The sequence below is a fragment of the Salminus brasiliensis genome, chromosome 14, assembly GCF_030463535.1.
Source record: "Salminus brasiliensis chromosome 14, fSalBra1.hap2, whole genome shotgun sequence".
Lineage (NCBI taxonomy): Eukaryota > Metazoa > Chordata > Actinopteri > Characiformes > Bryconidae > Salminus > Salminus brasiliensis.
In genome coordinates, this window is record NC_132891.1 from 27,983,278 (window position 1) to 28,127,456 (window position 144,179).

General features: G+C 38.7%; 2 protein-coding genes across 3 annotated transcripts; both read right to left on the reverse strand.

Annotated features, from left to right (window-relative positions):
- Nucleotides 1-3,511: 3,511 nt before the first annotated feature.
- Nucleotides 3,512-53,968, reverse strand: src (v-src avian sarcoma (Schmidt-Ruppin A-2) viral oncogene homolog). Of its 2 annotated transcripts, XM_072656391.1 has the most exons (13): nucleotides 52,375-53,968; nucleotides 21,003-21,267; nucleotides 20,015-20,114; nucleotides 18,601-18,618; nucleotides 16,048-16,146; nucleotides 14,112-14,215; nucleotides 11,677-11,826; nucleotides 10,888-11,043; nucleotides 10,219-10,398; nucleotides 9,449-9,525; nucleotides 9,126-9,279; nucleotides 8,813-8,944; nucleotides 3,512-7,322 (listed from the first exon to the last, which is right to left on the reverse strand). In XM_072656391.1, the coding sequence occupies exons 2-13, from the start codon at nucleotides 21,256-21,258 to the stop codon at nucleotides 7,114-7,116; spliced, it is 1,635 nt and encodes a 544-aa protein (XP_072512492.1). In that variant the 5' UTR covers nucleotides 21,259-21,267; nucleotides 52,375-53,968; the 3' UTR covers nucleotides 3,512-7,113. The 2 variants fall into 2 exon arrangements, with proteins under 2 accessions (XP_072512492.1, XP_072512493.1); XM_072656392.1 differs by lacking the exon at nucleotides 18,601-18,618.
- Nucleotides 53,969-56,002: 2,034 nt separating this feature from the next.
- kcng1 (potassium voltage-gated channel, subfamily G, member 1) lies at nucleotides 56,003-89,713 on the reverse strand. Its single transcript, XM_072697181.1, has 3 exons — nucleotides 89,503-89,713; nucleotides 65,344-66,192; nucleotides 56,003-58,426 (listed from the first exon to the last, which is right to left on the reverse strand). Exons 2-3 carry the CDS (start codon nucleotides 66,118-66,120, stop codon nucleotides 57,647-57,649), a joined length of 1,557 nt encoding a protein of 518 aa, XP_072553282.1. The 5' UTR covers nucleotides 66,121-66,192; nucleotides 89,503-89,713; the 3' UTR covers nucleotides 56,003-57,646.
- Nucleotides 89,714-144,179: the final 54,466 nt, after the last annotated feature.

Here is a 144,179-nt window from a genome sequence, read left to right on the forward strand (position 1 = left end):
ATAAAGTTCCCAACACAACATAAGGTAGATGGTTTTAATATTATGAGTGGTCCGTGTACACATACATCCATTATTTGTTTTTCTGTCTATCTGCGCAGGGGGCGTGGTTTGTCAGAAAACGGGTGCAAATCAATTCTGCACGACTGCTTGAGAGCATTCAAGGGTGGCACCCTTTTATGACTGCGGGCTTCGTGCACAGTATGCTTAACACGTTGTGTAAAAAGAGAGAAAGAGAAGTACGCCTTTGGAAATGACTCAGATGGTTAAGCGAAATAAGGCAGAACATGGTTTACTTTTTCATAAAATGAGCAACTTACTTTACTTTTCGCTCAGGCCTTAGTAAACTACCGAGGGCTAGATAGTGTAGCATAGCGCTTATTGGATCTTTCTCTTATCTAATTTCGGAAAATTAAATCACGCTGAATCAATTTAAGGGGTTTTGGTCTACGAATATCATCTCTGGTATTTCATGACAATAAACCACATTCGAAGCGTTTACCTCCCCTAAATAATACGATGACGTATCTATTTATTTTATTATCATTGATACACTTGTGGTAACAGTATGAAAGGTGAGTTTTATGGATCTGAGAGTTTTTATTATTATTTTTTTAATCCATGTGAAGAAACAAAAGGGTGCAGTGCCCTCTAGTGCCTAAGACTGGAATGTTGTCACTATAGCTTTACTGTTGACCTACATTAGTACTGGAACGCTAAATAAGGCGTATAATATATATTTAGGTAAGGACAAAAATAATTTAATTGAATTAATCCATGAGCAAGTCAAAGGCGACAGTGGCAAAAAAACCTCTTCATCTCATGTGTGCTGATGTAATCATAATATAATAAAATGAATACTCATGATAGAGAATGGTAAGAATAATGAAAGTAATGATGGTTAATGGTTAATAATAATAATAATAATAATAATAATAATAATAATAATAGTGGCAAATAGAGTCCATGTAAACGTCAGCACAGTCGGTAGGCAGAAGATCCTGGTGGTCAGTCTGTTGGGTAGGCAGTTGGTCTGATGCTGGGAGTAAGAGATCCTGGAGGTCAGTCTGGTGGGTGGACAGCTGGTCTAATGCGGGTAGCAGGAGAGCCCAGTGGTCAGTATTCCATCGGAAGATAAGTTGGCAGTCATTAACTCAGAGAAGGTAAAAATATACAGACACTGGCCACCATCTGCTCCAACGTCCACAAACCTGAGTCATCACGTGCAAGCAACGGGACGACAGCACCAGCATCTCAGTTTACCACATTGTCCTGTGTCCATGAAACCCATTACTAAGGAACTTACATGGACAGAACACACCACCCAGATGGCAAAGAAGGCACATCAGTGCCTCTTCTACCTCAGACTGCTCTACCCCTGCACTGTGGAGAGTATTCGGATGGGCTGTATCACCACCTGGTATGAAAACTGCACCACTCAATGCTACACCTCAATACTACACCAACCCATACTACACCTAAACTTACACCCATCCAGTGCCTTTTGTAAATAATGTAAACATTTAGATGATTAAACCTGTACATTTAACTGCTTAAACCAGTGCAATATTGTATATTAGAGATTGAGATTATTGTATATAATAGAGAGCATGCATAATGTGTGTATATGTATAATAAGTTAGTGTAAATATTCAGTATTTCTTTTTGTAAATATGTATTCTTTTTTGTACCAGTATGAGGAAGGATGCACCAGTTTTCAACTCACATTTACACATGTGAAATGTGACAATAAAAGTGATTTGATTTGATTTTAGCTGAGCTAGGAATAAGAGAGAAATTAGCCAGGTTTAACATTAGGTCTGATAATTGATATATTGTGGCTTTTGGATCCAAAACAAGAACCTCTGTTCTGTCACCGTTAAGAAAGAGGAAGTTAAGCAATATCCAGCATTTCACGTATTTCCCTCAATTTTCTGAAATTCAAATATTACATCAGGTTTGGTTGACACAGTGGCTTGCCTTGAACCATTTCACATTTTGTCTTGCTGAAAGGTCAATCTCCTTCCCAGTCTTCAGTCTTTTGCAGCCTCCAACAGGTTTTTGTCCAGGATTACCCTGTATTTTGCTCCATCCATCTTCCCATCAACTCTGACTAGTTTCCCTGTTCCTGCTGAAGAAAAGAATCCCTGCAGCATGATGCTGCCACCACCATGTTTCACAGTGGGGATGAGCAGTGTTACTTTTCTGCTACACATTGTGCTTTGCAATTATGGTCAAAAAGTTTAACTGACCACAGCACATGTTTGCAGTTTGCAAAAAGTCTTGTAGGGGACACAGCAAAGGACTTATGCCTTTCTTTCAACAGTGGTTTTCTTCTTGCCACTCTTCCATAAAGGCCAGATTTGTAGAGTTGTGTAGAGTTGTCTGTGGACAGCTTATCCCCACCTGAGCTGTAGATTTCTGCAGCTCCTCCAGAGTGACCATGGGCCTCCTGGCTGCTTCTCTGACCAGTGCTCTCCTTGCTTGATCTGTCAGTTTGGGTGGATGGCTATGGTGGATGATGGATGATAGAACAGTGCTCCTTGGGATGCTCAAAGCTATAACCTAACCCTGCTTTAAACTTCTCCTTTATCATCTCTGACCTGTCTGGTGAGTTCCTTGGTCTTCATGATGCTGTTTGTTCACTAGTGTTCTCTATAAAAAGTTCAAGGGGTAGGTTTTGTCACTGTATGCACAGTTGTGTATCATTTGCATTACAATAGAAGTTAACGCTATGTTTGCTTATAGCTGTGCCCAGTAGCTACATGTATAATGTAAATAATAACAGTCCTGAAATGGAGCCATGCATAATTCCATCCCTCACTTTGTTTTAATTTGAAAATACTTTCATCTTTACCAACTGATAACTTTCAGTTAAATAAGATTAAATAAAATAAAATAAGATACGATAGGGCTGTTCCTGTGAATACAATACAATAGACAATATCCTCTATCCTTTCAAAGACTGTGGTCTTTTGATCAAAAGCTGCAGTGAGGTCAAGTAGTACTAAAAAGAAGCTGTCTCAGTGCTATAATGATGCCTGAATCCAGATTGGAATTTCTCATTCATGTGGTTCTTATACAAGTTTGAGCAAAGTTGTGGGACCACAGCTTTTTCTAGGATCTCGGATATGAATGGTCGGTTGGAAATATGTATGTAATTAGAAAAGGAAGCGGCATTTGGTACAAAAAGGGTACACTGTTAAAAAATGTATCAACAACAAGCACTAAAGTAATTATTTCTGTCCACCTTAGATCAAACCACTGTTTCTAACCTATGCATCTGCCCTCCAGTGCCCAAGACTGAAACTTCGTCACTTTAGCATTACTGTTGACCTACATTGAAGCTAAGTGTGGTTTTGCTGGTTTCATGAGCAATGCATCTAGGCAGTGCATAACATACATGGTTCACAAGAGTGTAAATTTAATAATAAAAAAACCCCGAATTAAATTAAATTAAAAACACACTGTCCAAAATGGCAAGGCATTAAAACCCAACTCTTAAAATCCAAACTTTAGAAATGTAGTTTATTGCACTTACAAAAGATAACAACGCATCATTTTTTTTTAAGGATACAACTCTCATAGCAAAGTACTTTTCTAAATTTGAAACAGGTCATGGCATTGAAGAACTGTACAGTATAATGTAAGCGAGAGAAAACGTAGTATAAAAGAAAAGCAAAAAGTTTAGGAGGACAAAAAACCTGCATAGGCTGAGTACACTAATAAGGTGACAGGATATTTAAGGGGAAAGTCTTTTGGTACAACAATAGTACACTGTTACAAAATCACTTTGCTATTTTCCAGTTCCTCACCATAAACAAGCATATCACTAAAGTCATTATTTCGGTCCACCTGAAATCAAACTACAGTTTCTAACCCTACAGTACATCTGCCCTCCAGGAGACAGACCATAGTCCACTGCAATAACATATGGTGCGAAATCACATGATCAATACTAACAGCAGTGCGACCGTGAGTAAATGGAGCTCTAACATGGGAATGTTTTGCAAATGTCAAACCCAAACAATACCCACTATTCTTAACATTGATTTAAACAGAATAGTGGTATGAGTGTACAACAATGAACAGTAATGCAAGGATGATGATTAAAAAGCCTGAATCTGAGGATGGCTAGCCATATAAATAACAATTTTAGCTACTGTCAAAGAACAAAGTACAACAGGAAGACATATATTAGCCTTTTTTCCCCATTATCTTACCTTATATTGAATCCAGTAGCTTTCTAGAAATTCATTTAAACACATAACTTGAGCAGTAGAAAGCGAAAATAACTGTTTCTTGTTTTGGACTTGTTTTGTAAGGTTGGACTAAGCCTACAGAATGTTGACAAAATGTTCATTTAACCTAATAAAACACTTCATCTGGAATTAAACGTTTTTTCCCAGTGTAAAATGCTTTGCTGCACTGGAGTGTGGTGTTGTAGCTGAAACTAGCCAGGGAAAAAAATAAATAAATAAATCACCATGCTAACAAATGGAAAAACAGTTTTCTGTAAGCTTGTCCTCATTTGTGGGTGGGGCATGGATAGATGAATTAGTTATAGCTGTGGGAGAAGAGTAGGCTAAGTATTCATAAACTCAGTTATTTCATAAGAAGAAACAAATAGATTTTCGGGCAGTGCTCCATATTCAGATTAAGCCTAACTTTACACTAGAAATGACTTGCAGATGTCACAGTCAGAAGATAAAAAGTAACTTTATGAAAGAAAAAAAAGCAAAAAAAAAAAAAGCAACTGATATTACCCGAAATAATTTATATTTATATTATATATTTTCATTTTAGTTAAACTGTGCTTTACTAACTAATATATAAACATTGTAAAACTGGGGGTGGAGCTATCCATGATTGTATTTAATTCTCTCTTTAAAAGTACACATTTACATGATTTTGCAATACTCACCATGACATCATAGTTAATCAGGGTGGACTTTAATGGCTTCTCTATTCAAAAGGCTGCCACTACTGTCAGGACTTTGGGAGTTTGAATCCCAGCATCAGCCAAAATAAAAGTCAGTAATTCTAGTCAAACATTTTCACAAATAAAGACAACAAAGTGGGCTGTCAATACTGCCTGATATTATTCGCTGACCCAAAACTGTTAACATACTGTAATGGGCTAATGGCATTTAAAAAAGGGGGTTGTAAGGTTCTCTTTTGACAGTGATAAAATGCAAATAGTCAGAGTAGGCTTAAGTGGCATCTGAGAAACAACTCTGTAAATGTTCAGCTCAAGAGCAGGCTGGAAGATCAAAAATGTAAACACTGTGAATAAATAGGATATTTACACAGTAAGCATGACCAGAGGATGGTATTTACAGCAGAAACTGACCAGTGTCATGGGACATTTCGTCTACCGTACTTAAGTGAGGAATGCACATAAAAACTACAGGCTGTTGGACACATCAGTGCATTAGTGAGCACCTGTCTATGCTAATTCATCTACTATTCACAGTTCCAACCACCATCATGATGCATAAAACATATCCTACCATTCCTACAAACCCATTCTCTATATTGTCTCAGCAGTTTACAGTATTTCACTCTTTTTTTGTAACAGTGTATTCTTTGATCAGAGAGGAAGAGGGATGATCTTTCTTCCTGCATGTGACAGAACGTGGGGCCATATCTGATGGCAAACACGCAACACTCAATGCAAGTTTGAGGTCGCCTTTCTGTAGTTGCCCTTTGATCCTTTTGAGAGGCATTCAAAAAAAGCCTTTAGCGGCAGAGCAGCACAGTGCATGATGGTACTAGATGGAAAACACAACGTAATGTTAAAATAACGTTTTTTAAAATTGCAGGCTCACACCAGGGATCTTTCTAAACACCAAAAATAATGAACATCTTAAAAGAAGAATGTCCAAAGCAAAAAGAATTTGGAGATTTGGAGGCCGTTCAAATGCATCAGGCTGATATTCATATCTCACAACTTAAATCTAATTACAAACCCACCCGTTTCTGATGATACCAAAAGATTACAATAATAAAAATACATTTTATATATAGTAAAATGGTACAAAACCCTTTTCGTCCCCATTGGCACATATAATCACAAGACTATACAGCTGCCCCTATGATTACAAGAGGCTTTATCAGTAGTTGTTTTGGGTCAAGGAAAAAAGGTTGGGTAATATCATAAAAGTAGAGTAAATATTCAATGAAAAAGCCAGAGAAAAGCTTCAAGTCTGTATTAGTGGCTCGATGCTAAATTGTTTTCCATGAGTTTGGTCTTGACCAGTTTATTTGCCCAGAAGGCACAGTTCAGCAATGTCACGTTACATTTGTCTTATGACAGTTTTAGCATGAGCCATGTTGTTTTATTTTAATTTTTTTAAAGGATCCATAATTCTGGCAGCTTTTGACTCTTTTCCAGTTTATCCAGGGTTAAGACAGGAAACGATGGAACATCATCTTCAGGAGAAGATATATGTGGTCCTAGACGGACACTGGAAGACCAAAAGAGGTTGCTCGGTCCTCTGAAAAAAAGGACACCAAAATAATTCCAAATCCAAATGCGTTCTTACAAAATGATGTTCTCTAGCTGTCTTGGGATGGCATTCCAGTCTCCTCCACCAACTTTGTGTCTTGATGAGAACCACAAGCTACTCCTTAAAAGCCAGGGCCTCTATGTGGAGAACCCCAGGCCTGTTTGTCAGAGCCTGGGTGCAACTGGGGCAAAGTAGGGGGAGGGGAAGGACTCGGAAGCAAGGAGAGTGGAGCAAGGGAGAGGATGAGTGACAGATCTGGAGCAACCCTTAAAAGGAGCTTACGAAAGTCGAGAGGGAAACACAATGAGGTCAGAAAAGCAGCTAAAGATCGATCATTACTGACCTACAAAAAGAGCCAGAGGAAACATGGAGTTCAAACAATACTTCTATGAGTTTCATCCATTTTTCATGTAGAAGGCGAGGAGGTATTCTGTAGTGCCGTTTTTGCGGCTAATACAAAAAAAAAGGTGTTTGCTCTCTCTTTCTTGACTGTGCAAAACAATGGTCACTTAACACTCATACTCTTCCTAGAGAACATGGTACAGTGTGGCTTCCTCCAAGCCTCTCTCCAATCATCCTAGGATGCTCTTCAGCTCTTGTTTCTCTACAGGTTCTCCCCTGGCTGGTACTGCGGCTCAGTTGAAGTGAAGTAGTCCTCCAGGAAGCCCTGCAGGTATTCAAACGTGGGCCGTTCCTCAGGCTCCTTCCTCCAGCAGGTCAGCATGAGCTCATGCAGGGAGTCGGGGCATTCGGACGGGCAGGGCATTCTGTAGCCACGCTCTACCTGGTCCAGCACCTCCCGGTTCACCATCCCTTAGTGGGGCGACAAAGAGGAGGTGAAGATACATGCAAGAAGCCATGGTCACCAAATTAAGCAACTTCTTTTAAACTGATGTGAAAACCTCTGATTTTTTAAAATGAAACCAGATAAAGACCCTAATAGTGGTGTGATCAATTTACCACAGTTGTGAAACCTGACAAAGTGACTGAAAGTTACAAATTTCATCTAAAGAGTGCAGGTCCTGCAGAAAGTGTGTTACAGTCTTGGCAGTTGATTTCTGTTACTACAAACAGACACTCAAAACTTTCCCAAACTGTCCATATAATGGCTTTATTCAGGTGGAGACACTTTGCTGATGCATTTGAAGTCAGCTGTATGGATCAAGCATGAATTGTTTGATTTACTAGGAAACTGATGAACTGGGCAGATGGTTCCTGGGTGGTTGCTAAGGTGTTGCTAGGTAGCTGCTATGATGTTGCTAGATGGCTGTTATGGTATCCCAGGTGGTTGGTGTGGTTTTCCTAAGCGGTTGATATGGTATCCCAGGGAGTTGCTACAGTGCTGCTAAGCGATTGCTACGACATCTGAATTGGTTGATATGGTGGTTGCTATGATGTTGCTATGTTTCATGCTAATCCTTCTGTGTAAATGTTGGAGTCCAAAAACATTTGGGTAATACAGTTGAGTCCACAAACCTTTGGCTAAAAAGTTCAAAGTTTGTTTTGTTTTTTTTTCGCAAAAAAAAAAATTAAATGAAAAATAAAAAATTTGACACCTAGTATGGGTTCTTTAATTAGGGATGCACCAAAGCCACTTTTTCCTTCCGATACCAGTACCGTTACCAGATTTTCAAGTATCTGCTGATACAGAGTACAGATACTAATACCAGCCCTGATAATTAACCCTTCAATACTTAATAGATGGCTAAAAACCCTGAAATCTCAAGTGTTTCACTTTTTATAGGAGGTTTTACTGCCAAATAAGATATAATAAGCTTAAAGGAACCACATTTACTGGTTGAGTAACTGCACATATGAAGTTTCAGAGCTCTGAAAAGAAAAAAAAAGCCACAATGCAGAAACATGTGCAAGTAGGCAAGCATAATCTTGCTAAGCTTAATCTTTTTTTTTAATTGCTGTTTAAAATTCACATTTCAGAACAGCAATTTCATATTTTAGTACAGTTTCTCGATGAAAAAAAAGGTACTAAACTTCAATGTCTGGCCTTGAAACAAGTTGCTTAAACAGAACGTTAGGTTTTTGGTTAGAACCAAAAAAACAACAAAAAACAACAAAAAAAAAACACCCCATGGAAACAGAAAGTGATAATTGTAAAAGTTCCATTGAGTGTCTGTTTAATGGTAATAATTTCATGACTGGCTTTGACTAGTATCGGTGCTCTGTATTACCTATACATATACTGTGTGCAAGTGCTAGTTTTGGCACAGATACCGATACACTAGTTTAAATGTTTTATCTGGCTCCACAGATCTTTTTACTTAGTTTCCCTGAATCATGTTTACCTGGATATGGCACCCTGCCTTTAGTTGCCAGTTCAGTCAGCAAAACCCCAAACGACCAGACGTCAGATTTGATGGTGAAGCGGCCATACAAAGCAGCCTCTGGTGCAGTCCACTTTATTGGAAACTTTGCCCCTATTTAACAAAAAATTATGATGAGAGATGTTTTAAGAGTACACCGTGAGTGGAATGCTTTAGTATAAAAGTGTGTTTTAAAAGATTTAGAGAGATATTATATTTTAAAGACAAACCAGGTTACAACCAGTGGTGGGGGAAGGGGGGGTGGAGAAAGAGAGAGACACGTCGCCTTGCTCACCCTGTCTGGCAGTGTATTCGTTGTCCTCTATGAGGCGAGCAAGGCCAAAGTCTGCCACTTTACACACCAGGTTATCTCCCACCAGGATGTTGGCAGCCCTGAGGTCTCTATGCACATAGTTCATTCTCTCCACGTACGCCATGCCAGATGCAATCTGAGGACAACATAAACCCAAACACAGCACAATGAGCACACACTGGTGTCCTGCATCAACCTCATACGTAATGATGCCATACGTTACAGAAATGATCCATGTATGAAATTTGCAGCTGCAGCAGTGGTAGAATTCATGTATTGCTGATGTGTCATTAAAACATACTCACCTGTGAGGCCATATCTACAAGTTGAGGCAACCGCAGCATTTTCCCCATGTCTCCTTTTAAGAAGTCCAACAGACTTCCTGTGTTAAACCACATCAAAGCATGACATCAGCCCTTATACAGCATGCAGACTGGCCTTCAAAAGTTTGGAGCATTTACAAATGTTTAAATCCAGAAACTCTCAAAAATATTTAAAACCTTTGACAGAAAACATATGTAAATGTCTGAAAATCTATTTCACAGTTATTTCAATGAAATGGAAACTAGAATGCAATTCAGCCAATGTATGATCAGACTGAATATACAGTACTGTGCAAAAGCTTTATTTCCAGACATTAAAATATTAATTTGTCAAGAAATACAGTATTTCTGATAAACATAATCCACTTGCTTAAGGAATGTCAATGTCAAAAGTAAAAAGATATCCAAAACTAAAGTGCCAAAAAATAATAAAGAGCTCCTAACATCCTTGCAAAACTCAGACACTCTGGCAGGATGACAACATATACAGACAAACAAACTGAATATGGTCTAAAACATTAAATTAAAGTCTATTCTAAAAGACACTGGAAGCAAGTGTAATGATGCCAGAATTGGTGTAAAATGTTTTCAAAAGTATGTGTTCTGCTCCCCGCCCCCCACGCTGTAAAATAAAGACTTTTTTTTTTTATTGGAAATGAAATTCATGAAGGGTGTTTGATAAATTGCACAGTACTGTAGCTATGTTAAGAGTTCACAGCAGAAAGAGAAGATATAGCTTCTGGATTGCTGACCTTGCCCCATGTATTCTGTTACAATGAAGATGGGCTCCTCAGACACCACAGCATAAAGCTGCACCAGCTTTTCGTGCCGCAGCTTCTTCATCACCTGAGCTTCCTGTAGGAAGGCTTCTGGAGACATGGTGCCTGGCTTCAGAGTCTTTATTGCCACACGCGTTGTTCCATTCCACGTGCCTGAGCGAAACGGTGGACACTTTTGTTGGTATGTAGGTTTGGGATAACAGATTTCTAAATAATGAGTTGCATTTTTTAGAATTTTTGGTGTTGTTATACAGTAATTATATTTTTATTACTGTTCTACCTGGCTGCCCTGCACTGAGCAGCATTCTGATTGAAAAAAAACTTTTAAAAACATCTGTGTAAACATTAACAGTTACTGTGGACCGGTTTCATGCATGCATGACTACATGGACTGGTGAATAACTGTACATTTTGAAACAAACTTGCATCTTATTAAACTCTAATATTTAAAAAACAAGTCTCACATAATTCCCATAACATGGGATGTCACCTTCAATTCAAAGACCCAGAGCAATTTATATAATTAATTATATAAATAAATGATATATTTAAATAACTTGTGTATTGTGCATGTGTGTGCTTGATCAGTGTCTCAACCCCACCAGACATTTGATCATAGGTGGTTAATACTCTGGCACTTACCCATCCAAACCTCTCCAAAGCAGCCTTGTCCCAGCTTAAGGTCTAGACGTAAAGATTCACGGGGGATCTCCCAAGCATCCCGAGCCAAGCCCTGAGTCTGAGGCTTCAGAACCGGACACACGTCCGTCAGACAGTGGCACAAACCATCAGCATGCTCTGAGATGGGGTGAGGAGAGGTAGTGAGACAGGGAGAGAGAGAGAGAGAGAGAGAGAGAGAGAGAGAATGGTTTAAGAAAAAATTTGCACTACATTGAACACAACCACTGTTTTAACAAAAATGCCAAACAATAGTTAAAAAATTGCCTTGTGAAGCCACATCCTAGCCTACATTGGGATCTGGTGGCAATTCGTATTGGAAGGACCAATATCCAACCTGTTTTGGGGTGTCTGGAGCTGCGGACAACTAGCTAAGCTTAGTTATTAACTTAGCCTCAGTACAGGCCTCTGCACATGTGTGTTTAGAGTTAATGTGCCAACTTCTGACAGAGTCAACTGTTTCCGTTACACTGGTATGGTCTTAATTGTACAAGGACTGACATAAGGTGGTATTTTTACTAAGACCTGAAGTGGTTTCGTTATGATATCTAAAAACTCCCCGTTGAAGTGTGCTCAAATAGTGCTATATATATATATATATATATATATATAGGACAAAGGCATTTCATAACTTTTATAGATTGTGTCAGATATAGAGACCGAGACAGAAACCATGATCTCACTTCCCTTTCAACACACACAATCTCACAGACATACACAGACTCTCAGGTGCTATGCTAAGAAATGACTCACTGCGATAGTGGATGACCAGCTGCTGCAGATTACTGAACTGTGTGCGAGATGTGATATAGAAGCCACCGCTATCCAGCTTCCGGATCTTATAATGTTTCACATTCAGCCCTTTTACATTGTCAGAGTCCAGCACAGACAGACAGTAGGCACCTGTAGGAGGAAGACAGATACACAGACAGAGAGAGAGGCAGAGGAACAAATTGAGCCGCAGCAGTACTTTCTACCTGGGGCAGTGGGCAGTGGTGGCTCAGCGGTTAGAGCGCCGGGATATCGATAACCGGGTTGTGGGTTCGATTCCCGGGCTCGGCAAGCTGCCACTGTTGGGCCCTTGAGCAAGGCCCTTTACCCTCTCTGCTCCCCGGGCGCTGGAGTTGGCTGCCCACCGCTCTGTGTGTGTACTCACTGCCCCTAACACATGTGTGTTCACTACCAGATGGGTTAAATGCGGAGGACACATTTCGCTGTACAGTGTACACTGTACAGTGACAAATACGTGCACCTTACCTTTACCACTGCTGTATCTGGAAAGAGGTTGGAAACTTCAGTGACAATATTATAATACCACTGCAACCTCTGGAAGAACTGACTAAAGGACATTGCATGGCCAATGAAATGATGCGACACTAAAATTAATTTGCATTTGCAAAAATTACATTGCATTTGCAAAAGAATGCATCTCTTAACAGTCACTAGAGGGCAGCGTTCCAGCATTAAGATTCATATCTTTGCATATGGGACCACACACACTGGTGTAACCATTATTTCTCTTTGATGCCTCTTTTAGTTCTCTGCTTATTTCCCTGTCTATTCCTTAATCTTTCTCATGCAAGCATGGTCTCTCGCGCTCCCTCATGCACTCGCTCTCGCTTTGTGTATAATTAGGGGGATACGGCTCTTGGTTATAGTGACGTTTCATAATGACCTACTTCTATTTCTCAGTTCCTGTGAACACCTCCTCCTTCCTTCACCCTCAGCACCCCCCCCCCTTATTTATACAACCTCTACTACTAACAAAGCGCTCTCACACACACAAATGCTGATATACGTGCGTAAGCTCACACTTTAACTCTGTCAAACACTCACTCTCACACTTGCAAAACCTCATCTGAATACTAAATATGCAAACAGATGATTTCTCTTACGTGACCTGCTGCTCACTTTTATTCCAGGGCTGTAAATGTATATGTGTTACTTCAAGAACAGACATGCGTGTTAACCTGTACTCTGTGTCCCTGGCTGCTGAGAATGGTCACGCTTCCTCTGTCTGTCTCTATATAAATCCCTAACAAGCAGTACTGGTTCTTTATTCCGGTTTTACATGCTGCAAAACCAAGAGTTGAGAGGCATAGCCTAAAATACACTGTCTACAGTACACTGTAATGTGGAACTGATGTTTTCCTTTTAAGTGACTGTATGCAGCTGTGCCCTTTCTTCTGATTTCTCACAGTGATAATAACTATCTTCACTGTCACACAAAAACTTTGTCCATTGGTTTTTACTTTTGAACTTTATCTGAATGTATTTGTTCTTTACATCACAGGGTTAGCATCAATGAGCCTTGGGTACCGGACTTTTGGTAGGTAATACAGTATACCAGATAAAACCCACAAAACCTGCCTGCTTTTTGGAGATGCTCACGCTTGAAAGTTGTCTAGCCACCATGTCAAAGTGGCTCAAATTGTTATGCTTGCCTATTTTTCTTGCATTTGACACATCAGCTTCACAAATTGACTGTTCACTTGCTGCCTAATATATCTTAGCTGTTCAGTTATTTTATGATGGATGGCCCAACAGAAATGCTTCAGAATGACTTCACTGAATATAAGGAAGTTCTTTTCTCCTATAAATTTACCATTTATATGGTAGATATAGAGGTTTTGCGTGAATATTGTTTTATAGTAGTTACTATATAATAAATCTTAAAAGAACTGAATATGTTATAGGAACACTATTCAGGAACACTTTTCCTAATCTCTATCGGACACATTGGTGTATTACATTTAGATTAATAACTAAATGAGCCTATAAACATAAATAAGAAAAAGCCTATGTTTTAAGGTAGGAGTGGTTTAAATGACAAACATAATAAAAACTGATGAAAATAGACAAAAAGCACCAGTATTTAATCTAATCTACATCTAAAGTACTATAAACTATAAATACATGTGCGGTATTCAACAGTGCTGCAGTTAATTCAGTGACTAGGACCAAGTATGCTCTCTTTGTAATGTAGTTGGTCAGTACTCCCAGAGGTATTAACAATAGCCATTGTGTTCCTTTAGAGAACAATTGCGATGCGATGTGATTTATCACAGTAACAGAAAATATTGCTCAGTCTAGGAGTTAAAACTGCATCTAAACTGACTAGTACTAGCTTGTGGCTGTAAGCATGAATAAATGAGCAAATGTAGGTAGAAAGTAAGCTTTTAAATCACCTTTGGTTGTCTCACTCTCACGAACTAGAAAGGTGCCCCTTCTGTTATCAAGACTCAGCAACAGCCGCTCCGAGTCCCTGCGAGTGATTTTCCCAAAGTACCACCTGCACAAAGATAGTGAGACAGATAGAAGAATAGAGATAGAAAGAGAGAGAGCAGTGTCAGTAGAGAAACAAATCTCAGTCCTGCACTGCGTATAAAACTACAGCACCATAAATTCCTTTATACATCCAACATAAATCAATAGTTCCTTGATTATTTATAATGTTCATCACTTTTTCCAGCTTTATATGAACTTGATTCAGTATGAAATACTGAAAATACTGAACTTTGTGTGTAATTAAGTAGTAATTGAAAATTGACATAATAGACCAATTTTGGCGCAGTAGTTTTATGCATAACCTTGGATGAGCAGATAGAGAGCACTCTTTGCTGCCTTTGGTCATGGAGAGTTCAGTCACAAAACCTTACCTTTTCTCCAGAGTCAATCTGAGGTGACTGGCAGGACAGAGGTGGAAAAGCGAGACATTATAACAGTTAAAAAGATACGTCTATTTGCGTGAGTGACATGAGTGACAGGTATTAAGCATGTGTGTTTCAAAGTGTGCTGTGCAAAGTTACTGTGTCTGATTTTCTGCACTTTTGAGCAGGGCAACAGGCTGCGGTGCTTTAAAAAGACACAGGTTATAGGGTTGTAAGTGTCCCAGTGTGGAATAGTGGGCCAAATGCTGTTTATGTCGGTGTAAAAGACTAATCAATGTCTACAGAAAGCATGTGGCAGTTAACACTGAAAAAGGGGAATAAACTAGTTTGTAAGTGGCACTGCTCCTTGGCAGCCACATTGTAAGTTGTTGTAAAATACTGGAGATACACATTGTAATTGTATTCTGTATAACTGCTCCAGGTTGAACTACACTGTTTATAAGCACTATACCTGTTTGATAACAACAACAACAACAACAATAATAATAATAATAATAATACTAATAGAAATTATTTACTAAAAAGTGGTGTATTTTACATTGAATTCTGCCTCTGCTTTCTTGTGTTGGGCCCAACAGTGTTAAAATCACTGTAACCCACTCATGACAATTTTTTACTGTGCGACTTTGTTTAATGGGAATAATTATAGGTATTCAGGGCTCAGTGTGCCATTATAAAATCATCCCTCTCTCCCTCACATGTTCTTTGAATTAAATGTTTTTGTGCGAGATCATTCAAAATTTCTACAACCAATATTTGAATTTCATCCATGTGTTTGATTTACATACCCAACCTGGAGGTACAGCTCTAAAATATGCACATCTTATTTATCTATGTAGATTTGCTGATCTTTGATGATCCCATTACTTGAATTGTTATAAATATTGTTACTGTCATCGGTAGAGATGTGCATGGAAAGTTTTGGACACAGGCATCGGTCCAGAATTCCTATACATGCTGCAAATATTACAGTATGTTTTTACCACTATGTCATATGGTCTTTCTGCTTAATGTCATGTTGTGGTTAATTGCACACCTAAACTGTGCAATGACACAGAAAATCAGACTATGTGCATATGTGTGTGTATGTGGAAGGAGCAAGCAAGTAAGACTGCTGTGAGTAGTAGAAGGGCTAAATCAATGCACTTGGGAAATGGGCAGTAAAGGTCTTCAGGGGAAACTCTCAAAACATCAAAATAAGGAAGACATGACAATTAAAGTAATAAAGAAATTGAAAGAAAAATAAAAAAGGATCTGGGAGAGCAGAAGCATTCCTGTACAAGGAAGTGCAAATGTCTAACTGAATACAGTACAGAGGAAAGGCAAGGCTAGAGGAAAGGTACAGAAAAGAATATTCGGGAATATACAGGGAGGCAGGCAGAGGGGAAAGACCAACTACCAAAACAAGGGAGCATGACAGAAAATGAACCAAGGTGAGAAAAAGGTGCTTTACTCTTCAGCCTGGATCGAGTCGGAGGGAGCGACATAGTTGCTGGGGATGTAGCCACTTTTCCCTGTTGTCAGCGAGCGAGCCAGCCACCAATCTCCTTCCCTGGAACACACACACACACACACACACAAATCTGTATTCCTGTCTGCGGGGTGCTTCCACTACCTCTATGTAAAAGCCACAGACTTCACATATTTTTAAGTACATACAAAACTGCATTCCTTGCATTCACATAATTGTCACTGGTGCACTGATTCATGGAACTATTTCAAAAACAGGACAATATCTTACAAAACGTTGTCCTATTCCTGCTCCTAGAGATCTATCACCCAGAAGAGTCTTGATCCAACACACCTGAATATTAGAACCAGGTGTGTTGTATCTGAACTGTCCTGGGTTGTAGGTCCGCAATTGAAAACTTGACATGGATGTGTTTGTGTCATTGGGAAACCAAACAGGAGTTTAACTATACTTCAACTGGAGAGGTTGAACTGATGAATCAAAACACAAAAATACCAAAATCATGCAAAATGTATCCACAATCAACCTTCAACAGAAAAATAGAAAGTAATTACTTTAACTTGATTATGATTTCATGATAACTATGCATAATTATGGTGATTCAGCCTTCTTGGAAAAATACTATACTGTTGTGTTTGGAAACGTTCATGGGGGGTTTTGAAAATCAAAACAGTCTAAACTGTACATACATGGTCAGAAATGTACATGCAGCACAGCTAACATTTGTTTAAATGCCCTTTAGCAAGTTGTACCTTGACCAGACACGGACAGAATCGATAGAATCAAATTAGATAAAGGTAAAGAACAGTGCCACTGGTGTTCCAGCAACTCCCAGTTCATGGCAGGCTTGTGCATAGATGGCTCTTTTGGTTGTTCCGGTCTTCCTGACCATTCAAAGCAATTTCATTTCAGCTAAGAGTGTCTTCTTCTAGACCATGGCAAAGTGGTTAAATATCCCAAGAACATGGATTTACATACAGTTGTATTTTATCCTGGAATCTGCAGTTGATTTTTAAATGACTCCAAGAGACATTCCTGACTTGTGTAATCACTAACAGGACGTTAACAGCACATTGGACCACTGAATTAAGTGGGTGTATGTATAATTTTTATATATTGTTTAACAACAATTGTGAACAATGTTAAATAACTGAAAGCCCAATATTGACATAACATTAATGCACATGGTGTCTAAAAACGTCCACCACAGCTGTATAAATTGTCATCAAACAAAAGTTTTTTTTTTATTTTAAGGACTGGTCTTTATCAATTCATTTGTTTGTCCTGAACAAGAAAGCTACTGACCTTCTCTTTTCCTCCCCCAGCAAAAGTAATAACATTGTAGCTTGCTGACTCAACACACAACCTCCCAAACTGTATTAGCTCCCACTGCCTCCAAACTCATTACAACACTACTGTTCCCACAAACAATGTATGCTATAGACTCTACAACACCTATTCAAGTATCAGTGTGCCATTCAACAAGCAGAAATACATATATTATGTACTGAATCAGATTATGTCCACTACATGTTACAACTGCCCAGTATGGACAAAACACAATAAATGTAACTAAATGTAAATGGGACTGCAATATAATCAAATGAATGATGCAAGTGGCTTGGACCAAAGTTTTCTACAGTTGTTAGATTACATGGATACTCTGTTTCATTAACCCACATAAACACCTATCCGGATTGTCTAAGGATGCTCACAGAATGAGAGAAAATTAAATAAACAAGAAATGTTATGATTTGTTAAAGGTTCATTTAAATATTACAGCCTTCAGCAATGTAATTATTGCATGTCCTATATTGCTGTACAGTGGGCTGGTGTCACTATCATAAGATGTAGATGCTAATTCATAAACTGTTGGTTACCTGGATTAGAATTATAAAGAAATGTAATATTTATTTCTATACTTAAAACTTAGTTAAATGGCTACAATGCTCTAACTAACTTGTGTATCAGTAACATTACAGCACGTAAATCATCATCAGACTCTGTTAGACTGGAGAATTCACAACCTTGTGACCGCGGTTTTGCCTGATGCCAGTAGCTGGGGAAGGCTATGTTGTAAACGTTGTCCGAGGAAACAAAAGAATGGGATACGAACTATGCTAAGATAAAAGCTAACCCTAGCCTAGCAGCATTCCAGATGAGGTCATTCAGCAAGCCAGGCTAACCACACACACACACACACACACACACACACACACACACACACACACACACACACACACACACACACACTATAACGGAATGGAAATTAAACGGAAACAGGAGAAAACCTGGTAACTTCTGCGACTGCAAGTGAGAAAATGAAAGTGAGGACAGAGGGTGGATGTGAAGGACAAAACTAAGATGGCAGCCTTTGGTCCAGTTTTGAGGAGACGTGCGACTATTTTTGTCCAATTCCATCAGTCTCCAGAAGACGAGACATATCTCTGGTGGATGTAGAGGAATGACGTGCAAGACTCACACATGAGGCAGGCAAGGACGGCGAAAGACAAAAGCAAAGCAGCCGTTACTAACCTGCAGTTCAGCTTTCTCCTAGATTAAGCATTGACCGCATGAGAGAGGAAACAGAAAAGAAGGAGATGTGAAAAGGGTTAAAAACATGAAAAAAAAGCAAGAATTGAAAAAAGAGACACCAGAAATGTCATGGCCCCAAGTTACCCATTTTCTAATGGCTACATCTAGCATGTATATGTATGTATCCAGCATAAATATGTAAATATGTAATTTAACAAATTAACACACTAGCTAGGGGCTTTCAGGTTAAATCTGTAATCAAGCTGTCAACTTAGTCACTTTCTTCAAAATGAAAACAACTTCTTAATATATTTACATGCATATAGTCTCATATGATGTTTTTAATAGCAAAAACTAATAAATAAATAAATAAATTTTGAATAACATTCTTAGGTGGTTTAAACTTTTGTGCTATATTTATAATGTAACATTTTGTGACATTGACACCGTAAATGTCAGCTTTACAAAAAAATATAACTTAATTATGCATGCCGCAGTTTTCTTTTGGCAACTGGACTTGGACCCCTCCCCACCTTTTTTCCTCTTTTGCTTATATACTAAAATGCACTGTATTGATGCACACTGTACAGTACAGAAAATAATTGTATAGTGAAAATCCTGCACCCCTTGTTTTTTTCCAGCGGAAGGGACATCATTAACAATCCAATTAATGTGTTATTGGAGAATCCCGGGGTGGCTTTAGGACTTTGTATAAAAGTAGGTGTGGGGAGGGGGGCTTAATGCATGGTCCACTGCCCTTGCATTGATTCCACAGTAACCAGCTTCACATTTATTTATTTTTTTAAAGCAACCATGAGCCTCTCTCACTGTAAGCATGCAAGCAGAGGATGCTGTTGCAGAGTGTGCTTTTTCTAATGACAGAGTACACGCTGGTCTGAGGAAGTGATCATCAAGAGCACAAAAAGAAAGAGAGAGAAAGAGAGAGAGGGAGAGGGAGGAAGCAGAGGCAAAGACATGCAGCTGAGCTTTTGTGAGCTGGGAAAACCCTAAAAGGACAAAAAAAAGCAGTCATCTCTCGCAAATCCAGTGCCTTCAGAGGGAAGCCTGTTCCTATGGTTACCAGTGGGGGAAGCGGGCAGAGCTACATGCACTTTAGTGGCACAGCAGCCAGAAAGCACAGTAGAGCACAGCAGACAGACAGACAAGTATGAGAGAATGTTTGTGTGTGTGTGCGTAAGTGCGTGTGCGTGTGCGTGTATATAAAAGTGCTTGGATGAGGGGTTCAAGTGAGTCTGTTAATGACTGCCTCAGAGGGCGTGTTCAGAGTGCTACAGACTATGAGTAACTGTCTAGTGTTTTCAGCTCTCTGTTGTTTTCTGTGTGTTGTTGTCTGGTGTCTGTACATGTAAGTGCATTCTGACATTACCGAGTGAGGGAGTGAGTGGTTTCTTACGTGTTATTGACGATCTGAAGCCGTTCTCCTTTATTGAATGATAAATCTGAGGCAGTGCGTGACTCGTAGTCATACAATGCCACAAATGTAGTCACGCCTCCTACACAAAGAAAAATTGGACAAATTACAAAATTCAGTTTTTTACCAAATACACTGTTTTTCAGATCTTAAAAATGAGCCCCTCCACCACAAACACCCACAGACAAACTCATCTGGAATGTCCATGTAGTAGTAGATATGTGGAAGAAGCAGTCCAGAGGGCTATTTTAGTTTAGCACTAGACTATGAGTACAACCTGCTGTTCTCTATGAAATAGGACAAAAGTATAGACAATATTCAGGCTTCAGGACAGCTGATACTACATTGTGTCGGGCCATATTGATTTTGTTTATGTGTGCACAAAGCTAACACATACAGAGATAAACAAAGTTCAAAAATCACTATCTGAAAATATTTGTACTTCAATAATTGTGACTTAGATGAAGCGGGCAGGATTACGCTTACAAGTCATATTTGTGTATAATCCTGTAATATTACTATACCACCTCACTCTACATGCATCTTTCACTTTCAGTGATGTTCTGTGTCTCTCAGGTTGTCAACCTGAGAGACACAGCAATAAGTGTGTCCTTCGGGGGTAACTTGAGATGTGAATTACACTTTTTGACTGTAGGGGGAGCCACGGAGCAAGAAACACAAATTCCCACATATTGCTTTAAGCCACGGTCACACTAGACATCTGTTGTCAAATATTTGCATGCAACATTACATTTACATCAGTGGGATTCACTTTAAGAAACTTGAATTTAACACATGCCTTCACATCCACAACAGCAATCGACAAAGAAATCAATAAATAATCGGGAATAAATAAATAATCAAAACGACAAGCAGATCAATAATGACACTGATATCAATAAAATTCAAATTCCCATCCCTAGCTACAAATGTGTGGGGAATGTGTTTAAGGAGGCAGTGCATCTCTTACCAGCAGCACAGTGGTGAGGGGAAGTGATGCTGTTGGTAGAGGAGTCCACCCCTCCAAAAAGGGCCAGCTCGGCGCTGTTGTGAATGGGCTGAACACCAGGCCGCGTGCCATCCACCGTTGGGCTCCGGTTGGGTGTGAGGGACAGGTGGGGATGGGCCCCAGCATTGCCGCTGCCACCACCGCCTGTGCCAATGGTTCCATCTAGGCTGCGGGAGCGCTGGCCTGGTTCTTTGGGCTTGCTCTTAGTTCCCCCCATGGCCTAGGCCTATAGAGAGAATATGCAAGAAATAAACATTAGCAGGAAAGAAACAATAAATTTCAGTCAAAATAAGCATTTCTGCAATTCCAACCATATATAGTGTCCCACAAATGATGCGCTAAGCTAATCTTAATGCTACCTACCATGCATGATTTATGCATGACTTACATTGTATACTACATGGAAATATTATGGCATTCCTTTACATCTACACAAATTAATACTGATAGTGCTTTGAAATAATGTGAGCTTTGAAATGCCATCTGAGGGGAGCAGACTGAACGACAACTGCAGCAGAATTAAGAAAAAAATAATACAATTAAAATTATTTGTGATAACTATACACAGACAACTACAACAAAGGCAGAACACTTGTGACACAGCCTTTCAAGGAAAACAGCAACAGGGAAAATTAAGCTTTAAGGAAGTAATGGACCAAGCATTGTGTGAGCTTTGCCACACTGTACTGTAAACCCTCCCAGCCGCCCCCTCCACCACGCCACTGACAGCTGCTGAAATCAGATCCTCACACACTTTTCCTCCAACACTACTTCATATTCACACCCACACACCCACACACACACCCACACATACCTTGTCAGGACTTGTGGTCATATAATAAAGATGTGCAAAAGAGCTCCAGTACTTTAACAAGTCAGTGATGAGATGTTTTAGCCAGGATATACATGTTCCGGACAAATGTATTGGGTCACCAGCTCATTTATTATTCATCATCTAAAATCAGAGGTACTAAGAAAAGAGTCTATCCTGCTTTTGTTGGAATAACGATCTCTGTCCAGGGAAGGCTGTCCAGGCTTCCTACAACATTTGGAGCGTTGCTGTGAGGATTTGAATCCATTTAGCGAGAGCATTAGTGACATCAAGATATTGGATGATCACCACTGCAACTTATCCCCAACTCATCCCAAAAGTTTTGTATAGCGCACCATAATTTCAGAGAACACCGTTCCACTGCTACTGCTGCTCCAGAGTCTAAATTCTAAAATATAGGCAATACTTCTTCACAGGGGCTAGGCGAGCTGTGTGAGCGCATTTGCACATCTGTGTCAGCCTTTAAATCAAGTAGCTGAATCTCCAAAATGGCAACTTTACAGGAGAAGGAAAACCTCCTTAACTGTCAAATGGTAGTCAATGTAAAAAAAGATTTTTTGCAACTCACTTTAAAAGTATTTCTATTGGTCTGTTCATCATGAAATTCTGACACAATGTAACGAAGATTCACACTATGTCAAAAAAGTGAAAAAGAACGAAAGATACATGTTTTTTGTGTGACAGTGTCAATATATAAAAAACAATGCTGGGGTTATGTTAGTCCTCTGAATTTCTTAGAAATTCAGGACATTTTGACACACAGACACAGACACACACACACACACACACACACACACACACACACACACAAAAATATATGATGAGAGACGCACACACAAACACTCATCACTGCCTGTCAGTTCAAGTCTACGCCATTGGGACTGAAAGGTCTAGGAGGTGGGAGTCCTCCCACTGTGAGAGTGACAGCTCCATGCTCCATGCATTACTCCAGCTCATAGAAGAACTGCTCCAGGCTCAGTCGACTGGAACTAATCCCAGTAAAGCAGTGTGACTGGGAGGTCAGCATGCGGGCAATGGGCCCAGCCATTACTGAACCCACAGAGCATCTACCTTAAGGCAGTTCTCATATGGGCAAATACAGATCCAGGCTTCATAACAGGAAGGTACACAGATTCACTTTTCTGGTCGATTCAATGAATGTTTTGGCCACCAAATAGTCATAGCAAGTTTGTGTCGTACTCACACTTCAGATTAAGCATTCTTCTAATATAGAAACAGCATTAAAATCCAGACCAGCACTTGGATAACAGACAGAATCAATTATTTGTTTGTATGGGGTATGTAAATGTCACTAACCACATTTTACAGTGCCCTCCATACTCCCTATTGATACCCCATTAGAAAACATCTCCTGTTCCTATTTATTTATACTCTTGTCACTGGGCAGTAAATATGAGGTAGACAGACAATGGTGTTGTCAAAAGGATCAATACTGACTGTAGATACTAGAGCTGCCCAATATATTGTTTCAGCATAGTCATCGCAATGTGTGAACGGCTCACATGGCTCCGCACGTATCATCCTTGTGCGGAGGAAACTCAAAAAGGGAGTGTTTGAGTCAAAGTAGCTCTCATCCACACCTCCAAATTCATTTTCTTAGGAAGACTTAACACCGGACTTCGATTAGCTTTTTTTTAGATCATTAAGTTAAGGGTTCACACACTTTATCCACTAGCACTATGAGATTTGTATGGTTGTTCTCAACGACATAAATGATCAGAACGTGTTAGTGTTATATTTTAGGCACATTATATTTGTCAGTACACTTGGATCAGGTCACATTTTATGACAAATTAATGCAGAAAACCATAAAATCCCAATACGTTCACATACTTTTTCTTGCCACTGTATTGTCATGTCATGTAAGGCAAATTAAAACCATACCCATCATGCTACAACCTGCTTGATACTTGCTTGACATTCTTGGATTTTTAATATCATAAGTTGAGTTTTTCCAATGTTGCGCAGTTCTAGTAGATGTATATAAAACTTAATTTCCACAGTATTAATACAACCCAGAGCTTACTGCATATCAGTATATTTTGTATATTTGAAGGGTTTCTAATACCCGACACAGATGTGCACATGTAAGAATGCATCAACAAATCATAATGCTGCAATACAAAAATGTAACAAAGCAATAGGACACAAGAGGAAGTGTGTTTTCATGAAATAACAGCACAGCCTAGAGTACACTATTTGCTTTTATACAACTGTGGAAAATTAACAAAGTAAGAAATAAATAAAATGAATGTAGCATTTATTGTGTTTTAAATGTTAGCACTTCTTTCTGCCAAATTATTCGTTAACAAGCAACTTGTTGCTACGTTATAGTAACAAATTCCACTCACTCAGAGCACAGCCGGCAGTTCCTTCTCCAGCTCCTCTTACGTTGACCAAAAAACGAAACTAAAATGAAACTAATCTAATTCTATCTAATGCAACAACATTGTTTAAATAACAATCAATCATATCCAGCGCACGGTTGTCCATGTGCCATACTCCTCTATATGGCATATTATACAACTTGTCAACCTTTTACAGCTTTCCAATTTTGTATTTTGTAAGTATTTTGATAATATCGACTCACGAATCATGGGCTGAATGTATAACATTACTCCCTTTTAATAGGAAGTCATTTAAGATTTAGCCTTTCTGTGGCCCTCAAAAGTCCCCTTCTTGCTCTGAGTTTTGAAGGACAGACCTCTCTCTGCAATGCCTGGGTGGTATGATGCACTATTTTTAAACATAAACATTAGTTTCCTCTTATGCATGTCTACAACTTCATATTTGATTTCTTTAGAATGGTGGGTTTTTTTTTCAAAGCTTTCCTTTAGATTTACAGTCTGACCAATGGTACCTGAATTATGGAGGTATTTTATCCAGAGAGGTGAACTTTTAATGAATCACAAATAGAGGTCAGTTGTAAGCCATCATGTGTTCTCGTTAAGATCAAATCATACATCTGTGTAAATATAAGAGCTTCCATTAAACGAGGGTTGAGTTGAGGACATCTGTGTTACAGAATGGTTTCCTACATAAAACCAATATCATTTAATGTCAATGTTTTATATATTTGCAAGGTGCTTTGAATTGCTGCATAAAGACATTTCATTTCATATTCTTTTTTTCATAGATAAATGATTCTTCATCACCATAAACTTTTCATTAAGGCAAAATGGTCCTTTAATAGCTACGTGTCCTCTTTCAAAAGGAAACAGCATGAATTCTGCTTCATTATCAAGATGTAAATATACTGTGCATATTAAAAGTATTACAATTTTACAGCTCTCATTGGTCTACAGCTCTATTAAAATACACAGCCTGGGTCAATGCGACCACGACAAACAGTAGATCTATTGCTAATTAGTGAAGAGAACAAGCATGGAACACCCCTTACATAAATGTGTCAGAGATGTAATTGGATAATAAATATTCCTCATTAACCATTTTCAATGAAAGTGTCAGGTATCTAACTAATTCCCTGATAGCCATGCAGCTTGGCTAATTATACTGGACAGTAACTGGCAATTCTATGTAGTACATTTCTGGAGCACAACCCAATGTATGAAGTATGAAACTACTTTTAACCATAACAATCTGGGACATGGATTAGCTTAGGGGGGCAATTGCCCTTTTATTACCCTTATTATTCCTGAAAATGTTTGGAAACTTTAATCTGATGATTCCTGCAAACGGCAATTGTCTATTTATGTATGAATAAGGCAATGATAGTACAACATAAACCCACTGGAAAGGAAAAGTGGGGAAAAAGGATGCAACAAGCTAATTAACATTCTCAAGACCATATGCTCAAAAATTGTAGTAATTTATAATTCATGAGCTGCTATACGGCCCCCTTGGAACCCCCTGCATGTGAACCATATTTACAATAGCTGCAGCAATAAGTCATATAGTAGTAGCAGTAGAACTAGTAAAACTACAGTTGTCCTCAGTCGACTCTGTTGGACTGCGTCCATAAGCCAGGGTCAGCAGTGGCTAATCGAAGAGCTCATCAGGCCTGACCATTTTTTTTCCAGCCGTCATTAAACTGAAGTGAATGTGGCTTCTTTTGTACTCACTGCATGTTTATCACTGTGCATTTGGTACATGTTTAAACAAAGGTATAAAATATTAGCGTCTTACCGTGCAATTTATGGACATGACCTTGATCACTTTTAGCTGACCTTGGTATTGGCCATTGTGTTCATTCGTATTTTTGTATTCCAATGCAAGACAAACTCGCAAAACGACAAGTTCCACGGAAAGGTTCCAGGCAATCACGCGCCTCGTCGGGCTTTTCGCACACAGCTGCAGACTCACACTCAGCCAAAGCTACTATAAAATACCAGCTAATTGTATTTCTTTAGAAAAGTCAACATGTTTATTACTGAAATTGCATGAAAACATTAATATTCAAAACATTTTTATAAGTAAGTTCCAATGTCTAAATATTCTATGGCCCGCAGGACGCAAGTTAAAATCCCAAACCATGCCGCTTTGCCATCAGCAGCTGGAGTGTAAGAGAGCACAACTGGGTATATGGAGCTCTCCGCCCTCATCACACAGGCGTCTGTTAGCTGGTGTGGGAGAGCTGGGGACCCGGCACTTTTCTATAAGCACGTTAGTTGCGTAGTGATGCAGCACTGGCGGAAGTTTGAAAAGAGGTGGTGGCTGGCTTTGTATGTACTGGAGGAGATGTGTTAAGTCCTTACCCTCCTAGAGTCGGGAGGATAGCTTGTGCTAAGGGAAGTTAAAAATGCATGGGTTAATTGGCAGTACCAAACTAGGAGAAAATGAGAAAAAAAAGTCTTTTATATGCTATTATATCAGGAAAACTGTCATTGTATAATGAACACACCATTATACGTTTGTTTTTGAGAGTTTTGAGAATCAACACAGTTTTGCAAAACATACCAATATATCAATACACCTCTAGTTAAAGTGCATGCTCATATGTTTTTCCCTTTTATAGGTTCTAATGAAGCAAAAAACACAATGTTTGGAACATAGAGCTTAATGTATCTGTGACTAAACAGGTTTTATTTAAAGTGTAATAGAGATCTGGCTTTCGGTCACCTTTGGTCACCTTATTGTTCTGAGTTGGTCATTTACAGACATGAAAACAATCAATATTAAAGATAATAATCCTAATCCTATCATTGTGCTTTCATAGATAATACAACCACATTATTAGGTTACATTTTTAAATAGCATTTCTAAACTGAATGATATTAAGCTAGCTCAGAGGCCCACCCTGAGGCCTCAGTACACCCTGATATTTTTATGTATTAAAGGAAAATGCATTATGATTTCTCATTCATGTCACAAGTATAACATCATGGAGAGGGACAACCTCCACAGAAGTATCTACAAAGTGGATGCTCCATTTGGAAGCTTGAGTGTTCTCCTCTGCATCTAAGCCCGGGGAATCATTACTTTAATCCAGACACAAATTAGGGATTGGGCAAACTCCCACTGCACACAGATTTGTGTGGCACTAATTTGGGGACGAGATACAGTGCCCTCCCATGCTCTTGTTTTCAGTCAGCCTTTGGCAAACAAGCGCCAGCTTCAATTAATGAGGTTAGTACAACACTTGACAACAGCAGGCATGGAGCCTTTTAGGGCTTTGTCTAAACTGCTCATTATGATGGGAACTGATGCTACACACAAAGAACTTTCATGCAATATAAGTCACAGATCATTTCTTCCTCACTTATTTCATTTCCAGTCAAAACGATTATTAAGTACTCACTTTCAGGAGATTTTTCTTATAACCCTCAGGAATATCACTTGTCTAAGCAAAGGGAAAAATCAAAGCAAAACAAACTGAAACGTTTCCAAAACTGAAGTTCATAAAATTACTTCAAGCTATAGAGAAAATGGGACACCAACAGGTATCTGAATAGGATCTGAATAGGATCTGAATAGGATCTGAATAACTACACAAGTGTTTCAGTGCAGCTTTCCATTGTGAGAAGATAATTCAAGACTATAGATCTGAATGTATGTTTAGCTGAGAATAATGGACTCATTACCCCGGAATCCAGAACTTAACATCATTAAATGCTTTTTCAATTACTTACAGGATGTGAAGTAAAAACACCAACAATAACCCTAGATTTATTTGAAGACTAAAATAGACTCCTGACAAAAATGGAAGCAGTAATAAAGGTAGAGGGTAAAGTACATTTTATTTTTTGACGCTAAAAATACCTTGTACTTACAGTCATTTCGACTGCATGACAAATAAATTAAGACTGATCTCTGATTTTTGCACAATATTCTAGACACAAAACTAGCTGAATGGAGGAAACAGGGAATGTTTAAAATGCATTTATGAGTCCTCATTCACATACACAAATAAGCAAACAAATGGTATGAACCTCTGATCTTTAATGTATGCTCTTCACATAGTTTAATAATAAGAGCAACTTTTAATGTGTAATTGCAGAACTAATTGTATTTACATAAAACTTAAAACAATAGCTTAAAACAATTCCTTAAGAACCTGGAGTAACCTGATAACTAAAAATAATTGCTTATGCCACATAGTCTTTTACAGTTCACTGTTCTTCACAGAGACAACTATTACTGTTGCACAATGCGCTCATGCTGTGGGCAGGTGATGTGAAGACGACGTGGTTTGCTGGGGCGGACTGCAAATTGGAGAGAGAAAATAGCGAGGCACGAACAGAACAGGCAGGCCAGAGAAAATGACAGAAAGTGTCCAAAGTTTTAAGCTGAAATATAAAAAAGAAAGATGTACAGTGTGTCTATTGCAAAACCGAACCAGCCAACCACAATAGTATGTCAACGCTTCAGCATCTTGGTTGAAAAGCATTCAGTCCACAGATTATAGCAGACACAAAACAAAATTCACACACAAACACACACAATATCCAGGGATATATGATCTTGCCCCCTACAAATGAAAAAGACTAGAACACAGTCAATAATTGTAGTTTTGAAAGGTAGATTGCACAAATTAAAGGCAATGTTAATGGTTTATGTACTATTTTGCATTTCAGAAAATGTTTTCTCAAAAACCCAAATTGTAATCCTCTGCTAAAATGCACTAAATAGGTGTAGGTTTTTAAAGAGAATATTGTTGTATCCAATTTCAGTAATAAAAGAAAAAGAAATCCAATTAGCCGTTGGATAAAGTTCCTTCTGTCTTTCTTATCCAAATGCAGGGCAGCCATGGCCTAATGGTTAAAAGAGCAGGCTTGGGACTGGAAGGTCGATGGCTCTAAATTCCTTTGCGATGCAGCAAACACAGAATCAAGGATAACTTTAATCTGACTGGATTAATCAAGGGAAAATTCAATAATAATATTGAGTTACTAAATAATCAATATCCACACACTGACATTTACTCCAATATCGAGAGGTTTGAGGCAACACGATTTCTGATTCTCCAATACAAGGGTTGAGGACAAGAACAAGGAGAGAAAAAAAAGAGAAAAAACAAACAAACAAAAAAAAAACATTTCTGTTATACAAAACAAGACTACAGCTCATCACAGTGTCCACTATTTTAGGTATAGATATAATATGTATATATTATATAAGTATAAATATATATATTATATATAAGGTGTATTTAGCTTAATATATATATATATATATATATATATATATATATATATATATATATATATATACACACACACACATATACATATACACACACACACACACACACACACACACACACACACACACATATATATATATATATATATATATATATATATATATATATATATATATATATATATATATATATATACATATATATATATATATATATATATATATATATATATATATATATATGTTTTTTCCTCAATGTATTTCAGAGTTGAAATAAGTGTTGAAGGAATGACGTTTAAAATCCCAGCACTTCAGACACAATTTCTCTTGGGTCTAGAAATTAATAGAAATATAAATGTTAAAAATGTTATAGAAATATAAATGTTACATTTTACTTTGTCATAATTCTAAATGTTGGCCAAATAAAGTATTTAGGAATAAAGAATTGCCAATCTGCCATACACAAATACAAGCATTGCACAAGAGTAAGGCACAAAGGAATGGTGGGAAATCAATGAGGGTTTCTGAGCCACCGCTGCGGCTTGCAAGCTCCAAGCAAGTTTCTGGAGGGAGGAATTCGGGAGCAGGGGGCTTTATTCATGGGCAGTGACAGGCAGTTGTCAGGGGGAAACGGGAGCGGGTGCTGGATAGGGGTCAATTTGTGGATGGGGACTTAAAACATCCCCCTCTAGGGCTGGTCTGTGCAGCAGAGGTCAGTTGGAGCGGTCTCAACCGACCAGCTTCTGCATTAAAATTCCTTTATGTACGTGTAAAGGCACTTAGGAATGCACACACTCACTGTGCATACATGTACATGAAAGCATAATGTCATGCACACGCATGAGAAAGGTGCACACTATTTTGTAATTTAGGCACACACACACACACACACACACACACACACACACACACACACACACACACACACACACACACACACACACACACACGTAAATATTTTAGGGCTGAGGTTATCACTTGCCCAACACATTAGGTAGGGCTGTGTATTGGCAAGGACCTGGTGATAAGATACGTATCGCAACTATAGTAAATTAGAAAAAAAAAACAAAAAACAGAAAAATAAATAAGAATAATTAAATAATAAAAGAAAAAAAAAGACAGTTTTTCACAGTACATCAGTATTTGTTTACACCCCTACCATCAGGATCATTGTGCATTTCCCTCAGATATCTTCATCTTAGACAATGTGTTTTGGGCAGATGTATATAGAATCTTTCCTTGATATTTCTGACTGCAAGGGTCAGACCATCACCAAGCAGTAGAAGGTCTTATGGGGTGTTCCCAGTATGCAGTGGTGAGAAACCTACCAAAACTGGTCCAAGGAAAGACAACCTGTGACAGGGCCATGAGATTGAGGCCCCATCGTGCCACACTAGATTAACTTAAATGCTTGGCATGACCTGATTAAACACTACATAACCCAACATTAGTGAGCTCACTTGGTCTCACAAACTGTGTGTGTGGAGCGCAGATTAATAGTTGGTGCTGGCCTTTGCATGAATTAGCATAGTTATGGGAATATAAATTGGATAAAAAAGGGAAAACGTGTAGGAACTCTACGAGAGGGGTTCATAGAAAACTGTGAAAACTGTGAAATGTGAAATAATGCAGAAGACTAGTTGCAAAAATGTGAATAAAATGCTGAATATGGAAATATTAAAACTATGACACAGAAGATCACATTTTTTAATTTCATTTTGACGACCAAGAGAAAGTCATTTGTTACATCCTGACCGTCTTAGCATTGGGTAGCGCTAACTCAAACAAAGCTCTATTTTTCTCTTACAAAACAAACCTCAAGATCAAGCTAGGTGATACAACCACAGCAGTCTTCCTTGCACTGGTGTGTGTGACTGCGCTGCACTTTAAACTGGTAGCCCAGCTGACTGTAGGAGTGAACTTGCATCAACACTTACCACACACACACACACACACACACAGATTGATATAGACAGCAAAAATATAAATATACACACCCATCCCAAACACTGCTCACTAAAGCAAGCAGTCTGCACTGACTCTTCATATGTCTAAAGTAAGCACCTGCTCACTGGAAAGCTAGTTCCAGTTAGTGGTAAAAGGGGCTGCAGGCCAGGGAATGGTGCAGGTTTACTTAATTATGCAAGAGAAGAGGATCGTAAATCCCTCATAATTCCCAATGGGATTAGGCTGAATGGAAATCGTATGGCAAAGGTCTTTTTTTTTTTGTTTGTTTTTTTTGGCAGCATTTTCCAGTAATACGGTTCCTGCACTTTATAATGCAAGCAGATACACAGAGTGAGGCAAAGGCAATGGTAAGTTTATTTGCATAACACATTTCATACACAGATGCCATTAAATATGTAAAATACAACAACAGAAATGGCAAACAAAATAAAAACAAATTTAAAAGATGAATTAAAATTCAGTAAAATAAAGTGGAATTACAAGATATAAAAGAACAAGGTTTTAAACTAAGCTGAAAGCTGCTCAAATGAGAATCTTACCAGCCCCTCTTCAAATGTTTCCTGTCAACTGGTCCCATTTTAGAGCATCATCATAGTTAAATGTTGCTTTTTTGCGCTTAGTCTTAACCTTAGGCAGGACTAATTGAGTCAACAGGCTTTTTTATTGTCATTCAGTCGGAGTACAAGTACATACTAAATGTGTGTGTTGGGCATAAGGTACAGAGTTATGTAACAGGGTATGGCATATAGCTATTTGCAGTCAGCTTTTAACATATGTGAACATGTGAACATAGCAGTTACTCAGGCAGAGGAAGTTTTTATATATACACAGTATTTAGTAGTAAGTGACCTGATAGGTGTGCAAGACTTGTCTATAAAAACTTTGGCCAAACTCAAATGACTCGAATATTTAACCCCACACCATTCAAAAAATGAAATGTTCATCTATTCGCACATGTATTCAAAACAAACCAATGATATTATTTCTTGACAAACAACATCAGAATGAGGTGTGCCAGAAATGCACACCCCAAAGCATGAATACGAAGCAAAGTGAGTCTGCAGCTTCATTCCCTCATGGAAAACCTCTGTACACCTGTAAAACAGGTTTTTTTTTTGTCTGAATAGTAAAGCCATGGTAAAGTAAAGACCAAGACCAACAATAAAGACCAAGTTAATCACATCATATTGCAGCTAAAACAGAAACATCTTTTACGGACAAACCACACAAGATCTTCAAAATAAAAACAGACTGGAACCGGGTTGCCAGTACTGTACGGATATGGCTTGCAAAAGATAAAGTAATATCTGTTAACTTGCACATGTAAATGCTAAGATAATTGGTAATTTTAATGAGTAATGAGTAATATCCAACTGAAATATCCTTCCGTGATTGGAATATAAGCATAGATTTTGTCAAAAACATTTCAATTATTCAATTATTATGGTACTGCACATGATTAACTATATGAAGCATGGATACATTAAATAAGAATAGCCCACAAATCAAACCCTGGGGGACACCACAGGTTTCTGGCACACTCACAGAAACTTAATTTTCTGTTTTGACAAAGTAATTCCTGCCTTGCAGGTATAAACTGAACTATTTTAGCACTGTTCCTAAAGAAGCCCAACCTAGTTCTCAAGTCAACCTATAGGAATTTACTGGTCAATGGTGTTAAAGGCAGCAGTGGAAAATAGTAAAAAGAGAATAGATAGTAGTAGTAGAATAGATTTTGAGAGTATTTAAATCAAATAACTAGGGATCCTGATTGGAATTTATCTAGACAGCTATCTAGATTTAAATAAATTTATTTGTCTTCAAGCAAATGAAGCTATGACCTTTTCCACTGAAAAGTAGATTTCACTGGTGGACATGGTACAATGACGTTGGGAATGATTTCTTGACACACTATGAATTTGTTAATTACCATCATTGCTTTTGAGTACTGTTGCTGACCATTAGCATCCCTTTATCACCACAATTGATTCATCTTTTAATGGCTACTTCCAGCAAGATAACGCACCATATTACAAAGCAAAAGTCATCTCGAAAGTTTTCCCTCACCCACAAAGACAAATTCTGTCTGAACAAATGCATAAAAGTCACTGCACAAACTAAACACAAAACAGTGCCATTTTGACTCAACTAGTCAAAGTGCCACATAGGTCTGTGACATTTTAAGCAGGACAAAACGCTATCACTTCTCTCTCTCTTTCGTCCCTACGAGGCCACAGGTGTCAGGCTGCTGCAGATAGCCATCTCGCCTCTAGTCCATTTGCATGTGCTGACATCAAACAACGTGCAGGCTGAGGGTCAGCTCCCGTGGCACAATTTGTTCACGTCTGACTCACAGAAAACATGCGGATGAAAGTGTTTTCCCAGGTCCCACACTGGGGTGGAAAGCTTACCTGGAGCAGAACCTGACTGCCTACAAGGCCGATACCAAGATCAAGGCTGATACCAAGATAATCCTTTGTTGTTTTGACCATTACACACAAAACAACATGAATATACAAAATATTTGGGTATTGTTTTTGAAGCTACACAGTGACAAACTGTCACTGACCAGGTTACTTTCTATTTTAGATGACCACATCATCTCAAAATGCTCACAAAACAACACGTCCAACCTTAAAGCAGGCTGCAGTGGGCACATGCTTACCAAATCAAAGCATTTTGCAGGTGTTATCCAGAGCGACTTACAAAAGCGATTCGCTATTTACTCAAGAATAACCTTAGCTGGTTTGAATATACTAAAATTCAAAGATACCGCCAAACTTAGATATTACTAAACACAAGTCAATATGGAGACCATAATACTAATAAATGGAGAAAAATAAACAATAAAATTAAAACAAGCTATGTCAGATGTGCAGTGCAATATCAGTAATGCATATTTACAGTGTTATCAGATACTGATAGACTATGGCACACTTATGGCACAATATTACAAACAGAACTATCACTATCCACTCAGCAGTACCACCGGAATGAAATAAATAAGTAAACAAATAAATAATTAACAAAGCACCAGTTCCCCCGCTGTGCCACTTTACTCAATGTTTAGCCTAGCTAGCCTAGAGACTGGCTTTTCTTAAACAGATTCACACACAGTCATGGCCAATACCACAGCACACACGCACATACAGAGGACACGTTAAAAATAATAATAATAATGGAGAAAAAAAAAAAAAACCCTCAAAAGATGTCAGATTTGGTCAGGTAGGGTTTCTAGGTGAAGGCTTTACAAAGACAAGTTAAGCACATAGACACTTACCTTGGATGTGTTCTTTCATCTTGATGTTCTGGCTGTAATTATTTGAAAGGGAAATCGGAGGCTTTGGTCCTGCGTCACCACACACCAATCGCAACCTAATCCAAACGCTTGTTCTGTTGCAAGATTATCAACATCAATTCTCTAATCGCATTCAACTATGTCATGGTGACATTCCATCTGGGGCTCACCCAACAACACAGGAGCAAACATTGAAAGGACAGGATCTAGCAGTCTGGCATAAGCCCTGGCCATAGCAGTTTTGACTCAGTTTGTCTGAATGTTCTCTGGATTATGGCTTAGTATGGTAAGCACAGAATGTTATATTACACACATTCCATCATATGATAGAATACAGCGTGATGTGCAGGAGACTTTTAAGGATTGAGGTTTGATTCCGGGGTCATGCTGCCTGCCATCAGCAGCCGGAGCCTAAGAGAGCATAACTGGCCTCTTCAGATGAGTAGATGGCTCACTTTCTCCCCACATCACTATCATCTGATGCATCCTGTTGCAAGGTGGGGCTTCCATGGATCACAGCAATGAGCCTTGGGCTTCACTGGTTCACCAGTTGGATCACTGTTGTGAGCGACTAACAGTGGTTCTCACAGGACCTGCCATTTTGGACATGCTCTGACCTAGTTGTACTAGCTATCACAATTTGACCACTCAGGTCCTAACACTTGTCCATCTTCACTGCTTTCAACACATCAACTTCAAAACCTGACTGTTCACTGTATGTTCTAGCCTTTTACAGGTGCCATTGAAGTTAAATTTACTCTTGTTATTCCAGGGGAGCTTAATGAAAATCTCTTACAGTTCTCACTTTTAACTTTGCAGAGAACCACACTGGTACAGGACACGCCACACTCACCTACTATCTGCACAATCCCCATTGATCATAATTCTTCTGCTTTCTGGTTGTCCTCAGCCAACTGGTGTTGTAAACTGAGACTGCTGTTGACAAATGCAGCCAGTCCAACTCCTACTCACTCTGGGCAGGTGTTCTGCACAGAGACAAATGGGGGAAGGGGGGTGTATTTACACCATCTCCCAGGCAAACAAAGTGGAGAATATGGATCCAGAGGGCACCATCCATATCATTCTCTTCAAAGAATTCACAACTAATCAGCATCACTGCAGTGAGGACTGGGTTTAAACTGACTCGAAAGACAGTCACTAAACTGGCATGTTGCTGTGAGCAGGGTCATGAAGCCAAAATCTGGTTTACCAAAAGCAGGCGCTTGGGAAATGATGTTGCCCGCCCCGTAATATTAATCTCTGCTAATCTCAACTCTAAGTATCTCTTGGTACCACAGAGAATACAAATTCCATTGATTTGCAGAGCAGTTTGTAGTACTGGAGCAGGCCATGTTAAATCTTCCACTGAGAGGATTGAATGACGGCATGTTTTCAGTGTACTGGAAACACAAGTAGTGTAGTGTGTTTGTAAGGCAAACACACTACATCTACAGACAGCATGGTGGTGGCTACTATAGTATCTGAGTGAAGGCCAAAAGCAGAGCCCTCCGATCAGTAACACGGGGATGAGGCACGTCGGAGTCAATATTTACTCTGTCCGGCAGAAGCAGGTCAGAGGTTGCCATGGAGGCGATTCCTTGCATTCCTAAAACCACCAGGCGGAGGGAGACACCAAATCACGGTAAACATTCAATCTCTGTTTTGAGAAGTGAGGGAGATATTAGTCAGCATTGTACAGGCATGTCCTAATATATAATCCGAGGGCCCGCCCACACATAAACGGATAATTAGAAAAAAGAAAAAGAAAAAGAAACACATGTTTTGGCTGTGTTTAGGCCTCAGTTTCATGAGGAAACCACCAGTCACTAAATACAGAGCTTTTCAAAAAACGCTTTCCAAAGTGGACTGTTTACAATGTTGTGGCATGGACAGGGAAAATAAAGAGCATTATAAACACACTAATATAACAATGCTTGCATGTTTCTGACTGAATCGCAAATATCTTCTTACTCCCTATCGAGTGAACTACATAAGTCATAAAACTACAACTTCTGTTACAAATATATATTTATGCTCTGTTTCTATTTAGAATCTATAATTTCATGACTTGCATAATACAGTAAATAGGGAGTAGTTCTGTTTTCTTCCTTCTTCATGGTGTTGTAATGTCTCTCTTAACAAGGCACTTTTGCTCCATACAAAGCTAGCATGCTCATGCAAGAGTTTTCATCTCTGTGTGGACAGACACATTTTCAAAAACAGAGAAAGGAAATTCTCCATTTTGAAAAATATCCGGATCCTTGTGTATGGGGCTAGAAAGAGACTTCAGACCTACTTAAGGCACACTTTAAGCGAAATTCTGATCCTGCCAAGCTTTACAGAATGCTGGCATAAAAATCCCATACAACCTAATGAGATTGTGTTGCATAGCGTAAAGCAACTTTATAGCATTTATTGCATTTTTACCTTAAAATTACAGCTTTAAATTCTATTCTATTCTAGAGCACCTCCGAACATGCTGTTAATTGCACTCTGTAACTCTGGTGAAGCAGGCAGGACAGCACTCATGAGAACTGTTTCAGCGTCAACATAGCAGTGTGTAAATGCGCAATAGTCACATCGCAGGAAATAAAACATCATGCAACAAATTATTTGATACAAAAAAAGAATTTGCCCCGTTTTCCTTTTACATATCTAGCAGAGGCAGATTGTATCTGCCTAAAATGTATTTTACTCCCATCTTGATATACAGAGTGCATTATTATCGTGACATGTTTGTATGTCCAGGTATGTCCAGTTTGGGAAAGATTTTGAACACTAAATGTGTTCCCTCTGTAGTTTTTTTTTTTTTTTTTTTTTGGATACAGCTACTGTATACAGCAAACAACAAGGAAACACCAGACACCAGTAACTTCAGTCAAGCAGCAGGAGCTACTAATCCAGGCTACAGCATAAACTAGCTAGATAGCTAGCAACAATAAAACCACTAAATCTGCAATGCACTTTCTGCTTAGACCTTCAATATCTATTCCTAAAACCCTCAACAGCTTTTAGAATCAGAATTAAAACAGAAGCCTTTAGGGCACCCGTAGCACTGTCCGGTAGGAATACAGGAATAAAGATGTCCCATGCTCCCTAGATCTCCTGCCGATCTCACAACGCACATTCCTTTGCTGTTCTCATTCTTGGCTCATTGCACTCCTAGAGGATTACAAGGACTGATGATCTTTCTCTTTCACACACATTTTTCTCTCTCCAAAACATGTGTAAAACACCCCTGTTTGCATTAGATTAGTGCATGTCAAAATGGTCTTGAACTTACAAGTCCAGGCTACAAGACAGAACATCTCAAAGTCCTTCAACAGGAACTATAAATTCCCAAATGTGGTAAATCACAGTCACTGCAGAATCTACAAAGTTGCCATGTCTTTTCACGTTTGTTTTTTATGGATCTGACAGAACACATCTGGCGATGGTCCTAGGTTTATGGACTTTCTGCAGGCACACTATCCTGAAAACACTCGGCTGCTGGCACTTTAAATCATTTAAGCTTTATCAGAAATATCTGGGCCATTTACTCTGCAGCAACCCTGTGACCCCATAAGGAGATGCACTTTTCTATGCTGTGCCTGTATCCAAGCACGTGCCAACACTGCAGCTCAAGCATGTGGCTTATATTCCACATGTTCCAGCTAGCGTGCCTCAACCCAGTGAGCCGACAGCATGTATTAATACATTTGCAAGTAAATGAATGTGAATTTCAATCACTCATTCGCTCACTCATTACAAGCTTGTTCTTAGCCTCACTCACCCCCCCGAGCCTTGGTGGAAATCTCTGCACAGCTTGTCAACCTTGCTTAGCTATTAGCAGTGAAAGTACTTGATTTAATCCTTTTTCACTAGTGGATCAGCTTTTTTTACAGAAAGAATCAATAACCTAATCTGATCGATCGATTTGATTAGTATAGACTCTCGCGTGTATTCTCAAATACGCAAATGGCACACTTTGATTATGGGCAGTGAGGAAAGATGGCACTTAGAACTGAGCATTTCAAATTAAAGGTTCAAGACCTATGGATAAACCCTGTAATCCTGGGAGACTGAGAGGTTAAATCCTGGCATAGCCAGGAAATATCTCAATGCAGGAAAAAGGCCCGGGTGATACAGATCACAACGTGATAGGGCATCTGTCTGCATCTGTTTTTTATCAGAAGTCAGAAGAAGTAAAAAGAACATGGTCATCTATACTTGCTTTGTTGAAAGGGACAAAACAGGAATGCCCAGATATGGGAATTCTGGGCTGATTCTACTGACATTTTCTATTGACACCAAAGGAGTCATAACTGGCATGTTATAAAATCACTGTATATTTGAAAGATTTTAAGTGTTATGACACGCAACATCATCTCAAAAGAATCTTCTAACAGTTTTAGCATACTTTTAATGCACTTTACTACACAGTAGTGAACAAAACATTGTGTTTTCTACAATATAACCTAACATTACCTCTGATAGGCTAACATTAGACAGGCAAGGTATTTATTAGCATTTCATAGCAGTAGCTGAAAACCTGTTGGATCTCAGGAGCTTTCGTTTATTGTTTTACTTCACCTTGAGTTCATCTCTGGTAGCACAATCATTTAAGGTCTCTTGCTGCCAAAAAGCAAAGGAAATTATTAATTTTCCGAATCATTGCATTCTTACTACTGACTATTTCAAAATTAGAAGAAGAAAAAAAAAAAAGACTATTACAAAATATGTAAAATATCCCTGATCATGTTTCATAACATGTAGCAACATAATCTTAATGATATCCTGTCCATATCTTGCAACCCTATAAGACTAGTGTCAAACCACTGATACCAAACACTTTTGCTTAGGCCTTAAATAAAGGAAATTCCTGAGTGTTAAAACTGCATACTTGGGATCAGGGTCATAGACGTCAGGTTTTCAATTTGAGATTAGCACAACAGCAAATAAAAACACAGGCGGTGTTGATAACTACAGTGTAACCTTAAAACGACCTTGAGGGCCAGCAGGATTCCAGAGGTCTGTTTGGACAATGTCCTGCAGCTGCTGTGAAATAGGGGATGTAGTCTTATGATTCATGCTTTGCAAAAGAGTCATTCACCATGCCAGCTGCTGGAAGTCTATTATATTGAGATATTGTGGAACTTACAATCGAGTGGTCAGAGCAAAACAAAAATTTCATAATGGTCAGTCATTTTATAATAATAGTTATCACATATGCACATAAGACGGTTCTCTCCATGGGTGGCTTTATCTTGGAGGGAAAAGATGTGCAGCACATAATATGTAAGCAGAGACCAGACTTTATAGCCTTAGGCTTACTATGAATTACTTACCTGTACCACTAATAGGAGACTGTCCTAGGCACCAAGGCATTACACCATGGTCCAGCATTGCTAATAAACGGCCTGGTTTACTGCAGTTGGTTCCTTCTTCCACCACAAAGCAATGTTAGTCACACACTCTCTTAAGAACCACCCCCCTACACCCCCATCTGTAAACAATCATACACAACCGCTGTTCCTCTTCTGCGTCTAAATATGGTCATGGTGTGTTCAAAGACCGATGATCTGTGGTCATGTGTATTGAAGAGGGTGGATAGGGGGTGAGCTGAGAAATGATAGAGCAGAGAAGAGAAGGAAGAAAGATAATCCCCAAGGTTTTGCTTTCTCCTCCTCTCAAGTTCTTGCAGAATCCCTGCTGAGTATTTCTCAGAGGAAAGAAAGAACAAAAAAGGCAGAAATATTTCTATCACAGTTGAACAGTCATTCGTTACTGCTATAAAACAACCTACAAGGCATTGTGTATTTCTCGACTGTACTCTTGTCCTCCTGCTGAAACTGACACTGGAAACAGAAATGGATAGCATCGACAACATGACAACAACATGACAGGACAACGTTTTTATGCAAAAAAAAAACAAACAAACAAAAAAAAACCTGCCGACTGGTTTCATTTTAATTATTTATGTTTGCAACATTTTGTTTAATTTCAGTACTTCATATTTCACGTCTGCTCTAGTTCAATAAATAGGTCAACAAATATTGGTTTGAAATGTTAGTCAAATGCTGTTGATATCCAAGATACTTAATATGTTACAACAAAATTTATGCATGTAAATAAAAACATTACATTATTACGACATACGACAAGGTACTCCAAACTTTCAACCTGTAGTACATGTAAGTGTAGGTTCACTGTACTGGTGAGTGACTCATTCCTATCCCAGCTCAGGAATGCGGAGCCAGCTGAAAAGGCGAGCCCCGACATCTCTCTCACTCTCACACACCTAGAGATGTGCTAGCAGTAGGCAGAGGTAACTCACACCCACTGCACAGAAACAAGCCCACGGGGCATACCTTCCTTTTCATGAATGCACCTCATCATATCTCCTAGCCCCTTTACTGCTAAGAATCTCCTGTCAACAAAACAACACACCAAACAAACAGCATTTTTCGTTTAAGGCAAGAGATGATTGAAAAATCAATTCTTTGAAAAAGTTTTCCCCCAAATGTCAGCCAGTACACAAGCCTGTATGTACAAATGACAACTCAATCTAGGCAAATGTGTCACAATTTTTAAGTCACTCTGTTTTTTTTGAGCAAAACAAAAGATGCAAACGCCTACGCTTTAGATGACAGACTGCAAGTGTAACTTAAGGAATGAGACTTATGAGTCTAAGCATTACAGCACATTAACCGGTTCCTCAGTCATGCTGTGGGTCACCCCATTTGTTATTAAAGTTCCTGTACAGAGCCAAACCACAGTAGGCTAAGCATCAGCTGACTACTGGTCATTGTCAAGGAAACAATTTTAGTCTGTGACCTATAGACTTCCTCAGAGTAGTAGAGGAAACGAATATGATCCTACTGGGATCAAAGCTCCACATAGTCTATTCAATGTGAGGAAACGTATAGGGTGTAAGAAAAGCATAGATACACTGCTGACATGGAATCTATCCAGTTTTGCTCTCAGCTTGCTGGGACATGACAGGACCATATCTCTCTGGAAATTAACATAACCGGAATGTTTGAGGGGTACAGTGCAGCTGTAGTCAATCAGCCAAGACTTTAGACTTGAACTGGTGCCACAAGGCTAATGTATCTAATAAGTATGATAAACTTCAGTTTTGGCCGCAGACACTCAACACATGGATAGCCGGATATGGTTTACACAGTAAGCAGGCAATGCTCTAGACTGTCTGAGGATAGGCAGAAGTCTGTTCTATGGAAGCTTTTCTAGAAGTTTACCTCATCTTATCTAGATGACTATACCATCTTAACTAGATCTTATCTAGTTAAGTATACCATCTGATGTAAGCTAGCCTCAGAAACACTAAAAATATATTCCTCTCACAAATGCATCATCCACTCAGAGGACAATATGCACAGAAGACAAGTTCTATACTTCTATACAATATCACAAAAAGGCAGAAATGCTTACATGTAGTTTTTCCAGACAACTCAGTTATCTAGGTTTTCCTGAGACCAACTTGAAAAAAAAGTGCTGCAACCACCAGGGTTAGAATGTGATAGTTGTCCTAACATGCAAGAAACATGCAGCACTACTGAACCACACCTGACACTGTTGCCAAAGCAAGCAGGAGGCAGCTGCAAAAGGAAGGCCATGGACAACGCCACAATTCCTCCTCCTGCCATAGCAATGATTAATCATGTCATTTAAACAAAAGCACGACACAATGGCATATCAGTGTAACGCGCCACCATCAAGAGTGGCTGGCAGCCAAATTCACCTGGTCACGCAGAGTCATCAAATTTAACTAGCTCACACCCTCAGCATTTCCATACCAGATTTCATGCCAGCGACTGAACCCCAACTTAATTTCCATCATCATACAGACTGCTATTTCAATATACAAATGTCATTCACCACAAAGAGTTCAGCTTCCTCCAGGCTGCTGTTCCACTAGTACAGTCCCTCTTACACTTCAGAGCAAGATGTGGTTCCATCAATATGGCAAAAAATAAGTCACCAGGGTTAAGGCCTTTCTTGTGTTAAGACCTTCATAACATTAGCTGCCATCTTCAATCAACAGCTAACAACCAGCAAAGGTGTCTTCAACAAACATCAAGCCAAGAACAGTGTTTTTGCCAAAACATTATGACCAGATGAGCTGAATATTGGTCGGTTTTCATAGGTAGCATATTGGATGCAGATGGTAAGACCCTAAACAACATTGCCAAGAGCCAAGAGCCTCCAACACTGGGTTGAAGCATCTCAGAAACTTCAAAGTTTGTCTGGGCCAAACCCATAGATGGCTACAAGAGGAATGCATCACTACACACAATGCATCACACCCTGCTGTATAGCTGCATAGCCACAAACAGGTCAAAGCGCCCATGCTACCCCCTGTCCAGCACTGAGCGAAAATTTATATATATATATATATATATATATATATTGTGTGGAGCGCATACATGTGCATCGTTTACCTGTGGGGTGTACCAAGATACCAGGGCACCTCCTGAGGTCTTACATTTAAAAAAATAAAAGGTGCTTCAAATGGTTCTTTGAGAAATGCCAAAGGGAAAACAACACTTTTGGTTCCATAAAGAACCATGTGTGTATGAGATGTGTGAGTTGTTATGGTTCTTTACTAATTAACAATTACTACTATTACTTTACTAATTAACATTTCTATTACAAACATGATTCTTTTTAAAACAAAAAAATGGTTCTTTTACAGCATCTATTAAAAGGGCAACTTGAAGTATAGTGTTCTGGCTCATCAGTGTATATTTACACGATACCGTGACATATACCAAACCTATTTAAAATGTTATTATATTATTATGTAGGCATAATATCATGTAGGGGAAAATATTCCGCCACACAGGCCTGCTCCCCAGCTAAACACTCTTAAAGTCACATCAACGCTGTGCACTTTTCTGTGTGCTGATCAAATCCCACTTCCGACAACACCAGAATCCGAAAACAGGAACCGTTCTAGTAGGCAATTGACAGTCTTGTTAAAACCTACTTTGGGAAGTGATTTACTGAGCACAGCCTGGCTGATCTGTAGCTTCACTGATTATAAAGCCACACTGATAGATCCTTCATACTGCAGATCAAACTGTTAATCTGATCAATTTCTGAATTCCAGTCTAATCCTAGAGGATTTAGGGCTGGCTAATAATCCGTGGAGAGAGGATTAAGAGAGCTCCGTTGGCAGAGGATTGACCATTTCAGTGGTTAATATTAATAACACAATTAATATTAATAAGGTTTTAAAATGAGAAGCACATAGCAGCGGTGTCTTCAGCTAAGCTCTAAGGCTAGAACCTCTAGAGAAAAAACTGGCTGAGAACGGGCTCTCATTCACCGCAGGTGGGTTTAGAAACTAGTTCTGTCCCCCATGCTGGGGGATGTGAAAATATACAAGCCTTTCAAATCCCTATACTCTATACTCACGAAAAGAAACACAACTGCATGAATGAACACAGTTGCTGAGAAGGTCTATGCTAAATGATCCAGTCTCCAGTCAACAAATACAAACTGTCTTTACAAGTCTCCACTGGTTCTCTTACATAGATACAAAAGCACGAAACTGAAGACAGCTAAAAAGCAAAACTTACAAGCAAACAAACAGAAAAAAGTCAAAATATTACAAATACAATACTGTAACATGTAGTCTGGAACAGCTCATTCTGTGTGATGTATTTCCTTTTGTAAGCCAGTGTGTAAGTAGTTTGCACAGATTAGTAAACTGCTTTGGTTACAAATGTTAAGGTTATTTTAATTAATTTTAAGTTCAGTAGTTCAAAGAAGAAATACCATATATACCGAATAGCAGGGTCACTATTCTTCATGTGTTTAACACCATGCACACGCTTCGAAGGCCAAAAGTCCCACACATTCCAAGCTTTGTTCAATTAACACCTTTCCTCAGATTCGTCACTTCCTCACAGCTTTAGCACAGCACGCATTTCACACGCAAAACAAAACAAGACATGACATTTGTTGTTTTCAATACCTTTCTAATTACAGCATCATGATGTACATAGGCGCAACACACTGATATTAGCACAAACTCATTTACAGAAAAGCTTTTTAATATTTAGATTTTCTAATGTCAATAAATTGATAAATTGAGTGGCATAGAAGGTCAAGATTTAAATAGTATGCTATAGTATAATTAGTATCTTATAGTATAATATTATATAATAGGATCTTATAGTATGTTCTGACAATTGTTCCCCAACAGCACCAACAATACTGTTCTCTCATAGTTTCCAACATTCTCTTGGTGTTTAAAAAGAGCACATGTGGACAGTCAAAATCCACTTTAGGCAGGCATAGAGATTCTAATGTTGTTTTGGTCCAATGTTTCAATTAATTTGGGGAATAATTATAATTATTCAATTAAACTTGATTATTCAATTGAAAGAAAAAAGTATTACCAGTGATTAGAAGGCAATCTTCATGGTTAGGTATGTTGTAAATTTCTCTATTGGTCTCGCTTACAGTAAGAAACACACTCTGATGGACACACTTGTGTACAGGGGAGGATGTTTTTAATTAAAATAACATTTCCTCTTCAGATGGTTTGCGATACATGCAAACTTTGTAATTCATGATTCTATCGCCTCACGCTGCAACTAATGGCTGTTTGTTGGGCAATTACGATTTGAATGACTCGATTAATTGGGTAACAAAGGCATCAATGGCAGAGTAACAGATCTTTGACAGTTTAGCAGCCCTGATCACCAATAAGTAGCATTTACATGCGCAGTTTAGACGAAAATGCAGCTCATCCCTTCAGCCAATGACGTTTATTGTTTATTTGCTAAACATGAACAGAGCTAAAAAGCAAACAATGCACTATTTTTACTCTACAACAGTTTAACAGGTTTTGGCAGCTACACACTGTGTCAAGGTTTGGCCTTCTTCCTCCATGTTTCACTAGATCCTCAATTAGGATAGTTATACTGACATTTAATTGAAGCTTGAGAGAATGTAATAAGCTGCACTGCTGTCTCTGTCATCTATAACCCCTCCCTTTATACAAACAAGATGTGTTACAGTCATGAAGTCACCTAATCGATGAGATACATTGTTAATGATGTTTCATTATTGATAATGCCGGTTAGTCGTTGCAGCTTTCTTGCTGTCAATCGGCACTAGATATTCAGATATATTGGCACATTTAACTAGTAGTTCAAATAATATATTAGACATGTGTATTGGATTCCAGAGGAGCAGAATGTTTAGCGTATAGGTTTGTCCATTTTTATTTTTTGGTCTTCTTAAATGAATAGTCAAAATAATCACTCTGCCCAGCCCTTGTTTATCAGAGTTTGTGATCCTCATGGTGTCTTCTGCATTCCAACAAAGATTTTAGCTTAGCATTTATCTAAATGAACGCACAATGACTTATTTAGGAGCCCACAGGGCTGGAAACCAAGGAAAAAAAAAATCATCCTCATCACATTAAATGCCAACTTGCCCCTTTTGCATGACCTCCTGGGGCAAGAGAGGTGGGAAAAATCCATGCCGAAAGAAAAGAGAGAACAGAGGAGGAATTGAGAGGAGATGTACAGCATCTGTGGCCCCTCTCCTCCGCCGAGCTGACGGGAAGTGGCCTGAACTCTGCGAGGACAGAGCGGCCCTGTGTTCCTCCCAATGAATCGACATCACATCCTCCATTCAAATGGCCTCAAACATGTCTGTAGACACAGACCATCAGATTAGAGCATGGAGTAAGTGGTCATCCACTTACTGCATGTGACTGTAAAACATGTTTTATTTTATTGTAGCTTTTTTTAAGTACACCCTAAGCTAGCCATTAAAAATGACCTCTCATCCTCCAAGGCAAGCCTGTTCCTGGGCTTAAAATTGGCAGGAAATACACTCACGTCTAGAAGACCACGAGAACCACAGATATTATGTTCCACCATAAAGTAGTTCCACTATAAACGGTAAATTTGTTAGCTTCTGAGAATGCTCCTTTAATTATGTTTGTTAATGGTGCCTAGAGGATGCCATCGACTGCAGATCTAGCGGCAAAAACTAAGGATTTGAACTGGACCGGGTCTAATAAACCTGGTCAAAGTTTGTCATTTGAACAATAACAGTGTGTCCAAACTATTGTAGTTTACAGCTGTAACAAGACGAAAACTGATCTAAGAGCCATTAATTCACAGAACAGAATGGGTTTTCTACTGACTAATCTATTGATTATTTTTGTCAATTAGTTGATTAAACGATAAATTTTTCAATTAATTTTAAACGATTAAAAAGTAATTCTAAGGTAGCATGCAGCTTTATAGCTGTATAATATAATATAATACATATTATGCTATATAGCTACATAGCTAAAGACGGCATTCAGTGGAGAACAAAAACAATTGATGTAAAAAGCTTACTTACCATTGGTTAATAAATGCTTCATACCCACTGCGTATACGGGGGCAAAGGGACGCAACCGTGGACAAAATGGACACGCGCGAGGCAGTCAGTCCGTGTGTTGACACCTGTGTTTTTTTCTCAGGTGCTTGTGCATCGTGCTTGTGCTGCCGTGGTATGCCTTCAAAACTTTGCCCAGTGTACAAACCAACCTTTTTGTGTTGTGCTAATTTCAGTTTCACTGCTTTCGCTGGGTCTATGGAAACTTTTAAAAACCTATTTTGCAAGTCTGACCCTGCTGCAGCCTCAATTGTTTTTTAAAACTGTAGCTTTGAATAGAAGCTGACCGGACTGGAGTCAGAAACGACTGACCTCAAGGAGCAGTTGCGTAGTGTTAATGATGAAAAGAATGATCTGTTATCTGAAGTGTTTTAGAAACTAAACGATGCCAAACCCTTGTCATTTCATCAACATGCTTTTGTAGAACTTGCTGCCTTAGCCCCCACAAGAGTTTTGAACAGCAGAAAACATACAGTAATTAGTAGCCACGGAACATCCTGGAGGGAAGAGGGGGGAAAAGCATAAAAAAAAAGCATCACCATCATGGAAACAGGTGGCATTTCCCCAGTTAGCTAAGTGTCCTTGAAAATCACTGGGAACTAATTAGGAACATAAGTGGGCCAGTGTGACAGAAAATGATGAGGCAGTTACGCACAGCGCCAGAAGTGAGCTGTCTGCACCATGAAATATTTAATAAGTTCTGAGGGAGGCGACGGCAATTCTCTCCTGGGCGGTTGAAAATTGAGGGTCCATTCGGAAATGCAAAATTCATGGCCAAAATAAACACATTTCTGGCACTGCATGAGTGTTGGGATGGTTAAAGGCTTTGTTTGTGAAGCACCTGTCATGTTGAGGACCAGTGTAAGCTTAGTGCTTATTCATATAGTATACCAGGTTGTTTATCAATATGCAAGTATTCTATTCAATGCCACTCCCATGTACAGAGCCCATTGAGAGCTATTCACCCAAATTCAGTGACTACAATAGAGATTGCACACCATTTTTCCACAACATCCAATCCTTTGTTTTCACCCTTCTAGCAGAGCGCCTTCTTGTATCTTCTTGGTGCCATAAACAGAACTTATTCACAACCTAAAGCAGTGTGGAGCTATTTTACAAAGGAACATAAAGACAATGTAACATCAGTGGTTCCTATGCTTTGCCTGAAATAGAGTAGATTTTCTGTTGTCGTACCCTATACCATAAGGGAAAATATACTGCTGCCATTTGTTTACTATAAAATTATGGCTGGTTAGAAATAAGACAACGGTGAAAATGCTCTTTTTTTATCAGCGGAAGTACCAAACACCTTTCTATGGTTTAAAACCAGCATTAAACTCTAGGCTGATTCATCATTAAATAGTTATTTCACATTAGTAGTTGACCAGAAACCAAAAATATCATTACCAAGTGTGAACCACTACATCTATACCAAGCATTAAGTGATTTCGCTGCGATATTTTAAAGTAACTGGAAGCTGAATGATTTTTTTTTTTATACAAGCAACCTATACATCTCTGCTACAAATGAAAATACATATGTTGCTTCCAGCACAAACCAGCAACTAACACTTTAGAAACATACTAGGTTTTATATTAGGTTTCCCATCACAGATTCAGGAGAGTTGTAAAATAAAAATAATTTTATAATTACATAACCAAAATATTTTACTTACATAACAACATCTACTACACATATAATATGAATCTGTGCATGAACACTTTCTAAACCTCCTGTCACAGTGTAGAGGCTGTACTCTAACCTTGTCAGTCTTCAGGGTGAATCTTAAGAAATAGGTTTGATTACTGTCAAACTTCACAGATGTCAAAGCTTTGTGAGTACAAGATGAGACTGTTGGACTTGTTTAAATATGTAAAATACAATAAAGTCACCTTTTACCACAAGTAACATTGTGTATGGTTCTCCCCTTTACTCCTACTTTGAATTAAGTCATTCCATTAAGCTAAGCTTTACTATTGCAAATTTAAATCGGCAAAGTAATCCAGCTGGCTTCCTAAATGAGCTTTTCCTAAACGGAACGATTCTGTTTCCTCTCAAGGCAGATCTTGAAACTGATCCTCTTTGCACATGAGGGTGGACATGCACCTTTAATAAAATCCAACAAACAAGACAAGCATTTGCAAAAAGTCATAAATCTCCCAGCACTTAGGAAGCCTAATCATTCTCAAACACACACACTGACAAAATCTGCTACAGCTTCTTTAATGACCAAAGTAAACGGCTCCAGCTACACCATTTAAGAGTCTTTAAAACGACACAGTTTGGTCACAGCCTACTTAATACATTTTATCGAGCTCATCTCAAAGGGATTCTCGGGGGGGTTGGGGGGTGGGCTCTGATTTTAGTTTCTCTCTTGCTTTTTTTCTCACACTCTCACAAGATGAAGCCACTTTTAATGGCATGCCAGAGCTCATACCAGTTTTGGGGAAACAACAAAGTCATTGATGGTGTAGCCCAAAGCCTAGTGTATCAGTCCACACAGACAGAGGGTTCCACTGTGCTGTGGACAAAGGCTCCAGTGCATCGGCACACCACCAATTAACAAGAATCTTGCCTTCAAGAGCAGCTTTTTCCACTGATCTTATTCGAGGTTGCTTTAAATGTGCACAGCTTTCACTCCAAGGCATTCATAGAATTCCAAGAGGCTTCAAGTGCACTCGGCTGCTTTTTTCCTCCGTAATTTGTCAGATGAAAAGATCTAATGAAGCACCATTAATTAAATCTCAGTATTGCAAACCAGTTCTTGGCCAGTGGGATAGGAAAATAGGCCAATCCAAAGACTTCCTCGACAGAGCATCTTAGTAAATTGCTCCATAGCCAGGGCGATAAGTGGTTTAAAGAGTGCATCTTTAAAACAAACTCTCTTTCCTTAAAGCCTAAAGGCTAAAATATTAAATTTAGATGCACCAATCATAAAATGGTCTTTTAATTCTTGTTCATGCTTGTGAAATAACTGTTTCTAATGGATACTGAAGTTAAAAGGCTGACCTTTTCAGGACTGCAAGCAGTGTAATATGAGCACAGATGTGAAGGGACTCCCAGATGTAGCAGAAAGTGGCAGATCATCACTCACATCCAGGCTAGTAAAAGGATGCATGCTAATAATACTCAAGTATTCAGAAATTTGTTCAAATATATACAAGCCAAAACTAATTTTCTGTTTTAATTGCAATGTAAAATGGCATTGTGAGTAAGTATGTATATTAAGTTATGATTAAGGCTATAGTTAGGGAAAGAACTGAGAAGGGAGGGACAGTGTGGCTGAAACTACGAGGATGTTAGCAAATTATCAAAAAATGTCATTTTATCTCCACTTTTACCATAGTTTGAATTGTGCAGTTCTTCCTTAGATTGTTTCAGAAATGCTTTAAAAAATGCTATAAAATCTTACAATATTGACTCCCATTGAGAGTTAAATAGATTTTTCCACTGTAACGTTTTTATTTTGCAGATCTGTGAAGTTTTTACAAGAAAAGTGAAAGTGATCAAATATTACATTTCTCTGCCATGCTAACACAGGTAACCCCAATTCATACATGCAATAAACCCTTGTGTTTCCATAAGCAGATATGTACCAGAACAATATTGGTACATACACACCCATGCACACACATCAAACGTCAATTGATGCAATTAAAATCTGGCCAGAGGTCACATTTCATAAAAAAAAAAAAAAAAAAGACACACTTGCTCAATATATGATTGTCTGCTACGGGCATATGAAGACAAGGACTGATACAAATCATTGCATATTCAGTGGTCCGTTCAGAAGTAAACAAATAAGCAGAGATATACAGTGGATCAGACAAAGAGGAGCAGAGTCAGGCCAGCAACAATAAAGCATGTCTTTCTGCTGTATCTACAGTGCAGCAGTGCGTAGCTCTACACACAGCAAACTAGCCTAGAGGGAGATCAAAAGATGCAAGACAATACCCAGCATCTGGGGCAATGGTGTGCACAAGTGCATGTGTGTGTGCGTGTGTGTGTGTGTGTGTGTGCGCGTGTGTGAGAAAGAGACACACCGAGTACACAGCTGTGTGCAAAGTCCCTTCCAAAATGATTGCAGACTCTCGAATTACAAAATGTGCTACAAATTATTCTGAGGTAACGCAATAGTGTGTATATTCTGATTTTGTTTTAATTAGCACTGATTTTATGCTCTACAACAAAATGCAATTACAGACGCTCCTCCACAAGCCCAATCAAAACGCAGTCCAAAAATAATCAGATTTTATGAAATCCCTGGTCTAACCAAGACAACCTAAACCAACGATCCACTCCCATACCTAAAAAATGACTAACCGAACTACAGCTGCCCTTACAGGAAAACCCCTCACACACGAAGGAGAGCCGGCTGAAGAGCTAAGGGCAGCTCCTCCTTGTAAAAACATATGGCTCTGTAGCCATAATGACAGCCTGTAAAAATGCGACACTCTGTATGGCTTAAATGTGTTACCCATAGTCTGTATAAATTAGTGCTGCCCATGAAAAGACAGTTGTCCACAAACAGGCTTTCTGTATCTTGTCCTTAGGCGAAGCCAGAAGTGTTACAAAAACGACGCGCTGACAAACAGATGATTGTTTGCTTATTTTTAGCTTTTAAGGACGTTCCCAAATAAAAACCAGTCAGACTCACGCCTCATGGCGAGGGCAGTATTCAGTGTTTTGAGTCACTGTGAGTGGGAGAACTGTAATCCCGAGCATATGACACAGCCAACAATGCGGAGAAGTTGGAGCTCAGGGTGGCTGAGGGGGAGGCTGACAGGTTTACTGCAGCACAACTCCTTAAATCAACCAGCAGTGAATCCCGACTCCATCTCGTGTGTGTATTCTGTGTAAATACGAGGCAGACACGCGGTGTGCGGGTCGACTTATGGTGGTTCCCTCAGACATTAGCATCCACGTAAACGCGGTGATTCTGTGAAAGCCGTAGTTTCACACAGCCTCTACTGTGGGTGTGGAGCCAAGAGCAACCCCGTTCTCTTGTGAGAGGACAGAAACAAAAATGAAAAGGAAAAGTCATTTAACCCGTATTTTCAGTCAGAAGATCCAAGTGTTTGCCCGCTAGTTTCAAAGTAGCCAAACAATCTCGACGCCCCGCCACCAAAACACCACCACCGCCGCCACCGCCGCCGCCAACCCCGAACCAGTGAGAGCAGCAGCAGTCTACTCACCCCGGCGTTTCTCCTTTGTTGATCCGGTCTGTCGTTTCACTTCGTCGTTTCAGTGACGAACCGAATAAGGGAAAACGAGGCGACCTCAGACTCCCATTGTCAAAAAGCGTTCACTGACAACAGCTCTTGAACAGCGCTCACACAGGCCGGTAAGCGAGACGGTGAGAAAGAGATCCATTCAGTGATTTAGAGGGGCGGGTTAGTGAGGTCATGACGGAGATTGCCTGAGAATCCTTTCAACAGCAGCAGCAGCAGCAGCAGCAAGAGGAGGAGGAGGAGGAGGAGGAGGAAGAAGAAGAAGGAGAAGAAGAAGAAGAGGAGGAAGAACCACATCTACTGACTAAAATCTGTACCGAAACGTCAGACAGAACCGGGCTTCTCAACGCCTCCCGTTCGTTGCGGAGGAAATACATTAGGACGACTGGGCAAGAAAAAACACTCTGGGCTTTAGGAAAGCTGCTGAAGAAGAGGGAGGAGGTGTGTGTGGTGGTTTGACACGAAGAGAAAGAGAGATGGCTCCAAGCTCCTGTGTGTTCTCCGAACGGTGGGCTCTTCCAACAACTGCCGGCAGGAGGTGCGCAAACACCACCCAAAAATAGATATTTTTTATTTATGTCGCTAATTCAATTTTTTTCTGTATATTATATCAGTATGATACACATAGGGTGGGTGGAAGCAGTCCCTGAGTGAAATAGTAAGTGCTAGCAGCTGGGGGGTAAGAAACTGCTGCTGCTTTCTTCTCTTTATGTTTATATATGACACATGGTCAAATGAACAAAGTCCTGGTCCATATGCTGTACGATTCTGGCACATAGGTCATACACTGAGAGCTAGTAAGTATTCCCAGGTACTGAGATGAGATAAATGACTAAAGAGGTCTATTGTCCTCTTAAATCTTCCAGTAACTTCCAGTAAATCTAACAGTAACAAGTCCAGTTTGGCAGGGGTGCCTGTTCTCCACACATGGCAGTGGAACTAAACTATATGTTCAAAAAGTTTGTAGACACCTGCTCCTCCAGAGTTGCTTTCAAAATGAAGAACTGCAATTAAGTAATTCAGCAAAGGCTTTAAATTAGATTTTGGAATCTTTTGCATAACTGCTGATACGATTAGCATTAGTGAGGTCAGTTACTGGTAATGGATGATTAGTGCTACTCAATCCTATCCCAGAGGTATTGGCTAGAGCTCCAGCACCGTATGGGTGCACCGTAAAGTAGCTGAACCCTCTCATTAAAGGGAGCGTCTGAATTCTTTTGTATGTATAGTTTATGTTATTGAGTGGGAAGGAGCACCATTCAGTTTCTTTGGGATGAACATGGTGGACTGTTTGTGATCCAAAATTCATCATCAATTGCCAACCTCACTACTGCTCAGGTGGCTGAATGTTATCAAATCCTTACAGCAAATGTCCCAGCATCTTATGTAGAAAAGAGGCTATAACTGCAGACAAGAGGCTAAAAAGGGAACAAACTGCCTATTAATATGATTGAATTTAATAAAAATGTTGAATGAGCAAGTGTTTACAAGTCTCGACTATGTCTAGGCCTATACTGTCTCCTTCAAAGACTATCTGCTCCCCCTGCTGTGAGGGACTAGTAATGACCTACAGTAGCTGCTGAAGGAGACTATATGTCCTTTCTTTGGTGAGCAAGGACAGTCTGTTACAGGCTGGCTTTGGATAAAACAGCTATGACTCCAGCAGAAATTTAAGGTAAGTGGGCCACCTATTGCTGTAACTGGGGCAATGCGACGTCATGCAGATTACCTAAAGATAAAGGTAACGCTGAACATAGCCAGTGTTAAATAAGTTCAGTGTTAAAAATGGGTTTTGCTATTTATGAGTTAGTGAATGTACATCTTATATTAAATGAATTATTATATTGCTCATAGGTCATTACTTTACTCAGCTGCCTTGTTTGTTACACTTTGACCCACAAGAAATGCTTTGCCAGTCAGTATCATTCTAGTTTCCCATGGCTTCAAAGCATGATGAAATCCCTTTTTACTTCATTGGAAGAAGAGGGAATGGAATGGAAATGTCAGCAGGAAGACAGAGGAGCTCTTGTTCATTAGAGTGAGTATGTACCTCCAATCCCAGCTCCTTCCAACTCATTCTGTCTGTGTGCATCAGATCACCAGACCAGATGATGCACACTACCTTGTCTGGCTCTGCATACACAAGTGCTGTCAATACTCACCACTCATACAATTTCTCACAGATGTAGGGGGACCAATTCTCTTTAGTGTATATGATGGTGGAAATGCCTCCAGCCAAAACATGGAAATAACAATGGGACTCACTTAAGTTCAGTGCTCTCTTTCCACCACCTGCTTTGAGATTTTGACTGAAGATTGCTTGTTGAGATAAAGGTCTGTCAAAGGCCAAAACTTTCTCAATCCAGTTATGAAAGTACTTTGACATTTCGAGGTAAAATACCTTCTCCACAAGTTTTGAAAGTACTTTGGCATTTTGAGGAAAAAATACCTGTTCCATATCAAGAGAACAATGTTTACGCAACATCTGGTGTTCTCAGTCTAGTCCCCTACTCGAAAAAGGGTTTGTTCACCTTTAACAGTAGTGGAACCCCTTTGGCGTAATGTAAATCATTTAAAAAAGGCTCTATAAATAACCATCTATACCAGCTATACAATTACAGGAAGAACCATCTACGCTTTCTAATGGATCTTTGAGTTGGTGTGGTTTTATACAGATCCATTGCCTTTACTAAAGAACGTTTTGTTCCATTTGCTGCACCTGTGATATTCAGTCAATTTCCACAGACAAGAATTACAGCAATTTTCTGAACTTGGTAAAATTCATTTGCATTTTATAAATGTGTTATGAGCCAACAGGATGCATGTTGTTTTCAAGAAAACCACATTGTAATTATCGTGATGCAGTAGGCTGAAAACTACTGAAATGTTCCCAACATTTTTTTGCAGCCTTTTTATAATTCCTTGAAGATGTCAATGACAGCAGGGCTAAAGCACAAATGTGTCACTGTGCTGCCCTCTGGTGTTTAAAGGACTAAATGAAATGAATCCTGCCTTAACTCTTACATATGACTCATAGACTTATAGAGTCATATGTAAAAGTTTTAAATGGGACATTTTGTTGATTTCCTAAATGAAACTGTAAAAGTACAACTGTATTTCACTTCTGCCACACAAAAAAACTTGTATCTCCAAAATGTCAACTTTATAGGATACAGAAAAAACATTCTTTGCTCTTGATGGAAGCAATTCAAAAAGATTTTATTCCGAGTTATTTTTCACCATGAAATTTTGATTAAATGTAAAAAACCATATTCAATTTTGTCAAAAAATGAAAAAAGGGAGATACAAGGTTTCTGCATGACAGCAATGTTATGTGGTACTATGTAATGACTTAAACATAACCAAAGGAAGGAAAATCAAAACAAATTTATTTCCCCATACACTGCATGTATGTCTAAGAAGTAAGTCTAAAAAAATATGGCAACATGTAAGTACTGGCACAAGAGACATTTAAGATATCTTCAGGTCATTATACAAAATGTTCAGATCAACGGTCTGGGGTTCTAAATGCTCTAGATGTTGGATGTTGAATGTTGTGTACTGTGCTGAGATATGCAGTAATGTTCAAAAGTCAGAGAGCACCTTTTATTAATTTAATTTCCTGCAAAAACGACCTTTCAGTACAGGTTATTTTGTTTTCAGTTTCAGTATTTAGTGCGTCCACCCTGTACCTTAACCCTTTACAAGTACGGTCCAACTCATAGGATCCAAATGTTCAGGTTTGAAAGTGACACAACAATCAGCTTTAATCCTACTGATTCACCAAATCAGTCTTCTAATTAGTCCTCCCACAACATACAGTGCATCCCTTAAACTCAGGAATTTTCCGTTCCACCTTAAATGGTGTGGAAGGTACCCTCTACTAAAGGTAGCCAGAACTTACTTGTGAAAGGGATAAGTATTCCTTTCATTCTAAGCAGAAGATTTGCTTTTAGTTTTTCAAAGAATCTGCAGGGACAGTCCAGGCCTGGGCCAGTCCAGGTTATGCTTATTTTGCATTTTACTTCCAAACACATGCTATGATGTTGAAGTCTGGAGTCAACATCTCAACATTTCAGAACAGTTTTTTAGTTGTTAATCCAATGGGACTTGGATGGGCATTTGTTCAGATCTGAAGCGAGAGAGGTGCTTAATTTCCTCTTTTCCTCAAAGATGATGTGTGATTGTTCCACAAAATGCACATTTAGATTATTTTGTATCTAACCTCCTTAGAAATATCTAATAAAAAATGAATAACTTGTACTTAATGGTCATTTGCCTGGACATGAAACACACAAAGGGTGTTCTCTGACTGGTAATGCACAGGACTGCAGGCTAGAATAGGAATTCCATGGCAACCTGATGAAAACATACATACGCTGAACTGGATCTGATTACAGTTTCTGTGATGTGACTTTGTGTACTTTGATAGATGCTTTCAGATGGGACCCTTTTTATTATCATATCACTGGAGTTACAAAGGGCAGAAAGGAGAAAGAAAGTGCCGCTGTATAGAACATGCATTGCAATGAGTGAAGCTCTGATTCACTCAGTGGCCTTCTGAGGGCTTTCATAATGTCCTGATGAGTCAAGCTTCAAAAGGGATGACCCAGTTTAGACTGGTAAACAACTTCTCTAAACTCGCCCACAGTATTTTCATTTCAGTCATCTGGGTTTTCTTGGATCAGACGAGGTGCTGAGGAAGAGGAGGACGTTTCTATCCAGCGACATGTTGCTGCCCAGACCCACTCGGTCAGTGCAGAAAAAAGAGCAACAGCTAAAGCGAGCAACTACCTCGCTTATATAGAAAAGAGACTATTTTACATTTAGTCCCAGCTGGTAGTGACCGGTAATGGTCATCAGGTCCCAATCTAATGTCCTGATGTCAAATTCCAACAGGCATGGCCTAATTCAGACTGGTATGCAGTCTCAAACAATGGCTTTAGATTGACATAGCTGGGCTTGTACACAGTCGTTATAGTCATCAGGGTCTCTCAAATCAGTCAAGGCGCTGGGAAAATGGATGTTGCCTGTCAGTCACATGTTGCTGCCCTGTTGGTCAATGATGGGAAATAAGCTAGATTTGATACCAGACTATTTCCTGTTGTGTCCCACCTGGTAGGGACTAGTAATGCTGTCTAGGGCCTGATCTATAGGGATGACCTTTTTATATGGTTAAACACTGAGACTGTGTCTCTAGATTGACGTAGTTGGCTTCATCTGCAGCATTCCCATTTCATTCATCGTTATCTCTTGGATCAGATGAGGCGCTGGGGAAAAGGACGTCGCTCTCCAGCGACATGTTGCTGCCCAGACCAGCCATTCGGCTGCGCAGTAAGAAGTGTGTCCGGCGCTGCAGCAACCGCTGCTGCTCCTGCTTCAGCTCGACATACGAGCGCGAGAATGTGTGGAAGATGGATGTGACGGGAAAAGCCATGAGCAAAATACCACTGAGGATGCTGCTGAGTGCCACCACCTGGCCAGGGATGCTGCGTGGCACCATGTCACCATAACCCACGGTGGTCATGGTGATGACCGCCCACCAGTAAGTGGCTGGGATGCTGCTGAACTCCTGCGTGGCTGCCACCTCGTTCTCAATAAGGTAGAGGAGTGGCGAGAAGAGTGCGATGGCCACGCATAGGAAGAGCAGCAGCAGCCCAAACTCACGAGTGCACCTGCGGGCTGTCAGACCCAGAGTCTGGAGGCCAAGCGAATGCCTGGCCAGCCGCATCACGTAGAGGATGCGCAGGGCCCTCAGAACGCGCAGCACCAGGCCCACTTTGTCCAGGTAGGTGCTACCCGAGCCCAGGCGTTTCTCCCCTGAAGAGGTGCTGTCCACTACAAGAGTGATATAGTAGGGTAAGATGGCCACAACGTCGATAAGGTTGAGCGGGCGCCGGAGGAAGGCCAGCTTGCTGCGGTCCTGGATGAAGCGCAGTGTGAACTCCAGGGAGAACCAGGCCACGCACACCGTCTCCACAATAAAGATGTTGTAGCACATCTGAGAACATTTTCCCTAGGACACACATTGAAACTGATTAGTACATTATAACATTAGGCTATAGTATGGTAGTCTGCTCAACAAACCACAACAGCACATTTTTTATGCATCTCATGCTTGTTTCTGATTGGTCACGTGTACAAGTTGGTACTGAGAGACTGTGGAGAGTAAACAGAGAACATCTGATGGAGCCTTATGTGAAAATATGATTCTAATGCAATTTGTACATCATGCACATGTTTTAAAAATGCATTTTACATGGAATTACAGCAGTCAGCCATAACATTATTACCACTGAAAGGGGAAGTAAAATATTATCTTGATTATCTTCATCTACAGTGTCATCTGTCACGGGGTGGATATATTAGGCAGCAAGTAAAGTCAGAGTCAGTTTTTGAAGACGAATAAAAATGGGCAAGCATAAAGATCAAGTACCAAATTGTGATGGCTAGCCAACTGGGTCAGAACATCTATGCAGTGGTCAGTACTGACCAAAAGTGTTCCAAGAAAGGACTATTCAATATTAGGCAGGTGGTGCTAATATTATGGCAGATTGGTGTATATTTGACTTACTAAACATTTTCACAGTAAGATTGTAAATACTAAGAGCTCTACAACAGCCCACACAAATACACTTTACAGGTTTTCTCAAAGACTCGGACATCACCAATATTTACTTATTTGGGATTTGTTCAATTGACAAGGACAATCCATCCAGGGGATAATATAACATGCGAACAATTCTGTGGTTTAAAAGCAAAGCATGAATCTGATACAGACTTTTCTTTTCTTTTTTTTAAATGTTAGAAAAAGAATTTAAGAAAGGCATTCTGTCTGAATGGCCAGGATTTTGTTCAAACTGTGTGTGACTACTACTCTGAGGGTAAGAAAAATACATTAATAAGTAATAAATATGACTTCAATATTGCTTCTGAGAATGGGCTACATAGTCCACAAACGTGTGGGATTTATGCAAAGTGCAAATGTTTAAATTGTTGAGTTTCTGTTTTAGTTGGAGTGTTTTGGAATTTGCTGGCTTGCTTTTAAATTGACTGTGGAGTTTTCTAAATTTATTGATGTGATTTTCAATTTGCTGTTATGTTTTTTGCTTTGTTAGTCAGGCCACCACACTGGAGGTTGTCCTGGACTGTACCTATCGATTCCTCTGTACAGAAATAACACAAATAGATTTTAAAGGGGAAATTCCACAATTTTTGTTTTCCACACCATTTGATTTGTGATTTGATGTAAAATGCTTTGTTCTAGAGAAATATACAGAGTCTCATTGCTTTGGTAGCAGAAACAAGATGTCTTAAAGCATTTAATTGCTATGTCACACAAAGCCATTAGATGTTATTTTATGATAGTTTTGAGCTAAAGTTTTTGCACTAAATGTATTTGGTACAGATATTGCTTTTAGATTTACCTCTATTTTATCATTATTAACATTACACAGGGTCAACAAAGCCAAAGTGGAACACAATTTGGTAGATGGTACATGTTCAAATGGTAGGTGTTAAAATGTATCATGCCTGAAATCACTGTGTGAGTGACAGTTCTTGGTGTAATTGTTTGTGATATGTACTCTTTTCACAAATCCTTTTCACTCAAACAGTGTTTGATAAAGTTTGTCCCAAGTTTGTTACTTGATGTTACCCAGCATAACTCATAAATCCACTGGTGGTTTTGCATAGCAAATATAATGCCCATGATTATATTGCAGTTGGTAAGTTTCTACAATGCACCTTTAGCAATAAAACACTCTGTATGACACAGTTTACATCGCAACAACTGCATTATGCTAAAATGTAGGAATTCCCTGTTAAACAATTCTCATATTTTTTTTCTTTTGGTGGCCTTTTCAAAGTAAGATGATGATCTAAGTATGGTATAGTCTTTATATTCTTATCATATATCATCATGGTCATGTAAAAACCTTGTATTTCCATTGTCTTTTTCCACTTTTATATATTTTGAATCAGTCAGTTGTCAAAATGTCATGATGAATTAACCAATAGCCAATAGAAATGCCCCAAAATGACTTGTATATATTTATAATATATACATATATATTTATAATATATATATATATATATATATATATATATATATATATATATATATATATATATTTGTTATTAAACAAATGTATTTAGACAAGGGAAATCCCTAAATTGCACTGTAAGTACCACTATACTGTAAATACTACTAGGTACACAGTGGTTAATAACCACAAAATTGCTTTATGGACCTAGAGCGTTTTTTCCAGCTGCAGTACTGACCACAGAACAGCAGAGGGAAGCATGTACCACCAACATGAGCACAGCACCCCAAAGAACCACAATGTGCCCCTTTCTAAATTCAAAGTTTAATTTTAAAGTGTTTTCTTCATTCGTCTGAACCAACGCTACCAGGGTCCTTAACCATGCTCACTGTGCACATGGCACTGTTTTGTCTTCATTCTCATTCAGTCCTGATATTACATGTAGCACAGTCACTGCAAAAATCCCTGCTAATCAGGAAAGTGTCAGCAAAGGTGGTTATACTGTGTATGCGATCGTTATTGCTTTGTAGATGCAACCAATAGCTAAGCAGATTGAAATTCTAACAAGGTTTGCGAAGGTGAGGACAAAACCTTGTTATTACATGCCTTCAGGCCAAAGCAGACCGTCGTTTATGAGCTTACATTTCAGATGACATATTTGCCTCTTTGTCCTGCACCAAATTACATCCAGTCTATCTCAACAAAGCCTAGCGCTCCCTTTAATTTCACTAGAGACAAAGCCTGTTAGCTGCATTACGAAACGAACACCCACATAGGTGGAAATAGCTTAAGTGGTCCTGAAGTGACAGAGGCATGCATACATTATATGCATTTGTCAGAATTGCTGTGGAAAGATCAAGCATAAAATGACACAGGTTTTGAGCAGTCTGGGGCATGTTTTCAAATACTGGATAAATGGTGTGCAAGTTTCAGTGACTGCTTAACAAAAGAAACTCCAGCCTAGCCACTCTTTGGACATAAGAGGCTTTTTTGCTCTCAAAGGTATTGTACTCCTGTGTTTTAAATAACTTGTATATAACTCAAAACATAAAGGCATAATATAATATAATAATATATAATACGTGATACAATAACACTTAAATGTTTAGATATTGGGATGTTATGTTTATTTTAAATATTTCATTATATCCAAGCTTTGTTTTGATGCTTTTTGCTCTCAAACAGCTTCTCAAACAGGATGTGGTACCTGAGATTCTTTGCCTACAGCCCTGAAAAATGTCCACATACAGTGAGCACCAACTTGTGTCCTAAGAACGAGAACTTTTACACGTTTTTTGTTTTGGAAATGCATTACTGTGCAAAAAGTTAAGGCATCTGCAAAAACTATATGTAAAGCTGGTTATCTGAGCAGTAGAAATGTATTATTGTAAAAAACATTTATAATACATACAATAAACAAATAATATATAGGCTATGTTCTAATTTGATGTGTGTCTGCTAGCTAAATCATTTCTAAAGCTCTCATCAAGGAAGCAGTATGTACAGTTACCAACCTAATTTATCCAATCAGACCTTCATTAACAACCCTCCATGACCCTCCAACACAGCTGTTTTTTCACTGAAAAGAAAATCTGGTATAACCAAAGCAGGGCTGTAAAACAGGCCAATTCCATAACCCAAAACTGTTACTAAACAGTCATACCTTATTTTATTGCCGCCCCAAAAATGTACCTACACCCTAATAAAAAAGCTGCAGCTTGGTAAAAGCAACAGCCACTTGGTGAGAATACGGCATTGTTGATACTTTTAGTATTTGCTAGATTTTGGTCCACTGTGTTTTCTGTACCCTTGTCCGCAGACAGGGAGCTCAAAAGCGGTGCACAATGAATCACAACCCAGGGAAGCAAGCGGATATCCATGCTGAGCTAAATCCCACCTCAAAAAAGCTTTTACCATCTCTTCTCTCCATTGTCTGCACCCTCGAAAACAAACTGGACAACCTTGGACTAAATGGCTAGGCTAAAAGCTAACAGTTGTGGACCAGCTACTATTTCTTCAGCATGCTAACCGCACACCACATGGAGAGAACACTGAGATGAGCAAAACTAAAAATGAAAATCTGGTATGGGGAAAAATGGTTTTATAATGATAAAAACAAGGTTATGCTGTTTAATCAGCATATGCGCATTTTCACCCCAACCGAAAGCACATACGTACTATTTATACAATTTAAATACATTTAAATATGTTTACTTTATTTGTATTATTTATATAGATTTTGATATCTTATAGTGTTTTTACTGGGTAAAATACTCTTAGAAAACAAATGGGTGGCTAATACTTTTGCACAGTACAGCATGTTCATTCATAAGCATCACAATTGTTTTAAATTTGTGTTTCCAAAAAAGTATACTATAAATAATTCTGAATTCAAATTCAACTAGCAGTGTTACATTTATGCTGTGAGTGTTAAATTTGAACCTTTTCTGTGTTCGATTACTTACAGTGTTACTTTAAAACTGGCAAATGTGCTGTATATCAAGTGATGATGCAATTTCCTTTGGATTAAGATTTATTTTAGACAACTACATACATTTAATCCAGTGTGTGACTGGTGTTGCATCAGCTTACTGTGTATACTTCTGATAGCAGCAATAACTACGTGCATTGGTGTGAGTCCCATATTTGCTGTTTGAATCTTTGTAAAGTAACAGCTCAAAGAGTTAGCACCAGAATCCATATCTGACCAATACAGCAGTGTCACACACATATCAGCAACCTTTGATACTGAGAGAGAAAGAAAGAGAGAGAGCACAAAGAGCACATATTGGATGTTGTAAAGCTTAGAGAGAGATTCTTTCAAGGCAGTACTGTGCTCAAATTATAATTGAAAATTACTATCCTGTTTCTCTTTCTTAGCTGAGGGCAGCCATGTTAATTACTCTCCCGACTGATGCCAGACTGGATAACAAGCGCCTTAATTCAATTAGCAAAGGAGGTTGTGTCAGTGTGCAACTAAAATAGATCATTTCAGATTTAGGATCACCTGCCTTGTAGAGCCATCATATTTTTAGAAACTCATGAATTCATGAAATACTTTACTATTACTAGTACTGCTGGATACACTTTCCAGTGCTTGCCTTTTGTATATATACAGAATAGTAGGTTTGGTTACATGCATATTTTTAAGGCTAGCTGTTGGAATGCATTGGATCAGGTCTGGATTTTGACCACATGTAGGATCACATGTAACAGGAACTCTGATTTTGTGGTGGTATGCACAACATTTCTGCACAAAAGTAAGAACAAAAGTTCTTCTTACTTTTTACAGTTTTTGTGCTTGATTGTATTTATTCTAATGATATCGGTGGTCTAATGACATCTAATGATGTTATCATGATGATATATTCAAAAGCACACCAATAAATGTTTTTTAACAGTTGGATTTTGCAAACATTCTGCTGGGATGGACCAGGTTCCAGCATGGTCTACTATGTTCATTTACTATCACTGAATGTTCTAGCTGGGAACACGTCCCAACCCATAAACGTGCAACGTTAACCATTTGTGCATAGAACAATTGTAAATTCTAAGTTTAGAACTTCACATGGTTACAAGTTTGCATTATTACACTGTAAGCAATCAACAAGTGTTGAGAGAAATATCGAGGCATTGAACAGTATCGACATATCTGCTTTTGTACTCATCCTTACTAAGGTTCATTTGTTTAACCAATTTAGATTTACTTGTTCATCCAACATTAGGTTTGAGATGGGTTTAGTTTTGCCCACATCACATTTGGCATTTGGCAGACACTCCAGACAAACTCAACATATAACATACATAATAAACAAGCATTTACTGTAACTCTGTTAAAAAAATCTAAAAGATAGGCTAACTTACAATGATAAAGTTACTGATCACAGAGTGTTTTGTGAGTAACTTCAACTTAGTGTATGCTTATACTTGTCTGCTTAGGTTCCTTTAGAATTAACCCTGGTGCAGATCATTAGAGTAAGTGTGAATGCTGCCTTGTGGGTCATGGCCCATTTCTAAGCTAACTCTGGTGCAAAGACATCTAAACAAATAAAACACAGGATATGATGTCACAAGATGACAGTATTATAGAGGGTTTTGCAGCTAGGCAATATGACATGACAACATGACTAAATAAGCCAGGTTTAAGTGTTCAGGGGTTAGATTTTAGTTTTTTTAAGATAATTCCCCCTGGTTCTTGTAAGGATCACACAGGACCAGTGCATCATGTCTCGTTTTCCCCCCCTAATGTTTTTTCCCCTATCACAGGCCTTACTTTTCTTAGACTCTTGACCATAGAGGGCTGTGGTGTTAACAAGATTCAAACTTACCATCCCCTGTCTTTTGTCAAACAGGTAGGTAGATGATTGCACCACTCTAGAGTTGTAAAGCTATGCACATACTGTATCTGTGACTAAGAAGAAACTATGTGGCACAAAAGTCTAAAACTGCCTATTCATCATGTTTGAGGAGATCATACATTTAAATCCCGGAAAAGGCTCAGCACTCCACTGTCAAAAGCCATGTAATAAAGAACTTTTCTACAGATTTGAAGAAATTAAGGGGGGGGGGGGGCACAGTCTAAAAATGTATTGGTGACCAAACTGGTGTGCAAAGCTAAAATATGTGAGTTAGAAGAACTTTTTACTACACCAAGTTAACTAAACTTGAGTGTGGTCAAACTTCCTTACTGCATTAAGTTGATTTTTATAATGTTGCCAACTGGTTTGATTCCCCTCTCAGGCAAGCACATCATGCTGTATTAATAAATGACCCTGGCAAAGACTCCTAAAGCTACATCACCTCTAAAGATGTGTAAATGTCATGCATCCTGTTGCCTTGATATATTAGCTCAACAGCTTCTGTTAGAACAAAACACCTGAGCACTCACATCTTCCTCTTCCTCCCTCATAGCCGGCATGGTGCTTATGGACAGGTTGATGGCTGTGATGGTGACAAAAAGCACAGAGAGACAGGCAAATATTTTGCCAGGGAGTCCTGAGTGCGGTTTCTCCACCATGTCCCTCAGCTTGCCCATGCAGCGGCCTAGCCGGGACTTGCCCGCCAGGCCTCCTTCACTCTCGTCATCGTCATCATCCTCTTCTTCCTCCTCTTCGGCCGCCCTTTCCAGCTCGTTGCACTCCTCAGCACGCTGCAGCAGGCGCCTTCGGCAGCACCACTCCAGGCTCTCCTCTGGCAGGCCCCAGTACATGAGCTCCTCGCGAAAGGAGAGGGCGCACATTTCGCGCAACGATCGCAGCTTACCCGCACGCAGGAAGGTCAAGATGGTGCGGAAGGCACACGGGCTGCGGTCAAAGAAGAACTCATTGCGCGTCACGTCGTAGTCGTCGCACACACGCATGATCTCGTCGAAGCTGCTGCACAGGCGCAGTTGGCCAAGGCGTGACAGTGGGAAGTCCTCCAGTGTGGTCCAGGGCAGCTGGTAGCGAAGCCCACCCACATTAATAATGACGTGTAGCCGCTGGCTGTCTGCTGGACAGGCCGCAGCATCGGCAGCATCAGGTGAGATGAAACGCTGGGCCCGCTTGTAGTAGACACCCTTGAGAGCTTCACACTCCTGGACAGGTGGCGGGTTCAGGGAAGTGTCTGAGGCACAGCTCAGAGCACTGTAGTCATAGTCGGAGCCATCCCCAGCCAACAAAGTCATCTTTTAGCAGGCCAGCTCCACCTCACAGTGGCTCACATGCCTGGAGGCTGGCACTTGCTTGCGGGCCCTCACCTGCACAAGACAGAAGGTGATGACAGTCAGGAGAATGAGCATACAGAAAGCATTAACCACATTTTTTCACAGTTTTTAGCAGGCAGTATGTGGTGCCTTGTCAAAGTGCTTTTCTTGGTACTTACAGCAGTGGTGTTTGTGTCTGAACAGGGATACTAAGCCTGCTTTTCCATGTGTGGAGCAATGAGTGCTACTATGCTGCTAAAAACCCAGTAACTACAAGGAAGCACATATGAGATCTTTTATCTAATCTCCCATTGCTATCCTGTTGAAAGTGCAGCAGAAGACTAATTTAACCGCTGCAAGAAAAAAAGGTCATCATGACTGAAACAGATTGATAGCATCTGTCCGGCAGGCAAGGTGAGATAAAGTAGGAGAAGACAAAAGCGCAAGAGGTGCAACCACTAAAAGTGGTTCTTCGCATCACTGTTGGTATCTCCTCTTAGATTTACACATTAACTTACAGCTCCATTACTTTTTCTTACTTTTATTAGCATCAAAGTATGAGTGTGAAAAGAGGTCTCATGATAAAAGAAGCCTTTTCTTAATAGAAATCTCTGTTTCTGATGGGCGTGAAATGAAGTGAATTATCAGGTAATGATCACTCAGCAGCAGCTCAGTATGGAATTTATTTCCGTTTCTATTTTTAAAGAAAGAACCCTGGGAAAGAACTCTGTGTGAGCCACTGGCCAGCACACACAGGCAGAGCAAGCCCATTCAAATTGTGTTCAGTGCCATTTTATGCAAAAAGTGAATAGGAACCTCTTATTGGATGCCATTTACAAACAAAAAAATATATAATCAGAATATATCAGATTTATGTATTTATTTAATGCACTGACTGTTTTATGTTTCATTGCTGTTTACTATTGTTTAAGTTCAAAACCAAAATGTCTACAGAAATCTAACTCAAGCAATCTTGCATAAAAGTTAAATCAGGTGTGTTAGTGCAGTGAAAGTAACAACATTTGAAGGGCTGCGAAAGCTACACCAGCGTGTAGGTTGGGAACTAAACCTCTGGTTCAGAATATGACTTCAGTTTTTCAATAATTTGCACTGTTATTTCCAATTGTGAACCATCACGATCTTAGATCACAGGGTGCTGTCTTCTTACTAGTTCCCAAATTCAGAAACCTTCCAGAAAATGTTTGGGACTCAATCTTCACATCATGGCTGAAAAAACATTTGTTTAGTTTTACTTTTGGTAATTAATGTTTCCCTTTAGATAAATCTTGATCCAGTGGTTCTTTGAAATAGGGAATTGTGGTAAACAAAGATACTAGTCCTGTCGTCCCACTGCTTGCACGCATCACTCAGGTTTGTGGATGGTGGAAGCGGATGGGTGGCAATGTTTCGTGGTGCTCCCATGTCTGTGTTACCTTCAGGCTCTCTTCTATTAATTAGGCTGTTATCAGACATGTTAGTCAGATCTGCTAGTTATAGTCATTGGACAGATTTAACTTAAAACAAAATGTTCAAGTGATGAAAGTAGAAAAAGTGACACATCAGTGATTTCTTTTCACCTTTTGACTGTAGCCATAACAAGGCATTAAATAAAGTATAGTGTTTATCAGGGGTAGGAAACCACGGGCCGGAGTCCAGCATAGTGTGGTGATTTCCCTATACTAAAACACCAACTAAATTTGGCAATTACATGTAAGCTAAATCTAGTGTCTATGAGCAGGAAAACCACAAACCTGTACATTCACCCCTTCAGGGCCAGGTCTTATATAGAAGATCTACTTTGAATATGAGGAAATAGCCAAGTCACCCAGTATATTTCCACTGTACAGTGCTGCTGTTCTTTCTAGCCACTGAAACAATAATTATCATACATTTGTAAGAGTGAAGCCAAGACAAAGTTGTATAAATAAATATAGCATCGTTTTTACATAGGTGATTCCCCTTTTCTAAAACATCTACCTAAATTTGCCAATTAACAGGTCAGCTGAATCAAGGACTCCTTGAGCGGGAAGATCTCAAAACTGCAGGTATTCAGCCCTTCAGGGCTGCAGTTCCCAATCCCTGGCGTATAAGGGCCCTGTGTGTAAGATCTACTATTGATATCAGGAACCAGTATATGTCCATTGTAGAGTGCTTCTGTCCTTTTTGGCCACTAAAACGTTAATTACACACCCAAAAGTGCCTGTGGACACCTAATGCTATTACAATGAGTGCTCAGCCTCAGACGACTGGCTGCGCTACTAATGTACTGAACAGCTTCCTCAGTAATGCACCAAGAAACACTTTTCCAATGGGCCCTACTGCCCTTCAACTTACCAACAGAGATGCTGATGGCTTTTTAGGGAGTGCACTGTGACTCAGCAGCTCCACAGATCCGTCCACTGACTTGAAACAACCATTTTTGTGTGTGTATGTGTTTGTATGTTTTTTCTGCTCACTGGTACTTCTGAATATTTATTATTTAATTTCTATTAGCTTTTAAAGGTTGAGCGCAAAAAGCCAAGAGGTCAACAGGTTGCTAGAGTGTGTTCTGTAGCACTTGTCACCCCCCCCAACCCTACTCACAAACACACATACAGAAATGAGGTGTTAGCTGCAGCTTGCTGGCAGTGTACCAGGAGGAGCAGTTCCTAACAAGAAGAAAGAGTCAATGTTACAGTAATCGGGAACTTCACCTGGATTTATCAGCATCTGGATGTTTGTTTTACAGATGGTGTGATATTTACTTCCAGAATTCACTGGTATTAAATCCATTCCAACCTAATATACACTGCTCAGAAAAATAAAGGGAACACTCAAATAACACATCCTAGATCTGAATGAATAAAATATTCTCATTGAATACTTGTACAAAGTTGAATGTGCTGACAACAAAATCACACAAAAATCATCAATGGAAATCAAATTTATTAACCAATGGAGGCCTGGATTTGGAGTCACACACAAAATTAAAGTGGAAAAACACACTACAGGCTGATCCAACTTTGATGTAATGTCCTTAAAACAAGTCAAAATGAGGCTCAGTCTTGTGTGTGGCCTCCATGTGCCTGTATGACCTCCCTACAACGCCTGGGCATGCTCCTGATGAGGTGGCGGATGGTCTCCTGAGGGATCTCCTCCCAGACCTGGAATAAAGCATCCGCCAACTCCTGGACAGTCTGTGGTGCAACGCGACGTTGGTGAATGGAACGAGACATGATGTCCCAGATGTGCTCAATTGGATTCAGGTCTGGGGAACGGGCAGGCCAGTCCATAGCTTCAATGCCTTCATCTTGCAGGAACTGCTGACACACTCCAGCCACATGAGGTCTAGCATTGTCCTGCATTAGGAGGAACCCAGGGCCAACCGCACCAGCATATGGTCTCACAAGGGGTCTGAGGATCTCGGTACCTAATGGCAGTTAGGCTACCTCTGGCGAGCACATAGAGGGCTGTGCGGCCCTCCAAAGAAATGCCACCCCACACCATTACTGACCCACTGCCAAACCGGTCATGCTGAAGGATGTTGCAGGCAGCAGATCGCTCTCCACGGTGTCTCCAGACTCTGTCCCGTCTGTCACATGTGCTCAGTGTGAACCTGCTTTCATCTGTGCAGAGCAGAGGGCGCCAGTGGCGAATTTGCCAATCCTGGTGTTCTCTGGCAAATGCCAAGCATCCTGCACGGTGTTGGGCTGTGAGCACAACCCCCGTCTGTGGACGTTGGGCCCTCAGACCATCCTCATGGAGTCAGTTTCTAACCGTTTGTGCAGACACATGCACATTTGTGGCCTGCTGGAGGTCATTTTTCAGGGCTCTGGCAGTGCTCCTCCTGTTTCTAAGGCGGAGGTACGAGTCCTGCTGCTGGGTTGTTGCCCTCCTACGGCCTCCTCCACGTCTCCTGGTGTACTGGCCTGTCTCCTGGTAGCGCCTCCAGCCTCTGGACACTACGCTGACAGACACAGCAAACCTTCTTGCCACAGCTTGCATTGATGTGCCATCCTGGATGAGCTGCACTACATGAGCCCCTTGTGTGGGTTGTAGAGTCCGACTCATGCTACCACGAGTGTGAAAGCACCACCAACATTCAAAATTGATCAAAACATCAGCAAGAAAGCATAGGTACTGATAAGTGGTCTGTGGTCCCCACCTGCAGAATCACTCCTTTATTGAGTGTGTCTTGCTAATTGCCAATAGTTTCCACCAGTTGTCTATTCCATTTGCACAACAGCATGTGAAATTGATTGTCAATCAGTGTTGCTTCCTAAGTGGACAGTTTGATTTTACAGAAGTTTGATTTACTTGGAATATTGTGTTGTTTAAGTGCTCCCTTTTTTTGAGCAGTGTATAATTGATATTCACCAAACATACATTTGCTCATTGCAGCCAAAAGCATCTATTTTAACTCCAACTCCATAGGAATTGTTTCCAAAATGACTTTTCATCAGGCTTGTTTAGTTGTCCTTGAAAACCTTTGAATGATAGAACAGTGCACCACCACTTCAGAGTCTGCTAAATATTTCTGAAGGTCTTTTGCAGTCAAAAGAGGCAGACGTTTTGATTAGCCTTTTAAGAAATCAGGAATTAACAGTTGCATCTGAAAGTCCTCTTGGCCTTACAGATCTCAACTTGAGTGTCACCATTCGTGTTAACTGCCATTTCTTAATCACATTATGAACTGAGAAAACAGCTCCCTAAAACACTTTGCTGTTGATTTCAGCCTTCTCCTGCTTTTTGGGCATTATGTATTATAATTTTCAGAGTGCTAGGCAGCTGCTTAGGAAAGCACATGGCTGCTGATCTTGGGGACAAGTTTTAGGGTTTGAGGAGTATTAATAAAGCTAGCCATAGCCCTAACAAGCTTTCATCTTTATTTATATCAGACACATATCTAACACATTAATACTCCAAAAAGTCAACCCTGTTATCCCTGTTAAGACACTACCAGGCCTAAAGATGGAGCAATATGAGCTATTGCAAAATATGAAAAAATAAAAATAATGTATACAAATAAGAACTGTTATCTTCTACCTCGGTAGCTACTGTGTTAAAATATGTTATAAGCTGGCTGCGTTTAGCTATACGTCATAGCACATAATATACCTCTTCATCTTATCCCCACCACACACATTTAGTACTGAGTGCACCGTTGCACTGTCCTGTCCATTTACTGTGTCTAACAGCTGTTGTATTTATAGTATTTATTAAATTGTTCTGATTCCATGTTTGCACATGTATGCTGCACTTTATGTATCTGTACCATGGTCCTGAGGAACATAATTTTGCTCTACTGTGTACTTGTCCTCACATGGAATGACAAAGCCTCTTGATCTATGATGAGGTTATTATTTTTGTTTTATCATTTCTAGTATATATATATATATATATATATATATATATATATATATATAATAATTACTTCATGAGTCCCTGGTCGTCACACATGCTGCACTGGCTCTTTGTAAAACTAATTTAAAACTCATTTTAGATAACAGGACACACTATATGCAGTCCAGTGTAAAGGCGGTCGATCCAATCTGTATTAGAAAATGTGATCCATTTTGGAAAGAGACACACTTACAGCAGCAACTGTTAACAAGTAACTAGAAGCACTACACAGCCTCTGTCAGAGCATACTATAAACAATACCCAAATATGCTCGCTAACATCTCTTCATGGAGTGAGGTAGCGGTATAAAATTCTGCAGCTGACATGCATTATGCATTATTTCGGGTTCATACACAGAGATAAAAAGAATTACAGAATCTGTGAATTAAGGCAGTACCTGCGCTAGTATCACTGTCTGGGAAAAGGCGCACTTCAGTTGGGAAAAATTCAGAGAAAAGTTTACTTCAGTGAAACAGGACTTACGAAATGCATGCTTTGTTTAGATGTTTCTTTGAAAACCTCAAAAAATTTTGACCTTCCATGACATGGAACCCAGAGTGTGCTAAATCTTTCTGAAGGTCTTTTGCACTCAGAAAGTTTTTTTGATCTACCAAACCTCAGGTTATAATAATACTGGTATAATACTGGTATAATACTGGTTCATTCAACAGAATAAAAAACATTTATCACATTGAGGCAGTACCTGCACAGGTTACACTGTCTGGGGATAGGGCTCACCCTTCCTCGAAATGAAGATTTTCATTCATACCCCCACTAATTTTGACTGACTATTGTCCCACCCCCAGCTGTAATTAAGATTTTAATTGGTTCTGCTTCTTACTGTTCGTGCCTATAGGTCAGAAGCTAAAATCAATTGTGACAGAGCCTTTGTCAGTGAGGACTCTCAATTTATGTGACAAGCTGGATTAAAACCTTCAGCGGGTTGTATGGTTGGGTCACAGGATACTAGGAATTTGAGCGATGCACATAAAGGTTATTTTAGATTATATTTCTGCAATTTGACATCATTGCTACATAAATGTGTGTGGACACATATGCCTTTCCTGGCACCACAACAGAAATCAGGCTTGTGCGCTAGCCATAAACAGACTCGAAAACATATGTAGGCCTACACGCCCTCAACATCTGACCAGCAAAAGAAGAAAAGCCATTTCACACCCCGGTAGCTTCACGATTTTCATGGCCTGTGTCCAAACTAATTAAATCAATTACTGTGATTAAGACACAGCAGGTTCACAAGTCGCAAATTAGTGTCTGCGCTCCAGCGTGCTCCAATCAGAGATTAAGATGGGGGGCCTTCAGCTGGCTAAAGTCAGGGCGCAAATGCGTCATGGAATGCTTATTAGGCACCTGCGCTGTCAGTCACCACCAGATAATGATTACACTTGGCCTTTTGTTTCCGGCCTGTCAAATTAAACCCACTCCGAGCCCCACGCTGCTGGGGAGGGTCTACTGGCTCAAACGGCCCCCACTGTTCACTTCTCACGCAGGCTTCCGTCCTATGGAGGATTGTGCTCGAGCACAGCGATGAGACAAGAATAATTAGATGGGAAGCAGGAACAAAAACACAGTGGTCACGATACATAGCAGAGCAGCATGTCAAGAATTAATCTAGAAGGAGGCCTCAGTGGAGGATCCACAGGCATCTTGACATGAAAATAGCTTTGCTGTTAATGAAGCTTTGCAACAGCAAATCTGAACATGTACAGCTTTTGCTGTGTGTCTAGTGTTACCACAAGTTTGAAAAATCAGTCCTTTTTCAACATGGTAAATAATGCACCCTTCTAACTTCCAATTATTTATTTATAGTAAATATGCTAACAGTATGTCAGCATTGTATTCTGCCCATGAGATCTAATCTAATTGCACATGTTAATTTGACTCAAATGATGCATATCTAAAACATAAAGGTAAGTAGTTTTGTTCAGCAGCATACCATGTTTAGCAGTGTTTCCATTAAAATCCAATCAAACAATAATACCATGTATTCAACCATTAAATACATGGTATTATTGTTAAGGTGATACTTTTAAGCATATTAGCTAATCCACATTCCAAAAAACAATCTTATTTTTGTTCCCTTAAGTAGAAATCTAATAACAATTGTCCATTCGCACACTTGTATGTGTATAGGAGTGTTAAACAGCTCCTTCCCTTTTTCTAAATACACCAATAATTCAGCCAAAAACACTTACCAGAGTTTCCATTTAATCAAGTTAAAAATTATACAACACCAGCTAAAGAACTACACTCATCATGTGTCAGCGGAAAACAGCACAAATGCGCTTTGGCCAAGAGAAATTAGACTTTCATCCATGTTTGAGGGACTTCCAGACAATTAATTTGCCCTCTTCTTGGTAAGTTGAAAACCAGAGAACACTATTACCAAAGAGATACTATTAACACTACTATTCAGAGCCAGATGTCACAACGCAGTGGCTGTGATAAAGTTCTGTTGGTATATGGTAACAGCTATATGTTGTTAAATGTTAAAAGTAAACATTTAAAAATCGTCATGCCCCTGTCAAACACATTTTGATATATTGAACTGAAAACACAAAACGGAAATATGGTAAAACATACCTCAAGAATCATCAAAATGCAGTCTTCAGACCAGTGGCTCACCTGCCTACCATTGCTACCTGTTTTATGACCATGTTAAAACCTAAATTGACTCGTAACTATCTGCCACTATTAATATCACCACTATTAACTATCTGTTGTATCTGGTTTGGTAATTTTTATCATTAATGTTTAAATGTTTAAGGACCAGAGGATGGGTCCCCCTTGTGAGTCTTGGTTCCTCCCAAGGTTTCTTCCTCCAGCTCTGAGGGAGTTTTTCCTTGCCACTGTTACCGTTGGCTTGCTCACTGGGGGTCTTTGATCCATCATGTCTTACGTTATTTCTTCTTTGTCTCTGTCTTTTATTAAGTACTAATTATGTAAAGCTGCTTTGTGACGACAACAGTTGTAAAAAGCACTATACAAATAAATCTGACCTGACTTGACTTGACTCTAAATCTGTTTCAGTTATCATTTTCTAGCGCCAAGTGAAGCTTTACCACCAAGAGGTACAGCCCGGTTACACAACCAGGCTTCCTCTCGCAGCACTACACAGACATAGCTCTCCCCCTTCGCAGAGAAGCAGCCCAGCTAAGCCCCAGTTCTCTCTTGCAGCACAATGCGGACTCACTCAATCTGCTGAAGCTATCCTTAGTGAAATGTCCATGTGTCGTGTCAATGACCAAATTTTTATTAATGATTAATAATGATTAATGATAAAATTTTTTATTAATCCACTTTTCTATTGGATGGGCATACAGAAAATGTAAATGCATGGAATGCTGACATAACTGGGTGAACAAACCTCAGATGTACCAATCATGCAGATAGTCGAACAGCTAGCTAGCTTACTAAGATGAGAGTGCCAAACCATGCTAGCCTTGTAATTGATCATTGGTATGTTGATGTAAACATGAATGATTTTTAGGACCTCCCATTCTACTTTGAGAGGATAGCAATACTGGTGAAGATATTCAAAAGACATACATTATACATTTACATTTGTGTCCCTGAAGAGCTAAATTAACATCTGTCCATCCTTTCACTGTGAGACAACACAAGACTCAACACTGTGAACACACAGACACAATACAGAACACTGGCATACACTGCGAAAGCTGCTCACGTTCTCAGAACAATGGCTGACTACACTTAATATGTTTGGCATTACCTGAATGGAATAAAATGCTGATACTGCTAAGACTGACCTTTGGAAATGTCCTAAACTTTAGAAGACCACCGTTGCCAGTCCAGTTACTGTCCATGGCCGCGCTATGTATAAACCATTTTCTATTAGAATCAAATACAATGTGATGAGTATTAGGCTATGTCTGTCTAATGCGCTTCCACTGTGGTCCAGAGGTTCTAATCCTGAGCGATGCTGCTTTGCCATCTGCAACCAGAGTCTGAGACAGCACAATTGGCATTGGCTGTGCTCTCTTGTCTGTTAGCTATTGCGGTGGAGGGCGATGCCGACACATTGAAAAGAGGTGGGGATTGGTTTCACATGAGAAGACATATGTTAAGTCCTTACCCTCCTAGTATCTGAAGCATTGCTAGTGCTAGGGGGAGTTTTGAAATGGTCAATTAATTGACAGTACCAGTTCTAATCCCGAGTCAGAGCAGCCAGAGCAGCCAGAGTCCAAGCCAGCACAACTGCCTGTGTTCTCTCCAGGTGGGCAGATGGCGCTCTCTCCCCTCATCACTCTTAAATGATGTTGTGCCTGTTAGCTAGTGTGATGGTGGACAGTGCCGCATTGGTGGCAGTTTAAAAAGAGGTGGTGGTTGACTTCACATGTATCGTGTTAAGGACGTGTTAAGTCCTTACCCTCTTAATGTCAGGCCCATTGCTAGTGCTAGGTAGAGTTTCAAATCGTTTTGGTATCAAGCTTGCAGATTATGTATGATACATCTTTCATATGGCTTGAGGAGGCTATGAAGTAATTTTGAGGGCGTTGGTAAAAGCACAAGCTATGGATAGATGTTTCTGACGCAGACTGAAGACCTTTCCATGTCTCTCTCTCTCTCTCTCTCTCTCTCTCTCTCTCACTCACTCACTCTTGCTCCCTCTGCAACAGTGTGATCACAGCTTTGCTCCAGGGCTTATTCTCCAGATTGCCTATGACTCAGACAACTCAGATTCACTCTGAAACAGGACAAGCATACCTTCCAGCTTAGCACTGCTAAATTCTGATACTTCATAAAACATGCACACACACAGATGGAAAAGCTAAAGATTATAGTTCACGATACCACCTGAAATATGCTCCAGGTTATTTACAGTAAATGCAGCTTCTCAAAATGTGTGGCTTCAGAAATCAGCAGTTTTAGCAGTCACTGTAAAAATATTCAAACAAGCACTAGCTGTTCCACTGTCCAATCTGGTCAATATTCCAATCGTATGTAAATGTTAGTTGCTCATCATGAGTGTTTTGGAGGTCATTCTGACATTCAGTGTGTGGAGGATGAAGTGATTAGCAGCATTGTTGCTCATCAGCAAGATCTGTTTGTGATTATGCAGGGATGAAAAGGTCAGTGCTATTAGAAATGTATTAGAGGGCGTGTAATTACGGAAAACCAAATTTTCCTGAACAACTCCAATATCATTTATCTCCCAGTCCATTAAGTCCACATATGCAAAGTAAACCACAACGCTGTTGTTAATTCGTTGTTTTTGCAATGTTCTTTGCATGTATTTGCCCACATGTATGCAACAAATTCGGACAGGTACTGGTGCCAGAATGTAGTGGCAGCATCATCTAAAGTGGATTCAAAATACATGAAATATACACTATGATGATTACGCTCAAAGAAGGCACCAATGAGGTCAAAAAAGTCTTTCGATATGCTCAGACTGGTCTAAAATGCTAAAAATGTAAACCTGCCCCCAACACACACTACTCGACTCTCTCTCCAACTGTCAAGTCCGACTGATGGAAAATCTGCAGACTAGGACCAACCAGCACAGACTCAGCCAGACTGACAATTGGGGCTAAAATCTGATTAAAATTGAGTTGTGTGCATAGTTTAATTAGAAACATTCTAAATAACATCTACTACATTTTATTATACTAATATTAGATCTTTCCATCCAAAAACAAATGTACCATAAAATATTTGACAAACACTCATTTTGTATTTAACTCTTTTTATTTGATTTAGGTTGGCAAACTGATTTGGCTGACACAACATAGAACAGAATTTTTAGTGACTGTTACAACTAGCCCATCCAATTTACCCACCCATGGGATATGTTTCAACATTTGCACACATTGCTTACTGCTGAACTGTTACACAAATAACTGCTGCTGGAAACAAGGTTTTGATTTCTCAGCTTGATGTCCACTGCCTTGGGCCACCCTCTGACTAGGCCTCAAGCAATTGTCTGGCTTGCTTGCCTCCAGGCTTTGCCTTTGGGTCCATGGATAGGGTGACATGTGTTTTAGAGAATTTTGGGCATTCAATATTCTTTGTTGTCATTTAAGTAGCACATACAGGCAGCTGTATCCCATGCTAATAAAGGGGGGAACTGTTGAAGCAGTAACATGCTGAATGAGAAATGAATATCAAAATTACATAACATACTTGGTTGAAATCAATGCATTTTCATGTGACTACTTTAATACTATACTGGAATTGTATCAGATGTTTATTATGCAGTGTGTGCATGTGCATACTTCTATGTGTCTTTATGATTCATAATTTCTGCAAAATGTAAAGAAATTATTTTAGGATAGTTTGATGGGAAACTGTGTTGTCTGCACAGTGGTCTACAACATGAATATTGCTTGAAAATAAACACAAAATAAACCAAAAAAATGGTAAAGTTAACAAAAAAAAAAAACATGTACTTAAAAAATTTATTTACCTCCACCACAAATGCCCTTCTTCACCATGAATGGTTTAAAAAGTCAGAGTCAGTGTGTATTTCTTACCATTTCATGTAATAACTTTCTGTTTTTAGAGCTTTTAGAGGCATTCAACTTTTCAGATGTTTACTTCCTATTCCCCCATCTGACTCAATACATTTCTCTAGAACAGAACATTTACCATGAATGGGTAACTTTTTAACTGGGGCCAATTGCCATCTTAACTTTTAAAACAATAAAATGATCTATAATTATTTTTTAAATATGTCAAGAAGGCATTTACACGCTCAAAAGTAAATGCTTTATGAAAGAATAAAATTATTTTTTCAACTGGCATAATGCAAAAGTCTAGGTAGTTCCACAGTGGATCAAATTAGTTGCAAAGTCTGGGTTAGGGACAAGTAATTTAATTTATGGTGCTGCATACATAAAAGGGGACATAAAAGTTCCCCTAATTAAAGAATCACCCAATTTTTAAAAATAAAACAGTTATGGAAATGAACAATTCACCCATTAGATGTGTCCCTGAACACAAGCTTGCATGAAAGATGATAAAAAAAATCAATAATTGTTGTGAAAAATTATGTTGATCTTGACTGTGAGGCTAATCTTTTTTGGGTGTTAATGCTGGCAGTGGCATATTATTGGCATTTAAATAAAATAAAAATACTCAACAATATTAAATATATAGACTAGAATAGACAGATTTGATCAAACTTTATCATCTACATAGTTTACTAGACTGAGAGTACTACTACTACTACAGTGTGTGTGATTGTCTGTTATTGTATGTCTTATTCAATCTCAATTCTAAAACATATTAAAGTGTCAATCATCTCTACCAAGACACTTTCAACACCGCAATCTCTCTGATAAGCCGAGCCTTCAACTCAGATCATGCATTATCTCCCTGAGTTACATATTACTATCCCGGCCATCTTTCATGTCTAATCTTCTGTTTTAGTTGCCATATTTGAAGCAAAAAATTCAGTCTATTTGGTGACGATGAAAGCAACCTCCTGTTTCTGCTTGGTGCGAATGCTTGGCAACCTTGGTCTACCTCCTCCCACGCATCTCATGCTCTGATCAGGTGGGTGCCTTCCACCCATCCGTCTACACTGCCTTGTTTGCATCCTGGATCTTTTATTTCTTCTCTTTGCATGACTTCTGCTCTCTTCCCCTCTCGCACTCTTGTCCTCTGGGGGCTCCTGCTGGACTTTCTTTGCAAGCTAGAACAGGGGCTAGAGTGTTAAAATGTCCACCGTTCCTATAAGTGCTGTTGATCGGATTTACCTTTTTTTTTTTACTATTAATGTTTTCCAATTTGTGGTTGATCCTACATTTACACTGATGAAAGTGAAGCTGGCTGAATATCCCTTTTCTGCTCAGGTAACTACACTGAAATCTTGAGTATTGGCTGATAATGATGCTGGTCAGGTTTTTTCGTAATAGAACAGGAGTTTCCAGTTTTCCTCACAGGGCCCACAGCAATGTCCAATCTTTTCCCCAAAGAGTCCGTGAGGCCTGTGTGGCCACAGGGATATCCAGGATCTCCATAATTCTCTGTTGGTACCAGCCCAATGCATATAATAAGTATTGGACCTGGACCATTAAACCCTTTCTTGTGAACTGTAAAAAGTAGATACTGTAAAAAAAATCTTTAGCTTTTCTGCTGTTATTATAAAGTTTATGCTATAATTCTGCAAAATCACCACAGCTGTAATGCTAAACCTAATAGTAGATGTCATTTTACCCTCATAGTGTGAACTAGATGAAAGCCATAGCTTATCCTGCTGGAAACTAAACAACAACTTGTCGACATATTGAACATGCATGAAGCATTTTTAAAAGTGGACCCCAGGGCATCCCTTCAGCTATTTGTCTTCTTACAAGCATTCTCTCTATATATACACATGTCGAAATAATTTTCAAACATGAAAATGTTCAGGGCCGAAAACGCCTGCAGGCACCATCACACCGTAAGACCTCTGCTTGTACCAGTTTGAACAGGGAGAAGAGAAAGAAAGAAAAGCACTTTTTGAGATGTTTGTGGGTGGATTTAATAAATCATGAATATATTGAAACAAGAAACGTCTTCAGGGCTATAATTGCATTTCCAGGCATTGCCACAGTCGAACGCGGTTGAAAAAGTAGTTGAGATTCTTTGTAGCTGTGTTCTTCTCCACACTGTGCTTAACCTTTGCCGCGGGGCTGTGTGTTCCAGGCTGATTTCAGACTGAATCATTCACGGAGGAAGAGTACTGTGTGCTGCTATGTTTGAGCAAGATCCATTTGACACAAATGTGAATATATATGTGTCTGTAATTAGAATATGTGAAAATTCCTAGGATTACTTACTGCATAGCTGGTAGAACTTCTTACATGTATATAAACTCATCACACAATTTATTATGAAGACACCTTCCCACCTGTATCTGCATGATTTTATGCATAGCAGAGACAGGCCAGTAGCTTCAGGTAATGTTCCCATCAACTGTCAGAATAGGGAAAAAATATGAGCTCAGTGATTTTGAGCATGGCATTATTGTTGGTGCCATCTGGGCTTGTATTTCTATAATTGCTGATCTTTTGGGATTTTCAAGACAACAGTCTCTATTTAGAAACCTTAGAATAGTGCCATAAAGACAAAAAAACTGAGAGGCTATTCTGCAGGCGGAAAACTGCAGTTTTAAAAAGAAAGAAGGAAAAAAGGGGCGTTAGTGAGTGGAGAAGACATTAACAATTAAATATAATACTACACACCTAAATGCTGCTGGTCTAGCCCTAATTGTGGGGGAGAGGCACTAAAATAAAGTAACTTCCACTAGAAATACTTCTTTTGTTTACATTGACATCTAACATCTATTAGTTAACCTAACTAGCAGAGTAGCCTAGCTCTGCTGGTCGTAGCATGATGAATGTTAAGCAATGAAATTTAGATTTTGGACAGTTGTAAGCTACTTTAAATGACTAAGGTATACTGGTGTAAATTATTATGCTATATGTGGTGTGTGTATTTCATTGTATGTTCCATATCTGTAGTGTGGGTTTAGTGGTTTTATGATACTGTAAACTGTATATTGCCACCTAAGTAGCCAGTGCCCATAAGATTAATCCTCTGTATTGAAACTATTACACTGTCCCTATCAAATTAATTGTAAATAGTAAACAATGAATAGTGAAAGCTATGCCCAAGAAGTTGTTCAAAAGCGGAATTTGTGTAACTTGAAAGGTTTTTAAATTGACATTAACATGATACAGTACCATTTTATTATCTTTCATCAGGATCATTACTTAAGTTTCTGGCAACGGCAGCAAAAGAAAAGTATAATGTGCTCCCTCCAAATGCTGACCATGGTAACTGTAAGTTCAGCATTTCACTTTTAATAGATTATTTAATGCAAAATAAAAAAAAAAAGATTGTCTGTGTCAGATTATTTATAACATAAGGCTGATAAACACTGGTTGGAGCCTGTACATTTTTGCCTGCTACACATGAGCAGTGCATTCCAAAGCCACCCTTACATGCTTTACAAGTCTTTTTCATCATTACAGTGGACACTTAAAAAGCCTAAAAAGAGTAAAACCCCTTAACATTAAGCCTTTACAATGCATTTGCAGTAGATGTCTGCATCAAGTCTCAAACTCACCAGAAGCTGGGTACCTCAGAGAGTGAAGTTACTAGGGCAGGAGTCCAGTCAATTTCCAGTTCATGCTTGTTTGCAGGCCTTAGCATCACCCATGCATTCCACAGGCAAATGCATGCTTAGTAGTCTACAGCTTGGGTGACTGACACTTCACCGTTTGGCCCTAAAAAACTCCACAACTCCACAATATAGTATATTTTCACTCTTTCCGACACAGGTTAATCTTCAGCTCGTCTGTCCATTTGCCTGCAGAGCACCTTTTACCACAGAACTGTGCAGGCTTTTTATGTCTTTTTTAAGCAAGCTGTAACCTGTTTTTTCTGTACTGGCTTACCAGTGGACTATATGTTATAGTAAATCCTTTAAGGTTATGCTAGTGTCTACCTATGCCTACATCCTGGATAGTGTTCTTGAACTGTTCAACAGGGATCATTTGTATTTTTGGTCTGGTTTGCAAGGCCGTTTGCTCTTATTAGGATTACCAGGGCATTTGTGCTATTTATCAATGTTGAATCTGAATGTAATTAAATGTGAATGTAGTACATCAAGCAAAGATATATAACGAATCACATTCCTAATTTGTGTTTACCATGCACACGGCTCATGAACTGCATCCAATTAGCATTAGAAACAGGCCCAAAAGACCACAGGTATTGTAGTTGTATCCGTTCCGTTCTGACTGGCTCTTCACACTCTTGTGCACCAGTTTTTATTAGTCTGATGGGGAACACATTTTTGATTGCTCTAAATTTAGGGTTTAAACCTCTAGAAAAAAAATGTTGTTAAGGCGTCTGAATTCAGAAGTCGTTTCTGTTGGATCTGTTTTTGCTTTTGCAGACACATTGTTTTAAGAGTGATAAGGGGGAAAAGCGCCATCTGACCACCCAGAAAGAGCATGGCCAATTGTGCTCACAAGGACTCTGGCTGATGGCATTAGACTGCTGAGCCACTCTGAGTCCGCTGTAGCATTTATTTAAAAGTCTCCTTCCTTTACATGTTATGGTGGTTTCTTTGATGGATGGAATAGATGGTGGATGACAGAGGGGCTCCAACCAGTAATTGTAAACCTGTAAATCTACAATCTAAATGGGAAGTGTTTCTGATAATATGGCCAGCATATTAGTGTGCAGAGTGCAGCGACCAGGTGGGTGTATTATTTATTAATTTATTGCGCACATGGTAGTGGTGGTGTACCTAGCAAGATAGAATAATATTGACAGGAGTCAGAGGGCATCTGTTGGCAGTGCCTGAGGACTGAACCTAACATGTCTTCCCTTTTTCCCCTCACTTTCTCTCGCTCACCCTCTCGTTCTCTCTCTGAGCTGAATATTCATACATTTCAAATATAGATCATAGGGTTGCACTTACCCAGACCTCAACTTGAATTACATAAGGATTACATAAAGCTTCAGCCACCGACCGTATGCATTACCACACATTATTATCCAGTTATCACCCATCTTCATTGTACAACAACAGGCACAGTGAGCTCATTGCTTTCTGTGCAGAGAAGCTCCATTATGTCAAAGCACTTCCAGGAATTGAGACTACAGCAGCCTGTAGTGGAAAACACTGCCTTGAGAGCACACAATAGGCATCTTTGGAATGGTGTGGTGGACTACATAAATGGATAAGACATCAAAAGAAGACAGAGGGCAGGTGATGAGAAGGATGTCCTAGCTTGGGTGAGGAAAGAGAGGGGTGTTGTAGGGAGGGAGGCAGGAGGGCAGCATCCGCTTTATTGGATGGTGTCAGTGACCTTTAAGAAGACAGAAGGGTACTTTAGTTGATAGGATGGATTAAAATGACCTAGGTTCTTATCAGACTTCAAACGGGTGTAGAATGGCCGAGGCCTTTGTGAGTGAAGAACAACTAATGTTTTGAGTGAAGGGCGAGGTGATGGATTTGTAGCCACTGCAAACCCGCAGAGGCCTTTTACGCAGTCTTTCCACTGGCTGCCCACCATCGACGTATGTGCAGAACATATTTGATAACTCAATCTTATTTCATTGACTGTTGACTGGGGGGGGGGGGGGGGGTATAATGGATCAGTGGAATTAACTGCACACTGAGTAGTGAAGCTACATTTACACTCAGCTTTGAATCTGTGCTTCAGACTCTTTTCCAACTGTTTTGACAGCAAGCAAGTAATTGTAGCAAAAACACACAGCTAGTTGAAACGATTGAAGGAAAAAACGGACTAATAGCAAAACCCCAAGACTATAAGGTTACAGTCTTGACACACATTCCCAAAATGTACTTACACCCAACACACCAGTCAAAGCCTTTTCAAGCTAACCGTAATGGGTTCTTTGTGAGAGTATGTGTAAAATGTCATTAAGCAACTTAAGCTTTCCCCTTTTATCTGTTAAAATTGGCCTAACCTAAGAAAGACAAAGCAAACTTAGTCAAGCTGTGAACTGACTGATGATATTAATCAGGGTATCAAAATAGAATTACAAAACAGAGACCAACAAAATCTATAATCTATAATAAAATATTTATATTAGGTCATATTTATTACAAATCAAGTAAATGCAACATCAGCATGACATGATGCTGAAGAACAGATTAAAACGCCTTAATATAGCAGCCACTTGTTGGCCTGTGGGAAGGGGTTAATTATGACAAATACATCTTCATGTAACTTTTTTATTGGGCTAAAACTGCAGACATTGAGGGAGAACAGATAATACACCAAAGCCCAAAGTTAGAGTAACTATTTAGAGAATCTAAATATTAAGCATGGTTACTCAGACTCTTTTGATCAAGTCAGCATAATTTGAGAAAGCTTGCTGAATGCTTGGTAACAGTAGACCAGAAGGTGTAATGGAGCATGTTTTAACTGCAAGTCAATGCACTGTTTTAACAAGATGCCAAGGTCCCCCATGACAAGCTGTGAAGATCTAAGACAACTGGGAATACTGAACAATAATTACTCCCACAGTCCAATGCACACAATTATACTGGACAGGAATGTATAAACGTCATTAGCTAAACTCATTAAAACCTGGCCTTACACCACACTTATAATGCCAGGGTCTAATAATCAGCTTACATCACTTCTGTGAAGATGGACATTTTAAAGCTTAAAGTGAAAGCACAAATGACTTTATTGATAAAAAACAAAAAACAAAATCATATCTAGCCTGTAAAAGTCTAGAGTATGGATTTAGTTTTTCAAAAGTGTCAAAAGGATCAAAGCAAAATGCAAGAACCAGTATGACTATGGGTACTACGTTAAAGTGATTATAATATATAATACAATAAGTAAATATGAAAATCATAAATTAGCACATAAAATCATTGCAAAATGGAAGACATACACCAGTGCTAGGTTACACACAGTTACAGGGGCGCTAAAAGAGTTCCTTATTTACTCTAATACCATGTACTGTGTTTTCTTTGTGCAACTGTGTGCACTGACCGTGACTCCTCTACCATGACAGTGCTAAACACATACCATTACACACCTATACAAAAACATCCAAAATTGTGGATTATGTGGACTAAAAAATTCTTCATTTTATATTCATATTATTGTTTTGTAAAGAACAACACTTTGTTATTCTTTAATGGCCTGCTTACCTGCACCTTTACACACATTTCATGTTGGAACTTGAAGCACAAGAGGATTAGTTGAAGGGCACAATATATTTAATTTTACTGCAACAAGGATTTCCACAGCTGAGCATATGCATTGCTTAATTCGTGACTTTGAAGACTTTGAAAAATGCGGACATTAAGGCATTTTGGCAAAATCTTAAAGGGCTGCAAGAAATAAACGCACACACCTTGTTACTGACATCCGTTTACTGACATCACATTATGCTACGATAAAAAAAAACATGGTAGCCTTGGTAAAACTGCTAAAATGTGACCATGCGGTTGAGCAGCATGTTAATGGTAATTAGCCCACAGCTGTGCATGCTTTCTGCTGCTTATTGGCTTTTAGTGGAAAGCTCTTCCCAGACAGTTTGGCTATGTAGCCTATAATTGAAACAATATGTGTTTGATAAGCCAGATCAGTCATTGTTGATATGGACTGGTCTTTTTATTTCATTAAAATTATAATTTGAATAGATTTCAAGGCTTCCAACTAATTATGTAAAGCACACAAAGTTGCAGAGGACAGTTTGACTCATTTATTCGTTTTTGTTTTTCCTGAAATCAATTTTTTCTGCTTTTATTGGAGTAACATTAGACATTGAAGACAGGGAAGACAAGATTTTGGAGCATTGCTGTTGAGGATTTGATTGCATTCAGCAGCAACAACATTATTGGGGTGTTGGATGTTGGATGATCACCACCTCACGTTATCCCCAACTCCCCACCTCATCCTAAATGTTTTTGTGACTGCTTCACAGATTTATACCCTTCTAGCCCATGCATGGCATTAGGCATGGTGCCTATAGCGCCATATTTATCTGCTCCAGAGAGCCCCATTCTATAGGTATTACTTCTCTACAGGGACTAAATAAGCTGTGTGTGTGTGCATCTGCAACTTAAAGTAGAACATTTAATTAGAAATGAAAAGAGATTAAAAAGCTCAACAGAGCTGTTGACAGGTGCTGGGTGAATATGCTACAATAGGCAGATTTCCAAGCCATGGATCAAGCCTTATCTAAACTTATCTTGGACTAAATTACAATGCCAATGGTCAATCACTAATGAATTCTTTTTTTAGCTTAGGCTTAGGTTTAACCTGGGCCTGGAAAGTTAACCTAATATGCATAAAGATCGGTCAGCACAACTTCACTCATTTTGCTTCTGGAAAGATGATCCATGATCCATAAACTGACAGACTGATTGTACTTCTCACCAGGCTAGTGACTCAGTTCAAAGAGAAAGTTTGCACAAGCTGCTATAGATGCAGTGAATCACTCCTCTTCATTTTGTCTCGCTTCATTTTCATCACACTTATTTCCATACTTGAAATTCATGACATGCAAATGCGCTTTCCTAACCTCAAGCTAACCATTAGAGCTATAGCCACATTATGGTTAGATTGCTCTCAGAGGGCTTTCAGACTGATGTTATAAAAGTTCTCTCCTTCTTTAAACAAATGTACAGCAACAGTAATACTGGCGATTGCTCTCTCTCTCATAGTGGCGGTCAGCAAATGTACAGTATATAGGACCCTGCCCACCCATGCAGAAAACCTGCTGATGGTTTATACTCCCTCGCAGATGGAGCTGATCCTGACTCAAACTTTAAACCTCTGACTCATAACATTTATTCTTATGGACCAAAGACTCCTGCAATTCCTGCAATATTTACATAAAACATCATTGCTGTTCTGCAAAAACCTTGCATCTCATTTTTTCTCTCACTTTTTGACATAATGTGAATCTGGCAGTTGTTCAAAATTACATCACAATTTCACAAAATTTTATTATTTCAATAAAAATGCTGCAAAATGATTTTAAATTAAGTCTTACATTTTTTTTGGGGGGTGACATTAATGATGTACTATATTCAGCTAAGAACAAGTCCCTCAAACACATGTATAGTATGAAGTTAAAGAAATGCCCTAACCTATCTTCTACTCAAATCTCTAGCATATAATCAAGCACAATGGACAATAATTTCCTGGTACTTAGAAAAGAACAGAAAACATGTTAAACATGCTTATTATAGAAGCACCAGCCCAATGGCTTTTAATAGAAATGTGTTTTGTCCTTTTCTATAAACAGGGAAAAGTATTCACGTTATTACAAGTGGTAATCAACTGTACCTAAAGACCTACAAATGCAGCTGATAGGTTTTAGGTTGAAAATGCTGAAGTATTCCTTCATTTTCCTTTTCTATCACCAGACACTCAGAAAGATACCAGGGAAACAGGTGATCTGTACAAAATGTGTTTGTACAGCGCATATGTTAAAAACTTGGGCAATAAATATGCACAACAATAAGGGAATCCATCTATTTGCAAATTGAACAGTTTTAAACAATGTTAATTCAGTGCTGTTCAGCTGCTTTCACAGGCCTGACTCAGCTCCTCTTTTCAGCTGATAAAAGCTCAGGAAAAGTGTTTCTGCAGAGACCGTTCTAACCAGAGAGCACTCCAACTGCCTGTGACAGGAAAAAGTAACACCTCTTGTCTGAAGTACCGTTTTTTTTCTAACGAGTTAACATGTACCTAAATGTACCTTAGCCTCTGCTGAACTGTTGCAAAAGTTGTCAGTTTGCTGTTTTGCTTGTTTCTGTCACATAAAAGAACACATATCACTGTGGCCCAATCACTAATCAACTACCCAAGTGGTCTTGATGAGTAATATCCAGTGTCGGCCATCAATGTAAGTAGCAGTTTTCGCCTTCTGTTAACACAATTAGTTTCGATGCACAGAAACATCCAAACAAAAATGATCCTCACAGATCACCAGCAGTCTTCATTTCAATTCTTTCAATTCATTTTACATCTTTTTTTTTTATTAAATCAATATTAAAATTAATGTAAGTCATACTGATTTCATAGAGCAACTCCACAAGCAACTGCTTTAATTGTCTAATATTAATCATACCTTTATGGTACTTTTGTATACTTTTGCAATGCAAGCTGATTGTAACAAAAACATGGAAGCAGCAATGTATAACTGCCCAAGTGTCCAGTGGCTGTATGGAACACTGTGTTATCTGGAATAAATGGGTGCAATAGTATTTCTTGTAAATCTTATTGCCATTACATAAAACATGTCTACCTTCATTTGTTTTCCGTCACTCGAACACCAGCTGCCCTTTACACTGTGTGAGCATTTGGAACAGCACAAGTGTTTCATTACATTAACCATCACACTGACCTTCACAAAAAGTTAAGAACATTTTCTGACTTCTGTAAAGTTACCATTTTGGAGATATGGTTTTGTGTGCACCCCATTAAAACCTTTATGATTTTTTTTTCATATATATATATATATATATATATATATATATATATATATATATATATATATATATATTTAAACACATTGACATTTTATCTTCATTATAGCAATATTAGAAGATGGAGGTCTAATATAACTAAACCAATAAAACTGAAGAAAAGATCTCATAACACTTAGGAATCCACAAAATTATTTACAAGTGTAACAACTGCCAACATGGCCAGGCCTGGCTGTTCAGCCAAACAGCAGACCACAAAGTCTTCAACATTCCTAAATCACAGGATCTACAGGTACAGCTGAAGTTAAAGTATAGCATTTACCATGAGAAAGAAACCACACACGTTTTTAAAAAAGAATCCCTTGCTGTTAAAAAAACATCAGAACAAGACTAACGTTTTCCTAAAGATCAAATGTCTATGCTCAGTGGAAATAGGTGTAAAATGTTTTTTTTTTTTAGTATTAAAGAATTATGTAATTTCGAGCATTTCTATTGGTCTATACAACCATGTAATTTAAACACAATGTAAGAAAACCTGCCAGATTCACATTAAATAAGCACACAAACAGATAGATACATACATACATATATACATAGAGGGAAGTAGAAGTAGAAAGTAGAAGAAGTGGACAGACAGAAATATGAGTGTACATGAATACATGAATGATTATAATTAAAGTGTAAATTCATGCTGACGGATTATGCAGCATGTGGTCATGCACGATGCAAAGAAGTCACCGTGGTTACACTCTTTGTTTACTTAATTTATCTCTATATAGAATGTGTCCATGTGTGCAAAAAGAGCTAGACCATACTGTCTATCATACTGCACAAGAATATTCCAACCATTCCTGACAAACAGCATACCATTTTTTCCAAGCAGTCAAAACATTTGCTTTAATTTCAGATGTTTTAGCCCTGCAGACTGTACTTTTTCTTTTCAATTTGAAGACACTAAAACCCAACCCACATGAGAAAACCCAACAGTTAGATACACTTACCGCAGTTTGGATTCAGTTCATCCACAGCTGAGTGCATTCATGATGTTCAGGAACAGGTAGTGGAGGCTGTGGAGGGTTGAAGAAACACTGAGATCAGTAGGAGTAGAGCTGGAGAAGTACGGTCTGTTCTTCACTCCAACTCTGCCTCATCTGTGAGCAAAGCAAGCGCTTGCAGAGCGCTAGCGGCGCATTTGATGAACATGAGCAACAGGCTACAGCACTCCCTCCCTGACTCACACACACACGCGCATATCAACAGCTCTGAGCTCTGACATCAGAGGTGGGATGTGCCATTATTCTAAGAGCTTTTGAGAAAAATCCATAGCAACCAGCCTGTAGCAAGAGGTGGATTCCCTCCTTCTAGCAGGAATAATCACTGCTGTTTTTTTTTTTATTATTATAATACTTTTTTTTTTTTGAGCAGCAGGTTGGAACATGTTGCCATATGGAATGTCCTCTTCTGGATCGCTCATTCAAGGTGTTTCCTCATGTTCCTCCACCATTTCAGTCCTTCACCATCCATTTCGTCAATAATAACATTGACAGAATCATGGAATCTTAAGTTACTGAACCTTTTTACTAATGACTTCGTACAGCTTAACAAGAGCTTTAAATGTGTTTGATGTAGACTGAAAAATTTAAATGTTCACTTCAAATGTCTATTTATTTTCCACATGAATAAGGCAATACATGAACACACTACTGCAAGGACACTAAAAGGAAAAAATGTGTTGATGTAATATATTTTATTCATGAGCAAAAGAACCATTGTATGGGAGGTGGACACGTCCACCTTCATAAATGTATATTTTTGTTGAACGCAGCAACACATAATGGCATAAACAATGACACCAAAAAAAGCAAAGCTTGGTCATACCAAACTACTAATGATATCATTATTTCTATTAATGGTGCAAAAGAATGGATTTATTGAGTATTTAAATATGTCTTTTGATGTATGTAACTAATAGTACCTGACTTTGTTTTGGGCAAAAAATGACCAGATGCAGTGTTACAAGCCTATTTACCATAGAGTTATTTAGCCTTAGAATGAATTTATGGTAGTCTAATATGGTGGGCAGTCTTCATGCTAGAAACAGCTAGCACTTTCCCTTTTAATGTGTTTATAGTCAGCTGAGGTAGTCTCCTGAGGTAGACATGAAGAAGTGACATATCATAAACCCTAATGGCTAGATAGCAGTGTTGTACTCAGTCCTAAAATTAAAAAATGCAGTATTCCAATATATTGAATCACAAATTCTGTATCATGATCTGTATTATTTCACCAGGTTCTTGCCAATACACCACCCCACTATCTAGTAAGACTTGAGAATAATTCTGAAAAATAAATGTTTGTATTACAGTGTCAAAAACATAGCTATGTTATAGTATGCTATGGTATGTAGTTCAACTGAGCTGTCCCAATGGCCTAAACCAGGCAATAAAAACAATACTTATTTTTGGATTTGTCTTTTCTTTTTTGTTTTTTTTTTTTGGGGGGGGGGGGGGGGGGTTATTTTTTTTAAGTCAACCATAAATGGAAAATTCATTCCAAGCCAAACAGGGTTTTTTAAACATTAATTTTTCGCCCTAACTAAAGTCGCATACTTACTATGGTGACACTTTATTTGAAGTGGTCCTTTTTAGATGAATTGAACACTCGTCAGACTCTCAGTAACAGATCAACAACATATCAATGATGTAGCAGCAGTGAAGCATCTCAATACATTCAAGAGACTTAATTATCTGCATAAATGAAATGTGGTTATTATCTGTTGAATTCAGCTGGTTTTCACATTATTTGGAGTGTCCATTTCTGTAGATGTTGGATTGAGGTTGAAGTTAGGATTAGGGCCAGGATGGGAATTAGGATAAGGTTTGGAGTTGAGGTTAAGGTTAGAATTAGAGCCAGAAAAAGGGGATTAGAATTAGGTTTGGGGTTGAGGTTAGGGTTAGGATTAAGGCCATGATGGGGGTTAGGTTTTGGATTGCAGTTAAGGTTAGGATTAGGACCAGGGTTAGAATTAGGTTTTGGGTATGGCTAGGTTAGGTTTTGCTTAATGGAAGTAACATACTTGATATAACAGATCAACACTAAATCTAGTTAATGTAAGTAATGCAACAGAACATCGTCAAGGTATTTACCTCATTAGATTTAGCAAATTCTGATGCTTCACTACTGCTACTTCACTGATATGTTGTTGATGTGTTACCTGATACTCTGTTAAGGGTTTATGAATCATCTACAAAGAATTCTATTAATTAATAATTCTATGTTAAACTATTTTGCCTGGTGGGTATTTTCCACTTGTGCATCATGCATTGGTCACAGATTAATGCTCACCAGGTTTAAGTAAGCCTGAACATAACTTTACATTCAGAGCTCACTGTGCGGCTTCTGACAAACATGCAGAGAGATAGCAATGATGGAAAGACGGCATGCAAGCACTTGGAGCTTAACGATCTTTAGTATGCTCAGCACGTACAGTGTTTTGCCACTAGGCATTATCTCCCGAACACAGCGCCGTCTGCATTAGCTGCCATTATTTCCTATTGATCCACCTGCCTTAAACAGTATTTGTGTGCCTACAGACTGTGGACTTGGAAAGTCAATTGGCACCAATTACATTTACTTCGGGGCTAACAAGTGGCAGACCACAAAAAGCACAACAGCCTGGAGTGGTTCTGCCCACAAACGTCTTCTTCCGAGAATAAAGCACACTAAAGATGCAACAGCTGTGGTATGATCAATTTGGGAAGGAAAATGCTTTGCGTTCTGAGTCAATTTTGTGTGGTAAATCATCTAACTTTCAAATAGGCATAATTCTGATGGCCGTTGTGTAAGGGAAACACTGTTGCATATGTTAAATTCTGCGTTGGTCAGAAGATTGATACCTCTGTAGTACAAACAGCCAGGGATGTCACTGTAGATTTATGGACAGTAGGGCTAAGCCCTAAGCTGGGCTATGTTCCCCAAGGATATAAATACAAGAGACCCAAAAATGTACTTTTAGAGTAGCAATACAATAAATAAATATCACAAATATGGCTATTTGGTGAAGTTGGCACACAGTAGATATTTGTTGTTTTCTTATTAAAGTACTTAGCATAACTTTAATATGACAAATCCATCAACTTCCAACAGACACAGATTAAGCAAAAGTACTGAAGCTACAAGGTCCTACAAGGTTATTCAAATAGACAACATTTGGCAAGATTTTCTATTGTACAGCTACTGGTGTGATTGGTTTATGTGATTGTTTTTATGACTTTGGCTGATTCACACTCTCACTATCTATGGAGTTGGACTCATCGTGTAAAGTTCACTAGCTACCAAGCATATAAGACCTAATAGTGTAGCTAATGTTACACTGGACATAATTCGTGCCAAATTCATATTGTAAATAGGTATCTTTAGACTGTAACTACTTACTGTTTTACTCTGTATATGATGTATGTTGAAAAACTGGCTTAGTGTTGAGCCAGCCTATAAAACCTTCTGTAGCTGCCAACTGTATGTCCACACTCCCTCTCAGCAGCTCAAGCAGTAATGGAATAGAGCAGCATTAGCAGCACATCCCCCAGGTCCTAGTGCCCTGCAATGTTCTTCTTCATATAATTTTCATATAATTAGTTGTCATTAATTACTAGTAAAATGTGGTCTGGGGTGAGTTTGCCAAATGCTTTGTAATGCTAAGTACTTTTTAGCTAGTTGTTAAGGAAGTTTTTTATGAGTACAATGTGAACTAATTGAACTCACAAATTAAAGAGTAAGTCAACCTACTCATTTTTCACCTTTTTCATTTTTCAAAGTGCCTCTTTACCTACTTTAGATCATTTCTATTATCAACTAATTAAAATATAATATATCTGTCTAAAATATGCAGAAACATTTTCTGTAGAGAATATATTCACTTATTCACATTCAGGAAGAAATGTTTAAATTGAAACTGATAATAAAGGAATTTTCAGAATTTACAGAAAATATACTTAAATATAAATATGTTCTGCGCATTTTAGACACAATTCTTTTTTTATGTAACATAAAGGAAAAATATATAACACGTGATGTAAATAATTTTAATGTAAATTACTTTTGCCCACACTACATTATTTATTAACCTTTACAATTAAATTAAACTTGAATGTGTATATAATAATAATAATAATAATAATAATACAACATCTCACAGTCAATCAGATTTCAGAACCAAATGTAACCATATGGTTTGAACAATTTGTACAACTTGTAAACCTATATACATTTGTTTCCTAATAGAACAAGTTTTGGGTTCCTAATAGGAATTAGTTCTCAACTAAATCAGTTGGCCATTGTATTTTTATTTTACAGTGCATTTGAAAAAGAAAAAACAGCAAGAAAAATCAAGTAAGGTCATTCAAATGCATCTGAAGAAACCCCTTATATGTTCAAGTGTACTACACTGTTGAGGTAAGGACTGAATATACATATGAATTGTTTTAATCACAGTGCAATGGCCTCAGCAGCAATTTGATCAATACTTATCTTCTGAATGGCATCATTTAGCAGTGAGACAAAAGAGTTTTTTCAGATCAATAGTCTTTAATCTATCACACCTATAGATTGAAATGGAAACACTGACCAGACCTGGATATAGATATTGAATATGACTGGAAGGAAGCAAGCTCATCTGCTTTGAAAAATCGAATGAGAAAACTAAGTGAAGACGTTCTTAGCATTCTAATCATTTTCAGCTATTTGTTATTCTGTACTTTGTAAGGATTTAGCTCCCCCTTTGAATCTGACTCTATAAAGCCATTGATATGCAGAGCTGCTGCAGTTTACTTTTCCACTGTTGATGTGGAGAAGTGTGTTCCCAGGGGATTTCTGAAAGGGGATAAATCAACTAAAATCAAGGAAGTCCTCTGCACTCTGTCTGCTCTAAATGCATTTTCAGTGGTAAACTGTCATTGACATCAGTCATTGGTTGTAGAAACCCGACTCCACAAAGTTCATGTGGAGGCCAAAGGTTTACCACCACTCAGCAATCTACAATATCCTACATTAGAGCATTTCATACAAAATGTGTGGAATTTCACACATCACCCCCCCCCCACACACACACACACACACACAACCACCCACCCACCCACCACCACTTCCATTGGAGCCCACATTGCTTATAACAAGAGTCACAGTGTGTTAAATCTGCTGTAGAGAAGTCTATGATAGCTGCAGAAAATCACCTGGATGGTTGAATTTAAACTGGCACAGAATTAAACCCATTAGTCAAGTCTTATTGCTTGGAGTCACAACAGTTGGTACAGTGTATTGGGTAAATGTTGCTGTGATAGATGAAGGAATAACCCAGCCTGGGTGAACACAAACCATATTATCCTAATAAGAGTACTTAAGAGAATTAATTCCGTCTTGGTGAAAATATATATTTTTTTATCAAATATGGCAACCCTCTTGCATGTATTCAGGTATATGGGTGTGTCTGCATGTTTATGCATAATTGTATTGTCACCGTTCAGGAAGAATTGTACATCCATCACTTGAACACAATTGCTGGACATTGCCCTGTGTTAACATTTTATGATAGATGGAGCAATAAGAGACGCTCAGGGGTTGGTTGGAATAAAATGTCTTTGCATGCAAATATAATTAAGGAGCCTTGAATGCCCATAACCCTCTCACTTGTTCACTGGCTGCCTTCCCTTGGATGGTTTTGGTAGGTACTGTCCACTGCATACAGGAACACTCCACAAGATCTACTGTTTTGGACATGTTCTCATCCAGTCTTGTAGCCAAGCCAAGTTGCACAGATTCTTATGCTTGGCTATTTTTCTTGTTGTCAACACACTAACTTCAAGAACGGACTGTGCCACTGTAAAGATGATTAATGTTACTCGCTTCATTCCAGTATGACCCTGAGCATGGCAGTGGTGTTCTTTTTTTAAGGAGATGAGATTAAAAGAATTTCATGGGTGCTTTGCCTATTGAATAAAATACTGGTTACTGACAAATTAGTTCTCCCCAAGAAGCTTTGATTAGTGTAAACCATGTCTCAAGACACATGAAGCTGGAAAAAGCTACACAAGCATTGCTAAAGGCATGGATGTACATCAATATATGGTTAAATAAATTGTCTACAAATGATGCAAATTCAGAACTTTAGCTACCATCCCTATGGCTGGGCATCCTGTTAAGTTCACTACAAGAGACCAAAGAGCAATCCTAAAAGAAGTAAAAAAAAAAAGTAACAGTACCCCCAAAAGTAACAGCAGACCTACAGAAAGATTTACAAACTGCAAAAATCTTTGCTCATTTGTCCATAAGTAGAATAGTACTGAGCAAAAATGATGAAAGTCACTGTTGTCACACTGCAGCCCATCTCAAGTTTGCCCAAGACCACCTGGATGTTGTACAGTGCTTCTGCAAAAATGTTTTATGGACAGATGAGACAAAAGTGGAACTTTTTAGCACAAATGCACATCACCACCTCTGGAGGGAAAAAAACACTGCACACCAACACCAGAACCTCGTTCCAACTCTGAAGCATGGTGGAGGGAGCATCCTGGTTTGGGACTGCTTTGCTGCCTCAGGGCCTGGGTACCTTGCAATTATTGTGGGAACAATGAATCCAAAGAGAATGAAAGGGCATCAGTCCATGACCTCAAGACACTGAGTGATGCAACATGACAATGACCAAAAGCACACAAGTAAATCATCTGGTGAATCTGGTTGGTGTGGCACAGCAGATAACACCTCTACCTCCTAATAATTCTGGTGTTGGCTCAGCGGTTAGAGCGCCGGGATATCGATAACAGGGTTGTGAGTTCGATTTCTGGGCTCAGCAAGCTGCCACTGTTGGGTCCTTGAGCAAGGCCCTTTACCCTCTCTGCTCCCCGGGCGCTGGAGTTGGCTGCCCACCGCTCTGGGTGTGTGTACACGTGTGTGTGTTCACTACCAGATGGGTTAAATGCGGAGGACACATTTCGCTGTACAGTGTACACTGTACAGTGACAAATACATGCACCTTTTTTACCTTTAATGAGCTACCATACTATGTTGGGGACTGTGGGTTAAATCCCAGTCTGGGTGACTATGCTTGAATGGTTGATTATTGTATGGAAAGATTATTTTTGTTTCAGAATGGCCTTTTCAAATGCCGTGACATGACCTGAAGAGGGCTGTGCATGCAGGGCACATCAGAAATATTGATTACCTGACACACATTTAAAACAGTTGGTTGATGTGATTGCTTCTAAAGTGTGATTTACAGGTAATTAAATACAAAAGTTGACTTACTTTTTCTAATTTGCACTAGGGATATTGACTCATTGTGCTCAGTAAAAGACATGAACAGTACAGCCGGTTGTGTGTTTTTAGTTCTGTTAGATTTTGTTTGTCTGTGACTTCTACATTTTATTAATAATCAATGCAGGAATCCAGGTACTTTCAAAAAATTCACTTATGTTTTCTAATAATTGTATTTGAAAAAAAAGTCCCATAATGAATCCATTTTGGCCAGTGTACTTATTCAGGCATCAAAGCTTTTCCTGTACAATTGATCTTAAAAAGAATTTAGCCATCTCTATTTTAAGAGAATAGCTAGGATAATAAATTCTAAGAATTTGGGTTTAAGACAGATCTGGATTAGATGAAAGTCTAGAGTCTTTGTTAAAAAAAGCATGATTTCACACCTTCATAATGGGAAGAGCATGGCCCTGCCAATTCTGAATTTCTATCATGCACAGTATGCTAAGCAGAAAAATTGAACAAGAATGTGTCTAGAATTGAATCACAAAAGTGCTTCAAATACCTTCTGTTCCGCCACAGCATGCTGTCCCTGAGTGAAAATGCGAGGCTGGAGTGTAAAGGGACGTGGTGACAAGTGTCCGTCGCCCCCGAGTCCACAAGAGGATCTTGAGACGCAAAAGCACCATCTCGTCATCATCCATGCACTGATTCCACATAAATGTCATGCCCTTTCATAATTGATTGCTTCACAAGCATTTGTTCTCCTCTCTGCTAGCTGCCTACACGCCTAATATGACTATAGCAAAACGGAGAGCTTTGATTGGCCTCACGAGACAGGCGTTTCAAATTATGACTGTTCCTACAAAATGTTATAGACATTTTCACAGAAGAAAACCTTTAGAAAACAATGCTCCAATTTCCCATTCATACTGTTTTTTACTGTTCAGTATGGTTAAAATTTTCTTTTTGAGAGGTGATATCTTTTTTTAACAACACACAAACTTGAAAATCTACATTTTATTCAGAGCCAAAAAATCTTTCGAAACAGGATAATGTTCCAGATGAAACTCCAAATCAAGGTACTCCACCTGCAGAGCTTTATTTCGAGTTCCTGCTCTAAAACACCTGATTCGACTCTATGAAGAGCTTGATAATTGGCTGATGAGGTGAATCAGGCATGTGTGAGTAGGGTAAATGCACAACTTTTTTGCTGTAGGGCTGGAGGAGGACCCTACTCAACAACAATGGCTCTTACTTTCAGTCTCAGTGCTTCTCTGCCATTGCACACTGTAATGTTTTTCACCACAGTGTGTTACAGCACACCTGCTTCAACTTCAATGGATTCTTAAGCCTTTTTGAAGTATAATCAACTTGGTTAAGAGAAAAAACAGAAATGTAGAATGCAAAGGCCTATGACTGAGAAGCGTTCTCTGTCTCACTTGGGACACATTTTGATATACTTTTACACTATACACAATGTATTTTGGTATGTAGTGGCTGGATTAGTATTACTGTTAAAGTCTAAGATCCTTCAGGAATGTTTTGAGGTTCTTAGTTTTTAGTTGAGCTGTGCCTTACCTTGTCAGCGAGAGCAGCCAGCTAAAGTCAAGGAAGGAGATGAGAAGACTGTCATCAGACAGCTGAAACCAATGTGAGCCTACAGATCTCCTCATATTTGGAGAACATAAGTTTAAATTTTATATGTAAAAATAGTAGCCAGAAATATTAGATATATGAAGAAACTAAGGGCCCAAAAATAGGCGTGAAAGGAAACCCTCAGCTCACAATCTTGGATTCACAATTCAATATTTTCACCCCAAGTTGATCAAAATTTGAAAGAAGAAAACTGATGACTGTATGTTGCATATTTATTATTGCCACTAGAACTGGGAAGCTTAAGGAGTGTAGTGCATCACATTAAAGTGCTGGAGCGGGCCGTTGGTTGGCACTGTTTGCTTGCTGTTTGTTGTGCATTGAATATCATAATTAACAGAATGTCTTTTCTTTATGATGTGCATTGTCATATTTTGTTTTAGGATGTCCCAATTTTTAAATGCTCATTTGAATATTTTGATTGCTTTTGATTGTTAGTTCAGATTTATCCTAATGTTAAAGTTTTCTGAATCAAGTCATAAATTCTTATAAAAGTAACAGAATTATTATTTGTTGAAATACACCTACAATTAAACAATTGCAAAAATAAATGAGAAAAGTTCATTTCAAATGGAGAATACTTAAAGCAGCTGAAGTGATTCCCACTCCCAGGCACTTTCTAGGGTTTTGGTTGCTGTGGTACTCCAGATTATTTCTATTGTGCTAGCTTGTTGCTATGGTGCTGCTAGGTGGTTGCAATGGTGTCATCGGTAGTTAATTTAGTATTGGTAACTGCTTGTTAGGTGGTTGCTGTAGTATTGCTAAGTGGCTGCTAGATAGGTGCTTTAGTGTTGCAAGATTAATGTTATAGTATTTCAGGTGGTTGTTATGGTGTTGCTTAGTGGTTGCTAGGTGCTTGTAAACCAGTTACTATGGCATCCCAGGTGGTTGCTATCGTGTCTCTGATGGTAGTCAAGTGGTTGCCTTGGTACTCCATGTGGTTGGTTGGTTGGTTGGTTGGTTGGTTGGGTGTCACTAGTACATTTGTACTTTTGAACCCCATTCATCCCCAATCCTTTGCTACACAGAAACGACATGCCAGATTAGAAAGCTTAATAGTTCTGGAGTTGGAATGGTGATATTTTGGAAACTGCAGGACAAAATATGCAATGAAAATTTTAAATAAGTGGGTTAATGAGTGTGTGTATTAACGTCAAGGCTGACCTATTTGAAAAGATATGTTTGAAGGCTTAAATATGGTTCATCCATACAGAAATTGTGATGTGGCAATGTGCATGATGATTGGTAATGGCACATGCAAATCCGGGAACTAGTGTGCTAGTGGTAGTGGAACCAGTGTGCTAGTGGTAGTGGAACCAGTGTGCTAGCGGCAGTCTGTATGCAATTTTTAAAGCATTTTGGTGATCCTCGTTTATGAGTGAGCGGATGTTACCGCAATGCTATTTCCTGCTATAGTCACAGTAAATCAACCAGATTGACATTAAATCTGGTCCTGTGTGATGCCTTCAATACAGCTTGTGTTTACATGCTTGTCAGTGAAGCATCGAGCCAGTGAGGACTAAGCTCTGTCATCATAAAGCCAGTGAGCAACTGTAGTGTTGCCTCACTCCCACAAGATTTTCACGGCCATCATCATAAAAGACATTAAATCCAACCCGAATGCACTCTACTACACCTGGCTGCAACTGATCTGTGAATGGCTGCATTCAATTGAAGTCTCATTACGTATTATGTAATTTGTGTCAGAGGTGTGCTGGCCATTTTGAAGATTTTAAAAGCATTTCTGACTTCTCCCCTTTTGCTACACATCCTGCTTCTGCTACTAAGCGCTAACAGCACATTATAGAAATCCCACACTTCATTTCTTGTGGGTTTTAATGCAGTATATTATCTGAGATAGAAGATAACCTGTACTAAAAGTGCCTAGAACTGGATGGACGTTCTTGGTGAGCGACACAGCTGTATTACCGTGGTTACCATGTCAGTGCTCCCAACTCAGTCTCCTTAACATGAATCACCTGTGTGTCATTTTCCCAACAACAACCAGCTGCATATAGGCTGTATGTTGGCTCATTGTCTTTGTGAAACCTTGAAATTTACTCATATTCATCATCAGTACATGGCCTGTCAAGTTCACACTGGATTTAAGTGTCCTATTTCTCAAATGTGCAATATTACAGTGTGCAAGACCACACTAAATACACCTTTGACTGAATACTGCATCAAAGCTGTATTGGGCTACATATATGGCATGCTCTACAGTTCAGCATGTTGGTGATGTTTCAGCATGGAGTTTCATAAAGATCAAGAAAGAATGTTAAAATTGCAAGAACACCATCAACAGTCTGTCCCACAAAACCACAGGACGTATTCTCACACTTGCGGGTTTTAGAATCACTTACAGACTTTTGGTACATTCGGAAATGCATCACATTAGCATGCACTTAGGCAAAACCACAAGTGTGGACCTTGGGATAGGCCCATCACCTTGTTCAGTGTATTGTAATTTGTATGAATTGCCATCCTTGTGTGTCCTTGGTGCTGCCATCTGGATCTCTATTGTTTGGGTGGATTCTACCTCTTGTGTCTGAGGTTTCCTCTGTGTTATATGTTGTAAAATATCATTATTTAGAATTTAGCGACTACAACCTTAGTCTACAACCCCAAAGTCTACTGTGGTATTGGTTTGCTGTCATATATTGTTTATGCACATCATCTTAATGCTGAGACACATTTCAGAAAAGCCACAGAAATGAACTCCTTTACTCCTCATTAAGGTGTCTGAAAAATAGAAAACTAGATGTTCTACAAATGCAAATCACACAGACATTTCAGTGGTTCTGTAAGCTGGCTGCCTGGGGCAGAAAAGGTCAGCAGCCCTTAAGAATCTTGATGTCAGTCCTCTGTTACAATCATCATTCAGGGAAAAAAAAAAACTTACTGTTAAGTTATTGTTAATATGGCAAATAGCATAAATGTTTATATGGATTATATTTGAAATAAAATTACTTACATAAATGTAACATTAGTAGTGTTATAAGAATTTCTATAAGAGCAATCTGTTCTCAGTGTATTCACTGCTTCAAACTAGCATCCACGGTTGAATCTTGCAAACACTATAAGTACATGCAGGCCTTCAGAAGCTTGTTTCCTTCCTCCGGATTCTTACACAGTTTGCTTCCATTGCTTTGCTGTGTGCCTCCAGATGGCTCCCATTAGGCATGTCATTACAAAGATGCTCCTACACCGGGTCAGGCTGTTCCATTTAAAGGAGCATTCCTCCACTGCATGCAGTAAGCATGAGGAACATGAAGATTGACAGTTCATAAGTGATATAGGCCACAGCATAGTCATAGAACTCTCACTGGAACGTCTGAGTCAGTTTATATCTTAGTAAAAGGATGAAGTTTGCTATTTTCCCGCATTGTAGCCAATATGCGTAATGGACTTTTAAAAGCACAGAATCTGAGACTGACAGTGGTTAATTAAAAATTATGGCAACATGATCTCAGGATGTGTTCAAGTTAAGTGTTTGCATTACAGGCAATGAGCTTAGATGGCAAACCTGCCAAAAGGGACTGTTTTTCTACATTAATCTCAACATACAACATGCTTAGAAACGGGTTTGATCACAATTTGATAGTTATTATAAATGATGTGACAGGCACAGTTACAGAGACAACAGGTTCTACTGGAAGGATGCAAAAGGTAGGGCACCCTTAGATTTTTATTTAGATTATTCATTGATAAATAAAAATAGTAACATGTCCTGTTGCAAATCTTTCCTCTTTTCAGCTTTGTCGCTCTTATCAGGCTTCCAGAATTTGGTTGTATTTTGTGGAATCCATTCCTCCCTCCACCCAGGCAATATTGCCAGTGCCACTGGCAGCAACACAACCACCATGGAAGCATGAAAGATCCACCCCCTTGCTTTACAGCTGGCAAGATGCTTATTTTCATGAAATGCAGTTCCTTTATTCTTCCAACATACCTTTGATGCTTTTGGCAGTTATATTTTTTTATGGATTAGTCCACAGGAGCCCATGGTTGCTAAGTGTTGGTACAATATTTAGAGAAGAATTTAGAGAATGTATAATTACAATGTTCCTAATTACAATTGGTGACATGCCAATTGACAGTAACTCTGCATTAAGGTTAGGGATGCACAGATCCAATCTTTTCTGTTCCGATAGTGATACATAAACTTTGCATGTCGGCCAATACCCAATACCAATCCAATATTATTGTTAAATTAATAAACCATATGTTTCACCATGTGGGAGAGACTTCAGGTCAGGGCATCAGGTTTGATCATTACTTTACAAACATTGTAAAACAAACATTAACATAGATATAAATGTACCACAGTGCTATTTATTTGCACCGAAATAAATAATTGTGGGCTGTTCTTATATGGAAGACCAGCTGTGGCATTGAGGTCTCGGCTGTTCTCCATTACTTGTGCAAGTCTTGAACCGAACAGTTCAGCTCTGGTCTCGCTAAAAAAGTCAGAAACAGCAAAGTTGTGGCTTTTAAAAATAGCAACAGATAATTAAATCTGGAATTTACTGATATGTAGTGAAAAAAGAACACGTGTCTGCCTGCATGTGTACTTGTGTGTGTGAGAGATCCCCCGCTCGCCCCTCCTTCCTCTGCTGCTCTTGAGTAAACAGAGCAGGGTGCTGAAGGTGATGTGTGTGTGTGTTCTAGTTGTTTTTCCGAGCAAAATTACTCACTGTTGGATTAGATAAGGTAAGTTTTGCTGTTTGCTATGATATGTGTATACTCTGATCCTAAATTATGAAGCCTAGAATACCGGTGGTGCAGGAATCGAGTTAAGTGATCCTAGTATCACATAGGTGCATCCCTAATTAGGATTGTCTGAAAGTTCTGTGTTTTATGTTTGATTAGCTGCAGGGGTTGTGTTTACTTCTTCAGGTACAAAATGTGTTATTTGCCCAAAGGGTAATTATAATTATTTGTGTGGTGCTTTTGGTGCAGTGTTCAAACTTTAAGATCATTGTATAGGACTCATTGCATAGGGCTACATTGGTATAAAGTCTCCCAGTGTCAAACTAAGGAGCAGTGTAACTGTGTTCTCTGGAATGATGGACAATTCTCCATCCAATACTTCCGGGATGTGTTGGGGTAGAGGTCTTCCAACATGCTGACCTCACTTATGCTCTTGTTGCTGAATCCAATCAAATCCCCACAGCCTCACAGAAATGTAGAAAGCCTTTAGTGGACAGTTACTCCAAAAAAAAGCAGGATGAACCTTTTTTTAAAACCCTTGATTTTGGAAAAAAACAATAAATGTGTCCTAATACGAATCTCTTTGTCAGTATAGTTTACATACAGTATATACTTTACATGTATATATAGTTGCGATTAAAATGTGAAAAATCTAAGGAAGGTCACCCACAAACAAGCAAGATTTCTGTCTCTCACAGACCTGTAACTTCTTCTTTAAGAAGCTCTTCTGTCCTCCACTCGTTACCTGTATTAATGGCACCTGTTTGACCTCATTATCTGTATAAAAAACTCAACAACGGGGCAATAAAAGAAATATATTTATAAAAACTAAATATATGTATAAATATATGTATAAAAACTCAACAACGGGCAACGAAGGAGTGGCACTGTAAAAAAGCATTTCATGGTTCTGGAGTAGCCTAGCCAGTCTTCAGACCTCATCCCCATAGAAAATTTGTGGAGGGTGTTGAAAGTCTGTGTTGCCCAGCGACAGCCCTAAAACATCACTGCTCTAGAGGAGATCTGCATGGAGGAATGGGCCAAAATACCAGCTACAGTGTGTGCAAACCTGGTAAAGACTTACAGGAAACGGTTGACCTCTGTCTTTGCCAACAAAGGTTATGTTACCATAATTTACAAATAAATTCTTTAAAAAATCCTACAATGTGATTTCCTGGATTTTTTTCTTATTTTGTCTCTCATAGTTGAAATGTACATATGATAAAATTACAGACAAGTCATAATTACTGTGAAGACCTGTCAGGTTATGTAAATCTGTGGAAGCAAATGTTTGAATTGAGACTAAAATCTATTGTAGCAATATCAATAAACAAGCTACATTGCTAGGCAGGAGAACTTGTAATTGTGATTTTTATGCATAATGCATTCAATTATTTATCTTTTTTTTCAGTATGTCTTAACTGTGGTACCTTTGGAAAACTCTCATAAATTACTACTGAACATTATACTGACATAATGACATATATATCTTAGCAAACATGTACAAAGGAATATTACCAAAATAAATCTATTAAATAATAGATAAATGCAACTGTAGCTTATAGTAGCCAGTTTAAAGGATTCAGTATACCAGACAACAGTTTCACTGTATTATTCACTATAATCCATACAACTGCATGGCAGCAAAGCAACCCACTCCAGCAGAACCTCAGAACTGGTCCCTGGCCAATGACATTTAAGAGCCCATCTGTTGTGGCTGAAGGGCAGCTTCAAAATATTAGCTTTGCAGCGCTCTCCTAAATAAATGGCTGACATACTCTGAGAGACAAAGTAAATGCAATGTCCAAAGTCCAAATTGAAACCTAAGTTAATAATGCAATCAATAGGTGAAATTATGACAAATGTCCCCATATACATAGATGTAGTGAAGATGTGTGGTGTCCAGATTCATTAGTTTTAAACTGCAGCTGAACAGTTTAAACAGCCGAACAGTTATAATAAATTCTAGAAGCAAATAGTCACCCCCCCCATATTTCCCCATATATATATATATATATATATATATATATATATACCTCGTTTCTTTTGTTAGGGAGTTGGGGAGATGATCATTTGACATCCTCATATCTGAATGCAATCATATCCCTACAGCAAGCCTTTCCTGGACAGTAAAGGTAGTTTCTCTGTATATAATATATACATACAAAGATGAAAGACTGCACTTGTGATTTATCTGTACTTTGGCCGCCTCGTGCTTCCTCTTAGCTGCAGTTTTAATTACGCTATTAGCAGGCAATGGAAACCTCTGCTGTGGCTCCATAAATAGGGTGGTGCTGAATCTCATCTATGGGGGAGCAGACTGGCGAAATGTGACCTACCAATTGCAGAAAGATTTGAAATAGGGGGGATGAGGAACCAGCTGTCCGGGCTTGCCAGAATCGGCATTTCTCATTCAGGCCCCAACTGAGCACCACAAATGTGTTTTGGAAGTCTAAACTTATTAAGGAAGACAGAGTAGAGCTTTGAAGCTGCTCATGGGCATTACACTTTAGCATGTGCTCCCAACCCCCCACTTTTAATTTCTCACCTTTCATTTTGGAGGGAAAAGAAAATGTCATCAGTTTAATGCTTCAGTTCCCATCATTAAAATGTTCATTAAAAAAAAAAAGAAAAATGAGACTGAAATGCAGTTTATATGTTGTACCATTGGGCAGCGATGTCAGAGAGTATGAAATGATGACCGACAGGTATTGATTGATGTCTGGGTCTGAGTGTGGCCCTGAATGAAAATGTAGCAATTGCTCCTGTATTACTTCAGGGATTGGTCCAAGTTCAGGTTTTGATGAAAGTCTGCAAATTTAGTTTTGTCACTGCCACACTTTGTGTTATTATACCACCAATGCTGGTGTTCAAGGCCTTAGACCCAAGAGAGACGGGCTCAATCTTACACTGCTTTTGATTTGGCCTATTGCTAACACTAACTCGTAGCATTAGCATTAACATAATGATCATGTCATTCACAAGTGAAGGCAGTGGTCATTGTTGTGAAAGTAACCCCCTCCATTTAGTTTCCATTAGAAGAATGGTTGTCATTTTTTTTATTCAAATGGACTCAAAAGTCAAACTCAGAGGCAGAATCTTAATTTCGAGAATAACAGGATTTTCCCGAACATGGCAAGTTCTATTTCAACAGTTTTAATAATCAATTATTATCGATTCGTTGTTGCAGCCCTAAAAAACATACAGTTATATAGGTGCCAAAAAGTGCTATTTGTTCTTTATCAACAGCTGTTTTTCCCAGGACAAAATGCTGTTATTGTCCTTATGTATTATGCAGTACAATACTTCAAATCTGGGCCCTCTTACAAACATGGTAAACTGCTATTTTGAAACCAGACCAAAACAGAAATGATCATAATGTTGGCCTAACAAACCTGCCTCACCAATCCACCACTAGACAATTTTGTGATAAGGTGTTTTCACTTTCTTAGTTACAGCATGAACACATTACTGTAAGAAAGTGCTTTTACATGAAAACTACAGCAAGAAAACAATTTGAACAAAACATATGGTGCAGATCATGTAGGTGCAGGAAGAGAAATGCACTCAGACGAGGACGAATGGAGGTTTAACTTCAGTGATCCACTAATGGATGAAGAGGATGAGGATTCCTTTTTGTGGTCTGCTCTTAAAAGTTCCTAATTGATTCTTGGCTGGAATGTAGAAAAAGGTTTCATGTTTTACCCCATAATGAAATTTCTCTAGATCATTCTATTGCTCTAGATTGGAAAACTGTGTTTACTCTGTGATAGCTGAATAATTAAAAAGACGTACCATGAACCTCAAACACTGTTGTCTCTCTAAAGGCCTTTGGAGGGGTTCCCAATAGTCAGACATGGTGGAGATTCAAAGATTTTTCAGGGTATTTTTGTTGCTTCTGGCACTGGATGCCTTGACTGTGTCCATGGCATTATGAAATCTGAAGACTACCAAAGAATTTGGAGCACAGTGTAGGGCCCAGTTTTAGAAAGCTTGACTACCATCAGAGATCATGGGCTTTCTAGCAGGACAATGAATGGGAAGTTCTGAAATAATCAGCAGGGAGTCCATATCTAAATCCTATAGAACACCTGTGGAGAGAACCGCAGCTAAGAGAAGGCCACTCTACATAAAACAGACACACAGTTTAAGTAAAATCACTTTGTTCTTTGTATCAGTTTCTATAATGAGACATTCTGAACTGATTTATTTAGTTTAGTACTAACAACAAAGAAAGGCAGGCAGTTCTCCCACTGGTAAAACTGTGTTTTTGTGATAAAGTGTCAGGTGGCGCTTTGAACACTGTTAAAAGAAAGACTCGGATCTGGATTAGGATTAAAAGGGTGGATACCTGATCCATTAAAATATGCCTGGTTCAGCCCCAATTCTAATCCACTGGATCGGATAACTATATATACAAATAACCACTGCTTTGACTTAAGAACCCTGTTTTTAAGACTGTAAATTATGCTTGCTGTATGTCCAGATATTTTGTATTGGTTTGTTTTGTACTGTTTGTGCGATTTTGTAAATTTTTGCATATCACTCTGGTTAAGAGCATCAACTCAATGTTTACATGTAATATTATAATATCACTCTGAAGAGTCATTTTCATCACCTTTATTTATTAAAGCTTACTCTAGACTCCTGTAACCATTCATTATCCATTGCTAACACCACACAACCATATCCCCCAAAATGTGTTTCTCAATATTTACTTAACCAGGGTGGGAAAGAAAAGTTCTGTTTAAAAAGTTCCTCAACACGCTTGTGAAAAATGACTGTGGTGCTGATTTGAGGTGTAAATATTGAGACTGAGCACAGGGGTTTCTTAATGCCGGTATGTGCGGCTGCAGGGTGCAGAGATTTCTCAGGCCATTTGGCAGTGAGGCAAGCCACGGCTGCAGAAATATTCGGCGTGTGACAGACGCCGACCTGCAGAGAGCACAGCCACGTGCTTCCTTTGATGGGCTTTTCAGGAACAAATCAATAAAGCTGCTGGGGGTTCTGGGAGGACAGTGAATCAGCTCTCTGACATAAACAGCTAAATTAACTGCTGTCAGAATAACTGAATAGAATTCAGTGCATGTCGTATTCACAAGTGAAGGCAGTGGTCATTGTTGTGAAAGTAACCCCCTCCATTTAGTTTCCATTAGAAGAATGGTTGTCATTTTTTTTTTTATTCAAATGTACTCAAAAGTCAAACTCAGAGGCAGAATCTTAATTTCAAGAATAACAGGATTTTCCCAGACATGGCAAGTTCTAATTCAGCAAGAGAACTGCCTGAATCTGATACACGAAGTGATCACAGTTTCTAGAGCACACTCTGTGAAATGTACTATGTTAGTCACAGTATCTGTTTTTTTGAGATGTTAGCTAGCACAATTTGAGCACTGTAAGAGAGAACTCTGCAGGGTCAAAAAAAAACAAAAAACAGATACACTGTTCATGAATGGGCTTATTGGAACGTTATGTATTATAGCTCTGACAAAGACTGAACATTGCTGTTATTTTAGTCAGGAACATTTTGCCAGTCAGTCAGCTGCTGTTCCATTAGCACACTTTACACAAAATGTGCTAATGATATGTGGCCTTTCATTAGCAAGCTAAGAACTTCATGCCTCTTTTGAAAAGTGGACACAGCATCAGGTTTTTTAATAAATAAAAAAAACAATCCACCCCTTTGACATTGAAGTATAATGTGGTCCTTTGCCTCAAATGAGTTTTCCACCCCTGTTCTTGATGAATCAGCAGATATGATAAGGTATGTTTTGAGTCCACCTTCAGGAGAATTCTCTCTTACAATAAGGGGCTCTGAGTGACCAAGGCACTGCCACTATGACCCAAGGATCCCTGGTTCGAATGCCAGGTTATTCTGCCTCAATTGGCCTTGCGCTATCTCTCTCTACATCACTTTAGTGTGATGCTGGCCTGCTGATGCATTGAAGCTGAGTACCTCCTGATTTTCTCCAAGCACATTGGTTGCCCTGTGACATTGCATTGATGGCTCATTGAAAAGAAGCATGTGTGAGTGGTTTGAGGAGTCACAGATTTTATTCATCTGTATCACCTGGCCTTTCCTAATGATGATTGTGAATAAACCATACCCTAAACAAATTAATGTAAGATTAAAGTATCTAGGAGCTCAAATATCTTGAGGTTATTTATTTACTTTCTTCACACTACATTTATACTAAACAAATATACACTAATCTTGCTTAAAATCTTAAAAGTTTCAAACCAGGGATGTCCATTATCTGGAACGCATCTGTCTGTATAATTATGACAGAAGAGTATTACCTACGTCTGTAGGTAACCCAGTATCACCTAATCATTCTGCTCTTCTGAAATACAATAAATACATAATCAAATATCAGTTGGAATTAGCATTCAAATCTGAACATCTGTTGTATGATGATCATTTTCTGCAGATACTACTATGATTTTGGTACCATCATCCTTACCTTAAAAAACTGATTGATTTTAATCTAATTATTATTTTTGGACTATTTTTTAGTTCAGTCTAAAGCCTAAAGTAGTGATAAATGACAGCTAGTGATTCCACCAATCTAGCCTATGCTTTGTCATCAAGGTCCTACAAAGTTCATAGTCATTTGAACATTTTATAGCCAGGGAACACTGATGTCCATCCTCTGATGTAGTGAGTACAAATAGTCCCAGCGTTCTTAAAGCTAGCTTTTAAATCACGCTCCAAGTGACCTAATGATGACAACGCCTTTGGCAGACAACCAGATGACATTATTATGGAGGCCAAGTTCTTTGTGCGCTCTTTATTTTAGCATACTCAAAATGTCACTGGAGATGGGATGGCAGAGCACCACCACTTTCCGAGCACTACAGGGTCATTAGGTGCTCTCTCCGCTGTTGACCACATGTGACCCAGGCGGAAAGCATTTTCTACCATTCACCTCAAATAAAAATCACACACTTAAACACATACATTTTACTGTACATTATCACACCAGGGGGTCATATATATATGTATGTATATCCCTGCTGTCAAATCCACCATTTCAAACCTAAGACCATTTTGTTGCTCTTTAGTCAAACAGTTATCTTGAAAGTAGATAAGGAGAACCACATTATACAAATGAGACAAAAATATTAGACTTGTTACAATCTAATATTACACTCTGTGAGTAGCAAAAATACACTGCTCAAAAAAACAAAGGGAACACTTAAACAACACAATATAACTCCAAGTAAATCAAACTTCTGTTAAATCAAACTGTCCACTTAGGAAGCAACACTGATTGACAATCAATTTTACATGCTGTTGTGCAAATGGAATAGTCAACAGGTGGAAATTATTGGCAATTAGCAAGACACACAAGGAGTGGTTCTGCAGGTGGGGACCACAGACCACTTCTCAGTACCTATGCTTTCTGGCTGATGTTTTGATCACTTTTGAATGTTGGTGGTGCTTTCACACTCGTGGTAGCATGAGTCGGACTCTACAACCCACATAAGTGGCTCAGGTAGTGCAGCTCATCCAGGATGGCACATCAATGCGAGCTGTGGCAAGAAGGTTTGCTGTGTCTGTCAGTGTAGTGTCCAGAGGCTGGATGTGCTACCAGGAGACAGGCCAGTACACCAGGAGACGTGGAGGAGGCCGTAGGAGGGCAACAACCCAGCAGCAGGACCGCTATCTCCACCTTTGTGCAAGGAGGAACAGGAGGAGCACTGCCAGAGCCCTGCAAAATGACCTCCAGCAGGCCACAAATGTGCATGTGTGTGCACCCCTTGTGAGACCATATGCTGGTGTGGTTGGCCCTGGGTTCCTCCTAATGCAGGACAATGCTAGACCTCATGTGGCTGGAGTGTGTCAGCAGTTCCTGCAAGATGAAGGCATTGAAGCTATGGACTGGCCCGCCCGTTCCCCAGACCTGAATCCGATTGAGCACATCTGGGACATCGTGTCTCTCTCCATCCACCAACGTCATGTTGCACCACAGACTGTCCAGGAGTTGGCGGATGCTTTAGTCCAGGTCTGGGAGGAGATCCCTCAGGAGCCTCCTCATCAGAAGCAAGCCAGGCATTCAAGAATAAGGCATTGTTCGGAGGTCATACAGGCTCATGGAGGCCACACACAATACTGAGCCTCATTTTGATTTGTTTTAAGGACATTACATCAACGTTGGATCAGCCAGTAGTGTGTTTTTCCTCTTTAATTTTGTGTGTGACTCCAAATCCAGGCTTCCATTGGTTAATAAATTTGATTTCCATTGATGATTTTTGTGTGATTTTGTTGTCAGCACATTCAACTTTGTATAGAACAAAGTATTCAATGAGAATATTTCATTCATTCAGATCTAGGATGTGTTCCCTTGTATGTATTTTTTGAGCAGTGTATAAGGCTTTAGGATTAGCAGATAATTTGAAGGGAATTAAGTGTTTTCAATCAATGGGACGACAAGCAGCTGTGAGTGGGTGACCCAGTTTTATTTAAAGAAAAGGAATCTATCAGAGTCTGGTCTTTAGAAAGAGTTGTTAGGCTGTAATAGATAACAAAACAACCTCTAGGAGTTTGGACTTGACCACTCCACAGCCAGAAGTGTTATGTTTGAATAACGGAAAAAACTGCATTCTAGCAGATAAAACCTCACCCCATCTGTGAAACATGGTGGTGGTAGTATCATGTTTTGGGCCTGTTTTGCTACGTTTGGGCCAGGCTGGCTTGCCATCATTGATGGAACAATGAATTCTGAAGGAAAATGCCAGGACATATGTCATGCAGCAAAACAATGAGCACACAAGTCACTCTTTCAAAGAATTGTTAGAGAATAATAAAATTAATGTTTTGGCATGGCTAGGTTAAAGTCCTGACTTTAATGTTGTCCTAAATTTTATGTTGCCTAAAGCAGTTCATGGGAGGAAACTCACAAACATGACAGAACTGAAGGTTGTACGGAGGAATAGGCTAAAATTGCGGTATGCAGCAATAACTGCAACTAACGTTTAAAGTAACTGTTGATTAGTACTGCACACATCAGCTTGGAAGGATTTTGCCACTCATAAATATGTAATATTGGATACTTTTTTACAATAAATAAATGTCTAATACTAATTTGTTTAATTTGGTTCTCCTTGTGTTGATGAAGTATTGGGTACAATAAATGCAGAAATATAGGAAATTCTACAGGGTTCACAAACTTTCTAGCATTGCAATCTTAAACAAGGGTAATCCAATAGAAAGAAACTCATATACATGTCTTCTCTTCTGCTGCCCCTAACATCAGCCTTGTTGATATTCTATCTTAGAAAATGATAGCTCCTAGTGGGTGCCTGAATAGGGGCTAACTCAATTTATTCGTGCTGCACATGACAGACTTATTGTGTGTGCCTGTCAGAGGGGGCCATTTAAGGAATTGTCCATGAAAAAAACAGCACAGCAGTGTGTGTCTCCCACACTAATGGTGTCTAACAATAGTAATGCCTTGCTACTCCAGTGCATCCTCAGAATTTCCCTATATACCACATTCCATGACAAGGTCATTTCTACCAAGATGAAGGTACGAATCACACCAGATAATGAAAGTAAGAATGTGGGTTGAAAATGGCTTTGATTTTGCATATCCACACATACTGTATGAATGTAATACTGTAACAGTTCAGGAATGTGTCTTCCATGCTCAGAGGTAAAAAGCAACAAATTAACCTACTACTTTTACTGTAGTAAAGAAGTGTGTTTTTTTCTGGTAAAGGTCATTTTTCCAGTGCAATTACATCACAATAGTTCTCATTTACTTACTTTTAGCTATTAATTAGTGTTACGGAGTAAGGCACAATGTGTGCTTTTACCCATGTTTAAGGAAGAAAGAGAAGAACTAATAGAACCACGTTTTCACATTATTTTAATTTAAAGAATGGAAGGTAGTCAGTACCATCAGTAAATGTTTTATGCTGCAAACAATATACATTTGTGTGGAAAATCTATTCTATAGGACGATTAGGCCTAGCTTACAATATCTATTGTGGGTGTTCTTCAAGGACACTCTTGTTATTTTTCAGCTTCCTTTAAAAAAAAAAATGCTTCTTTCAGCTTCCTTCCATTACTGCGCAGAAAGTGTAGGGATCTGTTATTTAAGGTAACAGAATTGGCAGTTCTCTTGAAGATGCATTTAGAAAAATATGTACATGCTAGGCTTCCAGCATTGGTGGTTCACTGTAATCCTAAGTAGAGGATGGTAGTTGTTAATTACCACATGGAGGACAAAATGAAAAACCTAATAAAAAAAGAAAACAAGGTGTAATATATAACATTAAATGTGTAATAAAAAATACTAAATGTCAGCTGTCCTAACTACTTAACAAGCTATTTACACTCACCAGGGACACCAATGTTCAGGTCATTCTCATGACGTTGCTTTATTTATTTATTTGATTAGAACAAGAGTTTTAACTAGGCAACATCTTACCTTTGGTGATTTTCTTGTAAGTCTTGTAAATCACATGCTACTTGTCACTCAGTCAAATGTTAATATCAATACCTAAGTATAACATAAGTAAATAAAAATAAGCATTAGTATTTTTAATTGTTAGCATGCTTTTAAGCATTATATTGTATATAAGCATTATTTTTTTATACATTTTTGTTAGTCAGGACCATCATGATATGATGATAAGGAAAAAGACAGTAGCCACTGCATCTATAGGCCTCAGCAGAGATGACATTTGCTTAGCTTTGACAAACAATGTGACATAATTGCAGAAAAAACAAAAAGCAGCAGACGCCACTGGCATTGCTCAGCATGTTGGGCACATGGCAGTTGGACAAACTCTGTCAACGAAAAGCCTGTGATTGCCATAAAACAAGCATTAGCTGCTCTCAGAGCAGATATGGAGGTATCGCCACCTGTGTGATTCTTTGCTGAGAGATTACAAAGACACTCAGACTGTTTTAAATTCATGGAGAGAAATTGGAAAAATGTTCAGTAGAGAACAAAATGTTGCTGTCAGAAGTGGAAAAACCTTCATGACAAACGTAAAAAAGATAAAAGTTAATCTGTGGCTTTATGAAATGTTTTTAACATCATAAAATGTCACAGCGTCACATGCAGTTGCGGAGTGTATGCAATCACATGCAAACTTGTAAGCTTTTAGCTTAATGCAACACTTTATTTATTTATTTTTTGCAGAAGGTTTGCTGAGCACTTAAGAGGGAGGGACCTCTAACATAACTTTGGGGCCAAGTCCAGCCAGATTCTGCTTTTTAGCCTGATTAACATATGTCCCCTTTTGAGTGGAGCTAGCAATGTGTTAAAGGGAGGCAACTGGGTGGTATTACAGTTTGGAAACTTCCATCCAGGGCACTGACTGGGGTGTAGTAATGGAGCATCGAAATAAGTCTCATGCAGACCAGGCCAGTGTTTTCTTAGGCACCTAATATACATGCTGATATAGTTGCTTAAATAATAACTTTTTTTAAATTATGTTTCCCATATTCAACAGTTTTGGAAGAGAAATTGACTAATTGTCCTTTAGGTTAAGACTCATTACACAGGGCTCAGAACGTACCAGTGTTGTAATTTGCTTCCACTATGGCTCAAGGATCGCAAGTTTAAATCCTGAGCCATGCCACTTTGCCATTAGCGACATCATGCCTGAGCTCTCTGTTGATGCCATTAATGCATGTATCGGAGGAGACCAGAAGGTGTCGAAAGCACATTAAGTCAATATGCTTCTATCCATTAAACCTTTTCTGTGCTTTTTTCGTTGTTGGCCCAAGCAAGTGGCATAGAGCAGAACAAACACAAACCCCCACAGCTTAGCCCAATGATGACTAGGGAAATGCAATTGTGTTTAATGGGCCCTAAAATGATGAATGATTGGGTGCGTGGTGAGACAGGACTCTTCAGCTAGAATGTGTCTCAGCACATCTCTCACTATTGATCAGGACCGACTGAGACAGACTGATGTGGAAATAATTTCCTTTTGCTGAGCGCTTTCAAAGAGGGATATCGACATGTTCACTTCTACATCAAAGTTGGGCTGTCTGAGATAATGTGTTCTCTTTGTTCATTCTTTCACCAGTACTCCTGACTGCACTTTTGAAGACACGTCATTTGTGTGCTTAAAGATAAACAGAACACTGCAACTTTGTGTGAACAACCTAAACAAGGAGGGCTATTTTGCTTGCAGGAGCTGTTTAGCTGGCCAGGCTAGAGTTTTATAATGACTTCTGCCAAAGGGGAGAGAATGCATGCTATTAGATTAGAGTCCACATTAGTGTATTTTGCAGCAGAAGAGAGGAAGCCCTTAGGAGGTGTGTGTGTGTGTGTGTGTTTGTGTGTTGATATAATCACATTGTGCATTATTGCCAGACAGGGTGACTACCAGGAATGGATGATACAATGGTGTACACTTCAAAAAATTATATCTTCTTAAATTCATGCACATACATGGGGGAAGGGGGGTACAGGGGGTTGCAGGTGCTCGAATGTTGACCCCTTTGTCCTTTAATGTCTGCAGTGGCCGTTCTTTCTTTTTTCTTTTTTCTTCTGTCAATACAGGTTTGCCCAAGGATCATATGAAGAGATGTTTCAACCACTAATAATGTAACGTAGATGTGTAGCCAGTATTGTATTCTACTGGACATAAATATAATACACATACATCACAGGTGCTTTATTCACTGCTGTGTAAACATACGTGCCCCTACTCTTTTTTTGTATTTTTATGTGTTTATTACACTGAATGGTTTGAGAGCCTCAGACTAAATGGCATAAAGGCATTGCGAACTTGAGGAAAGAACACAGTTTTTAATGTGTTTTAATGATTAAGCAACAAAATGCTTCAAATAACTAGATCTCGCACTACTGCAAGGAATTCTGTCTTGCTCCTCTTTGCGGAATTGCTTTAACCTTTTGAACCCTAGGTTTATTATTCTGTTATTATTCATAATGCAGAAACCACTATGCATTATTTGGTAAAGTTTATCCCATTTTGTGTGGTCCCGCAAGGTTCAATTTTAGGCGCTTTTGTTAATTATGAAAGAATTGCAGTTATGAGGTTGAAGAACTGAAGTGTGGGCCCATGCACCAGATCGAAGTTAGAGTTGGAGCTGGAATGCAGTGTTAGAGTTAATTCAGCCATATTGGATGTCTTTTGAGCATAAATGACATTTCAGAGGGGTTCAAGTCAGGAGTAGGTCACTCTGAATTCGTATTCTACTTTCATTCAGACCCTTTGCTGCAGAGTGCACGTCTTATAATTTGTGTTACTCAATCTACGTGATTTTTTTAAGGAATTGCATATCCCAAGCATACTAGGGAAGTGAAAAAAACAGAGAATAAATTACATGGTGTACAAAGTGTACAATCTGATATCATAACCTAGGTGTGCCGCATGGTAATTAAGAGAAAATGATCAAATCCAGGGCTAGACTGGTTTAAGTTAGCTGGATAAGACATCCTGTTTTCAGAGACAGGCAGCTGGTCTTCTCATATTTTTTTTGCGCCGAAGCATTAGCATTTGGTATTTTTCCCCTTTTTTGTCTTAAGAGGTATGTTGAAAGACTTTAATGTAATGTTACCTTCTGTATCATACTAAAGGTGCACATATTTGTCACTGTACAGCGAAATGTGTCCTCCGCATTTAACCCAGCTGAACACACACTAGTGCACTAGGGGCAGTGAGTACACACACCCAGAGCGGTGGGCAGCCAACTCCAGCACCCAGGGAGCAGAGAGGGTAAAGGGCCTTGTTCAAGGGCCCAACAGTGGCAGCTTGCCAAGCCCGGGAATCGAACCCACAACCCTGTTATCAATATCCCGGTGCTCTAACCGCTGAGCCACCACTGCCCTAATGCGCTAATGGCTTTACTGACTGTAAACAGGTCTGTTATGTTTTATATCAGGTAACAGGATTAACTCAGTTTTCCCACATGGGGATTTGATATGATTTTATTCATTAACGCTTCAGAAAAGAATTCCCAAGTATTAATTTCACCTTAAAGGTGGACATCTGCTGTATGTTGCTGAATGTGTAAAGATAATTTGAATGTTACATATCCTTTGGCTTTATTTTCGCTGTATTCATGCAATACTGATTTTAATGAGGTAATCACCTTCAGTAAGAACAATAAACAACTAGGCATGTCAAACATTTTACTAATGCACTGGTGCATCACGCTTTTTTCACGCTTTTAGTCACCTTCTGAACCCCATGATGCAGTGAGAAATTACTCCAGAGGGATGTAGCTTCTTTCCCTTGTTTATTCTGGGGCCAAAGATCCAACTTTTTCTTCAGGAAAATGAAAACATGGACAACATGTAAACACCTAGCATTGAATGATGTCGGTGGCTGTGTGTATGTAGCATCTGTTACATTCCAAAGCTGAGAGCACACTTGATATTCAGAGAGGATTTTTACAGAACAAAACGACACGTCAAAATCAATTAGCACTTAGAGGCTATAGCAATCACAGTTTGGAAGGTTGTAATTACAACCTGCTGTAGGCTGGCTTTTTTCATTGTCAAGGAGATTGATTTCGGAGAAACAAGAAGAAACATTATGTCAGATGTTTTTTTTCCCCTCATGGGGACAGAAATGAAAGGGTCAAACACAGTCTGTAATGTAATCAGCTTGATAATCTGTTTGATGTAATTTCATTGAATGGTGAGGTTGTGATGGCTCATCGATATGGGGCTATGGTAAATGAACATAAATAGCACATGCTGTGATCCTGAGCAATCTGAAAAAATCTACTTTGTCACTTCCTTTCTATTACATATTTTTTTAGGATGCTCCTTCATATCAACATTAAAACACATCCCAAATGCATTTCTATTAAAGTCAGGGGTTGGCAGTGGTCTCTAACAGTGGCTATATTTCTGGATGTACCCCAACTGCCAGCTCCTAACAATTGACCACCTAAAATACTCATTGCTAATTAGTCAGTTTATTCCTGTTTTAATAAAAAGGTGGTTGACGCCTTATCATACAGTACAGTTGTCTGAAGTAAGTCATTTTTTTGTGCTTACTCTATTTACCATAAAAGACAATTTCATAGAATCTCTATTTTCTGTAGAATATGTAATTTCAGTCATTACAAAATATATTTGTCTGCTCTAATGTTTTGGTCAACTTTGTTATCTTTGATATACAACTGCATAAAAGCTCATTATTTGTATAAAATGTTGAGGATAAATCAACAGTATCAGTTATCGGCCAAATCTGATATTGATGGACATTCAATTTCCAAAACAGTAATTGTTTCATACAATTCTGTTTTTAGACATGCTGTGATCCCAATTTTGAGAAAAGCACATAGAAGCATGGAAGCACAAAATGGTGGAAAATGTCAACTCTGTTACGGTCAAGTGTTTTTTTTTTTTTCATTTTTTCAAATGTGAAATGTACCTGCAATTCAAGAACGGGCCACATACACTTAAAATGACAGAATTCAGAACAATATAAGGTGTGAATAATTCATATCTGTAACTTTTTGTCGACTCATTCTAAATTCCTCATTGGTATATTTTATTGGTCCAACTTGGTCTTTAATCTTGATCCTACATCTTTTTTAAGGTATATGACCTATAAATACATTTACAACTTTATAACATATAAATAATGGTATATTTTTGTGAATCTGTGCATTCAGTTTGAGATTTTAATGTGGAAGCAGAATTTAGATCATTCTACTGAAGCAAACCACTGATTGACGGCTGCATTCTGCTTTACTAGCTATAAAACTATGGACATTACTGTACATAGTTGTTCTAGTGCCATTAAAAGCTGGTAATAAGTGGTCAGTAAAAAATAGTCTACAAAAAAAGTAGTCTTGCACTCTTAAATGCAGTAGATTAGAAGAAATGTCTAATCATTCAAACCCCTTTTAACATCATAAAGCAGGGAATTGTGTGCTGATATGTGTACTTTGCAGGCAGTATCTCTGCAGGCAGGACAGATGATTCTATTTTCTACTCAGAGTTGTTAATTGTGTTGTTGCTATGGACTGGTGGCCAGTCTCTTCCTCGTTGCGCCCCTGGAGAAACAATAGCAGGTTGACCTCGCTACTCTCTTCCTCACAGCCAGTATGCTAATATTAGCAAACTGATATGCTGTTAAGACCCAACCTCCACAAAAGTACTGTATTTTTTTTTCCTTATTGTCTTGTGTGCTTACCAACTGCTACCAATTTCTAACTGCAGATTTCTTTCTTGCAGTTTTGTTATGAAATTAAGATATAATTCGAAGATGTCCTTTATGGAAGTCACCAAATTCAATTATATTGGGATTAATTGTCTAGAGCATTTGTAGTGTACAAGACAGAGTTGAGTTGGCATGCATGTAATTCTCCATGGACAGAGGTTTATTAAATTCTGAACCACAAATGCCAACAGAAATCCACTAAATCCATCATAAGCCATACACTGCATTAGTCAATCCTAATCATATTCAATCACATAACTAAATAATTAAATCATCCAAAGGGTCCTCAAGAACAAAAATGACACTATTTGGCAAGTTCCATGGCAAATAAATATAGGTGTAAGTTAAACAGTGGTGGGAAAATAATCTCAATTGTCATATTTAAAAGTTTAAATACAGATTATACAAGTACTATGTGTCTCTCACTACTAGTGTGAGAGAACACACTTACCATGCCATTTAGCAAGGCATTAATTTTTTCAAGAAAAAATAAAATAAAAAGGATAACACATTCTACTAGACAGATTAGAAAACATGGTAGGAATCAAAGAAACAGCCCTATAGTGGTTCAAATCATATCTAATTGAACACTGTCAGTTTGTAAAGATAAAGGATTTATCCTCAAATTACACAAAAGTAAGATATGGAGTTCCGCAAGGCTCTGTTTTATGCGGATGACACACATATCTATATATCAGCCAAACCTGATTTGAAAATTTGACCATTTCAGTCTAGTTCTATCAGAATTTCATTGGATCCCAGTTAAATTCCGTATTGACTACAAAATTCTTCTATTAACATACAAAGCCCTACATGGTCTCGCTCCTGAGTACCTGTGAGATCTTATTACATATTATGAACTATCAAGAATACTTAGATCTCGGAGTGCTGGCTTCTTAGTAGTTTCCAAAATTCAGAAAACCTCAGCAGGGGGAAGAGCCTTGTCTTATCAAGCCCCTCCAACTCTGGAATAACCTTCCAGATAATGTTCGGGACTCAGACACAGTCTCAATCTTTAAATCTAGGCTAAAAACTCATCTGTTTAGTTTAGGTTTTGGTAATTAATGTTTCCCTTTAGATAAAGGCTGTAGGTCCAGGGGTTCACGGACACAGGGAATTGTGGTACACTGAGATGCTGTCGTTTCACTGCTTGCACACGATCACTCAGGTTTGGGTACAGTGGAGCAGATAGACGCTAGCATTAGCCATCTCTTTACTTTCTCTGAGTAAATGGTGACCCAGCCCGACCTGCTGGAAGATTGACTTCCGGGGTCTCCTCTACCTGTGCCAGACCACCTGCCAGTCCGACCTGCCAGTCCGATCAGTCCGATCAGGATTTAGTGAATCCACCCTTTATCTTTATTACAGCTTCCATTCTTTTCATTTTTTCTACAGATATCTCCATACACAAGGAGTCACTGTCAAATGATCAGTCAGCTATCTAGGTTTACAGTCCTGACATTAAAGCTTATTCAAAACAGTCTCATGCTTAAAGAACCTCTCAACAGTGTTTCTGCTTCAAATGGCCTTTACAGTAAAGGCAGTTAACAGATTTCAACCTCCACAAAGATTCAGTAAACACATGACAAGCCCAAAGACTCTGATGGGCTTTTGAACATGTTCTCTAATTGTGGTTTGAGGTCAGTGCTGACCTTTCTCCGGCACCCTCAGCCTCACCTTGTTATTGAGGTCATCTCTGCTGCCCACTGGAGGAATCAAAGCCTTTGTTCTCCTGTGGAGATGGGTGACTGCTCCATTCAACAAGAGAAATGTCTTCTCAGAGAGGGAGAGTGTGCGTGCAAGAAGGCGTGAGAATGTTCTGTTTGGAGCTCCACAGGTGAGACAGACAATGGCTCAGACACGGCTGAGCACATTTATAATTCTGTGCTGGTACCTGTTGTGAAAGCCTCATCAACACGGCTGATTGCACTGCAGGGAACAGGTTCTGACAGAGGTTGGGGTAAAGGCTTGCTGAGAAAAATATGGACAAAATTCCACAAGTGTAACCAAACAAAATGTCTTCCAAATTGTATAACTCCAGTCTAACCAAATGCTTTTGGCTATATATAATAAGGTGACCATATTTAGTTGTGTTTTTTTTAAGGGGACACTGGGGACACATGGGTGTGGTTACAAAATGTGGCTGGGGACTACCTGACATCTCTTATGTTTCATAGGCTATTTCATGTGACTCTTTCCTGCCTTAATATGTAGACCACAGATGTACAATATTTTCATGTGAAGGACCTCATGAACATGGCTTGTGACTAATGTCTCCTTAACGATGCTGAGGAGGCCGGCAGCCAGCGTGGTAGCAATGCTAATGCTGTGATAGTGATTCTGGGCGAGGTCAGATGACAGCATGCTAACACTATCGGTCTCGACTGGCATCGCTGGCATGCTGGCTGTTGGCCTCGCCCAGCACTGCCGATTGGTCTTGTCTAACACTGCAGTAGTGATGCTAGGGCTATGAATTTTGACACACACAGTAATGCCACAGTATGTCTTTGCACAACTTCCCAAAACTTGCACATCATAACAAAATTTCAAGCCAGGAGACACAATCTCAGCTTACCTAAGATTACATCTCCTTTCGGCAGCACAGATACTTATTTCCTTCATGGCAGTGTTGTACTCCTCAGACCATCGGTACAAGAAATTTTCTCTTTTAAGAGGCAGTCCTTGGCCATGCGCAGTTCAACGAAGTCTATCAGTTGGTCACTCAGTCACTCAGCCTGTAAGCAAATCAGTAAGCAAAATTGGCTCCTTTTGGCAAATATAAAAACCTGGAAAAAGCATAAGCATTCCCTTCAGACTAGTACTTGGTAGAACCACCATTTTCTGCACTAACAGTTTCATATTATTTAGGAGCGATTTTGCACACTCTTCCTTGCAGAATTGCTCTAGTTCAAGTTGGTTGGATGATGCTTGTGGACCCCCATTTTCAAACAGTGCTACAGATCCTGCACTGGATTGAGAACTGACCTTTTACTTGAACATTGCAGAACTTATTGTTCAACCACTCCTGTGTTGCTTTGGCTTGTTCACAAATTGAGGCCAATTGTAAGCGGTCAATAGCTGTAGTATGTGCGAAAATGGAGCTTTTTTAATTTAAATATTAAAATATTTTTATTATATTATAATATGTAATGTAAGCCTTTAGGCTAGAAACCACAACATGAAAAAATTACTGGTGTAGGTTGCTTGTATAAAAGAAAATCTACTCCTGTACTATACAGTTCCAACACACCTGGTGATATGAAGGCTTGGATTTGCTGGATCATGTTCCGGCTCATAGTGTGTGGGTGGGAAAATCTTCAGCAGCAGAGATGACCACTCAAGGTAAATTACCTCTGCCAATTACACTACTGCTTCAGTCATTGAAAATATAATGTAATTCAGGGGAAATGGGTTATGAGACACATTCATATGAAATTCCTCCATGACATTAGAAATTTTGCTGATAAACTGTAAAAAAAAAAAAGGTAATCCACCCAGAAAAGATCTGTGTGTCCTGTAATAGTCTATTTATGGAGATATAGGGAGGATAATTAAGGTTATTCTTATAGATGCTCCAGTGGGGCTTTGTGGACCTTTTGTATTGATTCCAAAGACAAACAAAATAAAAATGAAAAATACACATAAAATGCATAAGGACAATAGTGTAATATTTCAACAAGGACACCTTAATATATCAGCTACCTTATTTGAAAAGTAATAACCACCAAAATCAAGATGTTTAGAACCCTTAAGGCAACAGGTTACAACTCACTGGATCTAACACATTTAGAATAAACAGGCAAAAGCTGAACATCCATTTATGTCTAAGCTAACGTTACTAGCCTAGTCACATCATATCAGAAAATATACTTTCTTAGGTCAGGAGATGCCAGCTCAGACACTGCAGTAATATGACTCAACTAATGACATTTTGAACAAAATAAGACATTTTATGCCATCTTACTGTTTTCAGTCGTTGTAATTTAACCATTACATAGCTATTTATGCTTTAGCCAGCAGGGGGGTCCAGTCACTCAACTCCAACTGAACTCCAAACTCACATAATGCTTTTTTTTATTGGCTTCATGAAATAGAGCTTTCTTCAGGTAAAGGAGGGCAAATCGAGATGTATCATTTACAGCATCCATGGTTACGAACACCGTGGTTACAGCACACTAATGATCAGTGGAACTGAACTTATTAGTCTGGTCTCCATTTTCCGTGATCTCAAAAGTGATGCAAATATGGAGCCAATCAGTGGATCCCTAAGCCATTAAGCCCTTCCACTGAATGGTTCTGTGGCTGTGCTGAGGAAACTGCATCCAGCCCAGTTTGTAAGCGTTCCATGTGTGGAATAGTCACCGGAATGGTTACATTTACATTACATTTATGGCATTTAGCTGACGCTCAAGGTAACTCGTATTACAGAGGCAGGTCAGTGTAGTGTTAGGAGTCTTGCCCAAGGACTCTTATTGGTGTAGCGCAGCACAGTCACCCAGACCAGGAATCGAACCCCAGTCTCCCACATGGTGTGGTAACTCAGTGGCAGGTAGTGGTGTTATCTGCTTCACACTTAATAGTTTTTCTTGCTTTTATTATTAAAATTTAACAGCAAAAATATTAAGTACCTTTTATTGAAAGCATTCGGCTATTTTAAGCTGCACTCATTGCTGACACAGATGCGCAAATGCGCACACACACAGCTTGTCTAGTCCCTGTAGAGAAGTTTTGACAATAGAATAGGACTCTTTGGAGCAGATAAACATGACACAGACAAAGTATTGGCACCATGCCTAATGCCAGGGACGGGCTAAAGAGGTATAAAGCCCCTCCCCCAGAATTGTAGAGCAGTAGCATACTGTGGAGCAGTAGAACTGTGTGGTGATAAGGTGGTAATCATCCAACATCCTGACTTCACTAATGCTCTTGTCTAAATGCAATCGGATCCATAGATCCACAGCAGTGCTCCAAAATCTTATAGAAAGCCTTCTCTGGACAGTAGTCACAAAAGCAGGAATGAGCAGGTGTCCCAATACTTTTTTCCATATATTCATAGGTGATGTATTGACAAATGGTGATGTTCGATAGTGTGCCAACTGAAAGGCTGTATTTTTTACGCCACAGGACACAACAGATATAAAAAGGCCATTCCTAATTAGAGATTTTTTTGTTTAGCTATAAATACACCCCGTTTTAAGTGTAATGCCGTTTCTATGGACACAGAAGTGTTGCTATGTGACAGAAAGTGGAAAAACCATGTGGCATGTGGTACAGACTTTGTACAGCACATGCGCTTGACACCGCTTGAAATTAATCTCAAGCTGTGGCCCATCTGATTACAGTATCATACCCACCATCACCCCCATGCAATATTGCTGTCTGTGAAATGTCTAAAGACACAAGACTGCATGACTCCATATCAGCGGAAGGCAGCTCCAGCTAATATAAAACATGTCACTTTTATAACTAGCTATGAATTATACTGAACTGAAGGTATGTTGTCATCCATTACTACCCCCACATAACCGCTGTGGGGGTAGTTAATGTATTTCTGGTCAAGCAATTATCATGATCGTTTAAGAATGAGATACGTTATCTGCCCTCCGCTTTTAAATCGGCACTGGAATCTCCCATTAGCGCAGCTGTCTCTGTCACCAGCATAATTACAGTCACTACAGTTGTCCTCTTTCTCCGCAAAAGACCACTATTCTGCCGTGACCTCCTGCATTATGTTAGAAACTATAATTCATTTGGATTACCTGAGAATTTTTAAGGATTTCAGTTAATGGTCCAGTTTAAATCTGAGATGTTACTTCTCAGCAGGGTGCATACATGCATTCATTTTTGTGGATCCAGCTATAAAAATCTTATATGTCTGTTGTCCATTTTGAGGAATGAGTTCATGTCACCTGAGGATTTATTTATACATTCCCTTATTACCCAACCTATGCCTCCCAGACCACATACATACCACATTTGTATATTCAGTATGATCTTTTTGTCTGCCAGAAGCTGCAGGGGTAGAAATTTTCTGTTGCCTGCTGCCCCTGACCACAGCATTTGACATTTGACTAGCATTGTGGCCAAACTGGCTACTTCCCTCAGGCATTTCTTTTGTATTTTTCCATTCAAGCAAACCACAAGAGCAGTCGATTTTTTTCACTATTAATAACAAGCTATTGTCACTTGAACCAAGGAACTATTGCAGCATATTTTGTTGAAATTAGCCGTACACAATATTAATATAACATGTTTCTACTACAACAGATCATTTTTGCATTGCCTGCCAAAAGTGTTAGCAAAATAAGGATTTATTGTCAATGACAGTGCTGACAATAAACAGTGTGTTGGAGGGTGAGGTAAGGGATGAGGTGGGGTAGTGATCGTCCAACATCCTGACCTCACTGACTCTTTTGTCACTGAATACAATCAAATCCTCTTCAAAGTCCAGTGGAAAGCCTTCCCTGAGCAGTAGAAACTCCAAGAAAGAAACGATTATAATACACTTCATTTTGGAATAAACTATGAATGAGACAACTCTCTTTGGCAGTGATAACATCTTTCAGACGTGAAACACAGCTTGACACAAGTTTCTTGCAGTGATCTACTGGTATCTTAGTCCATTCTTCATAGGCAAAGGCCTCCAGTTCATTGACATTCTTGTGCTTGTGTTGCTGCAACTGCCTTCTTCAAGTCCCACCAGAGATTTTTTTTATGGCATTTAAGCCAGGCAATATTGATGGCCACTCCAGAATCATCCAGCTCTTCCTCTGCAACCAAGCCATGGTAGAATTGGAGGTATATGCTTGGGATCGTTTGTCCTGTTGGAAGGTCCAACATCTCCCAAGCTTCAGCTTTGTCACTGAATGCATTTCCATTCAAGATCTCCTGGTAGTCAACACCACCTTCTCGCATTCTCTCGTGTGTACCTTATTGTCTGGGCCGAAACCTGAGTACCTCCCTTTGACAAGTCCTGTCGCAGTTCCCTGCCATTCCCAGGTAGTGTTTCCACTATGCCTTTAGCTTTAAACTTGCGAATTATGCTTCCAATTGTGTCTTTTGTCTTTGGTATATACTATACTTTTATATCCACATCCTTGCTTATAAAGAGAAATGTCCTCCTCTCTTGACTTCTCTGACCATTCCTAGGACTTTGCAAAGATACCATTCATTGTCTAAAAGGAGGATCTCAGTCCTTTTAAATCTGCTTAATTGCTGCTCATTATGGTTCTGTTCAAATCTACAGGTCCTTTTAACACATGATTGAAACCACCTGATTGAAACCTCTGTTCTTGGGAGAGGTAATCTTAAAGGGTTGAATAATTTTGTCAATGAGGAAATCACAAAAAGGACATTTGTTGGTATATTAAAAAATATTGTTGGAATTTATTATACAAGTTCTTATTTAATCAGATTGTTAATCTGATTGTGAACAAGATAAAAAATAAATCTCAAACTATTAGCTGTATAAATATGCCTCATGGGTGGTGTTCTGTTTGTTAAAGTTCAGTATTAGCAAGACTAATATCTCTTTTTCGTGCTCTAGAAACCTTTTGTAGTCATTTCTCTCCCCACAAACCACATACCCAATCACATCTGCAGAGCCAAGACCGTCAGACCTTCAGAAGTGTTCAGCATTGCGGAATGACTGACAGAACTTTGACAATTAATGAAGAAACACATCAGTTACTGTAGGATGACGCATGCTCTTTTGCTGTGACAAGCTTGGATGATCAAGGGGATTCTCTTTAGAAGGAAAGAGAGTAAGAGAGATGGGGTTGATTGTGTTTTTCCCCCCTTTACTGTAATATTACAGCCAAGGTAAATCCAAATAAATCCAAAAAATCTTCTTAATTAGATTTTTATGTAGCCTAATGTGTCATATAGTGTATCAATAACATGTTACATTTTACGGCTTACCATTATGATACATTTTGAATTTGTGTAATTTGCATCATTTTTTCTGTTTATCATAATTGATTTTTACATCAGTCTGTTTTTTAGCTTACCATAAACAATGCATTTAGAATCAATTTGTGTAAAGCAGTTTTTCATCTTAATTTTTAATGTTATTTGCATCGATCTGTTTTTCAGTGTACTATAAATTATTCCTTTTAGCTGTTTTTGCTACTATTTGGTGTCAATCCTATTTCACCGTCCTACAAATAGTTCATTAATTGTCACTCTGTTTATATAAGTATGAGGGGAAGAAAATAAGAATGTATAATTTTTCTTTTTACAATATTTTTGTAAATCATGGATTTACAAATTTAATTCAAGGTTGATATTATGTGACTACTTCCAAAAATCTAATTTGCTGGTTTGCAGTTATTGTCCATTATTTTTCCCACTTTGTTACCAATTTCTCACAGATTACAACACAAGATACATTTTGAATTTGTGTTGTTTGTGTCAAACTGTTCACACTGAGCATGAGAGAGAGTGTGTGTGAGAACTCAGTATGTTGATCAGTATGTCTGATTAACAGTATACAATCTTCTCCTTCTTTTAAGCAATCTGTGGACTATCTCCCAGACCACAAACCACAGCCAGAAAAGTGTGGTAGCTGAGACACAGCTCTCACTGGCTCTACAAGTTCATTGTGAATGCCAGCTTAAATGTGAGCAACCGTTTTCTTGGCAGTACAGCGGATGCATTAAAGGGAATGACTGGTAGTGCAGATTTTTTTCTAGAAACAGTGCTGTAATGTGTTGTATAGAGCTATAATGACAGTGATGCACTTGGCATACTGTAACCTGTCACACTCCTATCAGACACAAGCTTGATTATCACATAATAAACCACAGCAATAATGCTAGCATGATGAGTCACTGCATGCCAAATTTCTTGTTTAGAAATGAATAGACTTCTATGGTGAGTTATCATTCATGATGGACAGATTCCACACTGAGAAAGCTCCACAGATGTTTCAGATAGCTAGAGATAGACAGAGAAAGTGACTGAGACAGAGAAGAAACGGGAGATCATCATTAAAACTTGATTATTAATCATACCCAGGGTTATTCACACCATTCCATCTCCCTTTTTCTCCTTACCTCCCTCCTTCTCTTACACACGCTGTCACAGATACGCTTCATCTGAGTAAATTACATCTTGTTCTTGACATCAGTTTGTCAGGTGCCTTGAAAAAGGTGGCCAGGTTGGGCTTGGGAGATGGAGGTTTTCTTCTTTGTAATAAAGTAGGGATCACAGACCAAGAGCTGAGCCTAATTTGGTAGAGTGACTGATGAAGACAAGAGCAAAGGGCACTGGCCTTGGTTGAAGCATTGGCTCTAAGGAACTGGCCTGCATCACAGTGCTCTATTAAAGACATTACCATTAAGGTCTGAGCAGTCCTGCAAACCAGATCATTTCTGGTGTCTAGCTATCCAGGTTACTAAGAACTTTTTGAACTGAACACGTATTGGATTGCCTCTCCCACCAAAAATAACTCTCAGCATGCATGTATACATTAAACAATTATTTGTAAAGCATTTGCAAGAACAACATAAAGATAACATGTTATTAAGAGTATAGTAAACATCCATAAATGCTGAAAAATAATGCACTGCAGTTCTCTAAATTGCATGCTCTGCCAAGATAAATAAATATGAATACTGACATTAACAGTCTGACTGACCTCAATCTTGTGTTTGGACTTACTTGGTTACTGTTTAGGTTACATTTAAAAAAGTTTGGAAAAGAAATTTGGAAAAGGTGAAAGGGGCAGAAGGATTAGTGCTGAGGCCAAGCTGCAGTCCATTCAGTAATTATTTACAAAACAGTTCACTGATTTTGTCTTTATATAGGGACTTGGGCAGGACTACCTTCTCAAACACTGCAATGATGAACGTGAGTTCAGGAGGGTAGTGTTTGTTCAAAGCATATATTAGGCCAAACAACATTGCAGCAGCTAATGCAATTTTATCCAACTTGTCCTGCAATACCATCTGACCCTGATCAAGTTTCAAATATGCTTAGTATCGCAATTATCCTGCCATGTCTGAAGGGTATGCCACTTCTCAATTTTTAGAAAAAAGACATTTCAGATATGTTATGGTATTGAAGCCTAAACGCCTCAGCTGCTTCCTGTTTCAGTACATCAGCTGAAACTGTAGATCTATTGGATACTTTTTGGTCAAATGTACCATAGGATTACGAGTGTATGTGGAAAGCAATCATCATTTCATGTTCTAAAGCCAGAGTCAGAGGTACATTCCTAAAGCAAATACAGTTACACTCACCACAATTGCAGAGCCTTTAGAACAGCACTCAAAGCAAATCAGAGGTCAGTCGATGGTCCTGGCTGAAAGAACAGCAATACAGTAAAAAAAAAAAAGTAAAATAAAATAATATAAGAAAATCAAATAAAATAATATAAAACACAGAACCGTTGGGATTTCACGTTCACTCTATGAGCTCCCCCTCTTGTTAGCTTTTTGACATTATACTTTAAACCACTATTCTTTAGTGCCATTAAAAGTCGTAGGCTACAGAATTTCCTGATAGTTGACTGAATCCACACTCTGCAGGTTCTGGGGGAGGCAAAGCAACCACAGAGCATCACTGAGCCACAGCCATGATTTGCAGGCAGGATGTTCTTTTTAGCATATGCTTCATTCTTATGCCTCACGACACATTTCTGATCCATAGGCCATAAGTCCCACAAAACAGTTCCACAGAACAGAATCCTATGGCTTATTTAGATGGTTTGAGCAGGTTGGAGGAGACTGCAATATGTAATTTTGGTGAAGTGGGCAATACAATATTCCTGAGAACTGCGTAACAGTTATATTTGTGTAAAATCCTGTAATATTACCCCACCATGTGCTTCTTTCACTTTCAGTGACCATTCCATATCTCTTAACTCTTTTAGAAATGCATGTAAGCATGTCCTTCTTGAGGGTGGCTTGTTTGACTGGAAGGACCATCCCTACATGGCATACTATAATATATCTATATATATACACTATACTATAATACCCAACTCTGGTCAGCAATAGGCACTTCAAAATGCCTACCATTAAATATTTGGCCCTTTTAGAGGACAAAAATGTATTTCTTCTTTTATTTAAAGCATATTGATTTTGGACTGCTTGGAAACCAGTGCCAGAGGATTTGGTTCCCTGCTAATTATACACATTAAAAGAACGAGTAAGAAATAATATAAGGACTGTATAATTAAGTTTCATGTTACCTCACTGTTTGTGTGTGTGTGTGTGTTCATGTTCACTGATAGCAGTAAAAGGTCCAGAACCTTAGATTATTGGGAACATAGCACAGTTTGAATTGCATGAAAGCGTGAATTGGTCATATTCAGTGCAAATACATGACCATGAGTACATATGCAACCCTGTGTGTACTCCACGTCATCTTTTGATAATACCTTCATAAAAATACAACAGACCTCCTACTGTAAGAAGGTTTTTGGTTTTGGTTGGGTGTTTGGTTATTTTTTTTAAACGTTACTGTTAACAACGATTTGACAAAATTCCAAGTGATCTCATATTTTTGAATGACTTCATAGAAATTCATCATGCAAATGCATGTGTGTGGCTTTGAAGGTGGGTGGCAGGGCTCGGTGATGACAGCACAGATGGCTCTAGCGTGGCAGCACATGGAAAGTGTGTAAAGATCAACAGTTCTACTCTCCCAAGTGTCTTAAGTGTTTGCATTATAGCTCAAAAAATTGTCTCCATTCAAGTCTAAGTCTAAATGTCCTGTAAAGATTATTCTATATTTGAATGACATGGTCACATGGTTCTCCTATCAGCAAAGACCGAATTGGACAAATCATCAAATTCATTACTTTTTTTTTCCAAGTCAGAATCCTTCTAAGGGCTCGTATCCCTCTTCTTTGACCAGTGGACATTTGTAAGGAATGTCTATTTGATGGAAAATGTCATATCCTGAAAACCTGAAAATGACATATGTCCACCTATTCAGCCTAAAGCAATTTGGTCCCACCTATTTTTATAGGCAAGTTTGTATTCCTTAATATTTGCTTTTGCTTACTTATCTTAGCTATTGTATTTTATGTAATTGTAATCTTTGTTGTTTGTTCTGTGTTTGTTTACCTCGAGGAACATGGCGAGGAAAGTGGAGGAAAGTGCTCTTCAGACGCTCAGAAAGGACCTTGCCCAGCTAGACCGGCAGATCCAGCGGCTGTTGGAGAAGCAGGCCGAGCTTCACCAACAGAACACGCCTGGGGTCTGTCGTTCTCTCCAGGAACATCATGAAGGTGGTTTACCACGACTGACTGGCTCTACCCAGTCATACCACTCAGGTAGATTTCAATATTCACTTTGAGAAGACCCCCTTAGAACTGGGTTTTAAATCAATCTTAAATGTCTTGGGATTCATTCAAAATGTAATAGGTCCAACTCATACATGCAACTATACACTAGACCTAGTTCTGACCCTGGGTATTGAAACAGAGAATTTAGTCAGCATCTCTTAACCTGACTCCATCTTAGACCACTACCTAATCATGTCTGATGTAGTCCTAAACCAGGATATCTGCCTTCTGCCTCGCTGTACGAGCAAACGTACCATAACAACCTCTACAGCTAGTGTATTTATTAATAACCTTCCAGATTTTATTTAACCTTCCAGACAAAATTTGAATCTATACGGCTTGAATGGCATTATAGTCATGTAGAAAATACAAAAACCTTAATTCATGCAAAATCATCATATATTGCATCAATAATAAACAACAACAAAACAACCCAAGATTCCTTTTTAATACTGTGACCAAACTCAGCCATTCCTGCTGACATTAGCAGTAATGATTTCATAAACTTTTTTAATAATAAAATTGAAAACATTTGACTAAAAATCCAACACAGTTGTTTAAACAGGTTCTGCCTAGGGTTAACTGGCCATAGTTAACTCTTCCCTCAACACTGGCTACATACCTTAAATCAGCAATAATCAAGCCTATTCGCAAAAAACCTAACCTTGACCCCAGTGAGCTTGGTAATTATAGACCAATATCAAATCTCCCCAAGGTCCTAGAAAAAGTAGTGTTCCAACAGCTGTGCACCTTCCTCTACAACAGTAGCATTTACAAGGTTTTTCAGTCCATAGCACTGAAACAGCGTTACAGAGTCACAAACAACCTGCTCGTTTCATTTGATAGTAGGGGGCTGCACTACTATTCTTGTGTTGCTTGATCTTAGTGCTGCCTTTGACCCCATAGATCATGCAATTCTGTTTTACAGGCTTGACAATACTGTAGGAATGAAAGGATCAGCCCTCATTTGGTTTAAAAAAAAAAAAAAGGGTCTTATTTATTGATCCAATGGAATCAAAAAATGCAAATATTGCTGTAGACTTTTCAGTCATTCCCAGTAGCACTGTAAAAAAAACCTAGAAGTTGTTTTTGACTCGTTTGATCCAAACATCTGTTACATTGTTAAAACAGCCTTCTTCCACCTACGTAATATTGCCAAACTGCTAAATGTACACTCCATTACATGACGCAGAGAAGCTGGTGCATGCGTTCATAACTTCAAGACTGGATTACTGTAATGCCATTATGGTTGGAAGTTCATATAACTAGTTCAAAATGCAGCTGCTAGAGTGCTCACTAGGGATTAAAAAAAAATTGACCATATTAGTCCCATTCTCTCGTCCCTGCACTGGTTACCAGTTAATTTCTGCACTGACTGATAATAAAATACTCCTTCTGATTTATGTCACTAAACAGTTTGGCCCCACAATATCTTGGGGAACTTCTTAAACCATACAATCCTTTGCGTACATTTCGTTCGTAGGATGCTGGCCTTCTGTCAGTTCCTCGCTTTAGGAGAATCAACGCTGGAGGAAGAGCTTTCTCTTATAATGCTCCCCAACTCTGGAATAAACGTGCCATTGATGTTCAGGACTCAAACACACACTCTGTGTTTAAATCTAGTTTGAAAAGCTACCTTTTTGCTCAAGCTTTCGGATAATCCATCAATGCACTGTACTGTAATCCTTGCTGATTTAGCTTGTATGAATACTAACATGTTTTTCTTTACAGGCCGTACATCAGTCTATTCAAATTCCTAAAAGCATCATAATTTTCTTCTTTCTTTTTTTCTTCCCTATGTGCTGAGCTGCCCCCTGCTGTCTGCTTTCTGCTGAAGTCTATTTATTGGATCCTATCATGCTATATTACCCCCACCCCCATGACATTCTCCAGCGCTCCTCCTAACCCGTTGTGTTTTTCCCTCCTTTCTGGAAAAGGAGACGTCAGCGACATGCTTATATGTGTCAGAAGGTGGGAAAGAAAGGTTGAGTTGAGTGTCATCAGCAATGGTAAGAGAACCCAAGTGAGGATACTACTTTGCCAAGAGTGCAAGTGTGAGAAAAGAAGAGGACCAAGCACCGAGCCTTGTGGAACACCAGTGGAGTCTTTGAGGAGCTGATGTGATGCTATGTTACCTGGTATGAGCGCCCCTCCAGTTACGATGCAAACTATTGCCATGCAGAGCCGGTAATTCCAAGGCTGGTGAGGACAGACAGGAGAATCTTGTGGTTCACTGTATCAAAAGCTGCGGAGAAGTCAAGAAGAATCATGACTGATGGCAGTTTGGCAGATTTTGCTGCATGGAGGTTCTCTATAACTGCGATGAAAGCAGTTTCTGTAGAGTGCGCCGGTTTGAATCCAGACTGATTAGGGTCCTGTAGATCATTCCTAAAGAGAAAGAGAGACAGTTCATTGTAGCCGAATGTTCAAAGATCTTTAAGAGGAACGAAATAAGGAATTGGTCTGTTACAATCTACGTCAATAAACATCTTAACGAACAGCTACTGTCGAGAAAGTATGCATTTATTGATATTCCACAAGAATAAACTCTTTACGAACTGATCATTTAAAACAAAACCGCTAGCTAAGCAAGAGAAGTCAAAGCATGTAAGTATGCTTGAGGCTAGTTTAGTTATGGTCAAATTTAGTCTCATTAAAGTTTATTTAAGCAATACATTGACAAGTCCTATTTAACTAGACTTGTTATCACATGAATAGGAAAAACTGCTTATCCTGCTTATGTGTGGCATCTGGTGTAAAATGATAAGCGTCATGGAACCATTTTAGCATACCAACATATCTAGATTTTTTTTCTTTCATCATAATAATGCAAAAGCTTTTATTTTTTAAAATGACAACTTTACAGGACTCCCAAATCCCAAATATAAAGTACCAGATTAAAATTGGCAAAAAAAAGATAGATTGTACTACTGGATGTTTAGACTTTTGCACAGTGCTATTCTAATTCTGATAATGCAGAAAGATCCCTTGGTTCAAATCTGCACCAACCAGTGATGCATACAGAAACACCTTCATGGTTCATCCAGGGCTAATGGATCTAGATGGGTTTGAAAACATTTATTATAATAAATCAGGTGCACAACACTTTTACCCCATAAAAAGAGTGTGAAATAAATAACTGCACTGGAGCTTTTACAAATTTCACAAGCTACTTTTGAAGTGGGTGTCTACAAAGCTTTCTCGACTTCCTCTCTCTTGGGGATTAATTGGACAGTTCTGACCACATGCTCCCAGCATGGGATGAACTAGCTTGCAGCAAGATCATCACATATTTGTTGATAACAAAATACTGTGGAATTGAACAGAGCAATGCTCTGTTTATTACGTGCATAAAAAGGCAGATACTTATATATAGGCTAATCCTTTTCATGGCCATCATCTGTCATCTACCTTTTGGCAGCCAGGCTAAAGCTACACTCTGGTGTTAAGAAATAGGAAATGACTGAGTAGTAATGGTAGTAAATACAATGACTGACCGTGACTGATGAATATGTTGAGTTCACCAGGGAGCATTTATTCACATTCTAAGCGGTGGTTTTATATCTGATACTGGCTTGTAACGCACTCAGGTACATTTAGGAGACTGAGTATTTTCCACATGGGGCACTAGTCATGCTCAAATCATTTTTGGTGCTTCACAACTGTTTTTTAAGAGCAGCTGTGTTAAGAGATGTGTTGAGAGGTTCATGCTAGAATTCAACCGTTACTAGCTTTGCCTACCATCACAACATGGTGAGTAATTGGTAAAGTATAAAAAGTATGCATTTATTTTTGTTTGATCACATGTTATTTATAGGAATGTCACCCTAGGTTATTGCTATTCAGTCATCACAAATTTATCTATCTATCTATCTATCTATCTATCTATCTATATGGATTTTTGTAGAAATACCATAGAAAAAACACTTTTGATTCCATAAAGACATAACGAACCATGTTTGTAATGGAGGTGTGATGATGAAGAACCTTTTTCACACTCACACATCTCTATTAAAACATTGTGTCTATGTAAATAACCTCTGATTGGCTGCTTTGCGCTCTCTTTCACAAATCAGCACAGGCTGAAACAGGAGAATATCAATGTTTCGATCAGTGCTGTGACAATAATTTCAAAATAGATCATTCAGAGAGAAACTTGCCACAAATTGTTTATGGAGGTGCTGATTAGAACTAAACATCCAAAAGATATGGGCTTTATTTGAAATGTATGAGAGAAAGCATTAACATAAACTGAAAATTGACCCTGTTAATTTCTATTCAACCTGATCAAACATCAAAATATACAATAATGTGCCCTGTGCAAAAGTTTGTATAACACTGTCATTAAATGCAGTTCCTTTTTCGCCTCTGAATGTACCTTTGCTGATTGTGGTCATTTTTGTACAGGCCACAGGCTATTAAATCATGCTATAAATAATGCATTAATGACCTTTGTGCTATGAAAGAATTAGCTCATATATAAACATATATATATATATATATATATATATATATATATATATATATATGTTTACCACACATCAATTAAAAAATTATAAAATGACCAAGGGTGCCCAAAACCAAAATTTGCATAAAACTGTACTTCGCTTAGTACTCCCTCGCAGGTTCATTTTGTTTGTTTGTTGTCAGACATGGACGTTTGCCATCTCCCACCACCTGAACAAAGTTAGCAGACGACTGGGTTTGTTGACTGTGGAGTTGAGGCAGAGCTCTGCCAGATAATGGAGAGAGATTGCCAAGTGATCATCAGAGCTTACTGTAGTCCAAGCATACATTTAGTGTAGGAGTGCAGAGTCAAGCTCAACACAATGCTTTAGATAATAAGAGGATGAAGGTTTTTTTCTGGACTCAGAAACAAAGCCATATTTTGTTAAAAGACTAAACAGTGATTCTGTCTATATTATAATTGATATTATTTACTGTCACTAATACTTTTTTGAATTATCTATGTCTATTATCTATTATTTATGTATGAAAAGTTAAAAAAACAATCAATATATAATCCAATTATCAACCATGTCTGCAGCAACATCAACTGCCAGATACAATCATGTGTTTATAGTTCATGTCTGTTTAAACCAAAATATATATACATACTGCATCAACACTGTTATGAAACCTTAATCTTTTGTAATTGAACTATAGGAAAGGCAGATTACTATAAGACCATATAGTAATCCTGTGAAATCTGAAAGAATGAATAATACAGATTTACAGTTTAATTTAAAAATACCCCTGACTGAAGAATTCATGCATTTTCTAGGTAATACAATGGTCTGTTTTCCACAGCAAAGTTCACTGATTAAATGCAGCTTCTCAATGGCAGGTTTTCTGGGGAGGGGTGGTTTGACTCTTTTCTACATGCAAGGAAACATCAAAACCTTTAAATATAGCCATCAATTGTACATAAGATGCATCACATAGAGATTAGGTTGACAAAAAAACTTGAATCTCAATCATGGTGATCAAGTCTTAGACAGAGAGTTTAACAAGAACTATGTTATATTATACAATACATAAAAATACAGCATATTATTTATAGTTTATTAAACTTACAGTTTCCAAATAACTTGAAATATTGACAAAATTACACTTACATCTACTGTTAAAAAACTACAACAACAACAAAATAGCAGTGTAATAAAATACTGCTAATAAGGACTATCTGAGGACTCCTTGCCTGCTGTGCATGAGAACTATGAGTGAAGCAGGGAAAACTTCTGCATATCCCAGAGAAGAAATATTCAAGTTAAGATCTCACCTTTATTTAGTCTTATTATCTCTTCTAGACACAGGTTACATCCCGTTTGAAACCAATGCAATTTTCTCCTCTCTTTTTGGTCAGACTGATTTCACCTCAGTCTCAGCTAAATAAGATTCATAAAAGACAAGTGTAAGATGTCCTTTTTTCTTATGAAGCTCTATTCTACTCCATGACCTTTCAGCAGTCATTCAGTGCAGAAGGAGACCTTGTGTTTGTCTCATTTGTGTCTAAAGCCCCTCACAGTGAAGCGCTGATGATAATCTCCTCTTTTCTCTTAATGGTTGTGTTTCAGAAAAATATTTCAGAAACCTGTGAACCAATATTGAGATCTGCTTGATTTCTCCTCAGACAAAGATAAGAAAAAACATGTTTCCTTTGGGAATGTGGATGGGCCAGGCTTTTCTGCCATTTAAACTCAACATTTTTTTTGCTGTAATACTCCTAAACCCTAGTTTTCCTCTTTCTCATGTGTCAAAATGCCTTTTTCTTACTGTTCTGCCCAGGGTTACCCAACCTGGTTTTCCACTACCCTGCTCCACTGCAATGCTATCCTGCTCTGGGTTCTCGCATTGATTCATTCATGTCTCACTGCATAGCTGTTAATTTTACTGTTTAACCTGCACTCACCTGCAATGATTAGAACAGTGTCCTACAGTCACTTGCATTCTTTCTCATTATTTTCAGTTAATCTTCTCTTTGGTATTTGTTCTAATATCCGGTCTTGACCAGAAGAGGATGGGTTTCTTGCCACTGCCACTGGCTTGATCAAAAGAGGCTTGAACCCAGATCTCTATTAAGCTGCTTTGCGACTCTATAAAGTCTTGAAAAGTGCTATATAATTACATTTGAATTGAATAGATTTTTTGTTGTAGACGCCTGCCTGTTTCACTAAAGAGGTTTTCCTGGCTTTATGCAACGCCTTTAATAAGGATTCTCTTCTAGAAAATCTTGCTACACTACAAAATGCTAACATGGCTGGTTGAACAGACAGGTGGGCCGATGGATGGATAGAAGTACAGATCAAGAAATGGATTACAAGTGGATGAAATAAAGCTAGCTTATTTAGGTTTAGCTTGTTAGTTAACTTTCATTCGTTACATTTCTGAGTGAATGGAAGGCCAACTGCTAATGTGAATTAGGGTTGAATCCAAAGTCTGCAAGAAGGAAGCTCTCTAGAAGCTCTCCAGTAGCACTTGTATACTCTGCTACTTGAGTAGCAATAATCTATATAACAAGTGATTCCAAACTTGTGTGAGAAGAGTTCCTGTTGAGAGAAACTGCTTACAACAAAAGGTATTTTCTCTTTATTATTATATATACTCTCTTTGTATTCTGAACTGAATACTCTTAGTATTCAAACTGACGAGTAGTGCAACTGAACTCTCAGCACTCTTACTAATGTTTTTTTTTCTTCGAGTAATTGTGAACAATGGACTAATCGTCTACCAAGGACCTAAGTACCTGTTTCACTATGTCAAAGCGTATGGAGATTTAATAAAAGCACACAGCAACACAGGCTATTTATTTATATTGCTGCTGGTGATCAGTATTAAAGCAAATACATATGAAAATGACTTAAATCTCATTTTAAAAGTTTGGATTTGGATGTCCACACAGCCCTGAAAAAATCAGATCTCTTTCAAGAAGGCAAAAAATCAAATATCAGTCACTTCAGCCTGGTAATTTGAACATAGTCTTAATAACCAAAAGCTGTTCAGAAAACGAACATGAGTTAAGTTAATAAAACACACTCAGTAGCTAGAGTTCTGATCAGTGGATCAATGCAGTCAGTCTCTATATATCTGTTTTATATTTGTCATATAAAAAGATCTTTGCTGCCTATATTTAGAGATAATGAGAATATAGTGGTCCATATTTTAACATTTTGTTAAAAAAAAAAAAACAGAGCAACGATATGTTGCAATGAAATATTTTAAGGGTTTAGATGTTTTGCTTAACTAATAAGTACTGCGACTGTTGCAACCAAACAGACATTTCAGTTCACAGTTCCTTCCCATGTTACTCTCACATGCACACTGTGTGGCAGCATGTATTATGTAAGGCAAATATCGACTCAGACCAGGAGAGAAATAAACTGCAGGTGGGTGGAAAGAACATGTACAGTGGGAGTTTGGTATTTGGGAATTTGGTATAATAACCCTCTCTGCTCCCCGGGCGCTGGAGTTGGCTGCCCACCGCTCTGGGTGTGTGTGTGTACTCACTGCTCCTAACACATGTGTGTGTGTGAGTGTGTGTTCACTACCAGATGGGTTAAATGCGGAGGACACATTTCGCTGTACACTGTACAGTGACAAATACGTGCACCTTTACCTTTACCTTTACCTTATAAGTGTAAGTAAGACTTACAGGAGTCACTTGTTTATTGTTAAAATTATAATGTCTGACAAAGTAAACTTTAAAAATACATTTTATTCAAGGAGTACAAATTAAATCTACTATTGCTATTAGTGATTCAGAAGAGTCATTTAGCAGCTATAACTTTACATTCCGAAATGTGACAAAGACGTTCACATTATGTAATTTAACTGGACAAACAAGGGATCTCCTCAAAGTCCTGTGCGAAACTGCATTTCAGTGCTATGTCCAAGCAGAGTGTAATCTCCACATATTACCTTACCTCCCTCTGCTGGCTGCACGGGTAAATCTCATGTAAAGAGGTTGTAAACATTGATTACTGATTTTTCAAGATGAATTACTAATGTCTATACCCCCTAGTGATGAGTTACACATTTACACTTAGTTACAATTTAAAAACTGGTTATTCATAATGAATTTCTGATGTCTATGCCCCCTAAAATAAAATTGAGAACTGTTAAAGGACTTCATTAAGAACAGTTAAAGATCCCACAAGAACAGTATTTAATAAGAACAACATGACTAATATGAACAAGGAACATTGTTAACAACATATGGATCCAGGGTATGTGATTATGTCAGTGTAGCAGACTCAGAATCAAGACCAGTCTACATATACTGGTGCCATAAACATCTAAATGAAACTATAAAGAAGCCTCTGCTGGACAGACACAAATTTTAACCAACAAACAGAAGGTTACTACACATGATTAAGCAATAAACCAATTTAACATTAAATACACAGTGATTATGAACAATTATAGCATCTAGAAATGTAGTACATTTCTCCAAATACACTCACTAAGCAATCACTGGGAAGACTTGAAGCATTCTCATCCATACAATATTCTAATTTGCATACTAAAATCCATAGTAATCACACTTATTGTATTGTATCTTTGCTCAATGTTTGCATATTTGCACATTTTTTTGCCTAACGATTTTCACTTTATGTAGCTTTGTTTAGTGTTGCATAGCTTTTCCTGGAAGAATGTTATTTTGCTTAACTCTGTACTTGTATATGGTTAAAACAGCAATTAAAGCCTCTTGGCTTGACTGTTGACTTTCTACTTCAAGTATAATAATGCATCATGTCTCAATGTAAAAGTTAAATTGGTTACTTGAACATGTGTTGTGTTCAGTCTTCAGTGGCCTTCCCAGTCAACAGATCTGAATCCAGTAGAACGCCTTTGGGATATGGTAGAACGGAAAGGGCTCCTGAAGAATCAGTGCGAATTACGTGATGGAATCATGTCAACATGGACTAGAATGCTATGAAGAACTGAGGCTATTTTGAGAATAACGGGAGGCCCTACCCAATATTAGTAATAAACATTTCTCATCGAATAAAGTGCTTGAAGAATGTACATACACTGAACCTCAGAAAAAGGCCAGTAATTGAGCACATCCTTCATAAGGGATTCTTCAAAGGTTCTTCAGAAAAGGCAGTGGTTCTATAAGAGCATGACTCAAAGAACAGTTTGAATGCTTAAATAGCTCTTTTTGCCTGATTCATTCATTTCCCCCGCCCGACTGAGACCCTGGGACTTTAAGTATAGGAATGTGTTTTGAGGCGGTGCAGTAGGGTAAATGGTTCTTTAATAGACCTTTTAAAAATGGCTCTATACTAAATATTTAAAATATTGCAATAAAAATGTTCCACAAGTCAGAGAACCATTGTTGCTGAACTGTTATCTATACTTCAGCTGAATCACAAATACAGACAAGCTCAAACATCTGTGTCATCACCTTGTGATTGTCTATAAATTTTGTGACTGTGTGACTGTTGACTGAGTGAAAATAAATGACATATTACTATTTCAGAACAAAGCAGGTAGTTAAATCCAACTGCAAGCTTATTTGATCAATAGTATAGTTTTTTCATACATTTTTATGGAGCAAATGAAAATTTGAGATAATGCATAACAATATTTAACATATTTGCCAGTCAAAACCCTTAATTCGTTTTATTTACTGTTAAAACAGTCAAGTACAATTTGTGATTAGATGTGCGATTAGACAATGCATAAGGAAGGGAAAAGTCAAAGGACATTTGTTGAATGTTCCAAAAAAGAAAACATATTAACAGAGAAAACTGATTAAAAAAAGAATATCTGCCAATTAACCTGATGAAGCTGCTTGTTTTCTCAGAACAATGAACTAACCACCACAGATTCCTTTACATCATTAAATGTGCTTGGGATTACTTAGATAGAAGCTTGTCAAAAGCTAAGACTGAAGTTGAAAAAACTGAAAGTGAAAATGGAAGCTGTGTAAAGATGAGGGGTGGTCACACTAAACAAGGAAACATCTAAAATTATAGTGGGTAGGCATCACAGACCACTCAACTAACTAAAAATGAATGACGCTTGAATAATGTCACATTTTGAAATGGCTATTAAAATTATAATGAAGATAGGTCTCTAATTCTAATTCTAATATGAATACTTTCATACTCCTTATCATGACTTTTCCAGAAAACCTTTCATATATTCATACTTCAGATTGTGAATTAATGGCATGCATTATAAAGTTGAGTTTAGAGTTGAGGTAGTGTTCTAGCTACCATTCAGTTAAAGGAAGCAGAAAGTCCAGATATTCACTTGGTGCTAGAAGTCCTGCTACCTCCCTGTCCTAATGCTTTGAAAAAACAAAACCAAGGGCATCAACATCATCCCCACTTCTTCCTTTAACCCCACAACATATACCTGAATGCATATCTACAGACACAGGCTGTCCAAAGTTTGAACATTTAGCACAGAAATTCTCACGCTGACCGTTTTTCCTTAAAATCTCAAATGCCAGGCCGGCCAGGCGATTGTTGGCGATTGTTGTCTATGGATGGCCGCAATGTCAGTGAAGCGCCAAAGGTCTTCTCTTGGTAACTGATGAGGCTCACAAGGATTCATCCACCTGAGGGAAGAGGAATATTCAATTAACTTTTTTTTTTTTTTTGAACACTATATTATTGCTATAGGCTGGATTCACTGAAAACACAATATTACTAAATGATTAATATAATACTGTGAATTATAAATTAATGATTAATAAAACTATGACTCATTCTCTAAGAAAGTCTTTATTAAAGACACCAGCTGATGGTGACAGCTAAAAAAGTCCAAATAATATATATATTCATGTTTACTGCACTGGCTGTAGTAACCAAAAGGTCATGGCTAAGATAATTTTTTTTCTGTAAAACCTTGTAAATGTAAATAGAGAAAAGATAACATATACAATGAAAAGCCTGCACTGACCCAATGCTGGCCAACAGAAACCATTAACTTCCTCAGTTCCTCACATGTTATCGTGTTTAGTTACAGGCAAGAAGTCAGTACCTCCATGGCCACCCACAACATCACAATCTTCAGCACAGCATAGCCTCACTCGCATTTGCTGGCCTCACTCACTCCCACTTCACTAACAGCTCTGTACCTCACCCAGTATTGTTCACCTGGCTGTAGTCCCATCAGTGTGAAGCTTTCTTGTGCATCTAAAGTGTATCTGACATCCCAATTTTTATTGTCCTCAGAATGTACCTGTCTGTATTCTATCCTATACCGCACTGTGTCTCCAGTTGGGGATTTCTGAAGCTTTAAGGCTCCACTTCCATCCAGGTTCAGTGTGGGAGAGGGTGGCTTGGACACTGGCCTGAACTTGGAATCTGTGAGTCAGAAATTGAACTATACTGTATGTAATAGACATCTTAACTGATATGGGAGAGGGGTGTACTAAACAGCAGTAACATTAAATCTTGCTGTTTATTTTACTGATGCAAAATAAAAAATATTATTGTAAAAAAAGTGCATGTTGGTGTTATCATTGCGGCAATCATACAGCATCCTAGGATACAGGGCTCTTCCAAGGGCAGCTATTTCAATGGGTTTGGACTCCATAGTTGACAAAGACAGAGAAGGAAGGCACACATTCAAATGACATTTTATAACTTTGGAAATCGGTAGGTGATGACTGAAAGAGGTCCTCTGAGAAAATCTTAGACCATGTAAGTAAATCATATATTAAGAGGAAGATACTTCAGAATCAATGACAAAGAAGCAGAAAGCAGAAGCCTGAAGTCTGGAATACATTGCAATATGAAGCCAATACATTCAATTCATACTAAGAACCACTCTAAAATAAATCAAGAAGTGTCATACTCAAAGAAGTAGAAGAAAAAGTGTGACAGCAATGAAAGACATTTAGTATAGTATCTTTCATAAAGAGAAAGCTGAATTAAATGCAAAGTATGCAAAATATATAATGAATGTTTTATAATATGTACAAACATATGTATGATATTTTGTCTTGATAAAAACTAGCAAGGTTGTTTAATTCATTAGAGATGTATACCCTTAATATTAAATTGGTCTTAATGCTGTCATTGACCTTTTAGTGCTTCATCCACCCTAATCTGGATTGGACATTTG

What these genes read in the sequence shown, in the direction of transcription:
- src (XM_072656391.1), bottom strand. Translation starts at nt 21,258, where the DNA reads ATGGGGGGAACTAAGAGCAAGCCCAAAGAACCAGGCCAGCGCTCCCGC. An exon ending in CTTTGGAGAGGTTTGGATGG is followed by an intron (nt 10,399 to 10,887) that starts GTAAGTGCCAGA and finishes CGTTTCGCTCAG; the next exon opens with GCACGTGGAATGGAACAACG. An exon ending in AGGCAGGGTGCCATATCCAG is followed by an intron (nt 7,323 to 8,812) that starts GTAAACATGATT and finishes CGCCCCACTAAG; the next exon opens with GGATGGTGAACCGGGAGGTG.
- kcng1 (XM_072697181.1), bottom strand. Translation starts at nt 66,120, where the DNA reads ATGACTTTGTTGGCTGGGGATGGCTCCGACTATGACTACAGTGCTCTG. An exon ending in TGAGGGAGGAAGAGGAAGAT is followed by an intron (nt 58,427 to 65,343) that starts GTGAGTGCTCAG and finishes TGTGTGTCCTAG; the next exon opens with GGAAAATGTTCTCAGATGTG.